Raw genomic sequence first — 121,572 nt, forward strand, 5'->3', positions numbered from 1 at the left:
GTTCGCCGTACCCTACGACATCAACGCGAACCCTGCACACGCGACGGACTCGTTTCCAAAGGTGGTGAAGCCTCTCTACCGACCTGAAGAGCTGAGCCAGGTAAAAAAGAAGACAATGAAACATTTTTGGTGCGAAAGCATCAATTGGCCAATTGAGCGAAAAAGCCAACGTCTGTAGCAGCGCAACGCTACCTCAATTCTCGTTGGCTGCGACGCCACGTCATGTGTGCGCCTCGACGGAGTAAAGCGGGCGAAAGGGAAGGCCTGCTGCCGCAATAGCGCGCCAGGCGTTGTGTGAGCGGAGAGGGTATCACCACGACGCCACGTCACCATCGCTCTGAGAAGCCTGTGTTATCCGCGCGATGCTTGTCCGCACAAGCTCTCACCGGCCTTCTAACTTCGCCTCGGTAATCGCTATAAAGGAAATGTAGTATAAAGAAACACGCAGTTTCGCCCGAAACGCGAAGCATCGCCTGCGATAGCAAATTATGAGGCAGCCGTGCCAAGTAAAGATCGTACTTTTATCGACCGTATCAACTTGTAAACATTCGTTTGCTAACTAAATTAATGAGCATGGTGTCAGTGCGCACAACAAACATGAACACATCGTACTCGATGACTGCGGACACTCACTGTCAAAACGATGACGTGAGGAAACGCGGCAGCAGCACCAAGCGAAGTGTCATTCGCGCTGTCTACCGCTTCAACGCGAAGAGGACACACAGCACGCAAAAGCTACGAGCCACCGACGCACCTAGCATCTGCCCCAACCGCAGATCGCTCTCAAGATACGGCCGCGCGACCGTGCCTAGCCGTCACATGCGCAGTTGCAACCGGAGAGAACGCCTGTGCGCGCGTGACACCATGCTTGTTAATTTAGTTAGTAAGCGAATGTTTAAAATTTTATACGGTTGATAAAACTTTCCTTGGTTCGTATACCTGTCTAATAATTTGTTATGGCAATCCATGTTTCCCCTTTCTGGCGAAAGTGCACGGTATTCTTTTCGTAAAGAGTGCACCAACCCCGCCCACAGAGCTCGATCGTTCTGCATCAAAGCTGTTGGATCGTGGTTTTTGCATTAGGGTACCCTTGAGCTGTAGCAGATATGGACAAGGTAAATAAGAGAACGTATCATGAGCACCATCCTTGTAAGCTTCATCATTATCACGACTTTTCTTTAATTCAGTTCTTCATTTTCTTGTATTATGTGTTCTAGTTGGGTACCGTATCAGAAATTTTGTCTAGAGCACAAATGTTTAGTACTTAGTAGTCTCGTGGCTTTCAGTTCAAGGAAGTGTGTAGATATGTTTAGTACTTAGTAGTCTTGTGGCTTTCAGTTCAAGGAAGTGTGTCTATGACTGTGCCGTGTTTTTGCGCTGTAAGCTCGTGAGTACAGCGAGTAACTCGAGAGTACATCTTCAATAAGCGGGCAAGTAATGAAATTAGGGCGAGTTGGCATTGGTTAAAATTGCAAGCAGGGTGAAAGGACAACTCAAGACAACGCCTGCATTGAAATTATACATAATAGAATCAGCTGCTAATGTTTCCCTCGAGTGCGTTCTCCAGTTCTCCTCGGTGCGCCACATTTGAGTTGAAATAATCAATTGCGAAACACGTGATAGGTCAAAGCCAAAGAAAATATCGAGCTAAATATAGCTCGACTTTGGGAAATGCTTGTCCAGATATTAGCGGAAATCATACTAAAAGGGATTTGGTGGAAATTCAAAGGCCATAAGCAATCAGTAAAATTAACGGAGACAGCCTGAAGCACTGCTCTGTCAATGTCTGATTGCTTTCATACCTTAGCTTTGTATAGATCACTTGAAAGTATAAAATTCAAATTATCGATGCCTTAGGAGACGGCGTTATACTAAAGGCCGTATAGCAACCTAGGAGTGACAAGACTGCCATGAGGGCAAGATAAATGTCCGTGTCGGGGGTTTAGTAAGGTTCATACAACTGGTGGTGCATAACAGCATCATATAATAGAACGCACAAACGGAGCATATCCGCTCAATGTCAGGCATAAGCAAAAAGAAACGCACATTGTAGAATGGATAGATAGAAGCGATAAAAACAGTGAAAAAGTACGAGTAGTAGATAAAAAAAAGGAAGACGGATGTGGCTTTACATGAGCTAACAGATATGAAGACCAATTTCATGTGCTGGATGTTTATCGAATATTAGAGAGGCTCCAAATCTACATAATGCATTCCCCTCGCTCAACTGTACTGTGTAGCCCTGTAATCCTTTGATGCATGCGAAAGATCGTTGTGATAAAAATAAAAGTTTCTAACAAGTTTAAATCTGGCTGAGAGAGGAAATCGTTCAGTATGAACACTGTAGTGCAGGAAAAATTTAAAAAAAATTAAAATATGGGGTTTTACGTGCGAAAACCACTTTCTGATTATGAGGCACGTCGTAAGGGAGGGGGGGGATGGCGAGCAGGATGGCAGCAAGAGATAGTGGGGTGATTTATGGAAAGACAGGGTAGTTAAACAGAGGTAGTTTGGTTGCGCTGCACTTGGGGACGGGGGTAGTGGGATAAAAAGCAAAAGACCTCGTAAGGAGACAGAAAAACAAATAATCTCTGCGAAAAAACGGGGCCCCTGAGACTTATTTCATAATAAATAAAACCTATGTCGAGACTGTCTACGCAAAATTTTAAATTTTAAAGAAATCTTAGAATATTAATGCTACGTTTTGTAACCTTATAAATAACGTATGGACGCTTCTACACAATGACCTTAAACGTTTTTTATTTTTTTTTAGGCCACTGAGCTTTTACTGGAGATTGCCGGATGTTCGGGCGAGTGTCGCTAAGAGATGACACTATCTGTGGTATATGCTAATTATAGGGCACATCAGTCTGCTGGGGATACCTTCGCGGACACCGCAATTTCATTAATGAAGAGAAGAGACTATGTCCGATAATTCTGGGTCGCTGACAATAATCATGCACACGAAGAAAGCGCGCAACAAGAAACATTACAGGCAAACGGCTATTTCTTTAGGTGCAGCAGCTTCAGGCCAGCCAGCGTGTTCTTGCCTACTTGCAGGCATCTCGTTTTTTCGCGCTGTTTCGAACGGGTACTTGTGGCATGATCTTTAAGACAATTGAAGTGAAACCTTTCACTTCGACGATGTATTATGTAAAATATGTACCCTGGTGGATCTTTAACTGACCGTTAGGGTCGGCGCCCCCTCCTCCAGATTTAGAACAACAAACTCAAATGCACGCATGCACGCATACAAACTGCTTATTTCATAGCAACTTGAAACGTCGATAAGAGTGGATTTCCTACTAGATGTTCCCCTTATTTTAATTCCATTTACTCGCGCGCATGCGCAGTTCGACCGGCACTACTTCGACGACACCTTTGGCGTCGGCCTCAACGTCAAGGGCCACTTGATCAGCAAGGGCCTGCACCGGGACGTGCGCGAAGTCTATCACGAGATGTCGTCTAGGGAACGCTTCTACTACATGGCCGTCAATCCTCACTGGCACCCACGTGACATCAAGATCTACGCTCTCCCCGCTGCTAAAGACCCCACCAAGGAAGTGAGTCAAGAAGGCCGCCCTTAAATGCAGACGTGACATGTTAGGTGTGAGAAAGACCAGACAGAAATTAACAGAGAGTCACCGCTGCTCTTGATTAGAAGACGGAGCGGGACGAGCGTTTGCCTTAAAATTGCAAATTAGCATAACAGTCGGGAAAATTTGACTGCTTTCCCAGCGTGAAGTTCGCGCGTTCTTATTCTACAATTTCTTATTCTGAATTTCTCTTCTTGCTTTGCTGTACACGGCAATTATGAGATGTGATAACTGCAGAAACGGGATGACAGCGATTCATTAAACAGCTGCGTGGCCGGTTCAATGAGCACTTCTCAATTTGATGAATCGTATCGTGAGCACAAACTGCACATAACAAAAATACACCAGCAGCATCTTTCTTTGTATCAAGGCATCTACAACAGATGTGCAAAATACACAGCGCCAGAAATAATAAACGCTACATGATGGCGCCTCACTAGCCTCTTAAACGAATAAAACATCTGAATTCGGCAAATTCATCTCCTGCCCGACAAATTTTAAAGATAAAAGAATGGTTCACTATTAAACAGGTACCTGTGATCGGAAACTATTTTCGGCTGCAGTACGCACTCAAAACCATCATCAGATCCAGAAAAGTACGAAGAGTGCAGACAGTTTGATCAAATTTAACTTTGAATAGATGTCAGAGGATCTTACGACAATATCAGGCAGGCAGATAATCCTTTTAAATTCAGACCTTCGGGCAAGCATGCAGCGTATCAAATGAGGACAACCGGGATAACTGAACCACACTACAGTAGCACATACAAAAGAAAGCATAGTGATTCAAATATCTTACCTCCTACATTGCTATTTTCTTGATTAAATCAATTAAATTATGGGGTTTTACGTGCCAAAGCCACTTTCTGATTATGAGGCACGCCGTAGTGGAGGACTCCGGAAATTTCGACCACCTGGGGTTCTTTAACGTGCACCTAAATCTAAGTACACGGGTGTTTTCGCATTTCACACCCATCGAAATGGCTATTATCTTGAGCCATAATTATTGTTTCCTGGTATGTCTCTGAAGACGTTTCAAGGACATAAAATGGCTAATTATTTGATAATATTGTTTTCTAATGTGTGTTTCGTGCTTTGTGCTTCTGTTGCAGCTTTATAGGGGCTCTAGGGGGCCATGCAATTGAAAGCTTACGTACGAATCACCTAACGCAGACTTGGAGAATAAGTGCAGCAAATGAATACATAACATACATAAGGAAAGAAAATCCTAATCAGCAAGCACTCATGTCCAGCTCCCCCACGGTTTAAAGTATGGTCTTCTTGAATCTCTCTTTTAGCTGGACATCGACATTTCGTACAAGTTCTTGGAGCCAGACGATGAACGGCACAGCCACTTCAACGTGCACGACCAAATCGCCGATGATCCCGAGGTGCCGTCCACCCACGTCCTGAAACTCGACGTCAACTTCAAGGGTGACACCAAGGAGCGAAAGGTGGCCGCCGAGTTGCGGTACTCTTTCAACCACGACCTGTTCAACCATAAGCTGCAGTTCTTCTACGACAGGACGCCGTTCAGCCACGCTGACACCGAAGGGCTGAAGGTAAGCCTTGCAAGGCAGTGTGTATCGCGGCTTTGTTACGCGCACTGAACGATGCATAACCGCTAGCAAAAGGAACAAGTAGCACAAACGAGCTCACGCTCTTTTACAGTGTGCTCAATAAAGATGTCGAAAAGAATACAAGCGCTGTCGCATTAGTACGTTTTAAAGCTTGAAATATGTTATTCAACTTCCTGCCAAAGTGTGACTGGTAGTCTGCGAAAAGATATGTTTCTTTTTATTTACTCGTTGAAGCGGTTACTCAAATTAGTGACTGTTAAACTAATGTACCACCAGTGAATTCTATAATGTAAACGCAGATGACGCATAATGAAACAGGAGAATCTGACAGGAATTTCTGACAAGTGCTAAAAATTCTGTCAATGCAGCATGCAAGTAATTTTTTGTATGCACCGACAACGCCTAGCTTGAAAATTTGTATAAACCGTATGTGACGTACAGGGTAGGTTTGTGCAGAATTATGCGAATAAAATTTGGATCAGTTCGGCACACAAGGCGTTTCCAAGTATACCATCAATTTGCTTATGGTATGAAACTGACCATACGCATAGTCCATCGAATATTAGTGGAATGTATACGTCTTTGTGTGGAATTCCCAAAGACGCCATCGTCATAAATCATGGGAACTACATTTTGGTCGTTCTCCGTAGAAATGCTTTCAGAAAAATAATATTAATGACAATAAATTAACGGGACACCTGGCAAGTCTCCAGTCTTTGCAAAGAAGGGTTTGTATGTGTGCTGTGCAGAATATTTCCGTTTCGTGCAACCATGACGAAGAATAATAATACTGTATATACGTTTGAACTTTATATTGATTTTAATTTATTTATTTTTACGTTGCACGGAATACGCATGCAATTGAAATTTAATTTGATTCGTTTTTTTTGTCAACCGCGCGCCTAAGCGCGACATAACTTAATTCACTATTCGGTTCAATTAATTTTTGCATGGCATTCAGTGGTATTTTCATCACTCACGACATCTTATTCTATAGAGTGTCCCAACTAACTTTAGACAAGCGTTTGAACGAAAAAGAAATTAAATACACAGTACAAGATACGATCCCAACCCTGCGTTGCACGGTCGTCACACCTCTGACAACCGAAAAAAATGAATTTCATTGTTGCATGTTGCACCGCCTTTTTATTTTTTTATTTTTTTTTTTTCATTCAGCAGCTTGGCTAAATTTAGCTAGCACAGACGGTATATATAAGTGAAATGGGGCAGCGGGAGGTACCTGCTACTCTGTTAGTGATCTCCGTGCTAAGCCGATTTCGTTTTTCTAAGCCCGGAGCGGGTGTAGAGGGCTGTAGCAAAGTGAAGGAAAAAAATTGCTTCTGTCTGTTCACCTCATTTCTGCAGATCTGCCTGAACGCATCGGCGAAATTTCCCAAGCCCGACTGGAGCGTAACTAACATGGCTACGTTCTACGCGGGCCACCACGTCGACGCGCACCTTGACGTCCACTATGGAAGCACCTGCGAAGCTGGCTCGAGTGTAAGTTTGCTGATTGACGCCGACCAGGATAAAACCTTGATCGGGGACCAAAATCAGTGGGCCACCGTCATCGTGCTCGACTGAGGACAAGCAAAGCTACCGTCACTTAACTCTCACCTTGCGGCACTGAAATGTACTTCCTCGAGCGATATGAACGCGAACACCCAAAATTACTGTCAATAGTTCATAATGGCTAAACACTCAAGTGACGCATTATATTGTTTAATGAGACTGAATGTTTCAGGGTAAAAATACTTTTTGCTAGTGAACATGTTAGATTTGAATCCCCACACCATGATTAATTGTTTCTGAGAAACAAATTAAGTGTTATCCGCTGTACAGTGGTGTCCGTTATGAAAGGGAACATCACTTCAACAAAGAGTAAGACAAACCTAAAATTTCTTTACGGTGGCACATTTCATGGTTTCTTTCATCAAGGTTATAAATGACCTGCATTAAAAATAAGAAACGAAAGCTGTCCAAACATAGTAAAACTAGCGGCTGTTCGCTTAATTCAGTCACGACGTTATAAATTACAAACAGCAAGCATCAAAACAATAAAGGGGATAATAATGAGAAAGAACTGGCTAAACTTTGAACAGAGGTAAATCTGTAACACCACAGCTACGTCATCGTCACTGCGGTGTATCGCGAAATATAAAAAAAAAGAAGCAGGAACAGTATTTTTCTACACAGCACCACAATGTGGATATGCAGACGCCATAGTGGGGAGTTTGATTTTGGGGAGTTTGATGAAATTGGAATTTGATTTTCAATTTTTCTGCCAATAATCGAACTGCTTTTATTTCCCCTTGGAAAAGCAAACAGACCTCAAAAATAACAATCACTCCAAGCTAACTTAGAGATCGCTGTTGTGAGAAAGAAAGTCAGTTTCAAGAAGCGTTCAATCCTGTGTGAAACTGTAGTACCTCGATGTTGTCAACGCGTCGTAACAACTACCCGGAAGTTTACATCCTTTGTAGGTTGCAGAGATACGTCGAAACCTTGTACTTTTTTCTCTAAAAACAGATCACGATTAACGGCAAGTTCACACACACCGACGAGGACGAACAACAGTTGGCAGCCGCGGCTGAAGGCAAGGCAGTCGGCAGGAACAGGTTCAGCAGCACATTCCTCCACTGGCTCGCAGACAAATGCCACCAAACGCAAGAGAAGGGCCTCATGTTCAGCCACTACTGCTACAGACTGCTCCGTCACTCCAGTCGCCTGGGAAAATTCACCGCAGACGTAGAGTGGAAGAACTACAAGTCCGTGAGTATACAATGCTTCCGTCTTTTCCAAGCACTAGCTTCTTTCAGACAATGCGATCATTGAACTAATCAACGCGTAATCTTTCAAAGTACGGTTGGTTGCAGATTTAACCGTACATAGCTAAAAAGGGTGTAGTGCGGTAGAGTGTGAATAGCAATGTGGGGAAGCTTACTCTCTAGGCGGCGATCTGCAGTGCCAGCTCAGTTCCTCTGGCGTCAGTTCGTGATCCACTTTGTATCATAACACATTCTTCGCGGATGTGTCATTCGCATGTCCTTCTTTGTCCTTTAGATAGTTTATGTAATTACGAAATGCTGCGATCATTAACCGGAACCTACCGCATTTAAACATATGTGCTAGAGGTTTATTCGATTACGATTATCGGTGATTTCTACCAGAATTATGTTGTTCTGAATACAGACTACTATATCACCAGCAAATGTGACTGCGCATACAAACATAGACACAAAATCCACAAGTTTAGTGTAGTGTCAAAGGACATTTGTTCTCAGTAAGTCGGCATCGGACTCAAAGCAATCAGCCCCTTTCTGTTTCTACTTGTCAGCCATACATTTTCTGTTAATCCTGACGTCGACAAAGAGAGAATTTTCGGTTCGAGGGCGATAATGTATGTCAATGCCTTGTGAAACGAAGTGGCAACTGGGGCCAAGAAGTTATAGTTTTCCTTATCACTCCGCTGCGTCTACTCTCTGATATTAAGGCCCATGGACGGGATAACAAACCACTCAGCCCTAAGGCATCCTTGTATCCCCAAAAGGAGATTATGTTCTCTGCCTTCCATACCTCATGACACCCATCTTTACCCAGTCGTTTATTTATTTTGGACCAACAGCTTCATTCACCTTTTCTCTGCCCTCAAAAGCAGACGGCTTCGAGCAAGGCAACTGCGTCATCATTTACGCCCAGATAGATGCACTGACAGGCTTCATATCATTGACTGCCAGCGTTTCTAGCAACCCTAGCAAGACACAGTCGTTGAAATGCCGTTTACTATAAATATATAACACACGAGGCAACAAACTAGCCCTATAGATAGGTGCACCTCCTACAGTTCCACCTCGCACTTACGTCGCTCGTACTCCAGGGAAGATCTTTCTTTTTCTCCTCGAAGTCGGCTTTCGAAAATGCAAATCACGTTAAAAACACGTCTATTTTCACACTGCCTTGTTCCGCAGCTGCTGAGCCGCTTGTCACCGTACTACGCGAAACGCTACGCGCGCAAACCCTGGAAAGCCGGCTTCCTGGGTGTGCTTCGCTCATACTTCACGGGTGGCCACGGCAAGCTCCACGTCGTCTCGCAAGTCCCCTGGTGGGGTGCTGACGACAAACCATGCACCAACATGGTCGTCACGACCGAGGACGGCCACCACCACGAGCACTGGGAGGTGCCCACATTTAGCAAGATCCTCGAGCCGAGGATCTTCTCGATAACCGGTTACTCGAACGCTGCGGAGTACTCCACGCTCTACAGACACAGTAAGTGTTCCATCGGAAGCCTAAACCATGAGGGGCTGTAAACCTCGAGGTTTAGGCAATGGCCCTGTCGTGCACAAAGAAGTCGGTGCAAAGCATCGATCAGACGAATTTGGCAATACGTACAATAAATTGGGGAAATCCAGTCTTGCAAAAACCCGCAAGGAGGTGGAAGGTTGCTGAAAAAAATATTATCATCCTCCTGACTGTAGCACGAAGGTACAAAGGGAACAGACATGAATTTTTCAGAAAAAATTCATAGATCCCTACGGGTTTCATTTGCAGATTCATGGCATAATGGGCAGACTACAATTTCCCTATAGTATTCATTGTCCCTTTGTATTGAGTTGTCGATTTATTAGACCTCGCGCTGAGACCTGCTAGCCTTGCCAAAAGTGATGAAAATGATATCGATACCAGGCAGTGAAAAGTATATAAGGAAAACATGGCAACATGTCCTGGATTTCTGGCACAGACCTTCAAGTAGGCATAGTTGGCGTATCATACACCAGATGTAGCCCAGTGTATTCAGATCACCGAGCTAGAGAAAACACAAAGACGTTTCCACCTCACTAACTTGTGTTGTTTACATACATGTATTTAAAACGCTATTCTCGTTCAGCATAAATAGGAAACAGTGCGGCGTCACGAAGTTTCGGCGAGACTTCTGCAACATTTCAAGCAGAACAAGGCAGTCAGCAATATGTACCAGTTTCAATTTTCTGGGAACGCAATATTACCTCTGCTGGCCAAGTTTTCAAAACTCAGTTGGCTGATACTGCTAATCAAAGCGGAAAGCATCAAAGAAGCGCCAACGTCTGCATCTACTCTCTCGCGACAATTATTTTGTATTTATTCTTCCTGCATGCAGTTTTTGTTTGGGCACAAACCTGCAGTGTTCGTTTACTTTGTGTTCCTCTACTCCTAGTTACGATTCTACACGAGAACGCTTGGGCATCACTTGTCTAGATATTAGCATAAAACACTTTTATCTTTCTGCATAGATTTCTTGCCTGCGTTGCAAGTGTACAGCAGAGCGTGGTGTCACTAAGTTGCAGTAGCATTTCTGCAACATTTCATGCAGGCACGAAAATGAGATTACCTACCGACTTGCCTTTTCTGGGAACCTAATATCGCGAGTGCTAGGCAACTGTTCAAAAATTATTGAACAAATATTGTTGTTCAAGCCGGCGAAGAGGGCGCAAGTGCCAGAACATTCAAATATGCTTACTCTTCTTGCGTGCAGTGCACAGGCATTCACTGTGTTCATTTAATTCGTATTACCCTGCTGTACTCACCTCAATATTTATATATCTCACAAGGCCGTCAATCTTTTTCCGGCTACAGAGTACTGTGACCTGCAGTATCTGAGCGTGCGCACCTTCGACGGCACCGTTGTCCAACTGCCGGAGACGGACTGCTACAAAGTGGTCGCCCGCGACTGTTCGCCTAACAAGAGATTCCTGGTCCTGGTCCGTGCCACGAACAACCCCTCTCTCAGCAAGGTGAGGATTCGTCCCAAGCGGTCAACCTAAGCGAGAGCAAACTTCATTCGTCGCGTCAGCTGGTTTTTTATAATCATCTGTCGAAGTAAGGTTCCGCAGTAAATATCATATATTACTGAATGCACAATCCATTCACGTCGTGTGTGTGCATTTGACAGTGAAGTCTAAACACGCTGAAGGGTTCACAGAAAAGTGGAGATATAAAGTTGTCAACAGTAGACAGACACGGGAAGCCTAAACCTGGAGCCAATGTTCCTTTATGGGACTAGTGTTCGTCAGGGAAAACAAGACGAGGACGAGTCAACTTGTGGATACGTGGCAGAGACTTCTTTTGTTCAGCTACTGTTGATCACTATGATGACGTAGCCTCATACTGTTGCCTTATATCGGCCAATATCCCTGCCTGCGAGCCTGGCCTATTATAGAATGATAAGCGTCGACGAGTCTTCAAGCAGCTTAACAGTGAAGTATGCTTCAGAATGACCTCTCATGGTGAGCAGCATACATTGAAGGAAACTTTGGACGCCATTAACAATTAATCCACACACTGTCTTGAGAGTATGCTTTATGATCTTTTGCAACATGTGCCCTCTTGTCAATGCACGTTATTTGCAATGGACGCTAAAAGCAACCACTTAAGATAAAGGCAGGAGATGCGGTTGCCTCAACTATCAGTTCGCATAGCACAGCCAGTGCAATTTGTTACCACCGGAGTTATTAGCGTGCATGATTAAAGCCTGCGTGTATGCGTGCTTGGCTGCTTTCTTTTAATTTGATATCATCCTGGCTTCCTGGCTAGTTATTGGAATGGTACTATTGTGTAAGCACTGAAACGCTCACATATTTGAGGCACATTTTCTTCTTTGTGGCCGTTGTAGATCTTTTAGGCACTTACGAATAATTTGCAGTAGAAAGCGTGGCGTTAGGCGTCAAATATTAAGGTATTTATGGTTTATTGGCTGCTAAGAGACGACCGAGCAATTGGCAACTTTCTGAATCTATTGCAACCATGGGCATCTCTTTTTTAAACCATCAAGCTATAGTGTTCATGACTGGCATTATTATAAAGACATCAGAATACTATCGTCAACAGATTATTTAAGGCATACCCTCTATATCTTCCCAAGTGCAATAAATCGAATCTCTTCTCTCTTTCTGCAATCGAACGCAGGCACTGAGGGTGTTCATCCACACGACCATGATTGAGATCTTGCCATTGGGTGATCAATCCGGTCTGGTGGTGCGCGTAGACGGCACCAAAGTAGACATCACGCCAGAGCAACCCTACAGCCACACCTCTCATGACACTGAGCTGTTCAGGATCAAGAAGGAGGCCACAAAATGGTACAAGCTGGACTCCGAGCCTTACGGCCTCCATGTGGGGTTCGACGGAAACTTGCTCGCGGTCGAGGTTAGTACAGCCATTGCATTTGTCCTAAGAACGGGGACAGCAGAATTTTAGAAGGGACTCAGATATTTAGTTGTGCAATGAGTAGAACTCACACGCAAAAAACTACCATTACTACGACTGCTAATTGTGGCAGCTAAGCTGATGCTCAAGAATCATCGCTTTCCAACTATTTTTCATTTCTATGTTTCCAACTTTGTACATTGAAAGGCGCAATTGAAACGGCAGTCTACGCAAGAGCTACAACTTATTCTTTCAATTTTATCATTCCCATTTCTCCGGTCTTCGGCTTTCTTAGTGTTGCGGAAGTATTCTTCTCACACTTCGCTCCAAAATGTGGTCCTTGTCTGAATATAAATCTCTGTAAAGTATAATGTGCATCTACATTGCTACCAATACATCGTTTCCCATAATAATACAGTATTTTCGGCATATGCATCCTCAATGATGTGGTCTAGGAGTTGTATGGTTTGCGATTGAATCCTCGATATCCGTGCTGCAATCGGGTTGTTGCCAGCAAAGATTTTGTATTCTTGAATCAGGTCATGTGACCATTTACGGTACACTCGACATATACACATCATCGTCTACCTCACTGGCCTCGTCTCGGCTGCGACCACGTCTCCGCTATGACCACGTCTTTAAACTTGCTGCGCGGAAGGAACTGCCAATTCTTATACACAAACTGTATATCGAAATCGGCTATGAACGAGCCGAACAAATGGATGGTGCATACTGTTCTAACACCGGGCATACTGGTCAGTATGCCCGGTGTTGAGGACCATACCATGGCTAACTACAAAGCTTGTTAAGGAGCATTTTTTTAATAGAAAGCTTGTGATCTTCGAAGACTTTACGAACATGAGGACAATTCCGTCACGAATTCGACACCAAAAAGCCCCTTGCATTGATCGATGGGGTCTTACGCAGCAAAGGAACACGGGAGTTCTGACACGCCACATAGACGTGGGTACTTGGGGGCTAATTTTGATAAGCATGCACCTAGGGTTAATGAACGAGAACCAGAAGCGCGCTGCGTGAACATTTCTTCAATTAACGGCCGATCGGAATGTCACTGCCGTTGCAGGGATGCGAAACCGCAACCTCGTGCTAAGAAACAGAACTCCACATCCATGGGTAACCGCGGTGCGGTGTGTATGCGGGAACTTACTGTTCCCGCCTGCCCCCGATCGTACGCTGCCCACTCACGTCGGTAATCGGATCGTGGGCGACATTTACAGATGATACATTTTGTGGATATTGGACGTTGTACTCGGATGAGCATGTGGGAAATTGCGTGTAAATTAGGGTCATAGCCCCGGACCATTCTGCACGCCTTCGTCGATATAACTTGATTCTATGTAGTCTGCTTTACTTCAAATTTATTCGCACATTTATCTTGCAGGCTGCACCATTCTACCGTGGAAAGCTGTGCGGCCTGTGTGGCAACTACAACCTGGACAAGAACCACGAGCTGTCCGGACCCGACGGCCACCTGTACAACAACACGCTCGAGTTCGCCAGGAGCTACGTTGTGCCCAGCGCTGACTGCCACCCACCTGCACACTAGCTGTCCTTGGCAGTGGACGCTCTTATCGACCATCACATCATTACAATGAACATATCTTTGGCAAACTGTTACGATTAAAAAGAGGGTAGCCAGACCGGAAAGAAGTGACGGCGTCTAGCTTTCCATGATGGCCACAATCGCAGAGAGATCTCAAATTTTAATCTTTCACAAAACTGCAAGCTCTTCATATCCTTTTATCCATGGTTTTAAAAAAGCCAATATAAGCCAATAGCACAAAGCACAAGTTCTTCATCTTCCGTGTATATGACAAAAAAATGCAAATAAAGAAAGATGTGATAAACTGACCACTTATGCGTTTATGTTTAAAAGCCGAGTTAAACCTGGTCAACACTTCCCATCAATGCGCCGTCAAAGGTTAGCCGAACGTCCACATTTTAGTTATCGTACTTACATAATGAGGAAATACTGACAGAAAGAGCAGCTTCAGTGAGAGGGACTGACGCTACCATCAACCACAATGTTCGAATTATGTTAAGCGTTGGTAGTTTCATAAATCAATAATGAAAGAAAAAAATTTCTCACCCGTCTTTAAGCAGGCCGGCGACCTCCCTTTGACAGATTACCTCCCTCGCCTCTTATAACACAGGCCATAAGATTAAATAAAGGCTATCATAACTTAATAAATGAAGGAAAGAAATGAACAGATCAACTAATCAACCAGTCAGTCACTCAATGAAATACAAAAGGTAAGAGTCTTGTACAACCTTGCAGAAGCACAACGCAATTTCCAGCAAAGCTGTTTCTCTCGAGCAGTTGCAATAATAATTTCTGTCGAGTGCAAATAAATGACAGTTGAAACTCGATTTAACAAAGGGACGACCACGCTCAAATTATTTCGTTAAATCGGAAAGTTCGTATAATGGAGAAAATAATTTTTCGGTCCTTCGAAATCTAAAACTGTAATGTAGCGACACGCAAAGACTACCGCGTCGCTATATTTGCCGCTAATCCAATCATCTGTCGCATAAACCATGAAATAACGAAAGCAACCATCGCCGCCTCTACCGAGGCGGTGTTGAATCGGATGTTTGGTGCATGAGCGCGTCGCGCAGCCTCCTCAAAATAAAGCTAGGATAGTGACCATGGCGCCTAGATGTTTTAACGCGATATCTTTAGAGCGCACGTTTGAAGGAGAAACCGTCTGTGTCAAAATTAGAAAAACATCACTGCTTTATTTATCTAATTTATTTCGGGAAACACTTCGTTAAGTCGATTTCAGCCAAGATTGTTTACGTTAATTCGGGTTGATGATAAGTTAGAACCCTATGGGTACCTGCCGGGGAATGTAAATATTTTTGTTTGATTGGGAACTTCATGAAATCCGGTTTCGTTAGATCGAGTTTTAACTGTACGTACTTAAGGAGGTTCCCTGCATACGGACTGGCCCGTTTTGAATCTTGCTCGCATAGAACGCTTCACAGCCGTTGTTAAGGGATTTCCACAAAGGCTGTAATCCACGCTCGTTTTACTCCGCCCGAACATTAGCCATAATGTTTTGCCGGCCCTTTTTCGCTAACCTTTGATCTGGCTTGCCTTAGTTCTCCGATGGCATCGGGATAAATTCTGTGTTGTTCGTAAAACACACTGATAATGCTCCAGATTGCTTCCATACCTAACTTACTGCTAAGGTCATTATTAAACCATACGCTTCGAATATCGCCTGCATATTACCCAAAACCTGGCCCTTATTTTACACAAACCTAAACAAGGTACCTGGTGCAGTTCTTCGAGGGCACCGGGTAAACTGACTACGAACGTATAACGCATAAAATAAGGAGAGCGAGAGTTAGGTAAATATTTCCAACGCTTCTAATTAGGCAAGTCAACAAGGGAAGACAGATGCGTCCAAATCCTATGGATACCAGCCCATACCACCGACTCAACGGGAGAGGACAACCCTTACGCGGCGGCACACAACGTAGCTCTAAGACTGACTTTTCGAGCTGTGACGAACGTAGACCCCTCGACAGGGCCCTCCGAGATATGGGAATGGGAAGACAGAATGACCAGGTTCAACGACATCACCAGTTATTACAAGATGAAAAGATGAACTTATCCACCACCCCATCCACAGCTCACTAGATCGCAAGCTGTCCAGTGGCGACAATTACAAACCAAATCATACAAGAGCCCGAAACTAATGCACGCTATTTATCCAGACATATACCCGACAGATAGATACAAAGCGTGTGGCACCAGAGCCACCCTAGAACACATGCTATGGGAATGCCAGGAACTAATACAGGACAATGTGAGCGAAGCCTCTATCGACTGCCTCCGCACGCGATGGCAGGCCGCGCTGCTCAGCTCGAAGCTAGAAAACCAACTCTGGGCAGTCCAGTGGGCCAAGGAAGCCGCCGAGAGGCAAGAACTCTTGGCCGTAATCTCGGCGGGTGCCCCAGCCCACTAACTCGCCGGACGCGAATTGTTCTGATTCGAAATGAAGTTTTCTCACTCACTCACTTCTAATTAGGCGAGGAACGTTAATGTTTCGTCCCACATTGCACTTAACATGATCCTCATTTACAACAAATGTAATCTTGGTGTGACGTAGAGCTACGGGTCACTTGGAGGCATAGCTGACAACAGCCGCATGACACTTCCTAACATATTATTAACAAAAATTTTGCAGACGCTGTACTTAATCCACACGAATTTAACTTCGCATGCAAATACGCCATGTAGCGTCCCCGTATTTTTGTTGAATTTTATCTAGGGGGCATTTGTAGTTCAGCCAAGGCAATGGGATGTCCACCCACTTTGAGTTATGCCTATGCATCACCCATAACATGGCTCTTACTTTCAACAACCATATCAAAAGTTCTATCAAATGAATATTCCATAATTTATATTCATGAGAGTTCCAAGAAGCGCGAGAAGACGTAGACAAAGGGTAGAGAAAACAACCCAGACAGGTGCTGCTTGGAACTTTCTTAAGAATAAATGCATACTAACTCACCCAAATTTCGGTACTTATGATTCCAGAATTATTTGTAAGGCACCCAATTAGGCTAGAAATGTGAAATATAGCTACGCATTGCTACCACTTCTCCTAAATATAAATTTCCTGCAACACAGAGTTCTCTCGAGACGCTGGGAAACAGCTGATAATGGCCGGGCGTCAATTTCATGCATACAATGCTTAAGAAACTTCTTCAAAAGCTCTGTTTAATCTACACGCATTTGAGTTCACATAGAGTTATGCCATAGTAATCGTGACCCCCCACCTTCCCCCCTTTCTTTCTTTTTTTGTCTCCCTTAAGTTTGGTCTTAGTGGCGTTCGTAGTTATGCCATCGTTTAGGGTTCAATTTGGCGCCGCACGTAAAGCTCAGTCGTAATGCTCTGGAGTGCTTAAATACGTAATTTACCCGCCGTGGTTGCTCAGTGGCTATGGTGTTGGGCTGCTGAGCACGAGGTCGCGGGATCGAATCCCGGCCACTGCGGCCGCATTCCGATGGGGGCGAAATGCCAAAACACCTGTGTACTTAGATTTAGGTGCACGTTGAAGAACCCCAGGTGGTAGAAATTGGCAACTTGGTAGAAATTGGTAGAGTCCCCTCCCCCCTAAGGCGCGCCTCATAATCAGAAAGTGGTTTTGGCACGTAAAACCCCATAATTAAAAAATACGTAATTTGTTGCACAGGCGGTAATTAATGCAATCACTTTGTACTTGGTCTACACAACACATAACGGGCCCCTTATTCTCGCCAAACTTATACATGGTGCCTTAATTATTTCGCCGAAGACGGCGGAGAAAACCAACTATGAACATCGTAAATAACGTCACCGGTGCGTAGTATTGGGTGGTGAGTAAAAAGATGCAGGCGAAAAAAACAAGAAGTGTGCGCGCTCACTCTCTCGAGATTCCGTACCTACCGACGTGTTTCTCAGGAACCAGGTTTTTCACGCCGACGACACCTTATAAAACACGTGACGACGTTGACAAACACACTCACTACAGAAAGGCAAAACAAGTCACATACAACGAGATGCTTGATCGTGTACGCCTGCTTTTTTTTTCTCTTAATCTTTTCGGTATTTCAGGAAGCCTTCGCTAATATTGTATCGAACCATAACTGGGATCGTCCTTGGGGCCCTCCCGATGCTGAAAGCCCGTAACGCAGCCAGGATTTAATTCCTGCCGCTTCTGAGTATGTTCGTCACGAGTTCGCCCTGTTTGGCTTTCACAGCCCAGCATGGAGCTGGTAGGATAAAGTATGGGAACTTAGAATATGCTTCTGATCAAAACACTGAACGACGCCAGTCCCAGAACAAAATACATAAAGCTCAATTTCCACTACAGTGCGACGTCTTAACCCAACACAGCTGCACATCAAACTTCTTTTGAGCGTCCCATCGTTCCAGCTGTATCAAACACGTCACGCGGCACCGTAACATCGGCTAAGGTCTCCGGGGCGTCTCACTCGTGAAAGAAATACTATTATCCAGGAAACAAAGGAAAAATACACAAATGAAACAGAACTTCATATATAGGTCCGTACGTACGGTTCAGATACATCATGCAGTACAGCCACCTGCGTAGAAAAAGAGATTCGAACTGGTCTGACTTCTTATTTCCAATGGATTAGTTACATATGCTTAGCCTAATATTGGCAACTGACTAATAGTTCTCTCATGCGCATTAGGTGACGACTGCAAAATGGCAGGGAAGTGGGATATCGTACCCTTGGCCCTTTCGAATTCGTAAAGAAAAAAAAAACTTCGCTTGGTGGCATTGCGTATCACTACAGCTGCAGCGATGCAAAATAGCTCCTATTTCGTCTGAGATACACTGAAAGGCACAACATTTGCAAGAGTTCTCCAGGCAAAACAAAACAAAAAAGGAAAAGCGGCGTTTTCTAGAGCCTTTCCTACTACAGAACAGTCTTGCGTGCACGGCAAACCACGACACACGCTGAAACCACTGTCTGCTGCATTATCTCGCTCTCCACGCATGCTAACGCTACGTCACGACACAGCTCGGCGACAGTCGCCGCTCGCAAGAGTAGACGCTTCGCCATTGCAAAGCCGGCCGACAGCAGTAACCATGTTAACGCAATAAAGAAATATCAAGGGGATAGTCTGAATGTTACTGGTTACTTTCATTTTCAGACACCAAACGAATTTGTCAAGCGTTGAGCTTTCGTTTTTACACAACTCTACACTTTATCGAAAAAAAAAGTAGTACGCCTGCAACCATGCCTCCAACCGCCTCCAACCGAAGCGGGCCCTTTGTAGTTCATCATCAAGCGTGGGTGCAAGGACGCGAAATTTCAAAGCTTCTTTTGCCTGGCTGAAGCGTCAGTTGCAGTTGGCGTATATAACAATTCCGGGATGAAGTGTGCTTTTTTTATTGTTAGTACAAATGTTCGCATGTCCTTTTGTGTATTTCTCGAAATACCGGATCCTGCTACGGCTCGCACTTTCTGAATTATTGAATTTTGCCTTCGTTACTTATCGGTAATTTACTATAGCGTATTTATTCGCATAATGCTCGCACATTTCTTTAGCGCAAAGTTGATGAGATGCTAGCGGTTGCGATAATAACAAAGGAAAATTTTCCTAGAAAACGTTCTAGGGGATCTAACCTAAATGAAATGAAGTGGCTGTAAATCGGCGTTCTCACGCCAGCCACTGTAAGATCAAACAAAAAAAATTCCAAGCAGCAATTATCTTTGTAATAAGAGCACAGGTCCTTCACAAGCAGAAACTGAAAATACCCTTTATTTGTTGAACTAATTGCCAAAAATCACTATTTCTAAAAATCATCAGGTTACACAGAAAACTACGCACACATTTTTCGCGCTGTCTGCGTTTCGTTTTACTGGATTCAGAGAATCTTGAGCCGCACAGCTATGGCGGAAGAGAAAGGCGGGAACTTCGGCTTGGCTGCCATGCGCAGGGATCATCACGGACTGTAACAAGTAGGTGACAGTCGCTGCAGCAATTTTCGAGGGTGTTGTGATAAAGACGCGGCTAAATTCAGGGGCTGTAGTCCTCTGTCTTAGTTTTTATGCGGGTGTTTGCACAAAGTTTCCAGTGGCTCCTTGATAAAATGGTCCGTACGATGCGACATTCAAGAAGGCCGCAGTTATACAATCATTGAAATCGTAACCGCCCCCCAGACCTCGTGATAGTGGGGCCATGTGAGATTCACACGACCGCCGATATGAAGCTGCTCTGTAGTTGGCCCGAAAGGCGCCGGCCCGTCTTGTTTTGTGAGGTCAGTCAACCTGAGGCGAGTCACAGGCCAGTCGACCGAGCCAGTCTCTCGAGCTAGGGAGAACACAGCCATACGCAAGTGTATGCGCAAATGCCATTCGGACGCGCTATCGAGAAGTACAGAAGCTAGGTCTTCAGTCATCATCATGAAGATAATATGGATAATACTTTACTTCGCGACCACTTCAGGTAGGAGAAGGCTGCAGCATTTTGGAGCGTTCCGCTTCGCTGAATCCGAGAAAAAAAAGTGTTCCACTTGTACTGGTCTCAGACACATTTCGAGAAAACGGATGAAGAAGCCTACTAGTGGACAGCGGTTTTATGGTGTCCACACGTTTGCTGTGTCCTCCGCTACGTGTTGCATACACAGTTTCTGTATTGAAAACATCCCGAGGAAAAAGCAATATTTCACTGACAGACGCCGAGACGCCGAGAGGTCATCCAAAGGAGCTTTAGCTCTGGCCTTTTACTTTGTCTAGGCGAGATTGCGATGCTAGCGACTAGAAAAATGAAAGCGCCTGAGAAAGTGGCATTATGTTAGAAAAGCGAGATATCGGCTGAAATCAAAGTTCGGACTTGCTAATCAGCATCGGAGAAAGATAGTTAATCTAGAAAGGGAGAAAACTGTTGTTGATGGGAAAGAAAATGGCGGTGAATGAAGCTAACAGTGAAGACACTTCGAAGTCTTAAATCCCGACCACATCACTTACGAGAATATCTTGAGAAGCCTTAGGGCGTCATGTAGGCGACAAGGATGTGGCCAAAGTTCTAACAGAACACTTTCATAATGAGTTTGACGGACGAACTTGGACAAATGTTGCATGTCAGTGCTTATCTTTTCATAGCATACCGCGGACACATGCACAAGACGTATTCAGTAGTCTCGAGTATATCGCACTTCTCGCAGTCCAGGCTGATATAGTGAAGTGTGTACAGGCCAGATGCACATAAATGTTCTGGTCACTAGCACATCACAGCACCTAGTCACCTGGGAAATTGCATTATAGAGCTTCGAATTGATGCTGCTTTCGCCTAATCATGTCAAAAATTGTCTGGTTGATACAAGGGGCCGCATGACACTTCTCATAAGAGCGTAGAATATTCAAAGGTGAATCAAGAATGTACCTCATACCATGCAATAGCCCATAACGTGTGCCGCACGGACCTAGAAACCTTATGAACAATGTATGCAAAACGGTTTTGTTTAATGCCTTTTGTTGGAAAGCCCAAGTTCTACGTAAACAAAAAAATCCTTTTTTTCGCCTTTAATGGAAGCTACCAGCAATTAAGCAGAACTGACGCGATGTTGTCAGGTGCAATGCTAAATACCTAGAACCATTCTTTCCTGGGAATGGTGCGGGCTATGTTCACGATACAAAGTGACGCAACAATCTACCACATACTTCACAGGATTCGACGTGGGCAAAGAGTACGTGTACGAGCAAAAAGGAACTCTGCATATTGAAAATCCCGAACAGCCCTTGCAGTCCGCGGGCGTTGGGTTTAGGAGCAAGATAGTCGCCCAGCCAAAGGAAGGCCGCACAATCTTTTCGGTAAGCGTGGTATGGATAAAGGCACCGCTTCTCCAGCGATGTGCGACTGTGCGCATGCTCGTAAACACAAGACGGGTTCACAATGACTGCTGTTCAAAGAAGTTTTGCCCATGCAGAAAGTCTCGCCATAGTATAGATGTGGCCGGTTAGCGCAGGTTGGAAATATAGCAGTAAATGGGCACAGTACGGACGACAAAGACTGTAAAGCCAAAGCACAAACGTGGTGCTAGCTTTCAACGTTGTTATTGGCATAGTGGGCGTTACACAAGTGTTTAGAAGAGCACACCAACGTACAGAATGCATTTCAAGGCAACATAAGTAATTGAGCCTGTGTGCCACTATTTGACAGCTGCATAAGTAGTACCGGCTAAACATAACTGGCAGTTAACAGAAGAAATTATGGAGGCCAATCTTCATAAGCTTTCCGTTTTTTTTTATGTTAGTGCTCATTCAGTTACGCTTTCTTCGCATTTGTCTCCAACCCTTCTGCGGCAGCCACGTTACCTTCAAGGGAGTTCTCATGATACCTCCCATTTTTATTCTATTTCCTTTTTATTTGCATTTCATCTACAATAGTTGTTTTATGTCAGCGCCTGCTTAATGTGCTTTATTTTCTTGTGGGCTCATCCTCCGTGTTACACCCATTCGTCGCCTGTTAACTCTATCACGATATCTAGAAAGAAATTAATTCTGGGGTTTACTTTGCGAAGACTACGATACAATTAAACTTCTTGGGCCATTCGGTTGATATCTATTGAGGCCATTGTAGCGCAAAGGAGCACGGACAAAGAAGAGGACAGGAAACTACACCGCGCGTAGTGTCCAGTCCTCTTCTTTATCCGTGTTTCTTTGCGCTACCATGGCCTCAATGTGATGCAATCATGAGGCATGCCTTAGGCTCCGCATTAATTTGGATGACCTGAAGTCCATTAAAAGCTGAATATCACTATGCGAACGCTTTTCATTGCGCCACCATCGAAATGCCGTGATCTAATCCTCGACCGCGATCTCAGTAGCTCAACGCCAAAGCCACTGAGATACCATGGTGAGTGTATCACGATCATGCCGTCACTATCATCATCATAATCATTATCGTAACACGACCACAATCACTACTTGAGCGAGTTGCATGGACCACATATACTCTAAGACAATCCTGTAAAAGTTCGCGGCCATGTTGTTTTCGTCGACCTCCCGCATATCGAAAAAACAAGAAAGCAGGAGTTAGATCAGCCAATCATGCTCTAATGAAGCTGCCTTGAAGTAAGCTCAACGTTCAGAAAAAGGCGTGTTGGAAGGGAAAGTACTGAGAAATGTGAGGAGAGTGTTAAAGTTAAGAAATAGAGTGTCTAGTGCCGGGATCCTACATTGTGTGCAAGGCGAACATTGTCCCTCGTAGTGGAAAACGGCGCGAGGAAGAATGACTGAGAATCAAGATGCCCAAAACGTGAGCGAACCACAACGCTCATTTTATGATTATACCGCGGTTCTTAGTCATCGTTTCTCTCCATGTTTTCCACTATAGAATCCAATAAGTCCAATGTAGCACTCTTTTGAAGGTTGTTGTCTTTTTTTAGTTTTCTGAACTGCTCTAATTATGAGTGCAGATCGTCGATTTCGAATCGGAAGACTTCAACTCTGAGAGCATCGACGTCGCTCACCACGAGTTCAAATACGCTCGGAACGATAAGATAGCCGGCGCACTCCAGCAACCATTCGCTGCCAGCTTCAACGAAGGAAAGGTATTTGCTTTACCAAAATGTGTACAAAACAAATGATCAACTGGAAACCTGATCGAATGTTAGTTCGTATGTCAGTAGCTCCTGAACAAGAATAAACCATTAATAAAACGCAAGCTATTTTCCTTAAATCAGTTGGAACTGGAAATGCATGCACCTGTGTACTGCCGAACAAAAAAGAATCCGGACCTCGAAATCCGTCAAATAGATTATTTTGTCACAGCCAATGTACTCAAACATGTGTTCACATTTACAGCGGATCTTTTAGCGTATGGATGCCGCATCGCTCGGCTAAAAATAAGATCGTGTGGGGAAGTCGGGAGAAAACTTAACTGATTCATTAATTCTGTTGTGCGAATACTTTTACACGTTGCTTTATTGCGGAGCAAGACAAGCCTGCACAACAACTATACATACCGCGATCTATCTCACCACGAGTTTCACAAAGAGTCAAACAACCACCCGCTCAATGGTCTCGCTCTTTCGTAGGCATATTCGACGAAGGAAAGGTACAATAATAAAATAATATTTAGTGGGTAATTTATGCCTACTAAATTCTATTTACCTCATCTTCAGGGGCAGAAGCACTTTGCACACCCATATTGAAGAAAGTGTGATTTGAACCGCCTTGTTTGTTTATTTCCAATACTATGAGTCTTGCCCCGGCTGTTACAGGACGAGTACTTTTTATCACAACGTACATAACTTCGACTATTCTACTAGCCTTCCTATTTCTGTCCACTTCAGCAAAGACGTTGTGGAGGCCACACCTTCTATATTACGATGTGCTTGCGGAAATAAACACAAAGGGAATGTGTGGCTCGACATGGAATTGCTTTAAACAATCTTAAACGTGGTGATCTTCCATTTTGATTATTTCCATGAGTAAACGTCTGCAATTAAGCACTAATGTTTCAGTCCTCCAGCGCTAGGACTTTTTTACTCTTTCGTGTGAACACGCGAAAGAGCAAAATGAGGCGCGATTACTTGTATCTGAAGCGTACGGCAGACAGTCCTGCTTTTAGCATGCCTCGAAGTCGGCCATCAGAATAAGCGCTCATTAACTCGCGCGCCTTTCACTATCGGACACTGAGCCCCGTTTTGTGCCGCCCCCGGCAGATCGAAGAGATCGAGATAGGCAAGGGCGAACACTTGTGGGTGAGGAACGTGAAGAAGGGCGTGCTGTCCCTCTTCCAACTGGACCTCGTCAAGGGACGACACGAGCACCTCGATGACAAACAGTACCACGTCAAAGAGGTAGGCCACAAACACGTGCAGGTGTCAGCATGGAACATCGGGAAGGCAGGCCGTTAACAGTGCAGCCTTTCTGAATAAATACTATATTAAAGTGGTGACTGAACTCAGAGAAAGCTTGTACATTTACGGTCCTCATAGTTTTTGTGCTGCGCCACAAAGACATTTTGATTCAAGGCCCTCAAGATCAGGTTTACCGTGGCATCGTAAGCGTAATATAACGTAGCTTTAATCAGTGCCTCATTTACCCGTCTAGAAGGCGTGTGAACGGGACGTACGGCTCTGGTGCTGCCATTTCTGTTATACTTAGGGCACGTGCTACCTAATGGCTTTTGTATCAAAGACACTGCTTATGTACCACGCCTTATGTTCATGAGCAAAGACGGCGGTGAGCCAAACTTTCTGGTTCTCTGCAAAGTTGACTAGCCATCTATTAACCTATTGATGCTCAGTTTACATGTGAAGAGTGTGTAGCTTTAATACAGCACACACTCAAAGAATTTCTTCGGAGCTTAATGAGAAGCCTGGTGCAACACGTCCCTAGTTTTGCCGATTGTAATCTACTGAAAATATGTTTCTGTTGAATCGATGCGGTTTTTCACACGCACATGATGCTGCTCACTTTGCGAAGTCCGTAATAATCCAGAGGTAAAAGCAATGTTTTATACATGTGAAAATTAAAATAAATATTTGTTTGGTGATCAGTTGTGCTCAGCGGCCTGAATGAACGACCACATTCCTTGATGGCCAAGTGAATGCATGAGCTCTTGCAGCACTCAGTTTACACTCCCAAGAGTGTGCGTTTGGAGTTATTATGAGACCTATGAAACTGCTGTGCGATTCTCCTTTAACCATGACACTCCACTCAAGTTCTTCTCCTGTATCTGTGCATGCCATACGTTGCACTTTTTCAATTACTTACTTCGTAACTTCGGCCTCTCTTCTGTTCAAGTTGGCTGGTGCACGGTGTTTCTAAAAAATGACAGTCACTAATCTGGTTTTTGTTCTCGTTCATGAAGTGTTATATTATTTGGCAATACTAATCATAAACTCTAACAGGACGGTCTGCATGGCCCTTGCGATACCTTGTACATCGTGCACGATGGACAGCATGACAGCTTTAAGGTGACCAAGATTAAAAACCTGGAAAAATGCGACCGGCCCCAGTACGCTGCCATAGGCAGAGAAGCGGCTGAAAAATGTGTGAAGTGCGAAGCACAGAAAATGGTGAGTACTACTTCAGATGCATGTAGACACAGCGTTTGTATTAAATGGGCATTACAGAAAATTTAACTAAAAGTGGGTTGTCTGATTATACTTCTCGAATATGAAACGGGACTCTTTCTTTTATGTGATTGCCTACGTTAGGTCCAAAATGTCGGAGCGATGTTTTTCTGGAAACTCTTTCCGCAACACTAAAGTAACACTATGCTAGAAATTTCACTAAAAAATAAATTAAGTTGCCACAAAAGGTATGTTCTGCGCGATAGCTTGTAATGCTGAGTGATGCCATGGTACTAGAGGGCCCATGCGCTCGGACTCGGATTCCTCGGCATCGGCTCGGCAGCTCAGATCTCGAGCCACGAGGTTGGCGATCTTGTTGCCAAGAATTCCGTGGTGAGCTGGCGTCCAAATCATCATGACTCGCTGGCGGCTTTTGATTGATGATTCTGAACTTGTTCATATGAATGCTGCCGCTAGCGAAGCTGCGACACACCTGTTGAGAGTCGGTCACTATGGCTTCAACCTCTGTTTGGGAGAACTCTAGGAAACAATATGATAACAATCTTTCTTTAGAAGCAACTGAATTTTCTGTTCATTTGTCAGAACGTGTTTAACTTTGTTGGTGGGGGAGGGGGAGTAGTCATCCGGTCATTCTGTCAACTTTCTGGAATGTTATGGAGGCAAACCAATGCCTATCCCGGCCCCATAGCCTGTTCCCACTTGTGTACCGAACTCTGCTCCAACAACTGTGCTCATTACCAGAAGAAAGCTGATCCTTTCCATATATTGTGAGCTTGGCCTAAAGCTGCCCCCTCGGGGTCCCAGCATCTAATCTTGAGCAGTGGGAGGCCACATTGCTCAGCTTCCACCCAGATCTAGATCCGCGTCATCCAGAGGGCTGAGGCGGCCACCGTGGCCCAAGGGCTCCTGGCCGCCTAGCGTGGCCAACCACCGCCTTTCACGTTTTTTTTTCAGATTAAGTTTTCACTCGCGTGTAACGCTATGAGATGAGTAGTAACTTCGTGCAAGGAAAATGACTCAAATAAAGCACTCTTCAGTCATTTAGATTGGTATGTATTCTACTAGCATTATATGGCACACTGAGCAGCTTATTGTTGAAATTCATGAAAGCCTTGGAAACATGTTCCTTCTAAATACTTGAGAGTAGTGATCAGAAAACTAAAGGCCTTAAAAATGTATTTCTTTTTTTTAACGCAAACCAAAGTCCGCTCACTAAGGAATATGCTGACGAGAACAATTCAATGTATGTCTTTCTTTCTTTTTTATTAGCATCCTTCGTCCTCCACATCTGATGTTCATTACGACCTAAAGGGAACAGTGCAGCATTACGTGATTAAGCACGTCTGGGCTCAGTCTGGATACCTCTTCAAGCCTCACGGCGAGGGCAAGAAGGTCCACGTCAAATTGAAGTAGGTGTGTCTAAAAAAACCACCTTGGACTATGTGCTGCAAAGTACGCAGTCTTTGGATAAGCAACTTAAAGTGTAGCCACCACTAAGTAGTTTGGTTCAGTCGAGTTAGGACTTCCGCTAAGGATGAGCTTTAAGTACCAGACAGAAGCTGTGACGCGGCGTCTAATACGATATGCGACGAGCCTGAAAGACAGCTCCTTCGAATTATAAATGTGTCTTAGTCGATTGAGCCAGTTGGAAAGTTGCTTCATGCGGTTGGGGTATTAGCCGTAGGTACCGGGTGTCCGAGCAAGCGTATATATATGGCGGGTGTTTTGAACAAGGAGTCTCAAAAATTATGGGGTTTTACGTGCGAAAAGCACTTTCTGATTATGAAGCACGCCGTAGTGGAGAACTTCCAAAATTTCGACCACGCGGGTATCTTTAACGTGCACCTAAATCTAAGTACACGGGTTTTTTCGCATTTCCCCCCATCGAAATGCGGCCGCCGTGGCCGGGATTCAATCCCGCGACCTCGTGCTCAGCAGTCCAACACCATAGCCACTGAACAACCACGGTGGGTGAACAGGGAGTCTAGGAAGAATGGATCCTAATAAGCATCTTTCCAAATTTTAAATCTAGCCTTATCGACGATGCAGGTTGCACAACTAACGGCAATCGACGCGTGCGAGCCCAGATGCCTTTTTTTGTGACATGGAAAATGTTGACGTGACTGTCGTGGTGGAAACATGCGCAAGAGCCTCGACATCTGCAATTGGCAGCCCTTATGCATTTGAATAATGAGCAGTGCCGGCATTAGTTGGGCACATGTGCAGCGCAGAGAAGCGGCCTTCACAATTAGGATGGTATACTATCGCCAGTTTCAAGAAAATGAGAGAACTCTCACAACAATGGCGTGTCTCGGCTACTAGAGCAGAAGCGTGCTATTTGAAGGACGTGGACAACGCATTTGTTGTGTCGCGTACTTAATTAAGAACAAAAGTAGTGGCGTTGAGTTGGCTTTGCAGCAACTGTCCAAATCTGTGCAAAGCTGTTTCGTGCAGCCCAGGTTTCGGCCAGTTTATGCTTGCTGAGACATGTTTACGGTGCAAAACCGACAGAACGTTGGCGACACACATAACAAGGAGCACGCAAGTAAGGTCGTTATTAGAAACTGCGCTTTTACTGAAACACTAAGTGTGTCTCTGTTGAATTAAGAGCATGTGTAACCATCATCAACTGGCCACCGCTGTCTTTACTCAGTCTTGAAAACAAGTGAAGTCGTCCAGGAGAGCTAAGTGGCGCTTGGGTGGCCGCTCGGATAGATACCACGCAGTCTTGGAAACCTCTGGGCCACGCTTTAGGTTTTCCTGTCATTAGACAACCTTATAACACTCTGTCTAGTCTTGAAAGACGGTAATATTGTACGGAAGGGCTAACTGGTTCTTCGGTGGCCCCTTGAATCCTTAACTGACCCTTTCACAAAGTTTTTTACACGAAGAGTGACAGAAAAGTAATGGCTATTATTTTCCGGGGCGTAAAGTCTTAGTTTCGGTCCAATGAAATCCCAATTGGAAGTGTCTCACCCTCCTGCGAGTTCCCTTTCGTTTCCCTATCGTGTGTTCATGTCCACTGAATATACGATCCTTGAGCAAGTTGTTAGTAAACAACTATGTTAATGCTTAGCACACGTTTCGCGCCTTTCGCATTTCACTGAGCGACGCTCTGATTGGCTGCGCACATCTGCAGTCGCACACTGGACCTCCTGGAGGAGCGCGACGCCGCCGCAGACATCTCGCTCGACAAGGGCGTTGAGAAGGAGCACTCGCTGGCCCAGGAGTTTCCCATTACTAGAGACCTGAAGACTGTCGACGATTTGAAGCATCCAAATGCTCTTTTCAAGCACTACGAGGTCCATGCGCACAAAGCAAAAGTAAGTTCTCTAGCATACTTACGGCGAATGCCACAGATCAATCTGGTTCATAGGCTTGAATCTTACTGCGTGAGCTCGCATAAACCATGGATTCCGGGAATCCTGACCCACAAGAGCAGGTGAAACGGTTCGCTTCGGGTTACCCCGAACATTATCACCCGCAACCGATGCCTCATGGCCGTTTAGTTTAGGTGTTGTTAAGCTTTCGGTATAAGCACGCCTCAAGAGTGGAGAAAAGAAACGTGATGGATCGTATGGAGAGTTATTCCAAAACGAACACCGGGATACTGATTATTCCCCGCTGAGATGAAAAGAGATCAGTAATTATGCAACACACACCCCTGATGTCGATTCGTGTAAGAGAAGCTTTCTTAGTTTTCGAAAACGGTATGTTGAAACACAACGCATGATACGTTAAACCATGCAAATTATTTACAGACTACAGTACGCTATGGCACCACAGGACCACCGTACAATGAGAGGCTCGCAGCGAATTCTCTCAGTCATTATGGTGGAGGTTGCAAAGCAAAAGGAAGTTTTAATCAGCATTAAAACATGTTGAGTCACAAGCCACGACTTGTTCGACCTGGTAGAAACGTAGAAACGCGCCACAGCATCGATGAGATAGATATTCACTTTTACAATGGAGCTGTTAGAACCTCGCTGGGTTTCTCATTGCGTCCGCAGGTTCGCCGAGCTGAGGGAGAGCTGAGAGAGGGAGTGAAAGCAGAGTATTATAAAAATTGTGTCGCGCAGCATAGCGACGCGGAGAGGGTGGGGGGAGCCTAGCGGGGAAGAGCAGAGTGTGATTGTGAAGAGGAAGAGGCGATATTTTTAGCAGCAGCGCGCACGCGAGTGAGGAACGCGGCCCGGATGCGTGCCCTCTCCTGTGGCGCGCTGGGCACAAGGATCAGGCAAGGGTGGAGGGGCGTTCTTCTCCGATGACTGTTAGGGTGTCTGGATGTCCTCCTCGCCCGCCGCTCCTTACAGAGTGGAGACAATCGCGGCGTGTCCGACGGCGTTGGCGACGCGAATCGTGGACGCCGTAATAGACGCCTTTGCCAGACGCCACAGGGAAGTGTTGCCGGCGCTCGTGTGTCTTGTGTGTGGTCTGGCACTACTTTAGTGGCCTTCCCCCAAATCTACTGGTCTCTGGTGTTTGCGATAGCATACCCAAGCATAATTTATACAGCGAAAGCTTTACTGGGCGCGAGCTTGCGATTTCTCCATGGCGGTGTTCCGAGGAGGCACATGACGTCACAAAGCGGCCTCGCCGCGGATATTTCTCTCTCTTGCTCCCTAGTCACTACTGCGCATGCGCCACTGTAGCACCGAGCTACAGGTGTTCCGCCGCTGCTCAGCGCCGCGCCTTTCCGCCGTCGCCGTTTGGTATGACGTCACACCGCGTTCCTTGTCGTTGCGCTCGCTTCCGCGCGCTTCGCCAGCTGCGTCGCATGCCTGATAGCATGTCGGAGGATTGAAAAGGAGAGCTTGCGTGCGCCGCAACCACAGTTGTGGCGGCAGTGTGGACGGCGACAATTTTGATAAGCAAGAGGAGGCCTCGAATCAACATCGTACCGAGATGAAGAGGAAACGAATCGCTACGGAAACAGACCAACAGCGCGCCGAATGACTGGCTAAACGCCGCAGCATAGTTAGACAACCAGACTAACCTGGACTTGCAATCAAGATTAACCAAGGCTAACCATGCTATGCCTTAGCTTTCGCTACGTATATCCTGGCATAGCCGAGCTAAGCCACTGCCAATTTTTTTATAAGTATATCTTCTGTACTACGTGGTTAAGGCGCCAAGCTTTTCAAAGGGCTGGCTTGCCCGAGGGAAATTCATAAGGGCCTCTTATTTTAACGCAATACCGTCAAGGACTCCGTGTCGCTGAAAATACGGCGCCGGCGAAAATTGCCGTATAGCTGAGAACGACACTTTACCGGAAGCCCACGGATGGCCTTCACATATTGATAGCCCATACATAGCTGCACATCCACTTATGTCAAATAGGCAGCGGGAGACATAGCTGGCGGACGATGGAATGAGAGCCAAGTGGTTCTCCTGGACCAAGCCCAGCGAGCCGCTCGCGCCAGTGGACCCCTGGACTAAGGGCCCGACCACGCTCGCCTACTTTTCTTTTTTGAAAATAAAGTTTCTTTCCTTCCTTCCCACGAATAGCCAGTAGTATTTAGACTACAACAGTAATCATTCGCGACACTTCAAGCAAGGAATTTTTGTAGGACAAGCGAAACGAATAAGAAGAATCTGCAGCGAGGACCACGATTATATCCGCCACCTAAATGACCTTAAAACAACGCTAGCAGAAAGTAACTATCCCCAAGTTGCTCTCGATAGAGCTTATGATGTCACGTCAAGATTGGAGAGACAGTCGGAATTGGCGAAGAAACAGCCCACACTAGAATCTGACAGACCGCCGGCCTTTATAACAAAATATTCTAATGCACTCCTAAACATCAACAACATCTTACGAAAATATCAGCATTCCCGTAACAGCATTCCCCCGTAATAAAAGCATGTTGTCGCCCCAGGTGCAAAACCTGCAGGCACCTTCAAAGTGACATCAAAATTAAAAGCACCACAAAGAGCTATACACACGAAGTCAAATCTAGCTTCACTTGTACAAGTTCGGATGTGATTTTGTATGCTTGAATGTTCCTTCTGTAAGAAACAATATATGGTTGAAACAGGAATATCAATGAACGTCAGATTAAACAGACATCGCGCGGACACAGCTAAAAAGCTTCCCAAAGCCGTCGCCGAGCATTTCAACCAACCAAGTCATAACTTTGAACTTAAACTTCTTACAGTCAAATTTCCGTTCTGAAAGAAAAAAAAATCGAGAGAGTCATAGCTTATTCATAAGTTCAAGTCATTGCAACCAACAGGCATAAACGTTTCAAAGAGAGCTTTAGAATCTATTCGCTATGCTAAATTTCAAGCTATAGGCAACAACACTTAGTTCGGCTTCTTAGCGTATTTTTTTCCCTTTTCTTTCCCCTTTTTTTTTCAGCCGGTGTGTCAGACGCCGTTGACACGCGTGCGTTGACACGTGGTTGACAGACGAGGAGGGGGAGGGGGGCGTGCCCAGGCCTTGTGCACAGCATTCCTTTATTCTCAATTCGACACGCAACACACCTTCCCTCGTTGCCGCACCCACCCGCCTTACAACCTCTCCCCTTTACAAGAACCCCTCCTATATATACTGTGGCGAGGAAAGCATATGTCGCCTTGAAGAAGACAAGTCCACGTGTCGAAACGTTGGCTCCTGCTTTCACCTTGTTCTCGTATTGCTCATCGTCTTGAATTTCCATCTCCCGCCTTCCCTGTGTTTTCCCCTTATATATTAAGGCATATGTATATGTCCCGTCTTGCTATATGACATGGGGTATATGAGGGTTATATTGCCGCACCGTTCTATCCCTAAAGTTGGTCATACCTTCTCTTACATTCTTGGTTATTCCTGGGAAGTTCAAGAATGACAGCCCACAAACAAATGTCATTAAACAAAGCACCGATACCGCATGACATTTATGTTAAATCTTCTCATACTGAAATATTAAAAGTGCGAAACAATAACAGAAACCTGAAATGATGTCATTTTCTAGCGCGGCTGTGCACTATCGCTAAGATCGTCCCACGCAAAAGGCCTCGTTTCTTCCAGAAAGCTCGCCTTCGTGCATACGTTCGCCGCCAGAGTTTCCCTGTAAGCATTACGGTTACAAAAGTTGCAGTTGCAAAGAGGCGTGAGAAGCAGTCGGGAATGTTCGGATACTACTGCGTTCCACTCTTCAATGGGGAACTTTAACCACCCTCCAAATTCTCATTCCACCTTTGTTCGTTGCCTAATGCTTAGAACATCGGGCTTCTCTGCTGCGGAAAACAAGTTCAGAAGTAACAACCGGAAGTGTAATTTCTTTATATGACTGCACAATATCTTGCGGCACGATTTCCATAAATTGTGGGAGTGCGGAGCTTTGACATCACTGGGCGCCTGTACAGTCTAGTGGTTAGATAGGTTAAAGATACCTCCAAACTCCAAAAAGTGGCATTAAAAATCCAGCTTCAGTTTGACTGGCGCAAATTCTTATCAAAAAGCCCGGTCTGGCCGAACCACCGTTTCACTACTTGGCGTTGCGCACCATTTTGTTTGCGTCTGGCCATAAGAAAGCAACCACCTTTTTTTTTGCGATAGCAATTTAGCGGGCACTTCAGGCGAATTTCAGCACTTGGCGTCGTTGTCGGCGTGACGTTCCGCTAAAAGTCCAAGTGCGATAAGATCACGGCCGCATGGCGTACACTGTAGTACACGAGGCAAAGCTTGCGAAGGTGAGCCGAGAAGGACGGCAGTTTGATACGGCGACGTCTTCTCGCGCACGCAAGGGAGGAATACAGAGAGTCTGCGCAACGTGTACGCAGTTGGGGACGCATCTCCTCTTCTATTCCGGCTGCGGCGGCTGAGCGCCGCGCATGCGCCGCATCTTGCGGGTAATCTGCGGTAGGTTCGAACGTTAGGTGACTCGAGATAGCTGATGGTTTCGTGTGCGCTGTGTCTGTGTCTCATCCTGGAGCCTTTGCTGTGCGCAAGGCTCCAGGTAGAGCGTAAGTAAGGAGGCGCGTTCAATTGGGGGTGGAGACAGGCTACTTGTCTCGAAAGCCAGCTAGTCGGGGACAGTCTGCCGTGCGCTGTGTTTTCGCTGCTTAGTTCGCGTTGATGCGAGAGGCAGCACGAAGGTGAGCCGGTGGCTTGTAGCTTTGTGTGCGCTGTGTTCTGACCGCTGAATTTGCGTTGCAGCGTCGCTTCGCTCACTGCTGCTGCCGCGCTCCATCACTCCAGCGTTTTGACAGCGAGTTTCTGCGGTCATCGAGTGAGAGGTGCGCATATTTGCATGTGCGGGCTTGACACCATGCTTATTAAGTTGGTTAGTATGCCTATGTTTACAAGCTCATACGGTTGATAAAAATACTATCGTTACTTCGTGTAGAGTTTCACTAATTTGCTTCGCAGTCGGGGCTCCACCTTTCAGGTGAAAGTGCGACCTTTTTCTTTTTTTTTCATGGCGTGTTGTCATTCGTTTACTTATCAGTGTTTCCTTAGCGCCTGTACACTTGAAATGCCATCATTCATTCTCAAGCACTCACATAAGCGTATACCTTACGTTATTAAACACAGTCCATGTAACTTCCTTTCGCAGCCGGTGAGCTTCCATACATATAATGAATAAAGTTCACGCTCTCAGTTGTTATCTTGAAGCAGAACCTTTCATTTACTTCAGCAGTTGGTCTACTTACCAGCACTTCATGAATGTGATGAAGCGCTCTCTGTCTGAAAACAAAAGTGGCCACCGTGAGATTTGTCACGGGGGCCGCTTTTGCCTTCAGACGCTTCAAGATACAAATACAGAGAGTACTCCAGTGCATCTTCAAAACGTACATGGCTCTTAGTGATTCAGACGCCTTAAGGCGTCTGAATCCCAAAGAGCTGTTTACTTTTTGAAGATGGCTACTTAAACCCGTCAACTCAGTCTCCCTATAATATTGTGTGTGGTCCGATTTCTGGAACAAAGTGTGTTCAGGGAATATAGATGAGCCTGTTTGCAGTTCGGATTAGGCCTGTATAGGCTGGCGCAACTGGAGTACACGGACGATGACATCAAGGAGGTGGGTGACGACAAGCGCGGAGGCCCGTTATTCCTCAGAACACTCAGCTCTTTCGCGAGCTTCGACTACGACGAGATCAATGAAGTCTACCAGAAATACGTGCTACTGACGCCGGAGGAACGCAAGGATAGCATCCTGTAAGTGACCTTGCAATATCCGGCCTACTTCGAACGCATGGCATGCCCGTATTATTATCACTAACCTATTACTAAACTTGTGCACCATATACAGGAAATGCATTTCGACAGGGCATTTGCAACTGGCACGCCTTTAGCAGATACACATGAGTGACGTGGCTGTTTACGTCTCACCGACAGGTGAGCATGAAGCGTGCGAGATAGCAGTTCGTTAAGAGACTTACGACTTTGCCTAGTGGTACGTCATCTTTGAAGCCGACACAACGTGAAAACGTAGGACACCGAAAAGTGGGCCCACACGCAGCCCTACGTGTGAGCCAGCCTTACTTGACCAGTGTTTTCGCACTGTTTTGTTTTCAAAAGTGTTAGAGCTGTACCAACATGTATTGATTATGTCCTAAACATGGCGCTTATGACGTCTTCTATCTCCGCAAACGCTTCCGGTGCACGCAGTGAGCGAAAGCATGGCCTCCGAGATACGCTTTTGTTACCCAGAGGGAGCCGTCGTCGGGAGTGAATTTGGTCGCCACCTAACCTTGGTGTTGTGTAACCTCAACCACATGGTTCTCGCGTGTAAAAGGATGACACATGCCAAGAATTAAGCTCGTGAAACAACAGTTATATGATGTTTTAACTCGATACTAAAGTTGATCGTGAAACATCAGAACTGGCGTCATCGACAGTATCCAGACAATGAGGGAAATTCCGAAGTTTGCTTTATTCCGGCTTTTCCGGCATGCTTCAGGGGCCTAATGGTTAGAGCCTCGGGCTTCTGTGCTGGGGCAGCCGGGTTCAGAAGCAACCATCGGGTACGTATTTTTTTAAAAGCGTGAGTGCACAGGCAGGCTTTTCTGCTGGAACCACTTTTTGGCTCCTAAGCTCGTGTCAAGGTCCCCCCCCCCCAAGCCACACAAACGGCCAGAAACTGAGATGCAATATCAATGGGGGAAAAAGAGTCAACGATTGCGTTGTCGCTTTAGAAACTCGAGGTCGAATATGCCATATCAGTGCTCCTTCCTTTAAGGACGCTTGCTTTATCACATCACTCGAAGGTGAGGGCTAAAACTGTCGCATCACTCATGGGTGTCTGCTAAGGGCGCGGCGTTTGCCGCTCTTCGACAGTACTTTCAGTTCCCTGGGTAAAATAGTTCACAATTCCTTATGCTGCACTAATTAGCAGCGCCAGTTAGTACATGCCACCTGTTATCAACACCTCGGATGAAGCGCTTCAACTCTTACACTAGGATCAGCCACCTGAACGTTTTGGTCAAAATGCTAATTAGTCACTAGCTAGTAAATTTCAAAACTACTTGCTTACTTACTACCTTGATTCATGTTAAAGCGCATGCCGCTATAGTAAAAGCAATTTCAAGACAATTGTCTAATTCTCTCATCTTACCTATATCAACGTAATTCGAACGCATTTTTTTTTCAATCTCTTACAAAAAGACATGAGTCGAAAAGAGTTACTCGTCCTCATAAGCACCTCGTTAACTTCGCTTGGATAGTGCTTAGGACGTCGCCACAAGCGCTACAGCTCCTGTGTGTGTGTGTGCGTTATGCATGCATGTGTGTTCGTTATGCAGGCCTCATGCATTCTCAATTTCACAATTGAAGCAACAACACAAAGAAAGGATATTGTACTGTTGAAGCCAAACCACAAGATGGCATGCACAGTAAAGCCGCTCAGCAAACTGGTGGAATGCAACCAATTACATATTCGGAAAAGTTACAATATTTTCTGCGTGTGGAATGTGAATAATTTTGAAGTACTTATACCTCGGAAATGCTGCGATTTGCTAAACATTCTCTTTAACGAAACAACAACTATACACGACACACACTAGTGTTTGTGTATGTCGTGTCTTCTTTTCCCGCCATTAAGAAAATGTACAGTAAGTTTCACTAAGTTCAGTCCGGGTGCGTTGAAGATTTTATTATATATCTGCAGTTTCGGGATACGCTGCAACAGAAGTGCTTGTTGGCCTAGTTGGTCCTTGCTAAAATACATGTTTTTTTGCCGCAAGTTAAAACACACACAGAAGGAAGACACATAAAGACAACATGGGAGGCCGTGTTGTCTGTGTCTTCCTTTTGTGTGTGTTTTAACTTGTGTGTGTTCTTTTAGTTTCAGGATCAACTGGTATTCAGTTGAACATTATTTGCCAATGAGCCATGGCCTTCCAGAATTGCGGAACGAAATAATACTTCGCACAAGCCATAAGGGCAAACAAGATGATCCAAGACTTTATAGCGTATTTCCCTCGAACATCGCAGCCACACGTTCTTGGACCTCCTTGCCGCCGCTGGCATGAACCCGCACATCATGTTCGGCCTGACCCTGATCAAGAATGAGGAGCTTACCCCACTGGACGCCCACCGCTTCTACGAGAAACTCCACCTAAACCTGAAGGAAGTCAGCACTGTCATCATCCACATGATTGCCGTGAGTGCGATTTCAGTGCCAACGCCGTCATCCACAGGACACTGTGTAAAATTGTACCGAGGGTTGTTCTTTGAAAATCAAGGAACAATTAATTGTCAAGAATTAAGTGATCGGAACTTTTGCTTGGTCTGGCGTCTTTGCCTAGACACAGTTGACGGTGCAGAAGTTATCATCACAACGTTCGTCTTATCACCTTTTTGTTTACACCCTGTGCCTGTCGCTCCGGCAAATTCCTCGCTCAACGTGGAGTAGAAGGCCAGAGGCACGTCACTCAGGGTGACCTCTCCCCCTTTCCCTCCTTGCAGTTTCACTCTCTCTTGTCTCTTTCTGTAGGATTTCATGCTTACACTGTCCTTTCTTAGCAGTGCCGCATCCGCTAGGGCTGTTTATGTTTATTGCGTTAGTTCAGGCACCGCAAAACAACCCTACCGCAAACTCCACCGCCACGGTGCAGGACTCGTGCAAGTCGGAGGCTGTCAAGAGCCACCGAGGAACTTGGAGTGCCTGCAAATTTGCAGCCAGCACGGTAGCAAGCGGCAAAGGATGCAAGCACGCACACGATGACCATGAGGAGGACCACGGCACCTGCAGCCCCGATATCGTCTCGAACATCTTCAACGTGAGTGTTATATGGGTGCATATGAATGCGTTACGCATCATGGACGGGTCAATTTCTCTCCTGAGATTAGCGCGACAATCGAGATGTCACTTCAAAAGCTTGCGTCAAACACGCAACAGCCCATTGGGATTTTGTGCCGAAGTGTTCGCACAAGGCTTGGCTTGCTCCGTGCAGCATAAGGTCATCTGGAACACGGACATATTTGGCGAAAATGTTGAGGCACGTATGCGCCTACCCCAACCGGCAGGTCATGACACTTAAGAGCGTCATGACCTGCCGCTTTTTTCTAACATAGTATTCTGTTCGTGCCGCGCAGTACTCCGTGACGCCGGCAGACACGCAGAACGAGTCCGAATCCGAAAGCACTGTCTATCTACGCATGGCTGGCAACCTGGGCACGCGGAAAGCGATGCACTACCTGGAGCGCTTCATCTGCCCCAAGTGGCACGCGAGCGAGCCCAAGAGGATGGCTGCCCTTTGGGCGCTGAAGCAGGCCTCGAAGCATCACCCTGACCTGGTAAGCACATGCAGAACTACACCAGCACGTGTGATTTGCCGAACAATGCAAGCGATGCAAGCAGTGCGTGCCCGAAACCCGCATTGAAGAGCAATTAACTGTGCTAAGTGAGCCCAGTATTGATAGGTAACTGAACTCTTAAGAGGAAGCTTTAGCTCGAGGACAACTCCGGTGCCACCTGTTGAAATACATGCAAAACGTAGTTAACTCTTGCTCGGGAATTTTGCTGTAATCGGTTGGTTATTAGTAAATAATATGTAGATGAAAGTATGATTCCCATTTCAATTTCGCGACAACACTTTACTGCCGGTAGGTCACTGTGGAGCCACGAATTTCAAACCATTATTTTCTGTTTTTTTCTTAGTTCGGCCTTCGTGGCTGCGTAAAATTCTCGGAACATGGTAAGCTCTGTCTTAGGGTTCTTCAGAATACAATGTAATAAGCATTTAGCGCTTAATGTTAGGATATCGTAGGAGAGCTCGTGTGGCATTATGGACTCGTACGCTGAAGCCAGGGTCCCAAGGACCTTTGCTTCGGTAACAAGACCGATCGTCTAATCCGCTATAGGCACACTGGCAAGGAATGCGTGGTTCTTCGCAGGCTCGCACCATCGCCTTGCCTGTGTTCCACAACGTGAGCGAACCGAGCGAGATTCGCATCGCCTCTTTCCTGGTCGTCTTGTTCAGCCAACCAGAGCTCTACTTATTGCGTCACATCGCCCGCGAGATGACCACGGAGCCCAGTGACCAGGTCGTCGCGTTCGTGACGAGCGCTTTCCGCTCCCTGGCCGAGTCTAAGTACCCCTGCCACCGCGAACTGTGAGTCGCTAGAAGAATGCTGGAATGTTTTCCGTGCGTGATACTGAAGCTTACAGGACATTCAAAAAGTATCCTAATCACTTGACTAAGTTGAGAGAGAAGCTAGGCAAAATTAATACGTGCCAGGCAACCTGCTCGTGAATTCGATAAGCTGCTAAAAGACATTGAAGACTATAAAGAGTATAAATTCAGGCTGACGACACGAGCTGTTCTTTTTTTAAGGACAAATGGCGATAACATCATTGGATAGGCGTATACCACAATAAATTAACTAAACCCTTGAACAGCGGACAATACTTATGCATGAATTGCTCAAAAATAAAGCCTGTTCTTGTTCGGGAAAAGTGCAGGTAATGCAACTTATTTCACTCGCTGTATATAGAGAAAGTTAAAATTCACCTTTCATGCACCCCCTGCACGGACACCTAGTGGGAATTTTCACGAGGATATGTACATTTTTCAATCACTGCATCATGTTTTGCCGACACTCTCTCGACTAGCGAACCTGAGCTGACATATCCTAGAAAAAGTATATAACTGTATCTATATCCTATGAAGGGGAAACCCGGAGTATCACACAAACTTGAAAGGCAACGGAACCAGCACGGAATATGCGTAGAAGCATAACAATATATATATAACCAGGCAATAATAAAAAATGGCCTTTGAGATCTGTTTCTGTTCTCCTGCGAAAGCCGTCACCGGAGAGTGCATCGGACATCAACTAGGGTGGCGATATCTATATCCCTTCTTCACGCGGTGGACCTAAAGCAGTCTTATCACCGTTGTGAGGATCACGTTGATGATTATGACGACGATTCATGTAGCAGGTGCTAACTCTTTAGCAGTTGCGCATAAAATTTGGGTGGTACTGCGCTTATCGCAATTGAGTTTGTACACTGCGTGCATCCCGAAGTGTGCTATATTGCATCCATTCCTTAGGTTAGGTCATTCCATTTCTTTTCTTAGAGCATTAACTGCGTGAACGACCGTTAGCGGGGCTCGCGATGACGTTTTACATATCTCACAGTAAAGCAAGCATCCAGGTGCATATTCGAGTTTCAGATACACAGCGCCCGTTTCTGTTACGGGACATCTCCAATAATCATTTGGTAGATGACGTGAATCAATGGCCGGGATAGCGTAGAACCATTCCAATCTATTTTAATTCTGAATCGGCCATTAGCCTTCAGTGATAGGCCAAAATGGCTCGGGCTCTGCTCATATGGGTGTGGCGATCGCCCATATTGGCTGAACCCGAACCATTGTGACCTACATCACAGAAGATTTGGAAGACAGACAGATTGGAATTGTTTTATGCTATACCGGCCCATATCTTGCGTCTGCGTGACTCAACACGAGCAGAAACAAGTTGAAAAAACATGCGCCAAGCACAAGAACATTCAAATCATTCTTCGACAGCCTACTTTCGGCAAGTAAGATCTGTGCAGAAGCATTTCTTTAAGACCAATAATAAATTACTGCATCCTTGCATGAGATTCTTTATTGGTTTTGCCTTTGATAATTTCTCATTGCTACTTTCATTACAACTGCAGCTTTTCCAAATACGCCTCACTGTTCCTAAACAATATGGCCACTTTTACTTATTGCATTTACATATTCTGTACTTGCTACCAGAAGTATTCTTTTCATGATCTTAGTGCTAGACTACTGCCTCGATACAAATGTGACCTGAAGTTCAGCAAATTAGGATGAAAGAGAATTTTCCCTTACGTCCCTCTTGCAGGGCCCACCACATGCGCTACGTACTGCCAGTGTGGGACGACGACATGAGGTTCAGTAAGCCCACAGACAAGGCTTCGTCGCGCCTGATCATCTCCTCCACGTACAACCGTAAGCCTACTCGCGCATCTTGAAAAGCGGTTTGTATTTTCTGAAGAACCGCAGTAAACTTAAGAGGAAGCGTTAGCTCGAGTTCTCCTATCTAAATACATGTAAAAGGAGAATTCGTCTTTCTCGGCAACCACTGCACCAAATTTGACGAACTCTGTTGCATTTAAAAGAAAAACTTTAAATCTAGTGACTGCTGGTGTCAAATTTTTGAGTTAGGTCGCCAATTTTTTATAAAAAATTGGCGAAAATCAAAAATCTTCAATAAACGAAACTATCATGTTTACAACTCTGTAACTCAACAACGAAAAAGGATAATACAACTCTGTTAATTGCATCTAATAGTACATCTAAAGCGAACAAAATTGATATGTTACACATAAATATAAAAAATTTATATTACTGAAATACAGTTTTTGTAGAACCCTTATAGCCAACGTAACAAATTCACGTAATATGTAAAATGACATATTGAATTTATCCGCTTTGAATGATCTAATGGATGCTGTTTACAGAACCGCGATATCTGTCCTTGATGCAGAGCTATGAATTTGTAAACTTCGTGCTTCTATTCTTTTTTCAAACGGTTGAATATTTGAAAATCCTTTTTAACAAAATTCCGGCCCTAAACCGAAATTCCGCTTGCAACATTCACTAGAATTTAACTTTCTCTCTCAAATGCAACAGACTTGATTAAAATCGGTCCAGGGGTTATTTCAGAAAAACGTTTTTGCGTGTTACATGTGTTTGAATAGGTCGCGTCGGAGTTGGGCCCGAGCTAAAGCTTCCTCTTAAGGCGATTGCATTGTGATTGTCAGTGTAATGGAATAGCCCGGAAGAACGAATGAAAAAAGAAAGAACCAGCCAGGGGAAAAAATGAACGATTTTTCTTTCTGAGTCCGACCACAAACCTTGGACCACCGTTTACAAGACAACCACTAAACTTGCAAAAGCGGCAAAGAAAGCTATTTAATTCAAGAAATTGAGTTCTACACTTCAAGCAGCCTTCTACCCCTAGCAGTGAGTCTTGCAAAGCGTTCTACGCGTAGTATTCGAACTTCAAGGTAGGAGGAGACCTCATATGGCTCATACATACGTTCTTTATCATGAGCTTTCACTTGCCATTGTCGTGCTATGAATTTCACAGTAACACTATACCAATCAAGTAAAATACATACAGGCGAGTGCAGATAGGTATAAAAAGCTACACGAAAAATGGCGTCCTATACGACGTGCGATACTGCACAAAGGTGGCTGAATATACTGTCGACATCTGATGGAAACTGTCACAGAAACGTTAGACGAAGCCGTTGGAACGGGAATCCACAGATCGGATACTCCAAGGTGTAGCTTATGACACCTACTTTTGTTTGTTTCTTTGTTTTTAAGGTATATGAATTCCACAAGCCTTTCTCTCCATGTGAATTGGTCCACGCAAAGAAAAAAAACGTAAGATCTGTGCAGTAGCACTTCTTTAACGACACGTTTTCTGATGCAGCCAAATACGACTACGGTGGCATGACGGCCTTGGAGATGATCCGCTCACACGATGGTTTCCTTCCTCGGAACGTGTACATCGCGCTGAAGGACTACAGGGCCGGCCACTCATCCGACACGCTCACCCTTGAGTTCGAGAGCTGGGGCATGGACAAGCTCTTGAAAGACCTCCTGGGCCCACAGCCCGGATCCGCGAATAAACTCTGGAACTTCATGGGACGTCGTCGCATCCCACGTGATGTACCGGCTAACGAGCGAACGGTAACCGGGGGCTCTGAGAGTGCCCTGAACCTTTAAACAGTTTACTTCGTCTAGGATAAAACATGTCGCATAAAATTGCGTTTCGAAATTATATAAAGCATTCCTTTAAAGAATGGAATGTCGAAAAGTTGGAAGGCGATTCAACCTGCAGTGGAAGTGGATCAAAGACAATGCCTTCCTGGGCGAATTGGCCGACAGAATGTGGCAGAATCACTGCGCACGGCACTCAATCGTGCCACCCCTTGGGTGAGCGAAGTAAGAGTTTGTGACTGCGTACATGCATTTGTACGAACTAAGTGTGGCGCGAGTTGCCTACGCCTTTTGTATCGATACGTTCGTGCGTGTGTATGACTGTGTGCTGTGGATTTTTCGACCAAGGACGTTGTTCTTTTCTTACAATATATCTTATATTGTCAATGCTTCATGAAAACGAGCATCTGGGGCCAATAAGATGTGACCATATCTCTTTCTATTGAAATGAAAACGAAAGAAGAGTTGGATTTATTACATCTTTTACTCTACTATCTTTGACATCCCCACTCCTTTTTTTTAGACTGCACAATACCCATGCGAACGGCCCAAACATTTAGACAGCACTAACTTCGCGAGCGGACCACATTACAAAACTGCGCTCCCTTGGGGATCGTCCCACGAAAGCGACTAACGACACACATACTGGATGCAGTAAAGAGGAGGCGGGGGGTGTTACTCGCAGCAAATGCACAAAACAGAGGCCATTATAGTCACCTACCAACAGACGGCAATTTTCGCAGTGCGACCTGTCTTCCTGTCGTTACAACAAAGTTGAGCGTCTCATAGAGGCAGCAGTTTCTACCGTAAGATAGAGGTCTCGCTGCAATAATGCCAGTTTAGTCGTGAGGAGGCAGAGTTTTGTCTTCTCCTTTGTTTATGGTGTCGTCATGACAGAAATTTGTGTCCTTGCAGAGAAATTCCCGGATCGTCATCTAGTGTCGCATTTTTGTCGTAATATAGATGTTTATGTGTTGTTGCTATACGAGGTCAACATTGTCGTGACCACTGAAAATTTCATGCTTTCAGGAAGTAGAACTTAAACTTTATTCTTTAAATTCTTTATTCTTAAAATTATTTATTTTTCTCCTTTTCTGGACATTTAACGGGCATGTTTTCCAACTTCTAGCGTGCAGAGATCAAGGTAACCTTTTCTTTCTTTGTAGGCGCATTACCGGCACTTCTGAGCGCAAGAAGGTGCGCTGTTGTCATTGGCTAAAAAATGAACTGCAACGCAATTATGTTGACAATCAGTGCTCAACGGCACGCTCTCGTGTATCCCTCATGCATGTCTCTATTCTGTAATCGTTGAATAATTTATTGTTTATGGAGTAGCCAGTTACACAATTGTTGCTGAAATTTTTAGGTACCGCGAGACTTGCACAAATTTCAAGATATTGGTCCACAAGGTGATGACGAAATGCATTGCATTACCACTTAATATTTTCCCGGATAGCCTTTTTGTATGCAGTAAAGGATGGCCCTCTCGGGAGTGCCAATGTTTTTCATAAATATCTAGGGAACTAATTGGAGCAGCTGTTTATTAATCCGCGATTGCGGTTGTGATGCATGCATACAGTTAATATATATATTATTAAAAGACTCGTACAGTACTAGAGACAAGGACTAACTGTTACATAAATACAAGTGCCAGATATGCATGACTTTCTGCTGAACCACTGGCTCGTTCGCGCTCGATGTTTGCACCGGGAGTACGTGACATTCTAGCGTGCAGCAGGTATATCTCTCCAACTGACATTGCAGTGGCATTGAGCACTCTTGTGCTTGGAAAGTGTTTTTAGCCACTACAGCGTCCTAAATGCAATTTTGGGTAGCCTTTCATATTGCTCGAAGGAGTAAATGTGTGTTTGGCATATTTAGCTTGCGCCAGTGAACTGCATTAGACCATAAAAAAACAGCGTACGGTGCGGCGCAAGCCTCCCTGATCAGCTCGCGCACGTATACACAAAATTAGAGTCAACAAGCTTGTGAAACGCCTTTAATTGTGCACGTTCTTCATACATTCCTTTCTGTAGATGTTACATATGTTGATACAAGTGCTTGATAACGCTATTTGCTTCTCTTAAAAGCAAATGCAGTAGTCTGAAGCACGTTGGCTCCCCACTTTTCCGTTTCGTCGTCCTTCCTCACTTCGTTCTCCTGTTTACGCCGTACTTCAAGTCATATCTTCAACGTGCAGCTGCATATCACCCACCGAGAGCACCACCCGATGTACGCACGACTGAGCATGTCCATCTTTGGAAAGACAGTCGACAGTTTTAGCGTCGACGAGAAGACCTTGGCAACGTTGCAGGAGGAAGGTAGGGAGCATCAACTACAAAGTGGGCGCTAAGGGCAAATTCGTTGGTATATTAGCTAATTATAGCCATATTGGTTACCTAATAAACGGCCTGTTTAGTAATTAACAAACACTAGTGACGGCGTAAGCTGAACTTGTTCAGTCGCAACGGTTCTGAACAGCAGCATTCGTCAATACGTTACCTTGCAAATGGTGTCTTTGCTTCCTGAAGAAATTTTGCTTGACTGAAATATTTTTTCCGGTTCTGAAATATTAACATTGGCAAACAGCTTACCACTATCTGCACCTTTAAATCTAAAGTCCATAGGGACAGCGCAGGGCTTAAAACGCGCACGGTTAAATTACCTTTACATCGAGCGAGCATTTTGGCATAGCGCTACCGTCCATGAAAGCGTTATCTGTAGTGCCTGAGCCGTCGTCTGCAACGTCCTACGTGTGAAGTGCATAAACAGTTGGGGGGAGGTGGTAACACTAGACCGGTCACATAATGCTAAAATCCTGTTAGGCGAGAAGCTATGGCCACACATACGCAATCGAAGCCCAACTACACTTATACAGCTGTCGCAGCGCAGCAGTCGAGGATGGTCGAGAGTTATATCGCCGCATGCGACTAGAAATTTCGCAAAACAGGCAGATGACTGCGGCTCTGGCAGGTGGCTGCTGATTAAGTATTCCTGGCAGAGATAGTTGTCCTCCAGCGGACCCAATAAGACTGTCAATTCCTTTAATAAACAGTAAATGTATTTCTGAGTGTTCTAAATTTTCGCAGTTACCATCCGAATGTAGGTGGAGTATATTTACATTGTGAGAAATAGCTTGTCCTCATGCGCAATGATCCAGTCTTAATCGTGTGCGAAGCGAAACAAGTATAATAAAGAGCTGTACGTAGTGCCTGCGAGTGCAGTTTTAAGGACAGCTACTCGCAAGTGTTATCAGGCCTAATTCTTAGCCACGTGATTTCATGTATAGGAACAATGCGCACGAGCGAATATTGTTTAAAATCGTCACTGTAACTAATACCAGTCAATCTAGCAACTGCAGCGACAACGAGGAAGTTGTGTCCGTATGTCGTTAGACAATACCTGGGACAGTGATAATTGCGCCTGGCCGGGTAGGCTAGAATGAGCGGTTTTATAAAATAATATCTAGTTTATGATCCGCATCTGCACACAGCCTGCAGAGCGCACAAATTCAACACTTCTACGTGCACGGTGCGCAAGCTGTAATTCAGAAAATACCGTACTCGTGCAACAAAATAGCTTTTTCCCGGGGCTATATCTTTTGAGTCCAACATTTAGAAGCGTGCAAATGTCCGAAACTTCCGTGCAACGAATCAAATATTGGCCAATTTGATTTGGTGTTCGAGTCCAATAGTTAATATCTGCGAATACGAATATTTTTTTTTATATGGCTTTCGAATATTTTGAAGCGCCAACTGTATACGGTCATGCATAAATCTGGAGTAAAAATTCGATAAATTTCATTCCGGCGAGCATACTAACACAGGAAACATGACAAGTTTTGCGGTGGAGCACATTTCGCTCTGGAAGCCAGACTTTACCGGCGAAATCTCTATCATTCGACGACCCACCAGTAAGAACCGAGTATGCTAATAATCTGCGTATTCTTCCTAATGCTCCCGTTTCGCTGTCATTGAACAACGCCTCATAACGTTCAATGTACCAACGAAAACTAGCTAACGTTCTGACTATGCTAGTACGTGAAGATCGTTCTTTATCGATGGTGAAAACGGCAGTTTATGCTATTCGAACGCTATTCGAAAAGTGTTCATTATTCAATTCGATTCCTTTTAGCATTATCCTATTCGTGTTTGATTCGGCGCCATGAATTACTATTCGTACACCCTTAAATACGACGCAGTACTGACGTTTTTCCTCATACATTTTCTCAGGGAAAGCCGAGCAGGCCATTCAGGAACTGCTTGGCAAGGATATCCGCAAGAAGCACTTTTACTTGACTAAAGACATAAAGCTGCTGATGCCCAGCGAGTTGGGCGTGCCAGTCTTCTCCGACTTCAAGCAGGTCGAGTTTATCTACGCGAAACGAGAGAAGATGGACCTCAGCCGTGGTGACAACACAGAGCTCCACTTGGCCATCAAGCAACACTACCTGTAAGTGCTTGTGCTACAGAACCAGAGGTCGCAGGCTCTGTCCCAGCCCCCGCAGACCGTCTTGTGGTGGGGGAGGAATGCGTTGCGTTTGTGGGCATCATCAAGGTTGCCAAGCTAGGTAGTACATACATCCAAGTGGCGTTCGCGAATTTCCGGACATTCCTTTTATTTTTGTTTGAAAGAATAATCCGTATTTTGATGGCGTTGTGCACCTAATGTAGGTGCAAGCTGTGGCCTCTTGCTTGATTATACTGCCTGTAAGAAACCTTATTGGAGGTTTAACTACGAATTGGTACAGAAATTAAAGAAGCAAACCAAATACTGCATCGTGCTGAAGAAGGCGACCGTTCATGCTAGCTAGTTTTATGCAGTAACAATACATGTTCAGCTGTGCGGTGTACATTTGCGAACCCATATTACTGAACATGACCACCCCCGTTGGCGGATTTCCCTTTCATAAAGGCTTAGCTTCATTGTTGGCAACGGACATTATGACAGGCTTTCAGTCATTCAAATTAGTGAGCGTCGTAAAGGGTGTTAATTGATTCCCTTGATTACTCGTGACGCGCTAAGTCCAACATAATATGAGAATATGCGCCGAGCGACTTTTGCGCTGCACGGTCAGCCTCGTGAAGCAGTCTCATGATCTGCGTAGTTGCCTACGCAGATCATACGATATCGCGAATGAAAACTTCGACAAAAATCCGAATTTGCTACGTAACAACTGCCGGATGACTGGAGGGGGGCCCGAATTCTTCCAATGTTCAAAAAAAGGAGGCTCGATTAAGATTACAATATTATCGTCCCATTTCTCTGACATCACAATGCTGCAAACTCTTGGATCAATATTGCGGCCAACTATGCGAAGGAATTCTTGGCTGTAAACAATGTGCTCACGGAGTTTCAGCACGACATCAGGAAGGGTTATTCGACGGTAACACAACTGGTATCAGTGATTCACTCGTTTGTTTTATTTCTCAACAATAATGGCCAAATGGATGTATTATTTTTTTTTAGATTTCACCCAACACTTCGACAAGGTTCCGAATGACAAATTAATTTTAATGCTTAGAATTATTGCAATACCTGACATTTTCACTTACCTGACCAAACGCACCCAATATGTTACAATTAAGGAACATAGCTCGGCCACTCTTGCAGCACGTCAGGGGTGCCGCAAGGTAGCGTCTTGGGGCCATTGCTGTTCTTAGTGTATAAGAGTATAAATGGCATCGTTAAAATTATAACTCCTGGTGTGCAAATTGGATTGTTTACCGATGATTGTATTTTGTACAGAGATATAACTTGTCAGAATGATCAGACTAAATGGATTTAAACAACATCTTGATGCGGTATGATGCATGAGGGAAGTTTATTAACACTGAGAAATCTGTATTTCTTCGTGTTACTCGCACAAATACCCACTAACGTTTTCTTATATACTAGGTTCTTCAGCACTGCATGAGACTAAGAAGTACAAATATTTAGGTGCTGCTTTGACTCACACATTGTCGTGGAACACGCACAAATAACATTTCTCTGTGGCTTTCCGCAAACTCAATTCCCTAAGCCATAAACTGAAAAGTGCCCCTCCGAGTGGCATGCAATTCTTTTAGCTCTCGTCGTCGGCGACCTTCAAGTGGCATTGAGCCAAAAGCAAGAGCCGTTATCCGGGCATTCAAACGAGAACAGCCGGGCAAGTTTAGAGAACAACACGAGATCATCCGGGCAACCAGTCAAGACAGCATTACACACGCTAGTTACTTCTCAAACAAGTTACAAAAATATATCTTCCGAGTTCTTCTATATGTTTGTTCACAATGGTACTCAAGCTGGAACTTCTAGTGCGCATCAAGTCTTATTTGCGATTTCCAACAGCAACGTTCGAAGTGCAGGTACGGGGCACTATACACTTGATTGTCATCTTTTGGCACTGAAACCGTTCGCACAGTTACTCTCACACAGTTAATCGCACAGTTACCTGACCTGTTTTAAACGCCAGCAGTCCGCGAGGTATTCGGCGCGTCCGGCACCGTCCGACGCACCGAGGATGGCTGTTTGACCGAGACGAGATTTGCAATGAGGTTCTGTCTGTGACAAGACGCCATTGCGTCCATATGGACTAGTGTGCAGTATGACGTGGTGCAATGTGGTGCGGTATGGTATACCGTTGCGAACATGCACTACACACATTTCAAGATTGTGGCTAGCATCATCTCCAACCAATCTGCTTTGCCGGTAGCCATTTCATGCGTACATTTGCTTTTCATTAAGAAATAGCCAGCAATTTTTTTATTAATTAGACCAAAGCTAGAGTACGCATTCATATCATGGGATCCTTACACAAAGTCAAATATCACGCGCCTTGAAAAAACGCAAAGAAAGGCAGTCAGGTTTATCTTTCATCAATTCGCAATATTGGACTCTCCCTCTAAAATTATGATAGAAAATTCTGTACCCACTCCACAATGACGCCGAAAGCAGCTCAGTCTTGATTTCCTTTCCCTCCTTCTCAACAGCAGGCTTGGATTGAAACAGTCAACTTGCGTAACGCCTGCAATAATACGGCACGCATGACAGCATCACCCGGACTTACTTACACCCTACTATGCTTGAACTTATATGCTTCAATTTTCCTTTTTTTCCCCGAACAATGTCTGAGGGGAACTACTGTTTACAGACGCAGTGTGACCAAAAATTGCGTAAATTTGTACTTGCTTGTTCCTGATTTAGTCACTGTTGTTTGTACGCATTCTATTGCCCCTCTCCTTGGAACGAAGGGTCTGCAGTATGTACAATATGAAATTAACATTTAAACAATTAAAACAACACGTTCCACAAAGCGTATTCGACCTCGTTTCGGTCACCCGCAACCAGCATCATTTCTTGTTTCGTTTGAATTCTCCCGTCTCTCGAACAGATACGACGTCTCGTCGTACCAGATGCTCGGCTTCGCGCCAGAGTTCACCAAGCTGGCTCTCGGAACGGGCCATGCTGCTAGGACCGTCGTCTCTTGGCCGCTGGACTTCGAGGCAACTCTGGCACCGCTCGAAGGCAAATTGAGCCTGCGCCGTCCGCTGCATTTGCCCTGGAACGTCATTGACCACAGCTCCCACCCCTTCACGTTCGCCGTGGGCTACGACGACAGCTCAAACTCCACACAAGGCCAGACTGAGTTAAGCAACTGGATGAGGTCTCTCTACCAACCTGAAGAGCTGACCAAGGTGAACCAACTATATGGAATTCTTTTAATTAGGAGCGCACCATCCTGGTCCACAGAGCGCGATCGTTGTCTCTGAAAGCAATGTTTGATTGTGGTTATCGAATGTTATCAAATGTCATCGAAGCTTTGATGTATATGAAAGTGAGGTGGAGGAAGATGCCATGACCGCCATTCTTAACCTCTCAACGTTTCAGTTCAGATGATAAAGTTCTCGGTCTTCCATTCAGGGACCGTATTTAAGATCGCCAGCTGTGTGAAATCTAGATTGCCAGGCGTTAACAACGCCTTTTCTTTTCCTTTCTTTTTCTTACAGCAACCTGAAATGTTGTATAAGCAGGTTTCCCACGAATATGTTCCCCTTTTCTGAAACCATTTATGTGGCTTCATGCGCAGTTCGACCGCCACTACTTCGACGACACCTTTGGCGTCGGCCTGAACGTCAAGGGCCACGGGATCAGCAAGGGCCTGCACCAATTTGTGCGAGAGGTCTACCATGAGATGTCGTACCGCGAGCTCTTCTACTACATGGCCATTAACCCTCACTGGCAGCCACGTGAGATCAAAATCTACGCCGTTCCCGCTGCCGAAAATGCCACCAAGGAAGTGAGTTAAGAAAACATGCCAGAATCGAAGAGGTGGCATCAGAAGAGTGAGAATTGGAGTGAAAGACGTCAAAGAAGGGGCTACAGCTGGTTCAGTTCTTTTTTTATTATTATTATTAAGAATTCGGAGTGAGCGTTCTCATAGTTATTTCGGCATAACCTGACCAACCATTAGCAAACGATTGTATGCTTTCGTGTACGCAAGTTTAGCTTTTTATTTTTTTTTATCTTCTACCTATCCTTTTGAATTTTACCGTTTGCGTTTCCGTATATCTTAAATAAATGTAATAACTGCACATAGGAGACGAAAATTATTCGTTAGACAGCGATAGTTAAAGAAGCTGAAGCGCAATTTCCAGAATATTTCCTCTGAATGTATCATGTATTGCAGTTATAATGATTAGTTGTACTATTCTTACATCCACTCTTTGTTGTTATGTTCATGCGGCGCCGCTCGCTTAAATTGATTGAACACATTTGGGGGGGGGGGCATATTTTGTCGAGAAATACCTTTCGGGTGTACGATCATTCACGCGAGATTTCAAATCAGTTGCGCCAGAATGACGAATTGACAAGCTTGCTATATTTGCACTGAGTAAGGAACGCGGCGCTGGTAGCCGTACACTTCAGTGCGTCCAGTGCCGATTCACATGAAACCTCGTGAAAGTTTCATTTATTTTTTTTTCATTCTTAAAGACCCGAAGGCATTAAATAAAGGCAGAGTTGAGTACACCTTTTCATTGCTCACAAGAACACCATAGACCAGAGTTTAAAGCACCTGTAGGCAACCGCCGTGGTTTTTGTTATGACGATGGTGGTGGTTAGGAGACTGCGGAATTTGGACTGCGGACAACTGCACTGGGCACGAGCCTCTCTTCAATGAACCATTTGCCAACTAGGGTCACTGATTATGTGCCACACGGTGTGCGACACGCGAGGGAACGATTCTCAGAGCTCACAGGCACCGCCGCCCCAGGCTTCTCATCTTGCAGGCCACGCGCGGTCTTCCCGTCAGCGCTACTAGATGGCGCAGCGTGTCCAGAAAGAAGGATGAGAGGGGAGCCCACATGACGCGTTTCTCAGTGCTCGCACGCACCGGAGCACCACACATTTCGGAGGTCATGCGGAGGCTTCGCGGCGGTGACGCTAGATAGCACCATGTGTTCTTAGGGAAACGCCAAAGAGGAGCCCCACTGCAGAACATGCCTCAAGCTAGTTTATGTGGTGGCACTATGTTGCATGGCTATAGCGATTCAATGCTAAGGCATTAACGTCGACAGTCATCGTGAGATTGGTCTTGCCGAAATTTTTTTCCATCCTGTGGGTCCAGTTTACCGTCTCTTTTTCTCTCACTTTCCTTTGTTTTATGAATCATGTTCGTCTATTTACAATTTTAATTATCCTGTACTTCGTTGCCCATTTTCTCTGCCTCTTCCTCCAGTCCGTGTACACGCTCTTAAGGCACAGATATTTGTGCACTTTAGCCGGCCATTACTTTTCATCCATATTTCTTAGACTTTCCTCAAAATTAATCTTGCTCTGCGCTTCTCTGATTTCAAAAGAAGTCCAATTAGTGTCACCTTGCGCTGCCATGATGACTTGCGGTTTTACCGTGGACCCCCTAAGTCAGTTGGCCCAGCACCCTCTGCTTAATCTTCAGCCCAGACAATATTTCTGATTCATTGCTCAGAATAGCATTAGCGAACATTAGCACTGGCATCATTACTCCTTTCCAGGTGATTATGATAATTTATTGGCATCCCCTTTGAAAAGGGGCGGTTACGAATAGTCACCTAACCTGCTTGAGTCACCTTGGCCTGGTTGGGCACCGTATTGCTAGTAGCAATGTGGTGCCCTCTTTTCGTCGCGGGCACAAGTTGTCAGAGCGCCACAAAAGCCTCCGAGATCAATATACAGCAAGCGATACCTGATCTCGGAGGCCGTGGCGCCACTTTTCTACTCGTATAACTATAGAAGATTTGGGTGCGCTTTGTAAGTTACGGAAAAAGCTTACGATAGAAAGAAATGTACCTCATTTCAATATTTATAAAAGTTCCAGTGAATATGACAAATGACCTCGATTCATGTTTTCAACGATTGTCTGGGCTGCTGATTAAATGCCATTTATCGGTTGCTACAAGCACTTAGCCATTTAGCTTTGGTTAAATATATTGCCTTGTCCTGTACAAAATGCCCTAATGTTCTTGCGATACCTACATGTAGGTGCTGGTTAAGGTGGATTTTCTTCATTATTTTTTTCTTTGGCAATGATGCGTTCACCCTGCCACGTAATTTGGAGCCATTAGCCGACAATAATTTTCAGACATATTTTGTAAGTCATCCTTGAATAAAGTAGCAATGAAAGAGATAAAGAAAAATAAAACAATAATTTTAGCGACAGCTACTTCCGCTTTATCGGCGTATGCTTACTCGCATGTCCAGTTCTGACACGATATGCGCTATGTAATGGCAGATGTTTTGAACCCCTTGTTTAGCTGGACATCGACATATCGTACAAGTTCTTGGAGCCAGGTGACGAACGGCAAAGCCACTTCAACGTCCATGACCAAATCGGCGAAGGTAGCGAGTTGCCGTCCACTCACGTCCTGAAACTCGACGTCAACTTCAAGGGTGACACCAAGGAGCGAAAGGTGGCCGCCGAGTTGCGGTACTCTTTCAACCACGACCTCTTCAACCGAAAGCTGCAGTTCTTCTACGACAGGACGTCGTTCAGCCGAGCTGACGCCAAAGGAATGAAAGTAAGGCTTTGCAAATCAATTGGTCGTGGGGAAGGGTGCTGGAGAAGAAAGTCTTTTTGTTTTTGTAGCTTTCAACTTATTCTTATAGATCTGCGTGGAAGCCTCAGCGAAGTTTCCTAAGCCCGACTGGAGCCTAACAAACATGTCTGCATTTCACGTGGGGAAACATATCGACGCCCGTCTAGACGTCCACTATGGAAGCAGCTGTGAAGCAGGATCGAGTGTAAGTTTGCCGATTTCTGCACACATAGATAAAACTTCTACAAGGAGCCTGAAGTGACAGTTGACGTCACCGTCACCGTACTAGGACATACAAAGCGGCCACCTAATTTATTCCCTTCTGTAAACATAAATGTGTACAGCGCGTCGACCGTTAACGGCTATGCCTCGACATTAACAACTCCGATAAAGCAAATGGTTTTACAGAAGCAACATTTCAGAAACTACACAGAGAAACACCCATGGGGAAAAGACGGCTGAGCAACTCTTAGTTAAATTCAGTTATTTGGTTATAAACAAAAATGAATCGATATCCTACACGACACGTGAAAAAGAAGAGAAAGAAGAAAGGGTCGACCAGGTGTCGACGCTGAAGAAGACAAGTCGACCTACTTTCTGGTTCAAAGGATTCCATGTTGATATATTTCTGTTCTATAGCTTCTTACAGCGAAGCTGTTTACCTCTAGTCCCTGTATGCGTCCCCCGCGTGTGTTCCCAGCGGCGGTACCCAGGTCGGCTTACGTCCGTATGGGCTACAGGAATGTGTACGCCGATCCGCGAAATAGCGCAATACCGGGCATGCGTTCCCAAGTAAGGGGGGCGGGGAGTTGGCTGGTCCCGGCGATAGTGCAGTCAGTGATGCAATGGGACCAATTTTCGACGATATGGCCGTTAATAAAGTCCGTACCGTTAATTTTTACCTACTCTATGACACATTTTCACTTCTTATCCGCAACACAGAAAGAAGCCGCCTTCCAGACAACATTACCTCGCGCGTGCCCAGCTGAGTCCAAGTGAACTCGCTCCATTTCCCAATACTGTGCCGCAGAGTGGCTTTACCTCAGCATGTCTCTGCTTGTGGCGGTGCATCCTTTACAGAAGTATATTGCAATATCGTTAACTTTCGACTACGTAAGCAGTAATTACGCCCGCATCGTTAACTTTGAATACTCTGCCACGAAGTATCTCTCCTTGCCTCTGTGATGACCACATTTTATTTTTTATTTAATCACAGTACCCTCATATGCCTTCAGCTGAGGGCATTACATAGGAGGGGGGAGGGCAGTATAAACAAAACTTTTTAGAAAGTAGCAGCCGCGAAAAACAATAGGGTGCAGTACAGAAAGAAAGTATGCTAACGGAGTTTACCTAGGAAGAAACAAAGCGTTACAAAAATATACTAAATATGACAAAACTAAGTAACTCACAGAGCCCGATCATGTGTATGAAAAATATGCACGCTTTTTTATGTGCACGCAGTTTACGTATCTTAACAGGAGCGTGCTTTAGGTTGTGTTTGTTGATTCCTAGAGAGCGATTAGCAGCTGCAAGTGTGGAATAAGTGTGATGGCTCCGCGTTAAGTTGCAATGTAAATGAACACTTAGAGACTTATAGACTGGGACGAGTTCCACACTACAGCGTTCTAATATGATACGAAGTGGAGACTCGGGTGCTTCGGGCGGTAAAGGACATTAATTTAGTCACAGTAATATTTAGGGGCATTAGCCATAACTTGCACCATGTGTGAATTGAGTCTAAATCACTTTGGAGAGTTACATGATCGTTATCAGAAAATGTGTTACGATAATGTGCGCCATCGTCGGCAAAAAGCCTAGTGCGGGACGAAACGCAGTTAGGCAAGTCATTCATACACGCAAGGAACACTAGCGGCCCATGCACACTCCCCTGAGGCACTCCGGACACGACGGGACTAATGGTTGAGCAAGAGTTGTTAGCGCAGCTGTGCTGTAGTCTAGATGCTGGGAAAGAAGTTATCCACTCTAAAAGGTGAGGACGAATATTAAGTCCTGAAATTTAGCAAGCAGCACGTAATGCACAACACGATCGAAATCTTTGGAGGAATTTAGGAACACGGCGTCCACCTGGAATCTGGCGTCAATTCATGAATACGAATCGGGAAGAAATCCAGCGAGCTGTGTGTCACAAGAATGACCCTTTCTAAATCTGTGCTGGTATTTAAATATTAAACTGTGAGCTTCGAAATATCTGGTGAATTGCAAATGAATAATGTGTTCCATTAGTTTGCACATTGTGCTGGTTAATCACATTGGTCAGTAATTAAGGGGTGGCAAACATTCCCTAGATTTGTAAAATGGGATGAATTTAGCTACTCGCCGGTCATGTGGAATATGACCAGTGCAATGTGATTGCGTGAATATATTATAAAGAGACCCTGGGACGCATTGTTAAGAAACTTGTTATTAAATCCGTTGTGATGTGGTGCAGACGAAGTTTTCAGTCTGTTTGTCCAACTCGTTATTAACACTTTCAGACGTGCTAATGTGGGACCATGAGGGCAAGTCAGGGCATGTAGTGACGTCTTCGCAAGTGAAGACTGAACAAAACACGTCATTTAGAAACTTTGAACACTGTCACTCGGGAACTACGTCACCACCAGAATTAGTTGGGATCATGTCAGGCTGAAACAGGCATTTATTATGCGCCAGAATCGACTAGGATTACTCGCCAGTAAGGATACTAAATAACGGCTGTAAAAGTGCCGACGTGTGCATATAAGTATAGCGACTGACATTATTTGTGACTCGCTAAGACGCTGCGGAGGCGAGAAAAGGCCGTTTTTTTTCTGGAAATGGTTACAAGATACTCCGATCCCAGGTACACCACATCCCTGTGAAATCAGCTAAGAAGATCTTGCTTTCAAAACAAAATGGCTAATACCAGAAAAAAATAAGGTGAAATTCCTGGCATCAAAGGAGCATGCCCCAGCAGCTTATGTGAGATTCAAATAAAAAACAATGAATTATAAGGTTTTGCATCCTACAAGCACAACACGGTTACGGTGACATTCTGAAGAAGTCCGGTTCACTTGTGATTCCATGGAGCTTTTTAATACAACCCCAATTCTTGGAACGAGAACGCAGGCGCAAAGTTGAAAAACAGAATAACGCCTGGGTTTCATTTCCATTGCCATAAATAAATATTTCGCCACATAAATGCAAATAGTATTTAAATAGACCCCTAGTCCAAACTTATTTAGTGCCACTGACGTTGCTGAATAGCAAAAAAAAAATCCGGAAATGTTAAATCCTTTGTAGCCCTAGTAAGGCTTTTTAGCCAACACATACAACACATAAAATCCAAATTTCTTCATCACTTCAAGAGACTGCAGAAATCTTTCAGTCTGGCCTTCTCTCTCGTAACAGATCACAATTGACGGCAAGTTCACACACACAGACGACGACGAACAGCAGCAGCTGGCGGCTGCTGCTGCTGCTGCTGTAAAGGCAGTCGGCAGGAAAAGGTTCAGCAGCAGGTTCCTCCACAAGCTTGCCAAGAAATGCCACGATTCTCAACAGAAGGGGCTCAAATTTGACTATTACTGCTACAAGTTGCTCCACTACTCCAGCCGCCTCGGCAAATTCACCGCGGACGTACAGTGGAAGAACTACAAGCCGGTATGTATCCCGACGCACGTCTCCTTTTTTAGTGCGATAGCATTGTAGGCGAACTTTACCCGCTTTTCTCACAGAAAATATGAGCCGATCCCGGAGGCAATGCAGTCTAACGCCGCGTCTCAAGGCGCTGTATGTCACGAGTGAAGAATGCCAAGAACCGGCACGTGACGCACGCGCCGAATGCTTCATAGAAAGGCATTGGCGCGAGATGCACGCGTGAGATCGATCAATGTAGAAACAAATCATGGCTTAATAGTTGGAGCATGGGGCTGCGGGGCTGGCAGTGGGAGGTTCGATGCTACCGTCGGTCATGCATTTCTTTATAGCATTACAGGCGGATCTCAGCCAGTTTGGTGGTATCTATCGAAAAAGTTAATGTGTGTTTAGCACGCCTGAGTTCTTAAGTTAACATACACATAGGCGAAATAAAAACGCTGCTTCGATAAATATACGTGCGCGCATGCGAGCGCAGCTGTCGAGAGGTCAGAATCAGCACATTCTTTAAGTATGCCATCGCATAATTAGAGAGGTGCAAATTATGCTATTTGTTATTATAGTAGAGTACTATAACATCAATAAAAGTTGTTAGGCCAGTTCGTACATGTTCATCAATTATAAAAATGAGGAGTAGGAAAATTAAGGCCAGAAAGACAACAGAGCGAGTAGTCTTGTCAGGCACGTTTGGAGGCAACAAAACATCTTCCTCTCCTGTCGTAACGTATCGTCAGCCAGGTACATTATCTTAGTCCTTACTCTGCGAAGGACGGCATTTCTGAATGCATGGACGGATGCTTTTTACAAGCGTCACATGTAAAAGCAGGTGTTCGCTGGCGCCAGCAATGCCGTTCTCCTCACGTTCCGAATTATTCACTGCCCATATTGTCAGTAGTTCATGCCAAGAAATTATCAGGCCTTCAAAGGAAGGGAAACGGTGCGGCAAGATTGTTTGTTATATAAAACTCTTGAAGCTTTGATTGTCTGTCGGCTTATGTAATCGATCATTTTTATCCTTATTTTCATGTGCTAATAAATTAGAGCGTCTTTCATTCTCTTATTCCTAAACCTCCGCCGACAGATTCAGTAGCCTTTCCCCTACCGTCTGCCAGAACTCGCGGCTTCGGGCAAGGCAGTTTGGTCCGCACTTACTTCAATATAGATACTGTGGCATGCTTTTGAGCAGGAACAACCAGCGCCTCTAGCTTCCTTGAGTTGGGCAGAATTGCTGCAACACTGTTTTTCGCGAATATCTAAGCACACAGACGACAGACTAGCCCCCAACGTTTGCTCATCCGCCGCTCAACGCCGTACTGCTGTGACTCTTACGTTCAAAAAGTAAAAAAAAGCTCACATTGTAAATCTATCTACTCAAAATCGGCTTTCCAGCAAATTAACCGTAACGAAAAACGCAACTTCTCACTGTTTTCCTCCGCAGCTGCTAGACCGCTTTTATCCGTACTACGCCAAACGCTACGTACAAGCGCCTCTGGAAGCCGGCTTCGTTGGTGTCATTGGTTCTCACATAACGGGCGACCACGGCAAGCTTCACGTGGTGTCACAAGTTCCACAATTGGGTGCCGACGACGAGCCGCACACCAACATGGTGGTAACAACCGAGGATGGTCACCACCACGAACACTGGGAGGTGCCCACATTCAGCAAGATTCTCGAGCCGGGACTCTTCAAGACGACTGGTTACGCGAACGCCGCGCTGTTCTCAAGTTTCTACAGGCACAGTGAGAGCGCCTTTTTTTTTACGCTCACACCTCAATGTACGCGCAATCTCCATGTTTGGTGAAAACAAGCCGGGATCGAAGGAAAAACACGCCAGGTCGACTTACGTTCATAAAACGAAAGTCGCAAGATCACCTGGCTTTCGGCGTCAAGGGAGCTTTAGCAAGGACTATAGTGGATATATATATATATATATATATATATATATATATATATATATATATATATATATATATATATATATATATATCGGAATCAGTTTCATTCGTGACGAAAATGGGGATGATTGCAGTATAAGTATATAGAGAAGGTGGTCCCGTTTTTTTAGAAGCTGAAATGGGACCTCCTGTGCATGATGACTATAATTAATAATACAAACAACAATGGCAACATCTCAAATTTACGATAATACAGGTTTTAGTAGAGAAGGCATAAGTGAACAGAAAAGCAGCAGATGAATGTATTAAACAATAACAAGGCACATCATATATATATATAATGTTCGGGTCTGAGTCTCTCGGTTGCTGACGTTGTTCCCAGAGCACCCGCTTAATTGCTGCGACTGTGATTCCGACAAGAAGATCCAAATTTTCAACGACGTTTAGGATGTTAACTAAACAAGAAAAACCCGCCGTGGTTGCTCAGTGACTATGGTGTTGGGCTGCTGAGCACGAGGTCGCGGGATCGAATCCCGGCCACGGCGGCCGCATTCCGATGGGGGCGAAATGCGAAAACACCCGTGTGCTTAGATTTAGGTGCACGTTAAAGAACCCCAGGTGGTCGAAATTTCCGGAGTCCTCCACTACGGCGTGCCTCATAATCAGAAAGTGGTTTTGGCACGTAAAACCCCAAATATTATTATTAAACAAGAAAAGAACTGACAGGCTCAGAAAAGAGCGAAAAAAAAATGGCAAGAGCCAAAACAAAGAGCGGAAAACTCATAAAGCAAAAAAAAAATAACGGCAGGCTCAAGAGAAAGGAAGAACGACGCTCTTCAATATTTACCCGCCTAGTTCACGCCATTTAAGAAAAAAAAACAATTCTGGGGTTTTAGATGCCAAACGCAGGATCTGATTGTGAGGCACGCCGTCGCGAGGGTGCCTGGAATAATGTTGACCACCTATAGCCCAACGGCTCCCTTGTGACCCACCGCGGTGCACAGGTGGCTAGGGCATTCATCTGTCGAGCTCAAGGTAGAGGGTTCGATACTCGTGGACAACTTTGTGTGACAATGAAGGGAAAGCTACCGGCGCGTGGCTGCTGCACACGTGTTACGGCGCCAAGTAGTCCGCCAGTGTTTGACAGCGCTTTTGGTTGCTCGGAACAGACGCCGAATCAACGCAGCCTCACGTACGACGGTTCCGCGTTTGCTCAGACGCGGAATGGAAAAGCTGCAAAATAAGTAAACCTTTACATTTACGGGTCTGTTTCTTTTTTTCTCATTTAACTGTCGCCAATAAGGTGTTTGTGTTTGCTCGTCCCGAGCTTAATCTAACGTGGATGAAAACACGGGACTCTTTTTTTAGAAGCGCTCTCACTTGTGCGTGCTTTGCCTCCGTAGCTTTCCTCTTCATTGCCACAGAAATTTGACCGCGACTTTAGGCTTTTGTAAAGTGCACCGAATGCAGGATACACGGGCGTCACTGCATTTCGGCCCCATGGAACGCAACGCCACAGCCGCTATAGGCCAACACGGTGGGTCAGTTCGCGCCCTACGTGCCGTTAAAAGCATGAACCAACTAGCCCAGCAACAAGTTGTGATAGGATGCATATTGTGACCTCACGAATATACAGTGGCACTAAGGGCCATTTCGCGAAGACAAAAAAAAAAAAAACAAGAGGGAAAGATATATATATACGACAGCCTTTCTACCTGCGTTTTCTTTTTTTTAGGGGAAGATTGGGCTTACACGCACGGCAATTCGTTAGCAGATGTTATTGTTCAAACAGCAGACAGTTAAGTAGCGAAAATAGTCTGACGTTTCGTTTGCTTGCAGCCTGCCCCTTCATGCGCAAACGCGCAGTTTGCGCATTCGACTTTTGATGCCTAAAAGTCTGGAGCTTATTCTAGCGTTTTTAATAAACTCAAGGGAGTTTTCAGTTGTGGATAGTTGAGAAAATCCATTACTAAATAAATAATTACCGTAGAAATTAATTTGTATTCAGTCATGATTTCACCGTTTTATACGCACCAATTTACTCTCCATGACCTGAAATAAACGTTAACAAGCTGCTTTATTTTCTCTGGTGGGAAATGGTGTTCCGCATTTCAAGGGTTAAATTCCTCCTTTCTTTCTGTTTTCGTTACTTTTCTCAAACTTCATTTCTTTGAGAACAGCACCATCATGTTTTTTTTTTACGTGACAGCTTCCTGCTACCTTCAATCCCTGAGTGTGCGCACGTTCGACGGCACCGTTGTCGACCTGCCAGAAACAGACTGCTACAAGGTTGTCGCCTTCGACTGCTCCTCGCCCAGTAGGTTCCTCATCCTGGCTCGTGCCACCAAGAACACTTCACTTGCTATGGTGAGGATTCGCCCCAAACTATCTTTCTAAAAGCCAGCGTAGTTCATTTATCTTTGTGGGGAGGGGCAGTTCAAGTTTGAATGATTTATTGTGAACATCATAAAGAGGACTATTGAAGCTGATCACATATGAATATGCCAGAATTATGAAACTGTCAGAGGGACATCGTAAAACAAAACACGTTTGTATGTGTATCATGTGCAATTACTGCATGGCACTGCAATCATTCTTAACATTTCATGTTACCATATAGCTAGGCAAAAGGAGAAAAATTTGTTTCAGGTCACCGATCTTTTATAACAATTGTTGAAGATTGCAAATTAAGAAAGCTAATGAGTTTTCACTTCATTACTCCGCAATAATCAACATGAAAATTATTTAAGCTGCACCTAATAATAAATACAGACCGGACAGAAATACGTTATGCATCATGCTGAAATATACCACATATTTAGAAGTCAGAAGGAGCAAAATCCTTCGTGAAGCCTCTGAAAATTTCACGTAGGTTGTGAATTCATATATTAAACTTGTGGGCTTTGTATGCTCTAGCATGTTCAGATTACAGAACTGCGCTATCTGTTTTAGGTGCAGAAGTAGGAGTGCAGGAGCTTCCATATATATATATATATATATATATATATATATATATATATATATATATATATATAAGTTATGGGCTTTCGAGAGCTTTGGTAAAAAACACACAGGCATGATACCAAAATTCCGCTTGTAACGTCACTAGAGTTTTACTTTTTTGTCTCGAATGCAACAATTTCAATCAAATCGGTCAGGGCGTTGTCTCATAAAGACCTTTCTGTGTTTTACATGTGCTTCAATAGGCACCATCGCGGTTCGCCAATATAAAGCATTCTCTTAAGGCTTGGGTGCATGCGAATTTGGTTGTTTAACTCCGCTTTTGTCCCGAATCACGTGCAATTACTGCGTAGGCACTGAAACCAGCGCAAATCTGAGGCATCTTTGTCCATCCGTTACTTTCATAGATCATTCAGCTACCATCCACAACAAAAGTCAAAGTTTCTGCCGTCAAATATGGCAATGTTAAAGGTTCACTGCTTCTTCAAGGAACTTTCCGAATGTTAGCGTCGGTTGGCATCCCGCTTTCAAGCGTTAGCCTGCGACGTCGTTGGTGGGTCATACAGCAAAGACATCGGAATGCTATCAACAGCCTAATTAGGTTCACCGTAAGAAAAAAATATCCTTCAACACGTCATAGATACACATGTTTCCGTCTTCTTTTTTGTTCGTCTGCCTCGAATGCAGGTACTGAGGGTGTTCATCCACAGGACTAGGATAGAGATCATGCCCTCGGACAACGAACTCGGTCTGGCGGTGCGCGTAGGTCGCAACAAAATAAACATCACGTCCGAGCATCCCTTCAGCCACACCTATCGCGACACCGAGCTCTTCAGGATCAAGAAGGAGGACACCAAGTGGTACACGCTGGACTCCGAGTCGATCGGCATCCACTTAAGATTCGACGGGAACTTGCTCATGGCTGAGGTAAATACGCAGATTTCTCTTTGTGCTGACAAATTTAAGGGCATTATTTCAAAAATGGACTCACAAATATGTTTTGGCATCCATAAATTACCTTCCGCATCAAGAAAGTTCTTATAAGTTTCACTGAAAGTGCTAAGCAGTGACGGCGGTATAGTTACGATGATGGCATTCGCCCCGTGTGATTTTAGAGCGCAGCGCTTAGGCTTCCATTCCTGCGACGAACGTCGGCGTTGTCCCTCGGCGTAACCGAGCGAACGAGCACAGCGAATGATTCCGGTACGCGGAGTGCAGCGTGAGAATAAAAGCGTAGTGCGGCGGAATACTTGCGACGACCGCTACGAAATGGAGCCAGAGGACCGTGCAGTCTAGAGTTACTGTATATGCTAGTATTTCTTCTTGCTAATGTGCAGAACACGGAGGAAAGAAACTAAGGAGAGGCCCTGACGTCACTCTTTGCGAAGCTAAAGTGAAGCCGGAAGTTGGAGTTGCTCATGACGTTGCTCCGCCTGTCGGGCCAGCTCTCCTCTCTCGTTTACATTTCTCGCGAAACCACGCCGCGCCGCGCGCAACCGTGCTGCTCGGACCAGCGCGCTCCGCAGCAATACTAAGCAATCGTTAGCACGTTAGCATTATTCTGCGAAAGAGGGCAAAATTTCCCGCGAATATTCCTTCGTCCGTAGCCATTGCCGTGGCGCGGTACATTGCGTACAGCGTTGCATGCGCGTTCATTTTACGAACTTTAGTTCCTCCTGTCCCACCTGGCCATTGCAACATCCGGTAGAGCACGGTCCAGATAACGCAGCGCAACAAAACACGGAGACCAACGCAAACCTGCCCGGACGGCGCCTTTGCCACGGTACGAAACCTACGGAGCAACACGTGTGAGCGCACAGAACCAAAACAATGCCGCCATTGTGGCCCGAAAGGCGTGGCCGTACAGCAAAGAAATAAAAAATCAGCAAAAAAGAGGAGAACCTACTACGTAATTTCCTCCACACTTTTTTCCTGGCGCATGGAGGGGGTAGGGCCTCTCCTGAGTTTCCTTCCTCCAGGGTGCAGAAGAATGCTTTTGCTAAAAGGCAACCAGCTTGCCTTGACTCATTGAAAGCACCTGATCTTGGCCGGATTTCAGAAGGGGAATTGGCGAAAAGGTGCAAACACACAATTAGGATTGTCAGTAGTTGCGATGCAAAGGGCGAGATCGTAATCTTACCTGAGTAACTAGAGCCGGAAGGCGAAGTGCTCAGGATAATATTTTGGGCAGCAGCACTTGAAAAAAGCTCTTGGACTCCCTGGAATCTAGCTCCGGAGTAAAAGTGACAAGTTCCGCAATAATTTGTCATAGCCATAAACGCTCACATATGCTACCTTTGGTAGTATATACGGTAACTCTAGTGCTGTCGTCTGTTCACCGATGGCATGTGGCGAGCGCTACGTGAGCTGAGGTCTGTCGGCGGCTGCTGCTGCGAATCGCGCCCACGCGTCACCCCACGCGCTGCCTCTCGCGATCTCCCCATTAGCGAGGCAGTCGCGTCACACTTCGCTCCGCTTGCAACTTTCCACGCGAGACAGATTGTCCGCGCCAGCCCATATACCGCGAAATGAAAACACATATAGAGCTGCGCTCAAATTTTGCATTAGGGAGTATCGTAATCGTCGGCGAATATTTTTTTCTAAGATTTCTTTCCTTAATCTTCTTCAAGTATAACTGGAGAGGCGCGGTTCAAGTGCTACGCCATGCAACTGTTTCGTTTTATTTTCATTTAAGGTTTTCTACCGTACTGGTCTTCTGAAACTTGGTGTTCTTGAAGTACTCATCCCGCATGGGGCCTTAAAAATACAGAATTTTTTTTTTTTTGCGAACAGGCTTGTAAGACTCGTTAGATATTACAGGACACCGAAACCATAGTTCTACATCATTTGATATAGTAACACCTAGTATTTCTAGCGTGAGATACCTCTGGAACGAGCTCTTGGGTCTGTAGAATTTATTCTACTCAATCACCTGCACTAATGTTCATTTAGACACATGACTTCGCGCGTTATGCCCCGACAATCGCTTCGCCTTACACAGCGTAAATTGTCCCCGACGGAGTTTTCACAGCAACTGGCCGTGCATCCACGTCTTCAAACTTGCTGTGCGGGAGAAGTCGTCCTGCCTTATACGGAAACGGAACCGACGTGGCCGAAACGTGCCACGGGAAAATCCGCCTGGGGAGATGGTGGAACGTGGTTGCTTTAAGTGACTGTGCCGGAACCCAAAGAACAATCTGTGAGCAAACAAAAACTTTGGTGAATGTAAAAGGAGTGCCATTTGGAACACGGACAAAGAAATGGGTCGGGACGAGCACTGTCCCTGTTCTTTCTTCGTGTTCATTCTTGGTCTGCATTCCAGGTTGCGCTCCCTTATATTTACTGAATACCCACCGAGCAGTCCAGCTACAAGAACTGCGAAAGAAAAGCGTATTAATGCGAAAGCATTATAAGGCTCATGAGGCGTAAAATCCGGCGTGGGCATGACCACGACCCTATTGTCCAAGTGAGCCAATCGAGGCAGTTCATGTCAATTAAAGAAAAGTTAATTAAGGAAGGTTTAATTTAGTAGAGTTTATTGCAGCACTCTAACCCACGACTATTGGTGGTAGTAGCACCCACAACCACTGTTGTTAATTAAAGCGAAATTAATTAAGACACAGTTAAATAAGGTACAGTTAAGGCACTCCAACCTGTGGCCTTTCGTGGGAGTCAAACCCACGACTGTTGATGGTAGCCGCACGCACGACCATATGGGATTTATTATCGTGCACATAAAGAACGTCGCGCGAGCGTTCTTCTATTACCACCACCTGGGAATACAACAGAACATCTAAAGTGCGACCTCGAGCGTGAAAGCTGAACGTCATAGAATCTGAGTTACTGCGGGGGACATGCCGGATATGTACGTTGGGTCATGACCTCCGAGATCGCACCGTTGCAAACTCGGAGGCCATGGTTTCCTTATTGGCCGGCGTCCGGAGAACGTCCACTCATGATGAGAGCCGAATTCTGGGCGACACCTATAGAGGATAAATGTTGTGAATACGCGACACGGTCTAAAGAGAACCGTTCGAAAATTCATTCCGTAGATCGGGGTTGTAGCACAGGAACAACTGCCTGGCTTTGTTGATCAATTTTTATTCTAGAGTCCGCCTTTTCTATGGCTGGCGATGGACGCTAGTCAACGTTAAGCACTGTCCTTTCTTTTCAGGTTTCTCCGTTATACAGCGGAAACTTGTGCGGCCTGTGCGGCGATTACAACCTGGACAGGAACCACGAGCTGTTCGGTGCCGATGGCCATTTGTACAATAACACACTGGAGTTTGCCAAGAGTTACGTTATACCTAACCCAAAGTGCCACCCGCCAGCCCCGTAACAACCCTTGGCTCGGCACGCTTTGAGCGTTCGTTATATAATCACAACGAGCATATCTACTGCAAACTGCTATGACTAAAGAGCAGGAAGCCAAACACTGGAATAAATGGCCACTTCTAGCTTTTCCTAAAAGCGACAACCACAAATAGCGCTCAATTAAGCTTTCACCAAAGTGCGATATGGATAGTCTTTCATCTCCTATATAAATTGCAAAAAGGGACAATAAAGAAAAATGTAATAAACTGGCAATGTGTTCATGTTTACACAGTGGGGTGTGGGGGGGAGGGTAACCTGGTCAACACTTTCAATGAACGCAGCGTAGAGGGTTAGCCCGTAGTCCACATGTTAGTTACCTTGCTTCCATAATGAGAAAGTGCCGGGAGAAAGAACAGCTCGCGGGAATACATTTGATGCTGCCATCCACCACAGTGTGCTGAAGATACTAAGTGGGCGTGGCCTCAGAAATCAACAAAGAAAAAATACTAATTCTTGTCAGCCTTCTTTTAGCAGGCCGGCCTTATCCCGTTAACTAGTTACCCTCTGTTGTGGTTTAAAGTCGGGCATTCATTAGATGGTAGCTGGCCCATGCCGTTGTCCAACTCATCCACGCTGAGGACGTTGTTGAAGTGAGAGACTTGCTCTCGTCAAGAGCGAGGAATATGGGTTTATTTACAGTATCTACATGAGGACGTTGCAGTTCATCAGTCTAGCATGACTGCGAGAGAAAGCACACTGAGGAGCCGCGCAACCGCTTCTTAAATAAACTCTGTCCTTCCCGGATCCCTAAGCGAGGGAAAACGTTCAAACAAAGTCATCGTAGCCGAGCCGCCTTTGAGGGGGAGGGCTTACATACACACTTCCGCACAGGTTTCAAGCCCTCACAGAGGTGAGATGGTCTTGGCAGAACTGAGTCTTGCCCTAAGGAGGCGCCTCTTAATCCCCGAGCTGACCCCCGCAGAGCGGCCGCCGTGGTTCTCGATTGTCTTGCGTCTTGAAAGGTACGTGAGACGGTGCCACCAAATACATTCCCTCAGAAGCTCCCCCGCTCCCGATAGACCAGGTCGGTGATGGCGAGTTCACTAACAAAGCCTGGTTCGCCGACCTCGTCTCGGCATTCCGGCGACGAAGAGTTGCTGACTCGGCGTATTGTCCTCCTCACAAAGTCAGTCGCCGCAGTAGACATCGTGACGCCAAGAGGCTGCGGAATGGCGTCTTGTCGTCCTTTCAAAGCAGGTCTCCACAGTAGACTTAGTGGCGCCGTTCGGCTGGAGACTGACGGTTCCTTCTTAGAAAACGCCAACCCCGCTGCTGCAGCTGGCTGGAAAAACTTTCCGTGTCGGCACCTCTGCCGGCCGTTTCTGACACCTCTTAGTGCTCGGTATACAGACCATCATCGTAAATAAACGCTTTCATAATTCATTGAATGAAGAAAAGAATGAATGAATCAAGCAATAAATAAACAAATAAATCGTAAAATTACGGCAGAACTCATTTCGCGATGACTCTCGAGGGTAATTCGTTAGCAGTGAATCAGTATAGCGACGACGTATTGCCACCGTCGAAACGAGTTATGTATGAGGCGTGTACTGAAGCCGGGCTCCTCTTTCGTGTTTCCCTACGAGCCCTCAGTGTCATCTAGATCTGCCGCAGAGGAGTTTGCGCATGGCCTGCGAAATGTATGGCACGCCGGAGCGTGCGAACACCGAGAAACGCGTCCTGTGGCAACCGGACTCCCCTCTCGCGCTTCTTTCTGGACACGCTGTGCCATCTAGTGGCACTGCCGAGAAGGCCGCGCATGGCCTCCGAGACGAGAAGCGTGGCGCGCCGGTGCCTTCGAACGATGGGAATCGTTCCTTCGCTTGGCGGCGCACTGCGAGGCACATACTCAGTGAGCCATGCTGGCGGAAGGTTCATTGAAGAAGGGCAAGTATCCGGTGCATTTGTGTTGCAGCCTGCTAATGCGTCGGGTCGCTGTCCTTGAGGAACACTTGTGACGGGGGCTTGTCTTTTCCACTCAGCATCATAGAAATGTAAAAGATATTTTTCGTTTTTGTCGAGCTGCACATTCCCGGTGGCACATACCTACTTACCCAAGATGGCGTCAAAGACGTTCATTGAAGATTGACATACACACCTGCTGGCGCATACCCAATGGCGTAAACTGGTATCAAAGAGGTTCATTAGAGACCCTCACAGACCGAATAGCACATACCCAGTATTTCAAGCCGGCGTCAAAGTGTTTCTACCTACCCATTCCCGCGTGTACAGTAACCCATGTCGGCCTGAAAGAAGCTTCCTAAAGAGCCGGACTTATATTCATATTGCCACATACTTTGCGACATAAGTTGGCCCGGTATTTGGTTTCGAACATTGTTACCGCAGCCCAGCAGCCCGATGTGACACCCATTCGATCACTGACTACCGAGTGACTCAGGTAGGCGCAGAAACGGTTATATACCCGAGGCACCCGAAGAATGCTAACGCATTAGAAAGACACCGAACTTGTGTGACCTTGACGAATCCCAATCCACATTCAAGCGAAGCGGCTTATTTCGAGCATTTGCAAAAAGAACTTCAGCCTCCTACAGCTAAAACATTTAAATCGTTGCCCATACGTGAATGGCCCGTTAAAAATCTTACCCACCTATAATGGTTTCGAGCAGTTGTTGAGCAATTTTCACTCGGGCAGTAATTCACCCACACACAGTTTATTTAACCAGAACACTAGCGCTAATGTTCCACGAGCCCTTTTTCTCTAAATTTGATCTCGGTTGCGATCACAGTTATGCCATGGCCGCGGGATAGATATTGCGTTGTTCGTAACACAGACTTCAAACTTTCCAGATCACTTGTGTACGTTTTTATTGCAAGCGCCAAAAGTAACCCACCCAGTTCGAAGTTTGCCTAAGCATAACCTATAACCTTGCTCTTACTTTTACCAAACATAAAGAGCAAGGGTCAGCCGAGTGTCGACGCCAAAGGAGACAACATCGACGTACGTGGTGGTCCAAATGATTTGATGACTAGATGTTCATTATATCTCTCTCCATTCTGTCTCTTTTTCATTGTGTTCGCTTCTCGCGTCGGTTTATTCATCTCTCTTCCTTGTTCCGTTTCTTGCGCTGTTTTTGTTCCTAGCATCATGTACCAACTTGCAGAACAGCAAACTTTCCTGCTTATCACTGCTTGCATCGATCTTGATAAATTTAACTTTGACTGCATCATTGCAGCTTTCCCTGTGTCCTATGCATGTCCGCTGTTTGCTTTTGGTTGTTGTGGGACATGCGGCTCCATTATATAATCGTGATGGATTTCATTCTATAAAATAACTTGAGAGTCAGCGCCGTGTGGTAGATTGTCTTACTTCTGCACCCTTTCGTTTGCGCGGTGTCACACATTCAAAAAATGCATCATATAAACAATTCGCCCACCTCACCAAGGCCTGTATTCTTAACCATACCTGTGCAGCGAGCGAACAGCATTTATCTGAGGTACAAACAATCAAGCAATGTGGCGGTCTGCACTGTGAGATCCCATTTCTGTCGCAGTTAAAAATTAAATTGCGAGGTTTCATGATCCGGAACTGCACAGTCTATTACCAAGGACCCTATATTCGAATAATCCGGATTAATTTTGACTGCCTGGTGTTCTTTAACGTGTGCGCAGAGCGTGGTACGCAAGCATTTCGCCCCCATCGGAATGCGGCCACCGTGGAAGGAATCGCACCCACGACTTCGTGTTCAGCAGCACAACGGCATAGCCACTGAGATCGTTTAATACCGCCATCCTTTGTTTCTTTGTTTTTGTTTTCAAATTTCCGCGCAAGCGTGTCTACACTCGCACTCGTAAGCAAACGCTCACAGACGCGCAATCGACGCTGGTAAACGCGTGTCGCTTTATCTCTTGTAAAAAGCACTAATGCAAGGGACGATTTGTCCGATATGTATGCTTCCGCATGATTCGTAACGTCTCTTTGCGCACCCCCCCCCCCATCTCGCCACCCCCGGGTTTCTATATGAAGTTCAAGCAGTCACGCCGATATCTATACCTTGCCACTGAAGACCCATCAGCCCATTGATTTTCGCATCATTGCTGAGACCTTCGAACCAAGGGGCATTGTGAGCAGCAGGCTGTCTCGAATGCCACAATACACCAAAGCAGACTGTGATTAAGGTAAAACAACCCCAAAATTTATTTTTTCCGTGATAGCAGCGCACAGTAAACAAAGACTCAGAAAGAGCTAGATAGACGAGACCAGCGCTGTTTTTCAGCTGAAACTATATTGCAAAGGAAACACGACACGTCATATCAAGGACGATAACATGACGCGCTGTTATCACGGTCATGTTCCAACTCGCCCGATTCGTCCTCCTTGTCCACTTTATTTGTTTCAGCAACCTTCCAGTGCCTGGTCACTTGATATCGCTGGCCCTGCACTGCGACACACAAGAGGACCGCAGTCTTGGAATCACTGAAATGCGAACCGAGAGCCCGTAGAGCAATGCCAGGGGCCGCGCGAGTTCCACTCGGCCGCCGACATGAAACGCTCTTGCCTCTTCGTCCGCACTGCTCCAGCCCGCCTCCCGCGTCTCAAGAGACACGCGGAAAATTATCTGCTCACTTCCAAACCCGTGCACGTCATAACACGCAGCTGCCCCCTCCCCCTTTCCCTTGTTAAATCCAGCGACAATGTCTGGAGTTGGGCAGATCACCGCCACGCACGAGTGCTTGCATAAGCACCCTTCGGACGGTGTATCCAAAAGGAATGGATGCTAACTGTTGAGTCATCATCATGAAGATTCTATGGATACTATTTTTTTCTGTGGCCACTTCAGGTAGGAGAATGCCCCAGTGGGTTGGAGCGTTTTCTTTGTGATTTTTTTCCCAGTTGCTCCGAGACCATAGCTTTTCATGTAGAATTTAATGTGACTTCGGACGCTTTTGGGAAAAAGGGAGTAAGATATTGACAGTGGACAGCGGTGTTGCAGCGTCAGAACCTTGGATGCTCGCTTCACTACGTAGTTCAACTAGCGAGTCTGCAACGGCCACATCATTATAAATAGCAAATGTTTTAAGTAGGAATGCTAGGAGGTCACCTGAACGGCTCCGCCTTTACGTTACTCCGCGTAGAGGAAGGATAAGTAAAATAATCCTGCACAAATTATAACTACTGCGAACTGTGTACACGCGAGATGCGCATATATATATATATATATATATATATATATATATATATATATATATATATATATATATATATATATATATATATATATATATATATATATATATATGTGTGTGTGTGTGTGTGTGTGTGTGTGTGTGTGTGTGTGTGTGTGTGTGTATGTGATTATATTTAAATGATGGATCGATGCCTAGCTGTAGGGGGAAGCGAGTACAAGGAGCTAACTGCTAACGTGCTAACTGTGCTTCACTGTGGAAGCTTCACACAGGAAGCTCAAGACTGAGTTAAGTGTTTTTTTAACGTTAGCCTGTGGCCGTAATAAGTACTCGAAGGACATCCCCGCCTTAGGCCCGAAGACGCGCATAGATATGGCCTGTTGACTAACACATCACTGCACACAGATGCCTGGTAAATTTTGCTAGACAAACTAGAGAGTACGCCGCCCTTGCTGAAATGTGTTAAAATTGCTCTCTTTGTGCGCAGCACACTTCGAACGCAGTTTTAAATTAGCTTCAAACGCAGGGGGTTAAGCGAGAGCGTTAAGGATACCGTGTCGCAGGAAGGAGCTCCGGTGTCGGCCGTCCGGCGCCGGTGTCCCTGTAAGCGAAAGTTCTCGTATATATTTAGGCTTACGTACGTACCACGCCTTGCCATGTGACATCCGGTATATGCGGGTTATGTTGTCACACCATTTTGTCACTAAAGTTGCTCATACCTTGCCTTACATTCTTGACATTGTTATTCCCTCAGAATTTTGAGAATAACATCCCACGAAGAAATGTCGTGAAACAAAACACCGACAGTGCGTGCCTTTTATGTTAAATCTTCTCAGGCTGAAATATTAAAAGTGCGGAACAATGACCCAAACCTGAAAATGATGCAATATTTTTGGCGCGGCTGTGCACTATCACCGGGATCGGCTCACGCAAGAGGCCGTGTTTCTACCAGAAAGCTTGCCTTCATGCACAGCGTTCGCCGCCAGCGTTTCCAGGTAAACATTATGGTTACATAGGCTGCCGTTGCCGGGAAGCGTGAGAAGCAGTCAGGAATCTTTGAATGCTATAGCATTGAACCCTTAAGGGCGAAGTTCAAGGTACCTCTAATTTTCTTTATTTTTTAGTTGCACCAAATTTTTTAAGAGTGTCTGTGGCAGATAGCACAATTCTAACCCCTTGATGTGAGTTAATCGACGAGGCGGTCAATAATTCTACAAGAAAGCAAAATGCTTAACTGAATAATGAATATAATTACACTAATTATTTTTGATTAATTACCTTACGGCACATATCTCAATCTATGAAATCTAGGTAGTGAGTATATGCAAGGTATTTCAACTTGGAGCAAATTCTCAGGACTACACAAGTTTCGATATAATAATTTTTAAAGTGTACGACGAAATACATTGTCATTCCAGTTACCTTTGTGCTTTAATGCATAAAACAGCGCTTTCTCAAAAAACTAAGAGGAACAACACTGCACTTTTACCGCAACTTTGACGGTGCATATTTGGCAACCGGTGGCACCCTGAGAATTCTTTCCAAGTAGATATGCTTTGCATACTCGCTAGCTACAATTCGTAGATTGAAATTTGTGCCGTAAATAAATATTTAAGAGCTAATTATCGTAATTATGTTCATTATTCAATTAGTGGTAGCAGGAGTAGTAGTATAAACTTTATTTCTCTTAAAATATGTGGGCGGTGGGTGGGTGCCTCAGTCCGGCCTCCACTGGTCTCTGCGGCTCGCTAAGCTTACACGAGAAGATCTCTCTGGCTCTGTAGAGCTTCGCCAGCAAGCTTGACCTCCCAATTAAGATCTTCACTTTTCGCAAAAGTAATGGATGCCGCATCGAGTAATTTAGGTGAATTTGCAATAGGCAATTATTAAAAATTTCAGACAGCTAGAAAAAAAAACTATGAAGCTCGTATACAAAGTTTTTAGTGACACTTAGTATAAGGGCGTTAGGCAATACAAACCATTCATTGGTACACACCAAGTTTGCGTGACGTGGAAACTGACCTTAAGCCCAATGAAAAGAAAATGTAAGCGCAGGCGTCTTATTCAACCCATTTCGTTAGATACATGAATCCGAGTGGATCAAGATATTTCTTTCCTCTTCAAAAAAAGTTAATAGCACTTCAGCAGAGCCAACGTGGTGTTCAGTGACAATCCTACAAGCCCAGGTCCATTCTATCCCGTTGAAGAGGCGCCTCCCTCGCGATACAGAAATGACGTAACGAGATATCATATTTCCCAGGCTTCGAAGTGGGTAAAGAGTACGTGTACAAGCAAGAAGGAACTTTGCACATTGCAAATCCAGAGCAGCCCTTGCAGTCCGCAGGCGTTGGATTCAGGAGCAAGATCGTCGTGCAGCCCAAGGAGCACCACACCATCTTCTCGGTAAGCGCAGCAAGGGGTTTAATGCATTTCTTCGGCTGGTACCGTGTGCACCAACCGACGGCTGCTACAGCATTCTTGTGACAGCGCGCTACATCATCTCTTGCCGTGAAATTGTTTGGTCGTTTTGGAAAAAAGTTTGCTTAGTCCAGCCAATCGGGGGCCAACACAGGGGCTTGAATGCGGGGGAAAACGCACAGCTGAATGTGTCTCACTGCAGATCGTCGGCTTCGAAGCGGAAACTTTCAACTCGGACAGCATCGACATCGCTCATCACCAGTTCAAGTACGTCCGCAATGAAGAAGCGGTCGCCGCACTCCAGCGTCCATTTGCTGCCACGTTCGACGAAGGAAAGGTATTGTCTTTTAAGACGTTGCCCCAAGGGATAAAGAAAGAGACATGTTTATTGGTAAGGTATGAGGAAAGGTAGATTGGAAAATCTTGTCTCTAGGCTGATGCTCCAAAAATAAGCTAAAGGTTAGGGAGAGACAACGAAAGGTACAGAAGGGCACAGTGAACAGGCCTTACCTGAACACACCGTTTATATTCAAGGTCGTGTGAATGACTGAACGATTCATTTGTTCTTTTGAACAAATTTGGATATATCTCCTTCGCAGCAGCTGGTTACGTTCGAACAAGGTTGCGGAATAAGATTCTTCGATATCAGTGTAACACCAGCGCAACGTGAAATTTGCAATGTTTCTCGAAGAAATCGATGCTTTCAACACAAACCGTGTGTTCGCCAATGCATCGCAGGTGGAGGAGATTCAAATGGACAAAAACGAACCTCTTTGGGTGAGGAACATGAAGAAAGGTGTCCTGTCTTTGTTTCAATTAGACCTGGTCAAGGGACGCCACAAGAAGCCGGATGACCGGGATTACCACGTCAAGGAGGTGAGTGAGTCGAGAGCATAAAATAAAAAATATGCATTTTGTTTAACTGATGTGTGGAAGAAACAGGTCCCCGATCACCCGGCTGTTCCGAAATATCCAAAACAAACTCGAGTGGCTAAGAGATGAAAAAAAAAACAATACATTAAGGCACCAAATGAAAATGACTGAAGGATGCAAACTTTCAAGTATTTGCTGCTAATCGTGCCATGCGAGCCCCACAGCGCAGGACCTGAAGTAGAAAATCAAACCTTGTAGACAACTCAAATTGCAAGGTCATGACAAGTCAGTCAACATTAGAGCACTGCACTGGCCCGGGCCTACCCGAAAGCCATGGCCAGGCTGTTTAAAGCGTTTTCCGGCGGGCCCGGCCCATGCTTGGCCATGAGGCTACGGGCAGGCCTTGGGCTTGAAGCCATGGGCCCCGGGCTAGATTTGGGTCAGCTTCTTAAAGGACCTAACTCGTGTCTTCGAGCACACGCGAACACATGCATTGCATGGTTCAAGGCATTCTGTGCCAAGCTGAAGTGACACGTGCAAGGAGCTGGCTCTTAGTATACCTTAGGTAAGAATACAGGAAAACAGATGACGTTCAATTTTTTTTTCCTTTCCACAGAAAACGAAACTTTGTTTCCACGGAAAAAACATAAATTACACAAAAAAGCCGTCCTTCAAACCATTTTTCTGTTACCCCTTTTGCGGCTGCACTATTACAACTCTCGATACTATTATATTACTTTAGCGCTAACGCAACGGCGTCGCTTTCTACTTGCGCGCTTATTTTATGCTGTATTCTCGTGAATCCGACTGTTTGTATACCTGTGCATATATATTCGCATGCTAAGCGACCTCATAGGACCAAATTGAAACGATCAAGGTAAATGCATGCGCACTAGCGGAAAAATAACAGCACAAGCAATGGGCCAGATCACTAATGTTCCGATGGGAGGAACGCGATTTCGGTCTTTCATTGGTTATGCACTGCAGCTGACTAGACCCCGAGAAGGTGAGGCTGAAACATAAGGTACAATTTGTAAGTAAATATATATATATATATATATATATATATATATATATATATATATATATATATATATATATATATATGTGTGTGTGTGTGTGTGTTCCTTTTACGTACAGGCCGGGCCTGCAAGTATTTTTAGTGCTAAGCATTTGACAAATAAAACGCGGTGATTCCAAGGTCATGAAACACTGCATCACTGAAACACTGAAACACTGCATTGCCTGTGCAGATAAGCACGACTACTTGGAGGAGTACGTTGCTCAGCGATGGGGCTTAAGGGATTGAGCATTTTACAGTGACACGCTCTGGCCGTGACCAGTTTCCGATTCAAACAATTCACATTTTCAATCTACATTTTCGGGAGCACTTTTATTCGAATGACTTAACGTCCAGCCCGACGTTTTACTATAGCGACGGACATCCTGTTAATACTTTCAGGGTCCCTGAGACGTGAATACAACGAGAACACGAGATGTGCCATTGCGTCACAATCGCTTGCGCCGACACAGCCAATCAACGCGGGCTAAAATTGGTGCCCGTGAAACCGATCGGTTGATAATACGACCTTCGAACCACATCCTTTACTTACAATATATTTGGCATGACAATTAGAGTGATACGCATACATTGGGACTGAATGCATGCCGATATAAAGGCGTCGTGTGTCGACCTCACTGATGCGTAATGTCCGTGCTCACCGATTGACACACTGGGAAGAAACTGCGACTGTCGCATTAAGTGCACTTGTGGTACCAAAGAGAGGCCTGCCTTCTGCTGACTGTAACAAATTATTTTAAACGTTTCTTCAGAATGAAGCCAAAAACTGCAAAATATCCCATCTTGCATTTATACAGGACGGACTGCATGGTTCTTGCGACACCCTATACGTTGTGCACAAGGAAGACCACGGCCACATCGAGGTGACCAAAGTGAAAAACCTCGATAAGTGCGACCCCGGAAGTTACGCCACCTACGGACGGCAGAAAGGCACCGTCTGCGTCAAGTGCGAAGCTCAGAGGACCGTGAGTAAACAAAAAAATCTCCACTTGGACCGCCAGATCTAGCGTCAATTTCAGCGCACGTCACTCTTGAGCAGTGTCATTGGCCGGTACAGTGAAAAGGGGATTGTCTACCCCTACACGCTGCATGACGCACACATGTCAAGGGCCTCAGCACTATCGGAATGAAATACATGATCCATTAACATGTTTTCTGTACAATGTATTATTAAAACCCTGCAAGGGATTAGTGATGCATCCAAGCCCATTATCTAGGTCTTAATCATGAAGCCAAGTGTAGAAAGGCCAATTATGCAACTGGTTATCATTACAGTATATATATATATATATATATATATATATATATATATATATATATATATATATATATATATATATATATATATATATATATGTATATAACTTTATAACCTGACTAAACTCTGCAAAATGTCTGGCGCACGTGTTATTTTCTGCAGCAGTTCCACATTTGCATCATTTATTCAAATGTGACGAAATTGTTCTCGAACCTGTGTCAAGACTACAATAAGCCGTGCAGGATAATTGCTTCACGTTCCCGACGCGCTTCATCACGTTGTCGACGCCTAATTCTCCCCTATTCTCTCGATGTTTTTTCGCTAGTATCAACTGGCGGACACCTCCGAGGTTTATTACCGCCTCAAGGGAACCGCTCAGCAATACGTGATCGAGCACGCTTGGTCAGAGTCGACACAGATGCTCAGGAGTAACAACGAAGGCAAAGAAGTCCGCGTCATCTTCAAGTAAGCTTCGTCCCTTACGTTTTCGCTGGCAGATCACACTTACGACACTGCGTGTAACATTTAGCGAGTAAAACAAGTTTTGGAACCAAGAGAGAACGTTCGGATAGTTGGTACGCAACGATATTGAATCGATCAATCAAAGCTTTATCGTGCAAAGACAAAAGAAGTTGCGTACAAATTGCAAAGCATAACCACGACCACGATATATAGACGAAAGAGAGGCTAAAATTACCACAAACACTATTTCAAAACTGGTTTATTCGAGAAAGAGAGTAAATATATCATTAACCAAAAAACCGTTAAAGTTTAAGAGGAAACTAAAGTTTATCTTCGGGTGGCGATTACATTTCAGATGACACATCCAAAGCAGACTCGACTAATGTAGTCAGCTAAGTTACAAGGTGCGACTGTTTATCTGGCAATGCTTTCGATGTTTCGCTCATGGCGTCACCATATTTACCGATATGGTAGGCCCCTACTCTCGGCCTTGTTGACAATGCTCTACTGCATAACAGCAGCTTTATTACGCGAATTAGAGGAAACTACGGTGTACGCTTACAACCATGGCAATATGTTTGCCCTTACACCTAGTCATATAAGGGTCGGCCAACCATTACATACAAATATTGAGAAACAGCTGCAGCTCTTCGACGATGCAGAACTCTCATGTTACATTATGTTCTTTTCTCAATATGCCTCGAGAAAAATCATCTCGTTAAAAAAGAGATACCCTATATAAACTATTCCGCGTTTTATTTTTCGAGAGCCGCTACCTTCGAGTAGAAACGAACTAGGCCCGCTTGGCTGCTTAGTTGGTAAGTTTATTAGTGTAGAATAACAGCCAGAAAATAAAGATTCAAGAAGGCGATGTCTAATTGTAGTGAGGTTCATTTCAAACTAGCATGACTGAAATAACATTTGTATTCGCTTAGCCGCACCTTGGACCTCGAGACAGAAGGCGAGATCACGGAGCAACTCTTACTGCCAAGAGAAATACAAAAAGAGCGCTCATTGGCGCAACAGTTCTCAGTGACGCCGGACGTCAAGGACCCACAAAACCTCAAGCGCGTCAACGGGTTCATCACGTACTTCGGCCTCCGCGCCATCAAAGAACACGTAAGGCCACCATAAAGCGTTACCGCTTAAAGCTGCACAGACAACTCTTTTTTTTTTTCTGCCTTGCTGTGACGAGAAATACAAGGATGAAGAGTCAGTGAAAGTTAAGGAGCGTCGGATGCGGTTGGGTGAGGTGGGAAGAGATCTCATGTCTGAGACTGAGTCCGGCTCATACACCAGATCCGTCGCGGTATAGCCCAGTGGCTATAAGGCGTTGCGCTGTTTAGTCGAGGGTACGATCTCGGCCGGGGTGGTCGCATTTGGATGGGGAAGAAAGAAAAAAAAAAGCGCGTGCGTAGTCAGATTTGCGCGCAATTCAAAGAACCCAAGATGGTCAAAACTAATTCTGAGTCCAGAACTATGGTACGCCTCATAAATTTATCGTACTTCTCGCATGCAAATTATAAGAATTTAAATATTGTGATGCCCCAGTTATAGAAGCACTTTCGATCATGATCGAGCCCGATCGGGATCGGAATTGTCAGTCGCTCTTTTTGCAGCTTGCGCGAATACGCCAATCGCGATTGCGAAATTTGCTCACGAACAAGCTCGATCGCGTTCGAAAGTGCCTCGTGTGAGTGGGGCATAAATTGGGACACAATCGCGCTGCCACACTGAATTTCTTGGTCACCAAAAAAGAGGTGTTACTGCCTATACACTGCAAGGTAAGACAGTATATTAACTGATGGGTAACCAAGTCCCCTGATTACATCTCCGAGTTTTCAAAGAAGTAGTCTCAGAAAAAAGTATTTCGTAATCTTTGGTCGTGGCTGTCATGTGAGGTCATTAAAAGGAATAGGAGAAATGGCTGTTGAACCTCACTAGATTGCTCCATATTAGGTGGTCAGAATTTATCTGGACCACTGCTACCACTACTACTTCATCCAAGCCTCCGAAGTCTGACTTAAAAAGCTAACGAAGGAGATGTTAATCATACAGAGCGCTCATGGGCTTAGGTTGAAAGTAAAAAACGGTACGGTTGCCTTGTCTTGCTTGGGGATGCCCCATGTTTTTGTGTGCTATCGGCAAAAATGTGTGGAACGCCTTTCTGTTTCCTTGCATGTGAAAAGTGACTGCCTGTGTCTGCAGGAAGAGTGCTTCATTCGACCCCTACGCCCTACTATGCTGAAAGTTCTACGTCACTTTTTCCCCTCGTTTCCCTAAATTAAAAATGGTCCCTCTCCCCTCCCCCATGTATACTTGTGTTGATAACTGTATAACTGTTCAGTTAACTTCACCATAATTTCATCAATGCAAAGAAAACTTTGAGAATAATCCGGGTACATGTGTGTCCCCAACATTTCAAGAATATAGGAAATAATTCGAGCATTCCTCAAAGAGAACAAAATAGCAAGAACGATGGATTTATCCGTTTCGTCTATTGCAATGTCCGTGCAATTGTGTCAGCGCTGACCCCTCGTATCTGCTTCCCGTTGATTGCACGTAATAACGACCTCTCACAACAACAGTTACGCTCGTGCCAATGTCGTATAAGCTGTCTCGCGTTGTCTGCAGCTTGTGGTGAGCCTGCAAGCCCTCGCGCGACTTGAGTACACCAACGAGGACATCCGGGACATCGACAACGAGTACAGCGGAGCCCTGTTCTTCCTCATCGCCTTTCACTCGTTCTCGACCTTCAAATATGACGGAATCGACGACGTCTACCGGAACCACGTGCTCACCGCGCCGGAATACAAGGACAGCATGCGGTAATTTTCGTTCCTAAGGACGCAACGCCCACTTCGCTGTGTCAGCGGGGGCAGGAAGAATGCGGTAGTGGGGTGGGGAAACAACAGTGGCGAAGTATTGTAGCAAGCGTATTCGAGGCCCTAGGAAGCTTCCCAAACATAAAGCATAGGAAAGCACACCGCTGGCCTATCATGTTGCACGATCGCGTGCTTTTTCTGAGCTTCAAGGTTGGCATGTGAATCTCGCTCCTTACTTTTGTTTACTCCTTGGTTTTAGACATTCACGTTTGCTTCGTGCACTTTCCATGCTCCATAGAGTGACTTCTTCATTATTGTTTCCTCTGAATTTTCTGAAGTTTCCTCTGAAGTTCATTGCTTCCTTGTCAACAATATACCCTGCAATAGCCTCTAATAATTAAAATTTCAAATATCGAACAAACACTGCATATCCCTCCGCGTGGGTTGTGTTGGTACAGAGCTGGTGTTGTGGTGGTGTGGTTCATTGACTAATTACATAACACGCCTTCGCAAGAACGAGTAAGCCAAAGCGACGGAGCTAGTGTGCGACAAGGACTCGAGCACTGTTGTTTGCCCCCTATGTGTCTTTTATGTTTCTTCAGTTCTTATGTTTCTCAATTTTATGTGGCCTACTAGTTAAGAGAAAGCTTTAGCTGGGAACCAACTCCGACGCGACCTATTCAAATGCATGTACAACGCAAAACGCTTTTCTGAAGTAACCCCTTGACCAATGTTAATGAAATTTGTTGCATTTCAGAGAAAAATGTAAATTCTAGTAACTGTTGGAAGCGGAATTTCGATTTAGGGCCTGAATTTTGCTAAAAGAATTTTCAAATGTTTGAAAGTTCGAAAAATATAGAAGCACGAAGTTTACAACTTAATAGCTCTGCTTCAAGAACAGATATCGCGGTTCTGTAAACGGCATCCATTAGATCATTCAAAGCGGACAAATTTGATATGTCAATTTATATCGTGCTTGAATTTGTTTCGTCATGTACAATGGTTCTGCAAAAGTTTTTTCCATATTATAAGTTTTCTTAGAATTTATGCGTCCCATATCAATTTTGACTGCTTTAGATGTACTATTATATGCAATTCACAGAATTGTGATATAATTTTTCATTGCTGAGTTATGGAGTTGCAAACTTGACTGTTTCGGTTTCTCGAAATTTTTTGTCAAATTTAATAACAAATTCACGACCTAAATCAAATATTTGAAACAAATAGTCATTACACTTTAAGTTTTTCTTTTAAATGCAACAAACCTCGTCAAATTTGGTGCTGTGGTTGCTGAGAAAAACGAATTCTCCTTTTACATGTATTTAGATGGGAGCACTCGAGCGCAGTAGAGGACGGCAGAAGACTAGATGGTGCGACGAAATTCGGAAATTTGCGGGTGCGAGTTGGAATCGGTGGGCGCAGGACCGGGGTAATTGGAGACCGCAGGGACAGGCCTTCGGCCTGCAGTGGACATGAATAGTACGGCAATGATGATGATGATGATGATGATGATGATGATGATGATTACCCGAGCTAACGCTTCCTCTGAAAGTCCATCGCAGCGATACAGTAGTTATCATCAGTCATACAGCGTTGCAGTGGTGAATTACAGCGATACAAGCAGTGACAGTTCAAAAATAACTTGACACCATGTTTACTGCGTTTTGCGTCATACATATGTCGCGTTTGTTTCGCAATTTGTTGTTGTTGTTGTTTGTTTGCTTGCTTTCTTTCGGCCAGAAGTGTATAGTGTGGCATAGCAGTTACATAATCAGGGATAAGGTGCCCGAGATGGGCCAGCCCTTTCGAAACGTTGATCAGCTCACCTAAGGTTTTTTTATCTCCGTTTGGGCGGCTTCTATACCACAGTGTGCTATTTCATATGTCGGTCCCCTTACTGATTCTGAAAGTTGTGTATGGCGTCATTTTCATTTTCATGACGCTTGCCTATGTAAATCATTTGTATATATTTTTACATCTAATTAGTTTACATCTAGTATCTAGTCGGCATGCTTTCTTTTTCTCTCATTTAATATTTGGGGTTTTACGTGCCAAAACCACTTTCTGATTATGAAGCACGCCGTAGTGGAGGACTCCGGAAATTTCGACCACCTGGGGTTCTTTAACGTGCACCTAAATCTAAGCACACGGGTGTTTTCGCATTTCGCCCCCATCGAAATGCGGCCGCCGTGGCCGGGATTCGATCCCGCGACCTCGTGCTCAGCAGCCCAACACCATAGCCACTGAGCAACCACGGCGGGTTTTTCTCTCATTTGTGCAAATTTTGTTCCGGTTTAGTCAATGTTGAGATGTGTGTAAGCAGAATAAAGGTCGGAAGAGGTCGGAAGAGGGGGGGGGGGGGGACAGGCATAGTGTTAAGCTTTCTGAGCCTTTACGTCATACCCATACGCGGAAAGCTTTCATTTTTCCGGGTGGGGAGGGGGGCGGCATGCTTTTGAAGATACTCATATAAGGCCGTCACTTCAGTCACAAGATAACTCACAAGACCTACAGAAAGTTCAATTTCACAGCCCTGAGTCCTCTCACACCACCAATAATCTGGCGTCTCAAGGTGGTGTGATCTTCCTTCGTGTAATTGTTTTCTACTTCACTATCACTCATACTGCTTCGCCTTTCCGGAGAAACTGCAGCCTCTTTTCTTTTATGTTTTTGCTTTGAGTCCGAATATTAGCGTTGCTGCGCATGACTGCTATTGATTCTAATTATGAGCGAATTCGACTTGGCCTCATTCCGGTTACTGAGTGAATTATATATAATACATATTTGTGACCTCTGCATGCAAGTAGCGATGTTTCCATCCCTAATATTTGTTGGAAGCTATTAGAAGAGTTCTTATTTTATTTTTTGTGACTCGTTAGCATTCCTTACTAGAAAGCGATGCAAAGTCACATATCATTCACGTGCATTTCGCATACCATTGATAAAAGACTTCGCCGAAGGGGTCACTGATGCCTGCAGATTTATTTTAGCGTGAAAAAAGAGCGCAAATCATTTTGAAGCGAGCTGAACATACAGCAACATCTTCATTCTCTAGGCATAGGCATTCCATACCATTTAAAATTGGCTACCTCCTTCTCTTTAAAAAATATAATAAACATTGTCCTGTGCATATATTTAGGTATACAAAGCACGTATCACATGCTGGCAGTTTTCCTACTGATCGCTTCCAAGAGGTACTTGAAACTTCATTCAATGCCGTCGCATAGGTGCGCTTTCCGGGCTCTTTTGGAACAGCGGCGTCGCCCATAAGCGTTTTCTTAACAACTTCCCTTGTCGGTTTGAGACGTGGGAAATTAAATGCGTACTCTGTTTCCAAACCAATTAGTTGTGGCGCGCTGGACGTCTTCGAGCTCGATGGTGCGCTTGCAGCCTTTGGACCCAAGCCAAATACCTTAATCCTTCTCTGAACAGCTGTCCGTGCAGGACATCGGCCATAATTGGCTGGGTCGTCGCCGCCTCAGTTAGCCCACACAAAATTTTCTTTCTTTGCACACATCGTGCAGCCATGAGGCCCCTCCCGCAACGCTTACATCTCTGTTACCCATACAGCACTTAGCTACATGCCGGAAGCAATGGCACTTAAAACAGTGAGGTGGTGTCTCCGTGTAGCCAACAAGCTCGTGTCTGGTAAAAGTGAGGTTAATCTTCTGCGGGCGTTCACAGTTTGGAGCGAATGTGAGAACCACAGGGTCGGTGCGCCTTGACTCATATTCAGAAGAGATAAGCGGAAATCAACGCGACTAACATTGAATATTAGGGGCCATACAATTCGTCGTGCAACTAATGTTCAATTCCTGGACGTCAGCATCGACACCAAGCTACTGTGGCGCCGCGCGGTTGAAAGCGTTGTGGCTGCATCAGTGCAAAGACTTAACGCACTTCGTCGAATGGCTAGTGTGCGTTGGGGAAACAAGCCTATGTCCATGCATAAGCTGAACGCTGCACTGATAACGAGCCGCATTCTCTATCAGCTGCGGCTGATATCACCATCGTCGAACCAGTTCGAACGCTATTCGAGGCAGTACATAAAAACGTACTTCGCTTGGCGAAGTACGCCTCAAACAAGATGGTTACAAATGAAGCAGAGTCTCTTCCACGCCGCCTTTTTGGCATCTCAGGCCTTTTTGACGTACCTATTAAAGTTGGCCTAGTCTACCGCAGGCAGGGCCCTTCTCAGGCAGCTAAGAACAAGAAATCGCTCCCATTTCCGTGTGGCGCTGAGATCCTTCCAATATTTAGGATTGGAATGGCCTAAACGGAGTTCTCTCAACCCGCCATGGTATTGTCCAGGCTATGCCTGCAACGTCAGTGTACCCCAGCTAGCGGCGAAACCCACCATTCCAACTGTCGAGGCAAAGTTTATTGTACTGGGTCACATGAACACAGCGTATTAAAGCCACTTACATGGGTACACAGACGGGTTGGTGTGTGCATAAACAGATAGTTGCGCAGCAGCATTCCGCGCACCCTTCCTTGATCTGTCATGCTGTGACCGTCTGGATCGCGCGGTTCCGTCTACAACAGTAGAAAGCACCGCAATTACCGCGGTTTCGCGAAAACTACGGGCCTATTCTGCACGAGATGTGTTGCGGACGGACTCGAAGTCAGAGTTACAGCACTTGCATCGTGGCCTACCTTGAGAGAAGTTTACAAGGCAATCTCTGGCACTGATTGCTAATGAGCAAGACATTTAACGTAAAATTTCAATGACTCCATTCCGCGCAGGAATAGAAGGAAACGAAAAAGCTGACGCTCTCGCACGTCTAGCGCTGACTTGTGTCGCAAAGGTGAGAGTGCCAAATATTTTTCGGAACTCTAAGGATGCAATCCGCAATCATTTTAGGGGGATTCACAAGACTCCACAACAAGTTTGTGTGATGCATGGACTTACCCTCGAGGAAGCGAGGCTGGTGTATCGCAGCAGAACCGACTCCACGTTCATCCTAGTTTCGTTATTCAAGATTGGAAGTTGCGCTTCCTCGCTCTGTGCCTTCTGTGGTGATATTGGCGACATTGAACGTCTCATTTGGCTATGGCCGCAGTTAGACACAAAAAGAAAAGCGATGGTCGACAGCCTGCAAAAGAGTCGTCTTATGCAGAGGACCTCTGAAAACGTCGTTTTCCCTGGAGGGGCCACGGCAATCAGGAAGAGAGCGCAACGACTGCCGATTGCCTTCCTGCGAGGCACGGAGCTCATCGACATCTGGTGACACACCGCTGATCTTAACTTATAGGAGGAACAATTGGGGGCAATGTATGCCAGATGCTCGCCGCAACACCACCGTCTCCATCATCCATGGTGGTTACAGTGTGAAATTTTTAAAAAATGTTGAAGTATAGCAATACGAATGAGGTAGCCGCCGCTGGTGCATCTAATGCGCTTGTCTTCCTGTTGTAAGGATTTACAGAAATAAAGCGAAAGCATGAATTAATAGCAGTGCACGTCCGCGCCAACAATGCTGCAGTAAGCTTTTGGCCACAGAGTTTTAAGTGAAAAGGTAAAGGCGAGTGAAAAAAAAACCTCGAGTGATGTGGGTGACAGAACTCTGTTAATGAGACGTTAGGGTTGGGGGGGGGGGGGGGGGAGGGCTTAGGCGTCGCCGCGGAGGGGGGTGGGGCTTTGCGCCCCGCCTCCGTAGCTGGCGCCTATGGTCAGACCGTTAGGAAACTGCGCACTAGTTGTCTGAATAAATATGAAATACATAAATTAAGTCAGGCATAGTCTGCCATTACAAAAAAAGCCCACACGCGTCTCGCGCCTGCATGAAAGCGCCCGCTTCCGCACGGACACGGAGATGAACAAAAACGCGCACTCCTCGCACAATAGGAGGCTGACCAGTTGTCAGTGGTTCTCTCCGCATTCTTCTTTAAGCACGTTGCCCGACATACAACATTTTCGCCGCCTAGTATCCCGTCACTTCACTTCATGTTTTTGTCGTAGAGACATTTGTTACGGCTCAGGTTTCCCCACGTCACGACGAATGTCAACGTGAATGCGATTAACGTTGAAGCAATGTAGCAACACACCGTATTACCGAATTCTTCGTTTCTGTGAAGCCGACTTCATAAATTTCATGTCACCGAAACTTTCACTTCTTTTACGTCAACGCTCCTCGCTCAATACATGGTCTAGTCCTATTTTGTTTACCTGCATTCTCCATGCTTTTGATGCCGTCTTCCTTACTTTTTCACTCTTGTTCTGCTTGTCTATCTGAGTATCTATCCGGTTACAGATGCCCATTGGCCCATGTTGTCTATTCGGGTATTCTTTATTATACCAACCAGACTTGTGAAACAATCTGTTTTAACCTGCACTTACACAACTTTCGTGTACTAAACCCCGTACTAGTCTCTGGCTATGGGTCAGGACCGTTCTTGCGTATTTTTTCTCTGATGCCAGAAGAAAGAATAAATTGAATTGAGTTCGAATTGAAATACATAGTGGCCCATACGAGTTGCCATACCAGTGACCTAAGTTGGTGTGAAACAGGTTAGAGACAGACATACCGAAAAGTGCGCGAATTTCCCAAAGAATGCTAACCGCATGAATATAGGATACGTTAAGCTGTTGCTCCCATGTGCTCTGCAGGCACGTGTTCCTGGATCTTCTCGGAGCCACCGGAACGAATCCGCACGTCGCCTACGGCCTGAGCTTGATCAAAAGCGGAGAGCTGAGCAACTTGGACGCCCATCATTTCTACAGCAAGATACAGATAAACCTGAAGGAAGCCAGCCCTGCCATGATTCACGAAATCAGCGTGAGTGATGGTTTTTGACAGACGCAGCATAGACGACGGTCTCGCTGATGCTTGCTCTCGCTCAGCAAGCTGCCCTGCTGTCCCAGCATTTTCTTAAAGCATTTTGGAGCTCTGATACATTAAGTGCAGAAATAGAGCAGCACGTCTGTGACTGGTGAACGCAGACGCTTTTCGCCTCTTCAGAAGGTAACAGTGGTACCAGAGAGGAATCCTTATGGACTTTGCTGCTAAGTGTGGTACCTAACCCATTCAATCACATATTGTAATCAAGGATTCTTAATGCTTCCATATGTATATATATTTTTCTAGAAATGCAGCACAAGTTCTGCAGAAGAAAAGATGGGACCTGTCGCTTGAATAGCTAAGCCACTTCAAGCACGTCTGTATAATAATAAAAATTATTCTATTAAGAATATTGTCCCCTTGCAGGTGAGACATTACATCCAGAAAATAACGGCAATGTTTGTTAGAGGTAACCGCACCAGATATTATCAAGTTGATTAATTTCTTATACAAAGAAGAACAGAATAACAGTAGTGGTGTACAGACACTTGTCCAACCTAGTAGTTCATCTTATAATTACCTTTCTTCTGCCTTACTTTGCACACTGAAGTAACCTATGACGTTGTTTTCGTTTAGCAGAGGGCTACGTTTACTTTCAGTGCCATATTCAAGAATTTTATCTGGTTGTCAGTAGTGAGAACATTCAAAATTATGTTACATCTCAATGCGGAGGCACCGTGACGGAAAGTGTATAAATGAGGAGAGATATCCTTCCACTTCACACTTCCAGCTGCGCGGCAGAAAACTTCAAACAGGGCCAGTAAGAGAGATCCTGTCAATTCCATGCTAGCTCCTCAACTATTTACAAAAAACCACTACATCACCTATTTTGCGCACTTCACTCTGAAATGAATACTAAAGTGACAGCTACGAAATAGAAACCGTGTTGACGAAGCCAGCTTACAATAGATCAGCATGAAACTTACGCCTTCTCGGCTGAGCCTTTTAATGAGTGTGAATGTAATTGTAACGTTATCTTAAAAAGAATACTCACATTGGTGGCTATCGTCCAGGGTATGTTCTAAAGCAAGCTTCTTGACTGTGAGTGCTTGAGATTACGCCCGCATTTTTTACGAAGCCTCGGCCAAACACTGCGAAAGAGAAAAAACGGTAGGGATTCACAGTAAGCCCCAGGAAACTTAACTCAAATTTACTTCAATAGTTTTATCAAGCCACTGTGGCGAAACTAAAAAACGAACACAAACAATAAAAGACCGGACACCACAAGGCCGGACACCACAGACACCCGTGGTGTCCGCCCTTGCGTTCTTTGCGTTCATTTTTATTTGCGTGACAATGGCTTCATGAAGCGTTTGCCCGACTAGCTACAGAACAAGTTAGCTTATGTTACCCTTCTCGGATGGCATTTTGGTAGAAGTTGAAGTGTATCAAAAGCATTGAATTCATTTACATCACTATCGTTCATCGTTCCTGGCGCTGCTCTTGCCTGCAACGAGTGTGAGTTAAAAGGGCGCTAAAGAAAAACACTCAGCCAGTTTTCATTGATAAATAACTCTTTCAAAATCCTATTTTCTTTTCATTCGAGGTAATAAGTTGATCATGAGAAAATAATATTATAGACACAGTTCAATTTATTTTAATTTCAAGACAATGCTTAATAGCCGTTAACATCATTGTGACATAACGGATTCTAAATAATATCATGTTTGGACCGTTCTGGCTTAGTAAATATATAGAATAGAATTCATTGACAGGAAAGACAGAGAAGTCGACCTGAGCTAGTGCGCTCTAGTCTGCTACTCTCTACTGGGGAAGAGGGGAGGGGAGTGAAATTACTGGGATGGATGATGATGATAAGAGAAGTGTTGAGTTTTTATGTATATGAGACAGTTTCCTGGCTAGAGCCGCTCATCGAGCTTGGTGTCCTGCAGGAACTTCTGGCTTAGTAAAAGTTATTTAAGCATGCTAAGCTCTTTCTTTGTTTGTTAAACACAACACAAACTAATTTCATCTATAAAAGCTTAACTGGACAAGAGCAGACACCATAAACATTAATCACGCCACAGTGAGCTGCTGTGAGAACTTCAACGTGGTCCAGCCAGTATTCTATCGCCTTTTGTGCTTTACAATGTTTTTCGCCTTTCTTAAGTTACGAAGCTTGTTTTCACGGCAGTAGTAACAAACTTTATTAAAGAAATAAGCAGGCGGGAATCATTGCCCTAGGTGGGGAGCACCACCAGTTCAGGAATCCGTGGGTTCAGGCCATTCGCCCAGGGTGGGCTTCTTCTTTAATTCTTCAAAAGCGCGTTACTAATACACCGCGAATAATTTTAGTCGTCAGTGTCCCTTTATTATCCAGCGTCCATCCTTACCACTGGCCTCACGCCTAACGACCTTAACCCCCCGAGACCCGTCGTTTCGTGATTTGTCGCCTTATTCCAGGATTCGTGCAAGTCTCAGGCCGTCAAGAGCCACCGCAGGACCTGGTCTTCCTGCAAGCTCGCCGCCAGCGCTATAGCCGGCGGCTCCGGGTGCCAGCACGCTAAAGAAGACCTCGAGGAGGACAAAGGCACCTGCAACCCTGAGATTGTCTCGCGCTTCTTTAACGTGAGCCTCCCGCAATACCTAAAGCTCTCGCACTTCGAGTAAACACAGCTGACGCGATCGCTCGCGACGTAGCACTAAGTTTGTAACTGTAGAATTGCGAGCCAGATGGCGTTCAACATGAATGACAGTGCGGTGAAGGAACACTGTTTGGCACGTTTACAGCAATAACAAAACAAAAAATTCGCATCATGAAGATAAGACGGTCGCTAACATCAACTGGTTTTACTAGCACACCGCCAGTACCGGTCAACAACAGCACAGTCTGTGTGTTAGCAAAACTTGATCTTCAGCATCCGTCCAGCCTGCTTCATGGTGCGCGTTTCCGCTTGTTTCAGCGCTGTACATAAGTCGAAATACCCAAAGCGACTAACCCTGCCCGTTTGCGTCTTACAATAAATATGTGATTGCGGCTAGTTCCCTCATTTGGTAAGTATAGGCAGCGTAGATTTCAAAGAACATAGTGGTATTTTACAAACCCAAAAACAGGCGTGATAGAAATATATACCTAGCTGACATGTGTCACGGAACATGTGTGTCTGTCCATGCTTTACGTGTCCTTCCTTTGTACGTGTTTTCTTGAACGCTGCTCGGCCTACTTATCCGTCTTAACTTAGCAAAGAAACAAATGTCTTGCTGTGCCGGCAAATAGCATCTCTACTAATCATTTATTTCTATTGTAGTACTCAGTGACGCCAGGAGACGTAGAACACGAGACGCACCACCAGAGCACAGTGTTCTTGAGCGTGGCGGGAAACCTAGGCACACGCAAGGCCGTCGAGTACCTGGAGCGTTTCATACGTCCCAAATGGCACGCCAGCGAGGAAAAGAGAATGGCCGCCCTGTGGGCCCTCAGGCAGGCAGCCAAGCGCCAACCCGTATTGGTAAGCAGCTTAAGTTGGATTTACATAGGACTGGACATATCACTGATTATGTCCACGCATGAGCATGACGTGGCTCAGAGCCGTGAAATCATGCCGCAGGAAAGGACGTCGCAGAGATATGACGCTGTCGGCGCGATTACTTGCCGCTCAGCCCCGCCGCCGCTCGTCTGCACCGTAACTGAGCCAGTCTGCCCCATCGTCTGAATCCCGCTTAAGCTACACCGCGGAATGTCAAAAACTATCCCTGCTTTCTTGTTGAATAGCTAAAGTGCAGCATTCCCAGAAGTAAGATTCAAATGTTTCTTCAAAAAAGAAAATAAACGCATGAATACCGAAATTCAAATTTGCTCAAATACTAGGTGAACCTTTCACATAGACTCGAACGGGATTTTTTTCCCTCTGGCATATGTTAAATCGCCCAGTTTTTAAGCACATTACTTACGGTTGGTGTCATTGACAGCTTGCTATACATCTGTGCAGTGTATTGACATTGATTCAGCCAGCACTTAGAGTTAGAGCTTCAGTACCGTGACAGCCACCCATTATAGAGCATCCTTGAACAGTGCACCGCCCGGTACAGTTTCCCGACACTTTAATAAGGCAGTGCGAGTGTCAATTAACCGGCACGTCCGCCATCGCCGTGTCAAGGCATGCATCTGCGAAAGCCGTGAATGTAGTCGCATGCGCATAGAGTGCCCTGTTGACCGAATATCGTGTGATAGGCCCTTCCAGTCAACACGGCATAGATCTGCTGGTTATATGATTATCCGCCGTTCTCACACGTTTATATATATGATGCTTAGGAGATGGCGTCTTTAATTGGCGCCGGCTAATTCTTTCACATTGAGATGCTCGAATAATAAAGTCCATAGACTGTTGAAAAAGCTTACATAAGATCCCCCTCAAATTCAAAGTTTACTAATAGGAGTACGTCATGAACTCATTCTTAGAGTCATGTCAGACCAACTAGAAAGCGAGGACATAAGAAAAGAATACAGAAACACAAAGTTCCTACAGTTCCAGTCGCATAACTACACTAAAGTCAGGGCACATAATAAAACAGGAATTAGGTTCACAAGAAGGCACACGTATACAGGCACGGAATTCACGAAAGCTCAACCAACATAAGTACATACAGAGAACTTGCCTTAGATAATTGCTCTGCTCAATATTTTACAAGAATGTCGCTCGTCCGAAGATTTTTGGAGCGCCATTAACGCGCGTCTTTGCAATAAGTGTGTTGTTCATGGGCATAGGTCGTTGTACCCATTGAGCACGTTGAAAACCAGGTGACGCCTTTCTGTTTGCGTTGGAAACGGATAAGCTGCATAGGCTTAGGAAGCCCACCTGAACAGCCGAGCAACGACAGTAGGACATGCGTATTTCTGTAGCTGAGCTCCACAACCCGGCGCGGGCCATCGTGTCTGTCGACGCTCCCGTTAGTTTATTAACCTCTTGGAGAGCGGTACGTACCGATGTCAGTGTGTACTGACGTAAAAAGACAGCTCGCATTTTCACATCTTCCATAAAGAGCGCGAAGCTACCACTACAGCTTGGAGTACCATAGCACCTCGGAAAGTTTGCAATATACAATTAAAATGGAGTCATATTGGTTGTACTTCGTACCTACATGTGGCGGACACTGGTATTGCGCCATATGTACGTTGTATTCGCTTCCAGCGATGCTTGGGTACCTGAACCACGGCTGAAACAGTTATTCATCGGTGCACGCCTTACAATCTATGCTTGCCAATACAGGGAGTCAAAACGCGAAGGATACAAGAAACTCACGCGACGTGCCTCCCGTGTCACCGATGTGGCAGACTGGTCGATACTCCAACTTCAATGAAATGGCTACTCGGTGCTACATAGAAATCAAAGTTGGGCGCGCTCTCGTTCGTTATTCTGCCCATGCCCTACGTCTTGCGTGCGCGCTGCAGGTCCTTCGCACCAATGTTTAGACGTTTGTCGCCTTCCTGTGAAACTTTTCAGGCTCGCTCTGCCGCCATGCCCGTGTTTCACAACACCAGCGAGCCGAGCGAGATACGTATCGCCGCCTTCCTCGTGGTTCTGGAGACCGACCCCGAGCTGTACATATTGCGCCACATTGGGCTCGAGATGATCACCGAACCCAGCGACCAGGTCGTGGCATTTGTCACCAGCGCGTTCCGTTCCCTGGCCGAGTCCGAGTACCCTTGCCACCGCGAAATGTGAGTCCCACACCACCTCACGGGTTCGAGTTAAGGTGTGCTGTTTGCTGTGTGTTCTTTAACTCATTGCACGGTGGCTTATGTGCAAGTATCAGTGATTGGAACAATTGCGCGCATTCATGTGGTGCCTCCCAAACAGATCAGACACGTTGTAGGATTAGGAAGTAGGCACACCAAGCGCTTGCTTCCTCCCTGGATGCGACACCTTCTAGATGCTGGAAATGTGATCGCCAAGTCGCTACAATCATAGGGGTCATAATCACATTGGTAATCACAGGAAGTAAGAAAAGGCTATTGAAGGACACTGAAAGTTACAGAAGGAGTGGAAACCGCCGTTACTCTTAAGCGCGATCTTCTAGAGAACAAAATAACAAGGAGAGGCTTCAAGTTCCCGCATTCGTATGGGTGTTTCAGTCTTCACAATAACATTTTAAGCGAACTGATTACGTGACCCACAGCTTAGAGTTTAGGTATGTGCTTCAAAATTTTTGAGGCAGATTTTTTTTAATTCGGCGAACTTGGTGCTAATGCCAGCAGAGGTATATTGAACATGGCAGCGTGAGGTCCACTATTATTTAACCCAGGTGCATCTTTCAATAGAGGCACAGATCTGATGGCATGTTTGGCGAAGAGTGGTCACGGAGCAAAATGATAAAAAAAACTGATGACCTTATTTCCAGTTCTAATTCTCACTTTAATTCTGGCCTTAATCTTATGCTTTGCTGGATAGCATGTGGTAAATCAGACAGTGGACAGTGTTCTTACTCAAGTATTCCCATAATGATGTGAACCTTTACATTCCTTTTTAATCCCGATTTTCGATAGCTTCCGTATTATGCGTCCTTTCCGATTTCCTTACTTTCCTTTCTTTATTACTCCACTTTCCTATTATCCACCTTTTTTGTTCAGGAATGAAACAACCTATTGCAGAACCCTCCGGAAATAGTAACGTATTTAGTGTTTTCTGCAGGAAATGAGCTGATATTCCGCCTTCTTACGCAGCTCTCAGCACTTGCGCTACGTGCTGCCTTTGTGGGACAACCACTCGCGGTTCAAAGAGCCCATCGACGGATCCTCATCCCAGATGTTCGTCTCTTCGGGCTACAACCGTAAGCATCACTCGGCCCCTTACTTTCGCCTACACGACCTCTACACCTTGTTTATGTAGTTCTTCACATATGCGGCCTCTGAGATTGCAACGGCGCGCATGCGAGGCTCTATACTCTTGGCCACAGTACTGCTGAAATCTTGACACTCACGTCCGTTCAAGACTAGAGTATCAGGCCAGGTGGAACAGATGCACTAATTACAGCGCAATATGAGTCGTAAACGAGGAAAAGTGGTAGCGATGTTCTCGTCCCTAGTTTTTCGTTTTTTCTTGCCCGTGTCCTTTTGCGCTACAATTCATAAACCACTTCTATTCACAAAGCGTTTACGCGAAGCTGAAGACTTGAAATAATCAGGAGTGATCGAACACTGGACGTCTTTGAAGCCAACGTTTCGAAGAGGAAATTTATCTTCGTCAGGGCAACATCCATGCAGCAATTGTTGCGCTCAACAGTTGCCAGGGAAACAGTTGATGCCCAGACGAAGATAACGGTCCTTGTCGAAACGTTGGACCTAAATACATCGCTTGATCGACCACACCTGTCTTCGACGCAGGCAAATACGACTACGGCAGCATGACCCAGATCGAGATTATCCGTTCGCGCGACAGCTATCTGCCCCGCAACCTGCAAGTCAACATGAAGGACTACATGGCCGGACACACGCACGACACAATGGCCGTCTCGTTCGAGAGCTGGGGTATGGACAAACTGCTGAACCGCCTCGTTGGGCCACAGCCAGGATCAACAAAGAACATATGGAACTTCATGGGCCGCCGTCGGTTTCCGCGAGACGCGTCGGTGGATGAGAGAAGACATATCGATGATGCCGTAAGTGGTACTCTGTAACCTCTGTACATACAACTCTTGCCCGCGTATTCTCCAACTATCCTCGAATCAAAGCTCATGTTTCACTCCACTCAGCTGAGCACAACACCGCCTGCAGACTGAGCAAGTTGCTACGCTCCCCAAGAATCGTCATGAAGTGTCATCGAAGAGCGGTGACCGCTTTTGCCGCGGGGCGATGCTGCCATCAATTTTCTTCAATCGAGGTGGAGTGTTGAATGCAGGAAATTTCTTAAATGCAGGGTTATGATTCAGATCAAGACGTAGAAGTTCCCAAGGGATAATGTGTTAGGGTTAAAAAATAAGAAAAACTAAGACAGCAGGGCCGTACTAACTACTGCCTGGCCATCCTCTCACTGCTCCTCCTTTTTCTTGTTTTTTTTTCTTCTTGAACATGTTTAGACGCAACGGGACTAAACTTACCTACATTCTCGCTCATACAGTATTCCCTCCATCTCATTGCTTTCCTCGGCCAGTGTTTACCTCTTATGTCCCTAGAAATTATGACCCCCACCCCACGAAGCTCAGTAAAAATGTATTCACAGATCTTTCGTGCCTTAAAAAGTTTGCATAGGTTGATTTGAGGCCCAGCACAGAGCGCGAATCAGTTGAAATTTAGGGACTTTCAAGGTATATGGCCATGTAGACCCTGCAAGATCCCTTCCATCTAACCCAGGAATTGCCAGGCAAGTGCGAAAATGACTAAAACGACTGCCAGGATGTGCGACCACGTCGTTTCGGCAGCTCGAAGTGGGAAAACATGACGGATATTGAACACAAACAAGGGTTCAAAGCAGACTATCCACTATCGACTACAATGTGTACTTTCACTGCGCGCTATTTTGATTCTCTTCCTCGTTTTTTGTATGTGTGTTGTAATTTATGACACAACACCAATGCCTCCAGTATTTGGATATCGTCTGGCCTGCATGACCTTTCAACGCTGCGAAAGGTCGGAGCAGAAGTCCTTGTTCCCCATAACTACAAACAGCAACGAAATTGACCACATTTGCAATCGGCGGCAAGTTACGTCTGCAAGGAAACCCGCGCACAGACCAGTCTTGCGACTGCGCTGGATTTGCTCCTTGCTTGATTGACCAGAAAGAAAATGGAAGTCATTATCGTCGACAGTAAAGCCGAAGGGAAGACAGTTTCTCAGCGTAAAGGCGAGGAGACGGGGGGTGGGGGTAATCTGTTGCTCGTAATCTCTATTTTGATGACGATGTGTTGTTTGACCTCCCGAATGCAAATGCGCCAAGTTACGATGCTGCTTGCGATCAGTCTTTCGTTAGAGAAAAACACACGAAGCGATTTCTCACATTGAGTCCGAATTATTTCTTCCAGTCGCATCTATTGCGAAAATGTGGAGCAAACATTTTCTTTTCACGCGTGTGCGAATGTGCCGCTCCTAACACATTATATTATCTGCGTGTATACATCTTTTAATCGCACTGCGCAGCTGCCAATCGCCGTCCGTGAGTACGACCCGGCGTATGCTCGACTTAGCCTGTCCTTGTTTGGGCAGACGATCGACACATGGGAATTCGATGAGTCTCTCTTGGACGTATTGAAGTCAAAAGGTAAGAGGCACAAGGCAAACGATGAACTAATCCGCTGAGACGCCTACTCTAGTGCTAGACATCCGCGAAGCTCAAAGATTCATTCCTGCCAGCCACCTAACTGTACGTCTGAGCGTTAACACAGAAAAGAGCCGCCAATCATGTGCTCTGTGCAAACCTGCAAACCTATAATGCCTTCCCTACGATAATCGACGCATGGACACACAATCATTTCTACTGTCCGTTTTTTTATTAATGCGATTAGCAATTTTAGGATACTTCAACTCAGTGTCCATCTAATCTTTTCCACGGCAACTTGGGACACTGGGTAATCTATGGTCTAATGGGTAGAGCATCGGGGCTACTAAGCTGAGAGGACCGGGTTCGAAATCTATCGTGAGACCAAGTTGTTCAAGGGGTACGTGACACTGGGCATTTACCGTACTTAATCAACATTTTTGACGCCATCTTGGGTCCCTGGGTAAGTGTTAGGGGCTATTGTCACTTGGTATTTGCCGGCTTTTATAATAATCATTACATATAAAAGCATCACAAGTTGCACTCCCCTCATGCCACAGATTGCTAATCGAATTAGTTCGTGAATCATCTCCGAAGGTTGGATGCGCCGCCAATTTTATAGCCATTAATTGTTTCACAGTATTGCAAAGTCGGCCGTTCAAAATATAGCCACGGGGCTGCAGCCTTTCGTCCAAATCGACAACTTTTTTTTTTACATACACTGGCACTACATACTCTTTTAGCCAGGTCATTTGCTCGAATGCGAACAAGAACAAACTATGCCACTGAAGTTTAAGATGACAGGTTCCTAATTTAATAAACATTTATTCTTTGTTGATTGACTTTATAGAACAAGCTTCATCCCTGCTTAAATGCATGAGGCAATCAAAATTGCATCTTCTAGATTGTCTGCAATTTTGTGTATGTGGTTGTGTGCTCGCTGTTTTGTATATGCGATGCAGTTCGCCACTAAGTAGTAACAGCCGTGTAAATCTGTTACCTATACGCAAAGCGTAAAGTTGCATTGGTAGTTTTCCCGCCGTATTTCATGTCATATGTAAGGTAGAGAAGTTATGAAGGCGATATCCGGGTTCAGCGCGCGCATGGTTTCTACATTTGCCTTATGTACATTCGCTTTTTACCGTAAATACTCACTTGTAGTCGACGCATGTGTCCCACATGCCTTATCCTAATGGTCCCTCGTTTTCTAGCGCCTTCTATTAAAGGGACACTAAAGTGAGAAATGATTTCTTCTGCATCAGTAAATTACCGTTCTACAACACCAAAAACACCACTCTTACAACGATAAGACGTTTGGTAAGCCAGAAAAAGCGCAAGAACGAAATACGGGTGGCGACGCCTACTTAAGTTTCCGCCCCTGGGTGCTGTGACGTCATGGAGTTTTATGGCATCTTCTAGGGCCTACTAATTATATATAGCGGTACAGATTGAATACATTGTGTTCTAAAGAAACCAAATATTAAACAAGGCAAGTTTCGCAAACCTTTATTCAGCCAACGCGGCCCAAACGCGAAAACGTACTTTGGAATCCCTGATGTCTTGATGACGTACCGGAGCTGGGGTTTCGGCGCGAAAGTCAAATACTGATACTTCGACCTTCATTTTCTCATCTAATAATCAAACAATTTTTTTGAAATGACAGCCTGAAAGGATCTCAAACAATGCTTCATTAGTCTAAACTGATTTATTGTTTCGCTTTAGTGTCCCTTTAAGCTGAAACAGTGTCAACTCGTCCTGCGTGCTACTACTGGGCTGTTTATTAGCTGCACTTGAAATAATGCAGTCTGCTGCTTTATTGTGTGCAAAGTACTTTGTACCATAGGAAGGGGCCACGTTTTGGTTACATATTCGGTAGTTCGCAGCTTTGCTCTTCTACCGCGGTGCTAGGAGCTTCGGGCATTTTCCCGTGACTCAGGCACCAGTGCAGTGGAAATTATTAAATATAGGTATTGCCGGAACAAAGTAATATGACAGTCACTTTAGCATTAGCTAAAGAAGATGAAGGTGAAAGCCTGCACGCTCACGAAACATTAGTTAAATTACTTTACATTCTCATTCGAATGTGTTGTTACTTCCTATTAGTTGTTTTCAGTTTACTTCTTTTAATGCGAGAGCATTCTGTGGCTCATGAGGCGGAAAATCCGGCAAATTTTAAAGGTCGAGAGCTCGACTGCCACCAAACACAATGTCTTCGAGTGCCTTAATTTTACCTTCATTAATTGACCCTTAATTATACTCGCCTTAATTAACACAAAATGTCGTGAGTTTAAAGTGCAATAATTAACGATGTGCTAATTAACTGTGTTTAATTAACTTGGCTGTAATTTACACCAATGTTCGTGGGTACGACTCCCACCAATGGTCGAAGGTTTGACTCCAATTTTGGTGCCGTGGAATTCTGGTGCTATAACGCCGCACGGTCAATTTTTTTTACCCGTGGACCGTCTAGGGCTAATATTGGAAAATCCACTTCTTGCATGGGTCTATATTGCCACCGGTTTATCTCGCGAACTCTCTGCTAGAGAACCAGAATCACGTTTTCGACAGAATGAATCAGCTGCTCATGTGTGGAACACGCATGCCGTATCGCAGTGACACCAGACAAAGCAGCCGAGAAACCCGCGGGCAGCGGGGGCCGGAAGGTTTTCTCCTTGACCCAAGACTGGACGTTCTTGATGCCCACCGAGCTGGGCATCCCACTGTCCTTCGACCACAAGCAGGCGGACTTCATCTACGCCAATCGCCAGAGCCCTAATGACATCATGAATGGAGACAACGGGGAGATGAACTTCAACGTTAAGGGACACTACTTGTGAGCTCGAAGTCTCTCTCTCTCTCTTGTTAAAATCGGCGCAGTACTATTCGTGTAGCTTCAACGACGCAGGCCACGAAGCACGCATCTTACGCTGCCTCAGAGATCCTGCACCAAAGGACTATCGTGTGGTGCTCATTTCTCCCATCACTGGGCCCAGGTACGAGACCCGGTCGTACCAGATGTTCGCCCTTCCGCTGTCCTTCACCAATGCAACCGTCGGTGCCAGCTACGACGCCAGAACCGTGATCTCGTGGCCTCTCGACCTGAAGGCCACCCTGAATGCCGCGGAGGGCAAGCTGAGCCTGCGTCGCCCGGTGCACTTGCCGTGGAACGTGGCCAACCACTACTTCCATCCCTTCACGTTCAACGTGCCCTTCGAAACGAGAGTCTCTGTCAATTTAGACGATTTGCTGAACATGCGGAAGCCCCTGTACAAACCCGAAGAACTAACTCAGGTGAGAGAACGTTCGACTTCACGGCCACTTCCTGTGTCACTGGCGGGAAAGGTGCATAGTGAGAAGCTTCTGAAGGCGTGTTTCTGCGCTAAGTAGTCCGGCAGCGTTTGACAGCCCTTCTGGCTGGTTGGAAGTGGCACTGAATCAGCGTAGCGTTCATCAAGTTCGACGGTTTTGCTTTTTGCCTAAACCCGAAAGAGGAAAGCAGAAAAACAAGTCAGATTTTACGATCAGTAATGTATATTGCCTTACTTTGCTGTCTAAAGAATCCGTTTGCTTAACAATTCTTCTTCAGTTTAAAATAACGCGAATGAGATTGTGGCACTATATTTAGGAGCGTTCTTACCTGCGCGTGCCTTGCCCCCTTAGCTTTCCCTTCATTTACGCAAAAAGTTGTCTGCGACTGCAGAATCATATGCATAAGCCCAATAAGAACAGCAGCTGCCGCCTTTAAAGGCCTAGTGGAACGCTAATACTTTACTTCTGTATATTAGCGTATAAATCATTGCATTCTATGTATTTAGAAGAGTGCGACAGTTGTGAACGAAAAAGAAATCTGCTAATGTGCTTTGACTTCAAATGTGTACTGTAAGTTTGTCTTCTCTTCATTTGTGCGTCATTATTCATTGAAGAACGATATTTTTATGTAGGCATGAGTTAGGATGCAATTTAGCTTACCACTGTACGTTGATTCACAAGTATTTTAAGTTAAGCTTATGGACGGTGCTAACTTCTTGAACTGGAAAAGGCAAGTACTGATACGTTATATTTCTTCTGTAGTTGGCCCCTGCTTTCTGCGCCGTTCTTTCCTGTCTGTTCATTCTTTTATTCGTTTTTTCTTTCGCAGATTTTTCATTTCAAAAAGTATTAATCAACAATCCGAACAAGTCGTAATGCTAACGTCAAGGAATGTGATCCGGATATCGCCGGTGAATAGCGTCATCTTCAGCCCAAAACAAAGTACCAAAGCAGAACGGCGCCTTAAAACCTTAAAAAGAAAATTCAGAAGTAAATGAGAAACTGGGCTGAGCTGTTTCTCAGTGCATATATTACTACATCCTTCTACTGCCAGGAGTTAACACGTGTCTCTAATTTAATCTGGGTTACAAGCTCCATCTATTGATATACCGTTAAAATGGAGGGCTTTAATTGCCTTTAATAGAACTCATAGGCCTTATTCGCTGTCCCTCTTCTTAGACTTGTCGATTAGTTTGCCCACGCCCTGTGATCTGCAAGCGCCGTGGCTAGGTAGATGGTAAAGCCCCTGAAAAGGTGCGAGCCCGGCCGCGTTCGATCCCCGCAGCGGGACAATTTGTTCTTCAACTGCGAAACTGTTTTTCTGAAATGAATTTTACGTATAGATTCATGCTATTCCCGTGATGATGATTTTCGTGTCTTTAATTACCTTTCTGCGTCATGCAGTTTGATCGCAAGTATTTCGACGAAGCCTACGGTGTCAATCTGGCCGTCAAAGGCCACTTACTCAGTAAGGGCCTACAACGAGGTCTCCGCGACTTCTGGAATACGACGGGGCGCGAGCAGCTCTACTACGTCACGATCAACCCCAACTGGCATCCTCGTGATGTCAAGATATACCTCAAGCCCGCTGCCGAAGGCCCAACCAAAGAGGTGCGTTTACGTTCGGAGTTTCTTGCTGGACAAACTCTATTCCTCTAGCCCATGGAAACTGAGTAAAGACAACTATTTTTCGTTCATGCAGGTAGACGTAGACATTTCGTACAAATTCTTCGAGTCCGGCGAAGCACGCAACAGCCACTTCAACGCTCACGACCAAATAGGCGATGAACCGGGATTGCCGGCTACCCACGTGGTAAATGTTGATGTAAACCTCAAAGGCGAAGCCAAAGAACGCAAAACAACCGCCGAGCTGAGGTATTCCTTCGACCACGACCTGTTCAACCAGAAGCTGCAGCTCTTCTACGAACGAACTCCGTTCAGCAAAGCGGAAAAGGAAGGGTTGAAGGTCAGCATAAACTTGCATCTGTATTGTGGTTTCGATGTAATTCTGTTTAGTTCAGCAACGAATTCGTTATAAACGGACGGCGAAATAAGAGCCTAATCGTAGAGAGGGACAAACCCCAAGGACGGTGTGAATCATTCGTGCAGCAGTGATTCGCAGCGTTTTTTTTTTTTTTTTGCTGTTTCCGTTCATATATTGAAGTACGCGGACTCACTGAGGATTTCCTGCATATGAAAATTATGTTTTTACTTCACAGCGTACGCTTTTGTTCAAGTATCAACAAGCCAAATAAGAATTATCATTGCAGGCTAAAAATTTTTTTAAATACCTTACCGCGTTGGTGAAGCCAGAAATGATCGTTTTAGGTATTCACGACAGAGAAGCACGTAGCATCACGCACCTAATGCCGTGCCCCTGTACCAAGCAAGATATTCTAACCTCTGTCAATATTACTTTCGGGGGAGAAGAATTTTGGTTAACAAGCTAACGTAATAGGGCACCACCACGCAAGTCTCCGGATGAAGGATCAAAGGCCGTCTAATCGATGGACAGCACGTGAGAATGGATACCTGAACATACTTATGCGAAATATACTTATATCACCGTCGCGCTCGCTATCGGAAGCCTGTGTTAACCGCGCGTTCCTCATCCGCGAAAGCCCTCGCCTGCACTCGGACAGCGCCTCGCTAAGGCCAAAACAAAACGTGCCAAGCCTCTCAACGCGCTCGCTCGGCCGCGAGTGAGTTCAACTCAAAGGACCGCTCAGCAGTGTTCAATTGGACATTGATGCTTTTGCATTCACGACTAATAAGAAGTGCTTAAGTGTCCTCCGATTTTTCTTTCTCGCATCTGGGAGCTTCGCAATAGGGAAGAAACATATAGCCTATGGTAGCATTTACGCAGCCGGTTTAAGACGTTTGGAAACGCGTAGCGAGGCAGCGATCAATTGCTTGCCTATTAAAAAATTAATCGCATACGATATTGTTCTCAGGAAACAGAAGTCACCAGCCCAGTGGAGTTTGCGAAGCCATTCTGCAACAGAAAGTTTTTGCTCCCTTTTACCGCACTTCCGATAGGTTAGGTGGTTTCGTGTACTATTATCGCGGTCCATTATTTTCAAGTGCTGATCAGTACGACTAGTGTCAAGCGGTACGTCACGCTTGCGCAGTTTTGAAAACAGTGTCAGTGCACGGACATACTTGTGTCTTTATCTACACACTGACTGACTCTAAATAAAATAAGCCCGAATATTGCCTAATGTGATTGATGACATTGATATTAGCTATTTCGTTACTGGTATCGATGACGGCAAAAGCGGTTCTGTATGACGAAGAGAAGATACTAGACACAAATTCCATCTTGCATTGCGCAGGTCTGCGTCGACGTCTCAACGAATTTTCCGAAGCCGGACTGGTCGAGGTTTCACAACCTGCCGACATTCTACCAGGGTCAGCAAGTCAATGCCAGTCTCGACCTTCGTTACGGAAGCAGTTGCGAAGGGCAGTCACGGGTAAGCAAAACGCTGTCCTCAGTGCAGCTAATTACCTCCTGTACACGGTGGCTACGTTCTGCTGACCGCTCCCAGTAGCCAACGCGTTGCAGTTGCTTAGTGTCATCCTGGTGCGACTCTACAGGTTTGGCAGTGTATAGTCTCTATGCTTCCGAATATACGGTTTTTCAAGCAGCTGCCCTGAGCCTCATCAGGACCACGCTTATCAGAAAATTTTACGCTTCAAGCACGCGTTACGTTTGTTGATAACAGTAGTGGCTACAATTCGTACGCAAGACTGACTCGAACGCCCACCAGAGGGGCATCTTTCGAAACACACTAACGACGGTGGGCGCATAATTTATGGGTTAGCACTGAGTTCCAGGCGACCAACAGGCTTCAGGGATTCCGACGAGCGTTCCGTGGTCCTGATGACAACCGTTACGCTGCACTGACGTGACGTGAAGTACCGCTGTTTATCCCGTTAGTGGTCTACTCAGACTCCCCAATGCAAAGAATTGCGGTCACCAGCGATGACCTTTCACTCACTTAATAGGAATTAAAATGCATGTCTAATTTCGCCGGTCAGCTTTGTATACGGCCATTGAAAAATGCGCGGAACAAAAGCATGCATCCTTTCGGGACGAAATTTCTCGAAGCAGTGAGGAATGGACTCGAATTGAAGCATCCCAAGAGCTCTCTCATCATGTGTCGCCCTTCGCATTTTTGCCTGCCCCAACAGATCACCATCAAAGGAAAGTTTACGCACACGGACGACGATGAAAGGCAACTCACTGCAGCAGTGCAAGGAACGCCACTCGGCAGGGGACACCTCAGCAACGGCTTCTTGCAGAAATTAGCCCGGAAATGCAAAGCTAGCCAAGAGAACGGCATCGAATTCAGTGTCGACTGCTTTAAGCTGCTCCGCCACTCCAGTCGCTTAGGAAAGTTCACGGCCGACGTAGAGTACGCCAACTACAAGCCAGTAAGTAGGAACCTTCACCTCCTTTCGATTTAGCTGGCGCTGCAAGAAGTCCCAAGCTGTGAAGGACTCGTATCGTGTAGCCCTCAATGAAGCACGACATTTACTACCTCCACGCTAACGCCAGGCGCCGTAGCTGTAACTACGAACTGTTTGTCAGTAAGGCAGACTGAAAGACCGCTGGAAAAAAGGCAGAAGTGTACAGAAAAGACGCTATACACTTACAAATGGCCACGAGAAATATACAACGACAAAACGAGCGTGTGCACTGTAGTGCAAACCATGTGGCACTCACATCCCCACAGCGACAAACAAAATGAAGAAATCCGCAAGCATTACTAACAAAGAAATCCAACTCCATCTTTATCAGCAATAAACAAGGAGAACTCGTCTGCAGCTTCTGTTCCAGCTTTACCTACAATACTGAGATCATTGAAGAGCCGGAGTGCTCCCGCAATGCCTGTAGCGCAGCCACTTCCCATGCCAGTGGCAATACACTCCTTTCTTTGATTTTTTTTCAGCCTATGGCTTGTTGGCGACCAGTTTATAGTCATGTACCAACTCGCCCGACATGCAGTGCTTATGAGGCCTAACCGAACGTTTTCTTCCCGGCCGACTGTTCTCTAGCCCATACAGTCTCATAATAAGAATACTAGCGGAAGCTGTGGCGTTACACTCCTTCTACAGCGATTTGGCATATATTCACCGAGAAAGTACACTGCGGCTTCTTTTATCAATCTTTGCTGCTCCGTGCTAGCTTCGTTAGGTTAGAGCCCAGTGATATGTGCTGCATTCTCAATTCGCTTCATTGCGCATTTTTCAGCGCATTAGAAAGAAGCCAAGTGTCATTTTTCTGTTAAGAGCCCAGCCCAGCCAGGTAAAGGTCAAGAGCCTCGTGAGCCCAGCCAGGTAAAGACAATACCTGATGGTCGAGTTTGCTTTTTTTCTCTCTCATTCAGCTGTACAGGGACTTGTTTCCGTTTCAAGCGCTGTACCCTGCGCTTCACCCACCGGAGGACCCCCTCCTGCGTGTGCTGCGCCTCAACGTCAAGGGCAAGAATGGCAAACTTCACGTGGTGTCGCAAGTTCCTTGGAGGGACCCCAAAGAGACGCTGGTCAGCGACATTACAGTCACCCGTGAGGATGGCCACACTGTCGAGTACCACGGCGTGCCATTGTTGACCCACGTGCTTGAACCCAGGGTCTTTGCCGAGATGGGACACACGAACATGGAATATTACTCTTCGCTGTACAAGCATGGTTAGTTACGCTTGCTACACCGATGGGCGTTAAGAATACTTAAGCAATTTTAATGGCGTTCTGTTAACTGTCAGTGTAGCAATTGCCAGAGGACTCACCTCCTCCACAGCAAGAATCCCATCCTGGGTCTATCTACATTTCAGCCGTCGCGCCATCGGACTTCGCGCGTCAGTCGTACTTTGATAGGCGTTGTTCCAGTCCTTGTCATTGCCATCTTCACTGCGGTGTCAAAACTTCTCGGTCGCTATCGTGACGCGGTCAATGCCATCGTTTTTGTCATCACGTTATTCTTCTCATCGACATCGTCGTTTGAAGACTAGGGGTAGTATTCCATAAGAGTCCACCTAGTGGACTGCCCATTTCGACCGATGCTGACTGGACGCAGCTATACGAGCGACGAGGAGATGAGCGGCCCTAGCCAATCAGGAACGGCCGAAATGGACAGTCCACTAGGTGGACTCGTATACAGAATACCTCCCCAGTTCGTTTCAGCGCTTTTCGATAAGAACGGCCAACTTTAGCCGTAGCAACTGAAAAAGCACCACGTCCAAAATCTCAGCCCCTCTTGGTATGTCAATGGCACCGTCAGAAATATAGCCACCGACTGAAACGAAGCTATTGCATGGCGCTGCCACTTACGATTGTCTCTGACCCCATTCGCGCTCGTGCAAATAAATCGGCGCATTGCGCTTTTCGCGTCGTGCCCCTAAGTGGAAAAATATTTTTTAGGGTGTTATTAAATTACCCTACCACATCACCAAAGCAAAGCCACTTTTACCGCGAGAGAACGCTTGGTGCGCTAGAAAAGACGCAAAAGCGAAAGGCGAGGGGCGACGTCCCCTCGCAATTCCTGCAGCTGCTCGCCCTGGTATTATAGATTTTGAGGCTATTTCCTTAGGTTTAGATCATTTGATATCGATAGAAATTTACTTCGTATTCTCAAGGAGCCAAAGATTGAACTCCGGAAGGCTACAGAACTTTCACCGAACCGCCGCGGCCGACATGCGAAAAACAATCAACTTGCAATCCGTCGCGCCACACTGACGTACTGGCCCTGGGATTCCAGTGAGAAATTCGAAAATGAAACATTGACAGTGATTTTCGCTTCTAGTATACAATCCCATTACAACGAAACCAATGAAGGTAGTCTTTTAAAGGTAATTTATACATCTATATTGATTAAGAAGCTGGTTTCGGTCGGATACAGACGCTGATTATACCTAGAGAAATACTAAATATTCAGTAAGTGAAATCCAAACTGAATATGCAAACTGCGTTTCTAATGTGATGATGTGGCCGCTTCTTTTATGCCCATGTCGTCGCGCAGGATACTGTGACCTACAGTCCTTAAGTGTGCGCACCTTCGATGGTACCGTGATTGAACTGCCCCAGACAGACTGCTACGCGGTGGTAAGCCGCGACTGCTCACAGAACAAGCGGTTCCTCGTCTTGGCTAGGGCTACCAACAACCCTACGCTCACCAAGGTAAATGCAGCAACGTTTCGTGGCAAAAAAAAAAAACATATGTTCACTGAGCCGAATGAAGGCATTTCGGGACGATTATCTCGGACTCAGCGAAAAAAAATATATTTCTGCAAATTTAACCGAAGTGCGAAACAAAATTTTCCTAAGGATCATAGCGGGAAATGTGGTGCGGCGTTGCCGTTTAGGTCATCGGGAGGCAGGGAAACGGCAAGACGACAGAGAATGAGAGGGAGAGGGGAGGGCCAGGGACAACCAGCCTGTCAGAAAATTACGTATCTGGACTGATATAAAAAACGTATATGGATACATTAAAAATTTACAGTGACGTTTACTATATGAACTCGGGTAACGCACAAACAGATGAGTACTGTAGCGCACACGAAGCTATCAGCCCTCGGTGCGCCTACACATCCGCATTGTGCATCATATTGAAGACAGGGCTCGCGCGGCCGCACCATACGTAGCAGCCGCCGGAGTAGAATACCATCTTGTAAACATTCGCTTACTACCTAAATTAACTATAGCATGGTGTCAGCGCGGTCTGTGAATGTCTGTTTGCGAATGTCTGTGAATGTCGCGGTCCGTTTCTCGGTCAGCGAAAGTAACTTGAGAGTGAGGACTGCTGTCTGAACATGAGGTTGAGAAATTTCCAGTCTACGTGTCAATTTCCCTTTGTGCCTCTGAATTGTAAATAAATTCAAATTCTCCTTCATTCAAAATCTCCTTCGAGCCGGTGGTACGCGTACTTTTGCTCATTTATTTATCTAATTTAACGAGAGCGCAGCACCAAATTAGCATGAACATCTGCGGGCAGGCCAGTTGATTTCAAAGAAAGAAATTTACCCCGTCAATAAAAACACGTACGCTGCATAAGTGGTCACACAATTAAACAAAGTCACAGGGTTCTAAATGCCGAAGTTTAAGCATAACCATTAGCCAGGATATCATAAAACATGATAAAATCGGTGAAGAGATTTTCTGGTTGACGCTGCAAGTCCCTCCAATAAGGAAAGTTCCTCAACCATATCATGTGGAGGTGCCCTAAGCACCCCCTTCCCCCTTTCCTCAAGCAATTAATATCTAGTGAGGAGCAGTGGGAGGCTGCCTTGCGCAGCTCCAGGCCCGATCTTCAGGAGGCCATCCTGGAGTGGGCTGAGAGGATAAAGGAGGCCTACTTCAAGTAGTTCCTCCCCCACCCTCTATTCCATTGCCCCCTTCCCTTTAAAGAGGGATAAATAAAGTTTTTCATCATCATCATCTAGTCGGAGGTTCGAATACAATGGCGTTGCTTCTACAATTAGACAAACCAAGCTTGCGAAACAACTGACTCGTGAGACTACAAACAGCGAGAAGCGCCCCTTAACCACTCACTAATGAATATGGGTTATTAAGGAGTTTGCGCGAAGCCGACTTTGACAATTCACCAGGCTTTTCGAATGATTCAGTCATAAGGTTCAACGCCCCAAAACAACAGTGGGACTGTGAGGTACATTGTAGTGGAAGGTTGTGTGTTCATTTTTAACACCTTCGTCGTTCAAGACAATGTCTTCCTTGGCAAAGTACTACGCCTTTTCCGTTTCGGGTATGGGTGTTTCTAACCTATTTCTTGGGCTGATCCCAAAGATGGCGCAGTCTAGAAAAGGGCAAAGCCGATGATGATGATCGATGAAGATGATACTGGTGATGACGATTATGATGATGATGATGGCGATGATGACGATAACTGCTTAGCCCCAACTCGTCTAGAAGAAAGAAATTGTCTTTCGTCGACTTCAACTAGATGTCGAATCACCTCCCAACTTTTTATAACTTGCACCTATAGGCCTAAGTACACGAGCGTTCTTGCATTTCGCGCCACTGAAATACGGCCGCCGCGGAAATCGAACGCATGACCTCGTACGCAACAGCAGATCGCCATAGCCCCTGTGCCAACGCGGCGAATGGCTTTTTGATGTCTAGTGGTAACTCTGCAGGTCCATCGGAGAACACGCATATTGGCTGAAGGAAACGTGTACCCCAGAGGTGTTAGGCATACGCTCGAACGACTGCGATGTGACTGATCGTTGCTTTTACGTAAGGCATATACTGGTTGTTAATTTTGTTTTAGATCATAATTTTTTTTGTAAATCGCCTGTAGCATATAGCATAATTCTATTTACACTGTGAGGCGCACATCTGTTGCACGAAAAATCGAAATGCATAATCGAGTAATCACCTTTTTTATTATCATTATTATTAATCACTTTACGGCAAGTATTTCAATCTACGAATTGTATCCGATGAGTTCGCGAGGCGTATCCACTTATAACGAATTTTCTGGATGACACTAGCTTCCAGATGTTCATTTTGCAAAGTGTGCGACGAAATTTATGGGCATTCTAGCTACTTTCGTGCTGCAGTGCATAAACCGAGAGTCTGTTAAAATGAGAATATAACCGTAGTGCATATTTATCGCCACGTTCACGGCGCACATCTCGATAGCCGTGCAATTTCTAGAAGTCGTTACAAGTTATTATCCCTTGCAAGCTCACCGACTACAATTCGTAAATTGCAATACGTGCTGTGATTTAATTATTTTAGAACTTAAATAGTGAATATTTGTTAGTTATGCAATTACGTATTTGGATTTCTCGGGCGAGGACGACAAACACGCTATCTGTCAGAGGTGGTTTTTTTTTTTTATTTCGGTAAAAATAGGCACCCCTTATGTAACGCTAAGCGGTTCAGCATTAATTACTTGCCGACTGCATATCCCAGAGCCAACTTATATGCATCGTACCTCGCAGGCGCTTAAGGTCTTCATAGACACGACCAAGGTAGAAATACTGCCTGGAACTGAAGACTCCAGCCTAGTAGTGAGCGTCGACGGTACAACCATGGAGACAACGCCTGAGAGGCCCTACAGGCACACTTACCACGACGCGGAACTCTTCAGAATCGTGAAATCTGAGAAAACGTGGTTCGCGCTTGTGTCCGAATCGTACGGCGTCTACTTGGTCTTCAATGGAAACATGCTCTTCGTCCAGGTTTGTATACACTTTATTATGTAAAGCTACGTTTTTTTAAAAGCAGCAGGGAGAAGATACTTCCAACTCTTCTTTTTTTTTTTGCATTTAGTAAAGGTGCTGCAGCTAGAATATCCAGACAAAATGCTTAAAAGCCTCAGAGAGCGATTATTTATTCCTGATTATTAGCTTTTCTACAGCCAATTTCCGGTTTCTTTTATCAGGATGTGACCATGTGGTGACGTCACGACGCAGAAGGTCTGTCACGTGAGACCAGGACATCGCCACGGTTTGACACTCACTCCGGCTTGCTCGATCGTCTGGTGTGTCACTATATCTGCCTTCACAACAAGTAGCAGCACAGGAGGCGACTGAGCGAGAGGGAGCAAGTGTCAAAGCGTAGCGATGTCCTGCTCTCACGTTGTCATCTTCTGCGTAATGACATCACTAGTGAGAGGGAGAACTGCGTGCATACGTTGGGATGCCCAGAAGGACCCTAAACTGTCACTCAGGCCGGTGTACTCTGGTCTTCTTACACCAATTTTCCAGCCACCTTGGATCATCTGGACTCTATACCAATTTCACATTTACAAAAAAAATGGAACAACTTTATCATCTCTATTTCTAGCCATCAAGAGTGCATTGCTACCAAATAAACAACTAAACGTTAATCGAGTAACAAATTTGATTACCATGGTCAGTATTTTTTGGTAATTGGTTTGCTGAGCTATTCACAATTAGAATTTTAATAAAACGTGTTAAGTGTGGTTTTCGCGTTAAATTTCGTTCTCTTCAATAAGCATTTCTGGGAATCGAACTCGGCGTATGAAAAAAATGCGTTTGGCAATTTCGGGATCAAAATAGTAAGACCGTGGAAAAATTCGTCACTGGTACAAAACTCACATTCGTACACCAGCGCGCTGAACAGACTTGAATGATAGTCCTTGCACTTGAGCGAGAGAAGGTGAAATTATGCCAATTTGAGGGAATACAATTTTCATTTGAGGCTGCAGTTGAAACGGGAAACATTTGGTGAAAAAAAAAAATTGCCGACCTCAGCTTCGCCACATCTTCGTGACGTCACGCTCTGCAGCCTTCATCTTTCTTCTAAGTCGCGCTCTTTCTTCGCTACGTCCTCGAACTCTTGCAGGTCGCTCCGTTCTACCGCGGCAAGCTGTGTGGCCTGTGCGGTGACTACAACCTGGACAGGAACCACGAGCTGTTCGGTGCCGGCAGCCATTTGCACAATAACACTCTGGAGTTTGCCAAGAGTTACGTGGTGCCCAGCTCAGACTGCAGGCCACCGTCCCAATAATGGAACCCTAAATTATGTAGTCGGCGTTTTTACTCCCTCAAAAAGTAAGAAGACAAAAGGAAACGCTTTCTCCAACGATTTGTACCTTGTTGTGTGTGCCTTTTCATTACTTCCAGCATGGCCACATGTTGAGGCCACAAGAAGAACATCAACCATGCTAAAGTAGACGTAGATGTAGAGAATAGACGTTATTGGCTATGACAAGGTATTACTCGAGCTACAGCTTCCTCTTATTGCAATTTCTGGAGCAACTTCTAATTTATAATCGTTTGAAGCAGTTTATTCTGTATTCTTTATTTATTTTTGTCTCTTCTTTTTTTTTCAAAGTCCCGCACCGTCACTATAGCATTATTTAAGGGGGCAACTGCATGTAAAACAAATTAAAATTCTTGCCCTCCACTAATTCCTCTAACAAATTAATTCCGTCTACTACGGCCCATGGATAATATGAATACCTATACAGCTGTATCATGGAATGATACGGCCCAACCTGACATACGTGATCTTTGCGTGATGAAACATGATTCGGGGAATAAAGATACGTCCTGGAAGAAATTTTCGATGTATTGGGGTATAATAAATGAAAGAGCTGATTCTTACGCCGCTGTGGTAGAGAAATCCAACCGAGATTTTCTGTTTCTTTTTTACTTTTCTAACGCTTGCATACCGGTCGAATTTCCCTAAGACAAACTTTGCAGCTAGACATTGTATGTGCTCAAGAGCATTGATATGTACGCTGTAAAAAGGGTCCCATACAGGACATGCCAATTTAATTGAGGACAAGGACTAAAGGGGAAAAAAATGCCATTTTAATGCGAAAGCGTTATACGCCCCATTTCGCGGAAATCCAGCGGCGGTGTGACCAATACATGGTACCGAAAGTTGCCGATTGCACAAAAGGTAAAAACACGTCAAGAAATAAAGTAAAAGCACGTCAAGAAATTCTCGGATCGACGTCAAATTTCTCGGTGGCTTACACAACCCGGCATCCTATCTTTCCCATATGCAAAACTTCACGTAACACTTTTGGTGATGTGCGGGTCACCGTCGTCATCGTCTTCTATCACGCGCTAACGATCAATCAATACGAAATGACACCGCTGCGCTCCACGTATCCATTTCTTGGCCGAACCCCAATAGTGGGTACAGCGCTGGATTAGGGGGGGGGGGGGGGGGGAGGGGGTGCTAAGGGGGCTGCAGCCCAGGGCCTCACCTCGGACAGTAGGAGAAGGGGGCCCATTTATTCTAACCTGCTTAGTATATGGAACCTTGGGCAACGGAACTTCGAGCGACATGTATGAAGCGAGAAAACCAGAACGAGCAGACGGAGCCCCCCGCCTAATGTACCAGCATGCGTTTAGCCGGATCATTTGGGGACAGCTTGTCGAGCTGCAAAACGGGAACCCCCGCCACCCCGGCGGGGCCCTCTTTCTTACGAAGCGAGCTGCGTTTGCTTGGAAGAGTTCTCGTGGTTTCCCGTCAGTCCGTCTGTCCAGTGCTGTCTGGAGAGGAGGGGCAAGAGAGAAACACCTAAACATCTAATGCGGGATGAGGAGCTAAATCTCCCTTGGCCCTCCATCACCACCATGCCAGCCTCCACCTCTGAAATAGTTCCGCCGCTGTCCTTCTCATAGAAAGGATGTGGTGCAGTACCCAACAGCGCCTCCCATTCGACTTTTCTTTACCTTGATGGTAATTTGGGCGGTGGAGGACGAGTCCGATAGCAAAGAATGATGAGTATGATGGCAGAGTCTAGGCAAGAAAGGAAAGAAGACATCACAAGTGCTTTTCTCCGTGTGCCGTGGGACATGGAATGTTCACTGTCCGGGCTAATGTTGTGGAAGAGTGAAGGGAGAAGTTGGAAAGCTTGACACAAAGGCCTGTCTCCAGGGTCCATTCCTGCCTAGTGGCTGCGCACCCTCGCGCGCGGTCGACGGGAAAGGTAGGTCAGACTGGCCGCCGATATTTCCAGAAAGAAGTAGAAAAATATGACTCAGAGGCGACGGAGGGCGCGTAACTTCGCCCGCGCTAGGAGTCGCCCTCTTTCCTTCGTTCTCGCGCTCAGCGTCGACGGGGCGAAAGAAAAATCGAGAACCTCCCAGAACAGACGATTGCTCCTAGCCAACAGGAAGACGAGACCGGAACGGGAGAAGGCGTGAGTTTGTACGGAGGAGGCAATTTGTACAAGGAACTCTATGCGTATGTGAGCGCCTGCTCTGGCGCTAGTAACAGACGCGGCGCGCGTCTATAAAAGGAAGTTGATCGAGGGCTGCGATTCAGCCCCGAGCCGCCGGTTAAGCTTGCATAAGCCCGTCCGCTGAGGAGCTCCCGGGGGACGCACCACTCTCGGCCAGCCACGGACCATCCATGCAGCGTGCGCCAGTCATCGGGACGTCCACCGTTGAACACCTGCGATCGCGTCGGACTGACGAAGTGCCCGGTGAACAATTAGCATCCATTCATGCGAAAATGCTCGGTCGAAAGCATCAAAGTGGTGCGTCTAAACGAAAGGCTATAGTGGACGGCTATTAATCCGTCCACTATTGTTTACTAGATCTAGCCCTAGGAGTGTTAGCCAGCGCAACTCAGAGCCATGGCAGGCGAATGGGAAACATCCATTTTGGGGAACACACACACAGTTATTCAACTTCCGTTCTACCATTTCCCGTGCCCTAAGCGCAGTTGGTAGCACTCCGCGGAGGGCTGCCACGAGCTCCCGTGTTCTCGCTTATAGTGGACGCGCCTGTACGTGGCCTCCTCAGTCACACGTACTATACCTGCCCCTCTCCAAACTCTTGGCGGAGTGCCAAGGAAAGATACTCGTCCAACAAGACACGGTCCCGGTTTCCATTCATTGTAGGGGACTCTATGCTTCTTATGAAGTGCGAGAAGTGAGATGGTTGATGGGGGTTTATCCCGCAAGCTTTTATGGCATAGATGCAGAGAATTTCGACCTGCATAAGTAATCTCTATGGTTTAATTACCCCAAATTAGAGTAAACGGTAGCGAAAAGTTTACCTGACGGGATGCAAATGTAACGACTTTTTGTTTTGTTCATTTCTGACGAATTCAACGTGCACCAACGTTAAAGGGCAACTCCGGCGATTTTTCGATGTCCACTGATCTTAATGAAATTTTGCATTTACGTTCTCTGTTGCACTCTGATTATCCGTGCCAAACAATATGGCTGCAAGTCATTTACTTTTCTTGAAAATGAATTTTAAAGACTGGTTATTGCGTTCCCGACTCATGAATTTTTACTGGCCACCCTGTGTTTGTGACGTCAGAGACTACACCACCACTGTCGCTGAAATCGTCGCTAAACTCGTCGCTGAAATCACCGCTGCCTAGTTCGTAAAATCTGTAAAAGCACTCTGTGTCGTCAGGAGACATCATGAGCTGAACTTCTTTCGCGTTAGCGCCACGTTTACTGCGTGTTTAGCACGCGTTGGGTTTACATTATGGTAATGTAGGACCTGACGTCGCAGACTCATCATGACGTCACGTGAAGCAGCTAGCCGTTTTGGTTTCGGTATCGCCTTTATTGGTTATCTAAAATTATTGATGAATTTCTAAGTAAACTGAACCACCCAACCGGTGACACGTCTGTCTATGCCATTTGAAAATGACAATATCCTAACGCGGTTTTAAAAAACGCTAAAATTGTCCTTCAATACATTACCGATATCACTCGGTTGCACTGTGATAATTCCGCGAACGGAATAACGGCGCAACACGCTAGACAGACCGATAGACTCAAAGTGCCTAAAGTAGGCAAAGAAAGTTTCGCATTAATAAAAGTGCAGGCGTCACCAGTAGTCCGCGGGCATTTCTGTGCGGAAAATGAAAGCTAGAAATCTACGTAGGCTAGGCTGCGGTCAGGTACACAATTCACAGCCAATGTAACGATGTTCAGAGTGGAGAGAATTTGAACAGTTGCGTCATCTAGCATATGACGCATACTGCGTTTTTTCTACTAATATAATTTTGTAAAGTCATGACTATAAAGATAAAACAATAAGGGACCTAGAATGCTCCCTTGTAGAATGAAAAAGCAAGATGTCTGGCTGCTGGGTAGTTCGCTTTGCTATTCTCATTTCACTACCCCACGCCTCAGGCGCTGGACAGGGCTGCCTGAAGGGTACCAGAAGTAGGCACCTATTTCTACGTCCAAATCACTATCATCATCACCACTGCACGACCTGCTCCTGTAATGCCTGGTACAAGTGGTCAGCGATAAACTCCCCACACGTATGTGCAATGTGAAGCTTTCTCTAGCGTTGAAAGCGGCCTTAATCTTCGGCTATGAGTAGTGTTTCGAAAACACAAATTATTTTTCTTCTTGTTCATTCCTGTTTAATAGAGTATAACTGAAGAAATTAAAGAAACTGGCGAACCCTTCACGTACATTCAATGCGGGTACTACGAATTGCGCTAGCGTTAAACTTGGCCTTCCCGATCAGCCATTACTCAAATGTACTGTTATCTTGATTGCTGCATCTTGATTAATGGGCTAAAATTGAAGATATACTATATACGCGTAAGATGTCCCATGCGGCTTCTGGCGAGTGGGGAACTCATACGCATGTTGAAAACTCGCGATCAGCATTTCAAAGGATCACTGGTTGGACAGAGGCTTTTATGGAATAAGTCACCGATGCAGGTTGTGACAGCCCATTTCCCTTAGATAGCGCTTTCAAGTCTAGAAACTTATCAGTAATAGCGATAGCCTGTTGCGAAGCATCTTATACATTCAGTTAGGCCTCAGTTAGACTGCGGCAAACAATGTCGAGATCAGTGGATGGGCAAGCCAGTTACACAACTTGTGCCCAAAACACCTCTTCAATGACCGTTTTCTTTTTGTTTGTGTGTTTCATGGAACTATATCTTTAGCCATTTCGTATAATTTGCGTTTGATTAGGGACCTACTTCCAAAATAAGTTGAGTGCAATGAAGGGTGCGCCGTCAGATAACTGATGCTGTTAGTGTGCAATATACATGTGTGTATGTAAAATACACATAACGGCGCGCTATGATGGCGATGGAATGACGACGACAGGACAGTGACGGAATGACGTTGATGGCGTCATATTTGTTCACATGGACACATATACATAAGCATATCCGTATTTTGTATGAACACGTGTATATGTAACTGCTTTTACAATTCTGCAAATTTGTAAAACGTCCATAAATTCAGTCACTTAACTGCTACCGCGTAAATTTATCTTGTGCGCATTTTTTTTCTCTCCACAGAATATTCTTTACGCGTGAACCGACAAGCTTCTTACACCCGGGTGTCAGCCATGCGCTGCCGAGCAGTGTCATGGTTGCCACACTTGCCACGGGTTACAGGATTGTCGCCAGCTGAACAGGCGAGGGGAGCGAGAGAGCTGCTAACTATTGAAGTTTGACGTAATAGTTAGCTATTATGGAAGTGTTAGCTAGCACCCCCTCATGGCTAAGGCAGCCTTGAGGAGGCGCTAGAGCACAGTACTACCTTCGCGCATGCTGCAGGAAAAATCCAGACAGCACTCAACATGTCCTAATTACTTCTAAAGGCGACTCAGTGGGACCAGTAGGTAGAAGTACCCACGGCTCTCACTAGTGGACGGAAGCCTCACTAGTGGACCTATCGGTCTCACTAGACCGTAGTGGACGGAAGCATCAAACGGTCACCAGTCGAGATAAGCAAGAGACATTTAGAGTATTGGTGGGAAAAAAAGCAGGGAAAAGATTGATACGACCGCATCCGTCACAGGCATAGGTAGCAGTACTAGGTAGATAAAGATCTTACACTAAATTATGGGGGTTTAGGTGCCAAAACCACGATATGATCAAGAGGCACGTTGTAGTGGTAGACTTCGCAAATTTCGCCCACTTGGGGTTCTTTAACGTACACCTAAATCTAATTACACGGGTGTTTTCGCATTTCATCCCCATCGAAACGGGGCCGCAGTGGCCGGGATTCTATCCCGCGACCTCATGCTTATCAACGCAGCACCATAGCCGCTAAGCAGTGCTTGAGAAGGTCTGAGGAAGAGAAAAAACAGATTAAGGAGATATGTACAAAAAAATGATAAAATGAAAAGCTTGTGTAGCGCACCTGATAAACTCAAGCAGGCTAGGTGACTATTTGACACCACCCCGTTTCAAAGGGGGTGCCAATAAATCATCATCACTCACGTAGTGCGCGAGCTTATTAAGAACCTTAAGAACAGGCTACTTGCTGTATTTGGTGTCAACTTTCACCCCCCTTTCCACATAGTATGAAGGCTCTCAGAAACCTTACGCTCAAATGCCCACTGAAAGTGCTGATCTCTGGCAAAAGGAGGCAGCGATTTCGAGCATCACTGCCACTGTATGTCGTGTCCTAGGTTCGACGCGTGTCTTGAGGACGCCCGACAAGTGCGGTTACCAAATCTGTAAAGTTCCGCATGTGATGGACATCAGTTTATCGTGCAACTAATCTGAAGTGCGTCAACGCGACCCCAGTACGCTGGTTACTGATGGAGACGGTGCGTGCCGGGGCCGAACGGGGTGCCACCCTGATCCATGATGTACGAGTATTCCACCATGCATGAAGGGCTAGTAAAACGTTCGACTGAGCCAAATCCGGAAGGTCATGGCATTGACGAGCGCACGGAAGCGCCACGCAAGGATTCAGGAGCGTTCCTAAAGGTGAATAGCAGGCTCGTCTCGCAAGGTAGGGCAGGTATTTTTAGAACGCGGCTCTTGGGCGCCCCTTGCTGCTGCGAGCGTCGTGTCCCTCGTAACCGAGCGAACGATCACAGCTAAAGATGAAAAAGCGAACGCGGAGTGCAGCGGCGGATGAAAGACGCGAAGAGGAACGCGGAGGAGGGGGGGGGGGGGTGTAGCGGAACCATGAGCGGAAAGTAGAGGAGGAGGGTTGCGAAAGGGTGAGAAAAAAAGAGTAGCGCGCGTCGCCTGTGAGGTCTGTCGGCGGCGGCGGCTGTGAATCGTGCCCACGCGCCACCCACGCGATGTCTCTCGCTATCTCTAGATTTTCGAGGCAGTCGCGCCACGCTCCGCTCCGCTTGCAACGTGCCGCACGAGATAGATTGTTCGCGCCAGCAAATAGATTGCGATATGAAAACGCGTATAGAGCTGCGCTCAAATTTCGCATTAGGGAGTATCGTAATCGTCGGTGAATTTTTTTTTTTTACACGCTACATAGCGAAGCTGTTCAGGGAAGTTCCACAACAGCTCGTGTGCTGCGGTGAACGTCGACGGGGTAGATATCAAATTTATTTGCCACGCAACGAATGTCAGAGTCCCGAATTTGCAATTAAATTAAATTCTGGTGCTTTACGCGCAAAAACCACGATATGATTACGAGGCAAGCCTTAGGGAGGGACCCAGAAATAATTTCGAACACTTGGGGATCTTTAACGTGCCCCCCATGGACAGTAAACCAGAGTTTTTTGCATTTCGCCCCGACTGAAATCCCAGCCGCCGCGGCCGCGATTTGGATCCCGCGACCTCGTGCTTAGAGCGCGACACCACAGCCGCTAGGCCACCGCGGCGGGTGCTATTCGTACTGCATCCTACGCCAAGCTGGGGCGCATTAGCACCCGCGTTAACAATAAGCTTACTTGAGCTCAAGTTCAGTCATGGTCAGTCGGCGCAGCCCGCACAGGAACTGCGCGTTTGACGGCGGGGCAGCTGATGAAGCCATGACTAGTGAACACCGGCGGCATGCATACGATAAAAACAGGCTGAACGACGTCTCGGTCATCCTTCGCGCGAGCAGTCCCCGGGAGAAGATGTCTGCCACCTACAAACTCTGCAAATTCTGGTCTTAGCAATGAAAGCCTTTCTCGCCAGTACTCACAGTTGCAGACTTTTCCGCAGAAGCACGGGGTTTGCTCCTGGAATCGCACGTTGCGAAAGAAAAAAAGAAATGTTCACGACACACAAATATGCAACCGCCGACGAGCACAGAATGACAGCGAACGAGCACGTACGGAGTCTGTGCGCGGAGTAATACCGCATGGTAATACAGTAAACGGACTTCTTTCCTGGACATAATTAGACAGCTCGGCGTCTAACATGGCGATCTTAGGCACAGGCGTCCACCATCGTCACCGACGGCTCGCGAAGGAGCGGCGATTGCTTCAAGCGCAACACACACTCAAGGAAACCGCGGCCTGTACTGATCGAAAAAAAAAAAGTTTCCTTTCGTGGGAGCGTTTCCTGATTGGCCGACGTTTGCGCACGCCGGTAACTCGTGCGGTTCCTCACTGCGATGCTTGCACCATATATGCGAAGACAGCGAGCTTGGCATAGTCCCAGAAACACCGTCCGCTGTGTACTCCAACGCGTCTGGTGCTGAGTCATGCGCCATAACTTCTAACAACTGGGGATGCGATAATCCGATGGTCCCAGATCAGGGCTGTAAGGAGGTTGTGAAGGCGCTAACATTTGACGGTGAAAGTTCACAGGTTTCACTCGCTCCGACCACAGCAAGTGCACTGCGGGGTGCCATTCCTCGTTGGTGCAATCGTGGAGGGGTGCGTCTATACGTGCAACTTTTTTAGGGCGCAGCTCTCAGGCGCCCGTTCCTGCGGCGAGCGTCAGGGTCGCCGGCGGCTAAACGAGCGAACGAGCACAGCGAAAGATGAAAGCGAACGCGGAGCGCAGCGGGAGATGAAAGACGCGAGGAAAACGGAGAGGAGGTTGCAGCGGAACCATGAGGCGGAAAGCGGAGGAGGGTATGGCGAAAGGGTGAGAAGAAAAGCGCAGTGCGGCCACGACGGCTACGAGATGGCGCCAGAGTAGCGGGCGGCGGCTGCTTTGAATCGCACCCGCGCGTCCCTCACGCGCTAGCTCTCGTGGTCTCCAGCTTAGCGAGGCAGTCGCGCCGCACTTCAACGTGCTGCACGAAACAGATTGTGCGCGCCAGCCACAATATATCGCGAAATTGACGTAGTAGTTCTGCGGAAACCCGCAAGGTGGAGAGAAGTAATGAATAAAGGGAAAATGAGACATCCACCCGTTCGTAGCAATTGCTACAAAGGAAACCCATACGGGTTCCTCGAAAGAAACGCCTCATAGTTGAAGAAAAACGGGTGGATGTCTCATTTTGCCTTTATTCATTACTTCTCTCCACCTTGCGGGTTTCCGCAGAACTACTACGTCAAACTCTTGCCTTTGCTTCGTGTTGTCGACAAATTCGACTTCGCTCTGCCATCTGCTAGCCGCCTGGTTAGCTCAGATGGTAGAGCGGCTGCCCCGGAAAGGCGGTGGTCCCGGGTTCGAGTCCCGGACCAGGACGAATTTTTCTTCAACTATGAGGCGTTTCTTTCGAGGAACCCGTATGGGTTTCCTTTGTAGCAATTGCTACGAACGGGTGGATGTCTCATTTTCCCTTTATTCATTACTTCTCTCCACCTTGCGGGTTTCCGCAGAACTACTACGTCAAACTCTTGCCTTTGCTTCGTGTTGTCGACAAATTCGACTTCGCTCTGCCATCTGCTAGCCGCCTGGTTAGCTCAGATGGTAGAGCGGCTGCCCCGGAAAGGCGGTGGTCCCGGGTTCGAGTCCCGGACCAGGACGAATTTTTCTTCAACTATGAGGCGTTTCTTTC

General features: G+C 45.7%; 4 protein-coding genes across 4 annotated transcripts in view; all 4 read left to right on the forward strand.

Annotated features, from left to right (window-relative positions):
* The window catches only part of LOC142560063 (vitellogenin-6-like), a 48,453-nt gene extending 34,222 nt beyond the window's left edge, over positions 1-14,231 (forward strand). The window contains exons 17-25 of the mRNA XM_075671840.1: positions 1-100; positions 3,354-3,563; positions 4,895-5,158; positions 6,542-6,676; positions 7,706-7,948; positions 9,145-9,445; positions 10,790-10,947; positions 12,119-12,358; positions 13,761-14,231. The exon at positions 1-100 is cut by the window's left edge and continues 204 nt beyond it. Of these exons, the coding sequence (XP_075527955.1) occupies positions 1-100; positions 3,354-3,563; positions 4,895-5,158; positions 6,542-6,676; positions 7,706-7,948; positions 9,145-9,445; positions 10,790-10,947; positions 12,119-12,358; positions 13,761-13,925 (1,816 nt within the window). The 3' untranslated portion in view covers positions 13,926-14,231. The remainder of the gene's footprint in view (positions 101-3,353; positions 3,564-4,894; positions 5,159-6,541; positions 6,677-7,705; positions 7,949-9,144; positions 9,446-10,789; positions 10,948-12,118; positions 12,359-13,760) is intronic.
* Positions 14,232-20,315: 6,084 nt separating this feature from the next.
* LOC142560065 (vitellogenin-6-like) lies at positions 20,316-67,046 on the forward strand. Its single transcript, XM_075671843.1, has 26 exons — positions 20,316-20,358; positions 21,580-21,722; positions 23,330-23,464; positions 24,581-24,718; positions 25,775-25,942; positions 27,230-27,369; positions 29,100-29,283; positions 34,910-35,106; positions 37,384-37,552; positions 38,007-38,171; positions 38,488-38,688; positions 39,289-39,506; positions 41,254-41,360; positions 42,856-43,115; positions 43,251-43,265; positions 45,346-45,466; positions 47,378-47,597; positions 50,518-50,821; positions 51,214-51,423; positions 53,918-54,181; positions 54,270-54,404; positions 57,587-57,838; positions 59,271-59,571; positions 61,937-62,094; positions 63,376-63,615; positions 66,863-67,046. Exons 1-26 carry the CDS (start codon positions 20,316-20,318, stop codon positions 67,025-67,027), a joined length of 4,653 nt encoding a protein of 1,550 aa, XP_075527958.1. The 3' UTR covers positions 67,028-67,046.
* A 1,478-nt stretch (positions 67,047-68,524) lies between these two features.
* LOC142559926 (vitellogenin-6-like) lies at positions 68,525-87,921 on the forward strand. Its single transcript, XM_075671623.1, has 9 exons — positions 68,525-68,537; positions 74,468-74,610; positions 74,828-74,962; positions 75,364-75,501; positions 77,377-77,544; positions 78,163-78,302; positions 79,235-79,418; positions 80,934-81,127; positions 87,735-87,921. The coding sequence occupies exons 1-9, from the start codon at positions 68,525-68,527 to the stop codon at positions 87,919-87,921; spliced, it is 1,302 nt and encodes a 433-aa protein (XP_075527738.1).
* Positions 87,922-89,310: 1,389 nt separating this feature from the next.
* On the forward strand, positions 89,311-112,003 carry LOC142559800 (vitellogenin-6-like). The gene is made up of 16 exons (XM_075671461.1): positions 89,311-89,337; positions 90,370-90,534; positions 91,215-91,415; positions 93,408-93,625; positions 94,628-94,734; positions 95,288-95,431; positions 99,768-99,987; positions 100,148-100,445; positions 101,868-102,074; positions 102,166-102,429; positions 103,799-103,936; positions 104,658-104,900; positions 105,857-106,157; positions 107,485-107,642; positions 110,429-110,668; positions 111,798-112,003. Exons 1-16 carry the CDS (start codon positions 89,311-89,313, stop codon positions 111,960-111,962), a joined length of 3,096 nt encoding a protein of 1,031 aa, XP_075527576.1. The 3' UTR covers positions 111,963-112,003.
* Positions 112,004-121,572: the final 9,569 nt, after the last annotated feature.

Source organism: Dermacentor variabilis, chromosome 10 (genome assembly GCF_050947875.1).
Source record: "Dermacentor variabilis isolate Ectoservices chromosome 10, ASM5094787v1, whole genome shotgun sequence".
Lineage (NCBI taxonomy): Eukaryota > Metazoa > Arthropoda > Arachnida > Ixodida > Ixodidae > Dermacentor > Dermacentor variabilis.

Bases quoted from the DNA above. Each gene is read 5' to 3' on its own strand.
- LOC142560065 (XM_075671843.1), top strand. From the start codon at position 20,316: ATGAAGATAATATGGATAATACTTTACTTCGCGACCACTTCAG. The intron at 21,723-23,329 runs GTAAGCGTGGTA...TTATGAGTGCAG, and splicing joins AAGGCCGCACAATCTTTTCG to ATCGTCGATTTCGAATCGGA. The intron at 54,405-57,586 runs GTAAGTTTGCCG...CTCTCGTAACAG, and splicing joins GCTGTGAAGCAGGATCGAGT to ATCACAATTGACGGCAAGTT.
- LOC142559926 (XM_075671623.1), top strand. The intron at 78,303-79,234 runs GTAAGCTTCGTC...GTATTCGCTTAG, and splicing joins GAAGTCCGCGTCATCTTCAA to CCGCACCTTGGACCTCGAGA. The intron at 79,419-80,933 runs GTAAGGCCACCA...CGTTGTCTGCAG, and splicing joins TCCGCGCCATCAAAGAACAC to CTTGTGGTGAGCCTGCAAGC.
- LOC142559800 (XM_075671461.1), top strand. From the start codon at position 89,311: ATGTTACCCTTCTCGGATGGCATTTTG. The intron at 100,446-101,867 runs GTGAGAGAACGT...TGCGTCATGCAG, and splicing joins AACCCGAAGAACTAACTCAG to TTTGATCGCAAGTATTTCGA. The intron at 110,669-111,797 runs GTTTGTATACAC...GAACTCTTGCAG, and splicing joins GAAACATGCTCTTCGTCCAG to GTCGCTCCGTTCTACCGCGG.